Source organism: Panicum virgatum, chromosome 8K (genome assembly GCF_016808335.1).
Source record: "Panicum virgatum strain AP13 chromosome 8K, P.virgatum_v5, whole genome shotgun sequence".
NCBI lineage: Eukaryota > Viridiplantae > Streptophyta > Magnoliopsida > Poales > Poaceae > Panicum > Panicum virgatum.
The window spans coordinates 39,580,450-39,722,305 of record NC_053143.1 but is presented as its reverse complement, the minus strand read 5'-3'; the positions used below and the strand labels follow the sequence as shown (position 1 = coordinate 39,722,305).

General features: G+C 45.5%; 9 protein-coding genes and 1 pseudogene across 13 annotated transcripts; 6 read left to right on the top strand and 4 right to left on the bottom strand.

Annotated features, from left to right (window-relative positions):
- Positions 1 to 5,082: 5,082 nt before the first annotated feature.
- LOC120645713 (probable glycosyltransferase 6) lies at positions 5,083 to 6,596 on the bottom strand. Its single transcript, XM_039922471.1, has one exon. The coding sequence runs from the start codon at positions 6,594 to 6,596 to the stop codon at positions 5,238 to 5,240; it is 1,359 nt and encodes a 452-aa protein (XP_039778405.1). The 3' UTR covers positions 5,083 to 5,237.
- Positions 6,597 to 15,241: 8,645 nt separating this feature from the next.
- On the top strand, positions 15,242 to 21,386 carry LOC120644626 (ultraviolet-B receptor UVR8-like). Of its 2 annotated transcripts, none has more exons than XR_005663853.1 (15): positions 15,242 to 15,576; positions 15,959 to 16,035; positions 16,561 to 16,639; positions 17,506 to 17,565; positions 17,944 to 18,045; positions 18,135 to 18,228; positions 18,681 to 18,723; positions 18,827 to 18,872; positions 18,952 to 18,992; positions 19,091 to 19,193; positions 19,284 to 19,352; positions 19,464 to 19,530; positions 19,674 to 19,710; positions 20,632 to 20,711; positions 20,818 to 21,386. XR_005663853.1 is itself a non-coding variant. In XM_039921279.1 (15 exons), the coding sequence occupies exons 1-15, from the start codon at positions 15,327 to 15,329 to the stop codon at positions 20,941 to 20,943; spliced, it is 1,260 nt and encodes a 419-aa protein (XP_039777213.1). In that variant the 5' UTR covers positions 15,273 to 15,326; the 3' UTR covers positions 20,944 to 21,386. The 2 variants fall into 2 exon arrangements, 1 of the variants encoding a protein (XP_039777213.1); XM_039921279.1 differs by having other exon boundaries at positions 15,273 to 15,576; positions 19,298 to 19,352.
- An 18,865-nt stretch (positions 21,387 to 40,251) lies between these two features.
- On the bottom strand, positions 40,252 to 41,488 carry LOC120645711 (annotated as a pseudogene).
- Positions 41,489 to 51,817: 10,329 nt separating this feature from the next.
- Positions 51,818 to 60,962, top strand: LOC120645710. The gene is made up of 5 exons (XM_039922470.1): positions 51,818 to 52,021; positions 52,149 to 52,283; positions 52,421 to 52,478; positions 60,633 to 60,876; positions 60,957 to 60,962. Exons 1-5 carry the CDS (start codon positions 51,832 to 51,834, stop codon positions 60,960 to 60,962), a joined length of 633 nt encoding a protein of 210 aa, XP_039778404.1. The 5' UTR covers positions 51,818 to 51,831.
- On the top strand, positions 60,649 to 65,976 carry LOC120644623 (glutamyl-tRNA(Gln) amidotransferase subunit B, chloroplastic/mitochondrial). Of its 4 annotated transcripts, none has more exons than XM_039921274.1 (10): positions 60,665 to 60,876; positions 60,957 to 61,012; positions 61,964 to 62,637; positions 63,407 to 63,616; positions 64,007 to 64,147; positions 64,229 to 64,432; positions 64,709 to 64,906; positions 65,035 to 65,103; positions 65,410 to 65,526; positions 65,612 to 65,976. In XM_039921274.1, the coding sequence occupies exons 3-10, from the start codon at positions 62,014 to 62,016 to the stop codon at positions 65,687 to 65,689; spliced, it is 1,641 nt and encodes a 546-aa protein (XP_039777208.1). In that variant the 5' UTR covers positions 60,665 to 60,876; positions 60,957 to 61,012; positions 61,964 to 62,013; the 3' UTR covers positions 65,690 to 65,976. The 4 variants fall into 4 exon arrangements, with proteins under 4 accessions (XP_039777210.1, XP_039777208.1, XP_039777209.1 ...); XM_039921277.1 differs by lacking the exons at positions 60,665 to 60,876; positions 60,957 to 61,012 and adding exons at positions 61,310 to 61,428; positions 61,583 to 61,868; XM_039921276.1 differs by lacking the exon at positions 60,957 to 61,012 and having other exon boundaries at positions 60,649 to 60,876.
- A 456-nt stretch (positions 65,977 to 66,432) lies between these two features.
- On the bottom strand, positions 66,433 to 73,836 carry LOC120644624 (glutamic acid-rich protein-like). Its single transcript, XM_039921278.1, has 9 exons — positions 73,615 to 73,836; positions 71,675 to 71,780; positions 70,508 to 70,785; positions 69,812 to 69,917; positions 68,948 to 69,304; positions 68,783 to 68,859; positions 68,578 to 68,702; positions 68,097 to 68,354; positions 66,433 to 66,801 (listed from the first exon to the last, which is right to left on the bottom strand). Exons 1-9 carry the CDS (start codon positions 73,722 to 73,724, stop codon positions 66,779 to 66,781), a joined length of 1,440 nt encoding a protein of 479 aa, XP_039777212.1. The 5' UTR covers positions 73,725 to 73,836; the 3' UTR covers positions 66,433 to 66,778.
- A 7,069-nt stretch (positions 73,837 to 80,905) lies between these two features.
- LOC120644622 (protein AUXIN RESPONSE 4-like) lies at positions 80,906 to 83,640 on the top strand. The gene is made up of 2 exons (XM_039921273.1): positions 80,906 to 82,132; positions 83,106 to 83,640. The coding sequence occupies exons 1-2, from the start codon at positions 80,993 to 80,995 to the stop codon at positions 83,187 to 83,189; spliced, it is 1,224 nt and encodes a 407-aa protein (XP_039777207.1). The 5' UTR covers positions 80,906 to 80,992; the 3' UTR covers positions 83,190 to 83,640.
- Positions 83,641 to 84,102: 462 nt separating this feature from the next.
- Positions 84,103 to 87,830, bottom strand: LOC120644621 (uncharacterized protein At3g49140-like). Its single transcript, XM_039921272.1, has 12 exons — positions 87,548 to 87,830; positions 87,326 to 87,473; positions 87,132 to 87,234; positions 86,978 to 87,045; positions 86,691 to 86,855; positions 86,464 to 86,598; positions 86,260 to 86,377; positions 86,064 to 86,158; positions 85,873 to 85,938; positions 84,736 to 84,822; positions 84,526 to 84,621; positions 84,103 to 84,316 (listed from the first exon to the last, which is right to left on the bottom strand). Exons 1-12 carry the CDS (start codon positions 87,754 to 87,756, stop codon positions 84,215 to 84,217), a joined length of 1,392 nt encoding a protein of 463 aa, XP_039777206.1. The 5' UTR covers positions 87,757 to 87,830; the 3' UTR covers positions 84,103 to 84,214.
- A 6,644-nt stretch (positions 87,831 to 94,474) lies between these two features.
- On the top strand, positions 94,475 to 112,190 carry LOC120644620 (importin-13-like). Its single transcript, XM_039921271.1, has 21 exons — positions 94,475 to 95,212; positions 95,308 to 95,391; positions 95,504 to 95,563; positions 98,089 to 98,217; positions 98,567 to 98,628; positions 98,761 to 98,817; positions 99,613 to 99,733; positions 100,111 to 100,242; positions 105,869 to 105,949; positions 106,473 to 106,586; positions 106,700 to 106,779; positions 106,866 to 107,001; positions 107,605 to 107,754; positions 107,858 to 107,943; positions 108,286 to 108,473; positions 108,560 to 108,652; positions 108,960 to 109,147; positions 109,268 to 109,379; positions 110,357 to 110,514; positions 110,813 to 110,929; positions 111,393 to 112,190. Exons 1-21 carry the CDS (start codon positions 94,550 to 94,552, stop codon positions 111,621 to 111,623), a joined length of 3,042 nt encoding a protein of 1,013 aa, XP_039777205.1. The 5' UTR covers positions 94,475 to 94,549; the 3' UTR covers positions 111,624 to 112,190.
- Positions 112,191 to 129,451: 17,261 nt separating this feature from the next.
- LOC120645709 lies at positions 129,452 to 131,758 on the top strand. Its single transcript, XM_039922469.1, has 3 exons — positions 129,452 to 130,036; positions 130,113 to 130,371; positions 130,944 to 131,758. The coding sequence occupies exons 1-3, from the start codon at positions 129,452 to 129,454 to the stop codon at positions 131,756 to 131,758; spliced, it is 1,659 nt and encodes a 552-aa protein (XP_039778403.1).
- The last annotated feature ends 10,098 nt before the right edge of the window (positions 131,759 to 141,856 follow it).

Genomic DNA, 141,856 nt, shown 5'->3' with positions numbered 1-141,856 from the left:
GCAAACATACTGGAGAAAACAAAGCACTGGATTTTCGAGTAGATGATAAGGGAACCTTGTGGTATAAGGATAGGATTTGTGTACCCAAAGAAGGAGGCTTCCGGCAAGTGATCATGGATGAGGCTCATAACTCAGCATATTCCATTCACCCAGGATCCACCAAAATGTATCTGGATTTAAGACAAAAATACTGGTGGAATGGAATGAAGGCAGATATTGCACGATTTGTCGCCCATTATGATACTTGTCAAAGGATCAAGGCCGAACATCAGAAGCTCCATATGGGTAATGGTGCAACCCCTACCCATTGTGATGATAAAGAAGATTTGCAGGTTTGTTGCAACCCCTACCCATCCCGGTTTGGAAATGGGATAAGATAGGAATGGACTTTGTAGTGGGTTTGCCCAGAACACCGAAAGGTCATGACTCCATATGGGTAATGGTGGACCGACTCACTAAAACGGCTCATTTCATACCCGTACGGACCAATTACGGTGGGGAAAAGCTGGCCAAGCTCTATGTGGAAAACATAGTAAAGTTGCATGGTGTGCCTAGCAGAATTGTTTCAGATAGAGGGACCCAATTCACCTCTAGGTTTTGGAAAAGTTTGCATAAAGCCATGGGCACCAAATTATATTACAGCTCCGCTTATCACCCGCAAACGGATGGCCAGACAGAAAGGGTGCATCAGATAATGGAGGATATGTTGAGAGCATGTGTCCTTACCTATGGCAAGGATTGGGAGTAGAGTTTACCTTATATAGAATTTTCATACAACAACGGTTATCAAGCGAGCTTGGGCATGTCACCATTCGAAGCTCTCTACGGGAGAAAATGCAGAACTCCTCTGATAAGGTCAGAAGTTGGAGAACGTGCCCTAGTCGGACCCGCACTCATAAAGGAAGCGGAAGAAATAGTTGCCGAGATTAGAGAAAAGCTGAAAGCAGCCCAGTCAAGGTAAAAGAGCTACGCGGACAAGAAAAGATGGGAAATAAGTTTCAACCCAGGAGATTTCGTTTATCTCAAGTTTTCACCCATTCGAGGAACCCGAAGGTTTCAGGTAAAAGGAAAGTTGGCCCCTCGGTACATTGGACCATACTGAGTCCTGAAGAAGGTCGGAGCCGTAGCATACCATCTGGAACTACCAGAAGAAATGTCGGATATACACCCAGTGTTTCATGTCTCGCAATTAAGAAGGTGTTTGAGGGTACCCGAGGCAGAACACGTGCCAGTAGAAGCAATAGATCTGCAGCCAGACCTGCGATACCAGGAAATACCGGTCAAGATCCTGGACACTGTCACTAGGAGGACAAAAAACTCCGAAGTACGGATTTGCAGAGTTAAGTGGAGCAGACACGGAATAGAAGAAGCTACATGTAGCGTGAAGATGCCCCGAAGAAGGAATTTCCCCATCTGTTTAGGAGCCAGCCGAATCTCGACGACGAGATTCATTTTAAGTGGGGTAGGTTTGTGACATCCCGAAAAAATTACCAAATAAATCACACGCTAAAAATTAATTTTCAAAATTCTTTTCGTCGTTGAGCTCGACCCTTCCTGTTCAAACCCCTAATTCCCCGAAATCATCCCCTGTCCCGACACCCGAATCCAGTCCCCACCCCATCACTCGGTTCCCCTCATTCCGCGCACGCCGCTTTCCGCCAAAGCCGCGGCATGCACCCGTGACCGCCGTGCACGCCCGGCCGATGTCGTGGTCGCTGCCGAAATTTTTGCCACAAATCTCTCTCTCTCTCTCTCTTTTCTTCTTTTCTTTTTTCCCTCCCCTTTTCTTTTTCCTTTTTTTTCTTTTCTCCCTCCCTCTTTCCTTCCTTCCCTCCCCTCTCCCACGTGCTACAGAGCAGCCGCTCGCCGCGCCGCCGCTCGGCCCGCACGCGACGCGCGCCGCCCTATCCCAGCCCCTGTGCGCGCGCGCGCGCCATGGCCTGCCCACACGCACGCGTGCTCCACACGGCCGGGCCACCCGCCGCGTCGCCCGCCGCGACGCTCACTGCCGCGCCGCTCGCCTGCCACGCCTGCCCACGCCTCGCGCCACAGGGCCGTCATCACCGCCGCGCCGCTCGCCGCTTGCCTGCCTCGACGCCCGAGCCCCGCGAGCAGAGCCACGTGCGCCGCCCTGCCCTCGCCGCCGGCCGCACGGCACTGCACCCATGTGCACCACGCTCCATGCCACTCGCCGCGCCGCCTACCGTCAAGCACAGAGCCGAGCTGTGCAGCTCGACCACGCCACCGCCTGCCAGGACGCCTCGGCACGCTCGCCGCGTCAGTGCTACACCACCCCGGTGACGTGACCGCTCCGGCAGCGCCGCCCCCACAACATTAACGCTGCCCTTGGAGTTCGCCCCGCCGGCCACCGCGCGGCCCCCTCCTCCCCACCGCCTCTTTTCGCCTATAAAAGGGCCCTCGCGTCGCCCTCGAGCTCCACATCCCAGGCCACCACCGCCCGCCGCCACTCTGGTTCCCTAGCGCTGCCGCCAAGAGCCGTCTAGCGCCACCACCGCCGGTCCTCATGGCCCGCCCTCCACACTCTACCCCAGCCGAGGTAAGAGGGGGAGTCGAACCCCCTCAGTTCCCTCTCTCTTTTGCCCTCGTCCCCGGCCGCCACCATCCCCCAGAGCGCCGGGATCGACGCCGGCGCCGAGCGCCCCTCCCTCTCCTCTGTTCTGCGTGGGGGGGGGAAGAAGAAGGGCTTTTTGCCCAAAGACCCCCGCCTTCCCTCTATTTACTAATGAACCCCCACCCTTTATAACCTTTTTTCCCAAAAAGGCCCTCCTTGTTTTTGTTTTTGCAAACAAACCCTCCCACCATATATACTTAATTGTAAATAAACCCCTACACCTTTTTAGTATGTCCCGGATATTTCCAGAAATTATGATCAATCCCTTCCACTCTCAGAAATATTTACAAATAGGCCCTTGAGTCCCGATTTAACCCTAAATCCCTCTCTAACCTATCATTTCATGCACCAAACAACTCCCGATCGACTTGAAACTTTACCACGCCATTCCTAACATAGTTTTGGCCATGCCATTAGGAAACCGACCTAAAATATTACTCCTATCTCCATATCTTAATTGTTTCCGATTCGAGCACAACGATAAAACTTTTATTTCTTCTTCCTAATTGTGTGCTTGCTTGTGTGAGTTGTAGATCACGGTGTGAATGAGAAAGAACCCGTCAACGAATAGTACTGTGAGCAAGCGAACGAGGACCAGTTTCGGGACCCCGAACCCGTAGCAGGACTTCCCGGAAGGCTTTGAAGACGGCAAGTTCAATCCCATCCTTTGATGCATGCTTCTGTCCTAGTTTTTTTATAAACACAACCTATTGGCCTGTTTTATAAAATTGCATATGTTTTTCCTGCTGAAAACATGGTTGGATAGCCACCCCCTTGATTTGTTATAATCATTCCTTGACCACCTAGGTTAACATCTGAATGTGTTGTTTGGATGTTAATCACTGCTAGAACGCTTAGGACCTCATACACAATACAACTTGTTTTATAAAGAAAATGTGTGTGTGTGTGTGTGTGGGAAGGGAGAAATTCGAAATTTCGAAAGATGAGTTTAGACGGGATGGATGGCATTTCTGTGTGATTTTCTGGTTGGTGTGCTTGTGCCTGTGTGGCAGAGCAAGGAAGGGAGATATCCATCTTGTCATAACTAAGGACCGAGTTGGTGTGTCATCTCACCTAACTCCACTATCGTGCAAATCACTCGACCGTTGAATGGGCAACGGCTTAGCATAAACCCCGCTAGTTAGTCTGATAGCCATCAGGAGAGCTGAGAGCAACAGGTGATCAAGGAGAAGGGATTAGCTCTGTGTGACTTATGCACCGGTTAAAACCTCTGTGATAGGTCAATGATCCCTTGGTGGATCCCGTGATGGCTAGTCAGGTCTAGCTAAGGTGGGTAATGGCTTTGTTGGGATCTGCACCGACACTACGGTGATCGAGTTGTGGTACCCCGCTTGTGGGTAAAGTTGCACACCTCTGCAGAGTTAAAACCTATTCGAATAGCCGTTCCCACGGTACTGGGCGAGTTACGGTGTGGTCACATAACTAGTGTTTATTTTGGGATGGGTTGGCGTGAGTTGTTTTGGGAATGTGTCCGGCAGTTGTGACGTGTGCTACGGCTGATGAGGAGTCCGGTAGCAGCTTAAAATTTGGGTCCTGTGTGGGCCAACATTATGTGTTATTCAGTACAAAGAAAACTTGCTTCGAAAATTCTTTCTTTCAAATGAACCCATGCATAAAAGATTGCTTTCCGCAAGTTAAACCCGAGCCTTATCCTTGATGTAACCGATGCATTATATTCTGTTTATGCCCCCTCCGTGGGTGTGGTTGGACTTGCTGAGTACGTTTGTACTCACCACATTCTTAATTTTTACAGAGGAAGATCCAGACTTCGTTCCCGAGGACGTCGAGTAGAGGTTCCGTCCTGCACCCAACCTTGCCTGTGGATTACGGTCACCCGCAGGAGGTTCCGCATGGCGCAAGACTCTGACGACCCCCTCTTCGTAGTTAATATCGTCGTGTGGGTGTTACTGGTTATCCTCGCAATAGTGGCACTTCACTGCCCACTTCCGCGTAGAGGTGTATGGTGATGTACCATCTGATGTAATAAAAGTGTTATCAGCCTCCTGGGACTGATAATGTATCACTTTTAAGTCTTCTCTTATGAGGGGACGCTTCACGTCCTCTGACTGTCGAACGCAAGGTAGGGGAGACAGGGAAGTAACAGGGATTTTGGGGGAGTGATCCCCCCTGGATGACCCAAATTGTAGAATGGGTATCTGATTTAAGCCTCCATTGTTGGAGATAGCCTTAGAAATTAGTGCTGTTACATATATTTAATCTTATAGTAATATAATTATATAGTCAAGAAACTCAAAAATATATAAGTATTATTGAATTCTGTTCATATTCAGCAGAAAATGAGATATCATCGGCCTCAAAGGCATTTCAGTCATTTTACCACTCAACTCAGAGAATCGATTGAAAATAATCGGAATTGACAAACACCCAGCTTATTCAGACAGCCGATTCTACAGACAGCTGGTTTATCTCAAAATCCTGATTCTCAAAAAAAACGAGATCCAGAAAAGCGAAAACAAACCCGGCCTAAAGAAGGTCGGAGAGCGTAGACGCACGATACAATTAGATTTAGGGCCCAAAATTGGTCCACAATCCCTTCACCGCTAGCCCGCGATGAGTCGGTCGGTCATCTGTTGCGCGCGGCGGCGGGGTAGTCGAACGGCAGCGGCACAATGGTGTCGTTCAGCGGCGCGGCGTGGCGGAATCCGTACGCGCGGAGCACCTGGTCGTCGGTGAACCCCAGCGCCCGGTGCATCCCGCCGTCGCAGAGCTCCCTCGAGTACATCGGGTTCCGCCTGCCGCCGCAGGGGTTGCACCCCGTGAAGTGCGTGACGAACGGGCGGCGCCACCCGCTCTGCCCGCCGCCGTCGGGGCCCGGGACGCCGGCGGCCCTCACGGCCGCATTCCGCGCCGCCGCGTACGCGAGGTGCTCCCGCTCCGCGTGCCGCCGCCGGACCCCCGGGCCGGCCGCCTCCCGCTCCGCCGCCTCGTACCGCGCCGCGACGCCGCCGAGCTTGCCCACGATCTCCGCGAAGTAGCCCTGGAAGTAGAAGTCGACGCCGAGGTAGGTCTTGCTCCCCCACCGCTCCCGGCCGGTGAGGAGCAGGTACGCGAGCGCCGACTGGTCGCAGGCCACGTCGGAGTCCCGGTCGCTGAGCGCCGCCTTGATCGTCCTCCCCCACGCGGCGTGGTCCGGCGAGGCGGGCCCCATGCGCGCCCACGCGTCGAGGAGGTCGAGCGACCACTGGCAGTTGCGGAGGAGGAACACGCCGGCGTTGAGCCCTAGCCACCGCCGCCGCTCGTACACCTCCTTTGGCCAGCCGTAGAGGACGAGGTTGTAGGCGGCGTACCGGGCGAGCGGGAGCGAGAAGTCCATGTCGGTGAAGACGGCGTCGGCGTCGACCCACCAGACCCACTCGGCCTCCGGGTGCGCGAGCATGGCGGCGCGCACGGCAGGGATCTTGGCCCAGTACGCCGCCATGGACGGCTCCAGCAGCGCGTTGTTGTAGAGGAGCTCGACGCCGTGGAGGCGGCAGTAGTCGAGCTTGTTCTTGAGGAAGCGGAGGAGGAGGTGGTCGCCCGCGGGGCCCCGGCACGGCTCCGGCTGCGACCCGGACACCATCACCACGCGCTCCGGGCCGCCCCGGCGGCGGAGCCCGCGGGAGCGCAGCCACGCCGCGCGCTTGGCGTCCCACCCGGCGAGGCCGCCGCCCACGGCGTACGAGAGCTCTGGGTCGTCGTAGAACGTGGGCGGCCCGTCGGCGGGGCCCGGGACGGGGAACAAGACGAGGCCGGCGCGGCCCGGCGCGAGCGCGAGCAAGGACGGCGACGCCGGGCCGCCCAGGAGCGCGAGCGCCAGCACGGCCGCCGCCACGCCGAGCGTGAACACGAGCGCGTCGCGCGCGCGGCGAGCCGACGGCCGCGGCGGAGCCGCGCCCTTCTTGCCCGGCTCGGCGGCCTCAGGCGTCGACCCGCCGCCGGCCATAGGAGGAGGAGGAGGAGCTAGCTAGCGCGGCGTGCGAGGGCGCCTGGGCTCGGGAGTCGCGAGTGAGGTGGGGGGGTGGAGTGCGCGCGGGCTTGCGGGGAATGCGCGAGGGTGCAAGGCAAGTACGCGATCCCCGGCGATCGGTCACGTGAGGTGCTCGGCGCCGGCGCCGGTCTCGGCGCGCGACGTGCGCGGCTCGGGATCGGCGAAGCAGTTGGTTGGCCGGAATAGTTTTATCTCCGGGAGGAGGCCGGGATGCAGGGGTCGGTGCTGCCGTTGAGAGCGAGCGAACTGCGGGTTCGAGAAGGCATCGGGCACCTTCTTATCGGAGACCGGAAGTACCCTCAGGCTTGAGGTGTCATGTGTGTAGCTTACTCTGCATTTGGCTTGCAGCATATGCTGTTGGGGGAATACACAAAGGTAATTGTTGACTTTGGCATATATATTAAACTAGCACGGTAAGTAAAAGGCTTGGTGCAACGTGGGTAAAAATTATCTTCAGAAAACATTGAAGTACTGCAGCTTGACTGCATTGCGCTGCCATTTATGACACCTATTCATGGATCCTATCATCGGCAACTTGACATGGCACCCGCTAACAAAGCTGGAAGATTCAGAAGGACACACAGTAAAAAGAATGTGAGCAACACAATTATGAAAAGTAATAGGAGAGGTCCGTGGAGTATTAGATCATCTCCATAAGCCTATGTAAAAGGAGTTGGATAGGTAAAATAGATAAATTTCTTTAAAATCAGCATCCAACAACCTTTTCATATTGCGCCCTCGACATCCCCTCCTGTGCGGTCGCAGACACGGATGCCCCATCTCCCGCAACGAGCTGCACCTGCACCTCCCTGTCGGCACCATCTCCGGCAACGAGCTCGGGGATGGCAGCGTCGTGCCTCCCCTGGCCCTCGTCGGGGATGCGCGCCGGAGGGCCGGATTTGGTCGCCCGCCACCCGATCTGGCCGCGGTCGCCCGGCGTCGCACCGGCTTGGCCCGCCTGGCCGTGACCACGTTGCCCAGCCTGGCCCCCCTAGCCGTGGCCACACGCCGACATTGCCGCTTCCGATCGCGCCTGCTGATGGCTGCTCCCGCCAGGCTGGGCGGCCCTGGGGAGATGGAAGAAGGAGGTGGTGGCGCTGGGAGGCAGAGGAGGAAGAGGAGCTGCGGCTCAGGTGCTCCATGAGAAAGGAAGCAGAGAAGGAACGACGGACGACGGGAAGTGGCTCTTTTGAATATAGTAAACTTCCTCAGTGCCATCAAAAATTTAATTGCTTCTCTCAGCGCCATAGAAATTTTTCAAGCGGCGCCATGGAACTTAGGAATTATTCCCTGGCGCCACACCAGTGCGAAAAGTCATTTTTACCCCTAACCTTGTCCTTTTCGCATCTTTCCTCTCTCTCCCCGTTGCCTGCTCCTCCCGGCGTCGGCCTCTCCTCCGCTTGCTCCCTGGTGCTCCCCTGCGGCTGCTGCTCCCCGGTGCGCCCGCGCGAGCGAGCGGAGCGTGGCCCACCGAGCGAGCGAGCGGCGCGGCTCCTCCTTGGGGGTGCTCCGAGCGGCGCAGCGCGCGGCCCCCCGAAGCGAGCGGCGCGGCGTGCGGCCCCCGTCGGAGCTGACGAACAACAGCGTGACGTGAGAAAAAATTGCGAAGAGACGAAGAAGAAGCCGGCGCGCGCAGCACGAGGCGGATCGGCTGCACATGTCGGGGAAACGCAAGGACGAGAAGCTCCGGGCGGCGCTGTCCCATGAGGTGGCGCGGCTCCGCGCCGAGGCCGAGGAGTCGTACGTTCACCGCGTGGCGGTGCAAGGAGGCGCGTCGGCGCGAGAACGCGCGGCTCCTCGAGTCGCAGCGGTCGTGGCGCGCGAAGTGGCCAAGCTGCGAGACATCCTGAAGCAAGCCGTCCGGGACTCCAAGGAGGCGCTGGAGGAGGCGAGGGGCGAGAACGCGGTGCTGAGAGCCATGCTCGGCGACAAGGACACCGCCGTGAAGCGAACCAAGCAGGAGCTGGAGTGCCTCCGCATCAGCGAGTCCGCGGCGCGGGACAGCGTCAAGGAGCTGCAGAGCATGCTCGTGGGCTCGTGGCGACGTTGGCGAGCCCGGTTGTCGTATTCTTTGCCATGGTCAGATCGCAGACAGTGAATGGTGGAGGAAAATTGTGTGCCGACAAAGGCAAAAAAAAAAAAAGACTGAGTGACATTTGCGACCTCTGATTTGTGCTTGAGGGGATAGGTACGGTCCATACAAAAAGAGTGTAGTCATCTAGCAAAACAAGATGACATTTATTGCTTATGTTTCATGATTAATATGTGAGCCTCTTCAAGTATGTGACTTCTGTTGTCTCTATCTAACCTGAAATGGCATAGGAGGAAAAGAGTCATATTATACTCAGGGGCAAATGTGTCTTTTCCGTGGCCATTTAACTGCTCCTTAACAGATGTGGCACTTAGGGGATAGTTCGTAGCTTCGATGGCACTGAGGTAAACTCAAAAATTTCTATGGCACCGAGAGAAGCCATCAAAATTTTGATGGCACTGAGGGAATTTACTCTTTGAATATAGAGAGTCTGTTTCTCGATAGTCTATTGGAGTTGCCTAGGAAGCCTTTCTTTTTTACATGGGTCTCAAGCTCTAAATTTAGTTAGGATTATACCTAAGGACTTGGAGATGCTAATTCAAAATGTCTGCTTCTCTACATAGAAAATTTTGTGTTCCGAACCAAAAAAAATCATTTTACCAAGAATAAAATAACTACCACCTTCTCATTTTTATTCATACCATGAGTTGAGGATAAGTTCACAGTTACATTAATGGTAGTAGTACCTCTTTGCCTACTTATAGCATTATATACAAAACAATTTTGATCTTCGTGAAAAGTAGAGTAAAATACATAAATGACCATTTGCACTTGACAACGTGTTTCAATTTGACCATCAGACTTAGAAATGTATAAATCTTGATCATTAAACTTGTTGACGTATGTAAGTTTGGCCGTGTACTTAGTAAGCTGTAAATTTAGGCCACTAGACTTGCCTTGACTAATCTAATATAATAATTGGCTTCTCAATATTACACATTTGGATGATATGGATCAGGTTTGACCATGTCCTATCATCCAGCATGACCAAATCGTGACATGAATTGGGACACCATTTTCTTGTTAGGCAAATAGTGCCAACGCGCTTTTAGCGCAGTGGTGGGCACTCCCGTCGTGGAGGCCACCCGCTCGGGTTCCCAGTCTGGGACGAATAATCGGGTGTGGCACAGTCGCTCCCCACGGGTTCCGCTCGTGGGTAAAAAAATCTCCTCGCTGTGCTCGCCGCAAGGCTTGGCTCTCTCGGGCATGGGCCAGAGTTCGGGGATTTTTCCGCTGCCGGAAGAAACCGAGTCACTTCCTCTTAATGAAAAACGGTGGGGTCCGTTCACCGCTCCGGCGGCGTTTTTTTTGTTAGGCAAATAGTTGTAGGCCTTAAAACCATATAAGCAATAGTAAATGATCAATCTACTAATTGTATATGCCATTCATTGCCCCGGTCATCTTAGCTTATTTCAATTTGAGTATTCCATCGATCCATCTATTTGCAATTTATTTCCACATTAATGTTAGAGCGGTGTCAATAGAGAAGAGCCAAGAGAGCTCAAGCTGTGGTAAGGGGTAGAGAAATAGGCAGGATATGCAGGTGAACTAGAATAATCATCAATAGGTCGTTTTTTACGGCGCACAATACTACCACCACTACCGGAAAACCCAAGTATGCCGAGTGCCAGGTTCTTTGCCGAGTGCAGAATCTTGAGCACTCGGCAAAGGCACTATTTGCCGAGTGGCCACCAAAAAGCACTCGGTAAACAACGGGCACTCGGCGGAATAATTCTTTGCCGAGTGCCGGCCAGTTGGCACTCGGTAAAGCCACTCTTTGCGGAATAACTCTTTGTGTCACGTGCACCGCACACGCCCGCAGACGACCCACAGACGACCGTTACGGTGGGTGGCCTTCACGGCCGTTTTTGTTTGCGGAGTGCCGACAAGGGGACACTCGGCAAACAACTCTTTGCCGAGTGCCCCACAGTTGACACTTGGCAAACACTGTCACATGCACCGCACACGCCTGTTCCCATGACTGTTACCCCGTTGCCACGAACGTTCCCATTTTGCCACGACTGTTACCGTTATTGTTTGCCGAGTGCCAGCTAGGTGACACTCGGCAAAACATGCTTTGCCGAGTGCCAGATTGGGGTACTCGGCAAAGGGCTTTGAATGCCGAGTGTAATAGACCAGTCACTCGGCATTTAGTAAACTTTGCCGAGTGTCTGCTTTGGCACTCGGCAAACAAAGACAAAAACTTTCTCCAACAACCTCCAAACTTTTTACTCTGTTCTCATACTATGTGAAGGACATCATATTTAATTTTGGCAAATTATCCTTTATGTTTACTATATTTAGATTATTTATTTCATTAAAAGAATATTTGTGGATAATTCAAATTTGAACTGCAAAATGTTGTGCGATTTGTGGATAATTAATGGAAAAATTATATTCATGTTATTGAGTCACATTTGAGGCTTTGTCCAAGAATTTAAAGAAAAAATAAAACATCTTATTCAGGAAACATAGTAACGAATTTGTGGCCGAATAGATTTTAAATTTTATAAAACTCAAACGAAGTCTGAAAATTATGAAATTTGTAGTGAAAGCATGATATCATAAGTCGAGGCTGTGGAAAAAAAATTGAGAAGATTTCACAAAAGTTATCACATATGTTGGTTACAGGACGAGGAATCCCGAAGAAGTTCCAGAGACATGTGAATGAGTCAGTTAAATTTTTGAGAAGTCCTCGTCGTCCGCCGCCGCTGCCGCTCGCTTGCTCTCGCGCCACCACCCTCCTGTTGCTCATCCTCGTTCATCTGCTCGCCGTCCTCCTCCTCGTCTCCACCTGGCTCCTCTGCTCGCCGTCCTCCTCCTCGTCTCCACCTGCGCCCTTCATTTCCTCGTTCCTCTGCTCGCCGGCCATCTGCGTCCATGCCGCAATCCCGTCGACGAGCACCACCCTCCGCCATCTCCTCGCTGCAACACCTCTTATCGACCATCACACTGCGCCGGCTCCTAGCTGCAACCTCTTCTCGACTTTATTGAATAAATCACTTTTTATGTACATGATGCCTACTTGTTTGCTGTGAATATTTTTTATTCCTATCAAGGCTAGTTATTTATCAGTCACCATGTCATCAGGTAATTAGTTCAGACATCACCTTTAGTTGTTCTGATATATGTTAAAGTTCAGATACAGAGACAATTCACATCATATTACTCGATTTGGATCTTCGGATTCATGTCTATATGCTCAGCCATCAATTGTCTTGATTTTTTTTTTCACATCTGCAATAACCAGGAAGCTATACATGACTCAAACTAGATAATGGCCGCTATCACTACTACTTGTTTATCCAAAGTGGTTGCATAAGCATATTGCTACCAACATCAATGTTGCCGGGAAGAACACGAGATCTGCTCCGTCCCGGCCGCCGGAGATTCAGCCAGCCAAAAGACGCGAAGCACAGATTGGGGGGCCGCTGCAGCAGAGTAGTAGGCCGCCGCCGTGGCGGAGACGCACAGATCGGTCGCCGTCGTCGTCCACCGCAGCCGGTCGCAGGAGAGGCCCGCACCACACCCGCCTCCCCCACCGCCGGAGACGAAGACGTCGCTACCCCACCGGTCAGGGCAGTGAGGAGACCGTGCAGTGTGTGCGGGTGGAGAAAACACCTCTGCCGTCTGCCCGGCATCACGTGGTGGGCCAGACCTAGTGGGAATACATACCGCTCCAAAAAGATGGAATACACACAAATACACAAGACTGGGTCCGGATAAGCACTGCTCAGCAAACACATGCTGCGTGGTATTATTGCGCGCCTTCTATGTTGTTTCTGTGATTCACAGGGAAGCGGCGGCCTAGACAATCGGCTTATAATCAAAGTGTTTGGGTGGATTTTTTTATTTTCTCAAAAAAGAATCCGCTTATAAGCGGAAACAAACAGGGATGATAAGACACGCTGACAATAGGTATATAGTGGATGAACTGAAACAAGCTGACAGTATATAGTGGCTATTCAAGTATTTTACTCTAAAAAATAGGAAACAATATTTCTAGTCTTACCTAAAAGCACCGGCGGAAGGAATTGGAAGCAGGCGTTTTACCTAAAAGCACCTGCACATCATCGACGGCACAATACAGGGCAAGGTGGGTGTCAAGTGTCAACAGTAACCCACTGGAATGGGCCACGAGCAGAACTCGTCCAATTTCTCAACGGTTGACACTTGACACTTGGAGAATGGAGAGCATGTGTTTTAGTTGTATGACACTTCTGGTGATATTGAAATTTAAAGTGATTTTTCATTTAGCACTAAGCCAAGCCAAAAATTGGTGATGGCCAAAATTGCGGCATAACGGTAACTTTGAGTGACATTGGAGTGTTCAGATTGCTACTATGACACGTGGATCTCACGCGTAAAAGGCATTAACCATCAATATATTGCTAATACGGCCATACGGGTCAAACATATTGAACGTCATGTGAAGATCTTGAAAATAAAACAACTTGAGTGAGGTTTATGATACAATCAAAAGCATTATATCCGCGCAATCTAAGCTGCCACCTCTCAGCCATGGATGGCCAAGGCAAACATTCCACAGCAGCCATTTTGCCCTGTAACATTACCTCGTGGCTTGGAAAAGCCATTGATCTGCCTCAATTTCTTTTTTTTGGCAGTTTCAAAATTTAGCCTACAATCAAAGTGAATGCCAAAACTGCTATGCAGGGGCAAATTTATCAGGGTAAAACAATGATCAAATCGAACCAAGGAGCCAAGCCCATCTCATGTACCAAGCCAAGCACCATATTTAATATTGTTGTTGCTTTATATTGAGCCTAATTCATCTGTTACATCTAGTTTTAGAGATGCATACACTCACATACACGCATGCGAATCCCTACACCAACGAGCATCTAGCATATCGTGAGATATCGTGAGATTTTTTTTCAAATCACCGTTAGCGCCTCGCCGTCGACAGACTTGAGATTGACGAAGTCACCGCTAGTGTATTGCTAGCGACAAGCTTGTCCCTGAAAATACAAGCACCTACACTAGTGCCGAGCTGAGAACTCAAACTCGGATGATCACGTTGCACCGCAAGAAATCAAACCAACTGAATTATTACAACACTATACAAGGAAACTGGAGCGCTGCTAAGTCTCTCCCACTCCAGATTTTATGTTTTGAGCCTAAAGTGGCTTAACAAACCGGCCCCACATGTGTAATCCAGTCAAATTTGTTCTAGAACAATTTTTTATTTTGGAACAGAGCAATGCAAAAAGTTTGTTCAAAAATAAAAAAATTGTTCTAGAATAAAAGATAGTTATTGAATCTTGCGTTATAATTTGACTGTCAGTAGTCACACGCATGACTCTTAATATTTGCGAGGAAACGGAAGAATACAGATGAAAAGAAAAAGGCAAAAGTCTATTTTACCTCCTCCAACTATCACCAAAGTTTGGTTTTCCTCCTACAACTATAAAACCGGGTATTTCACCTCCCTCAACTTTTCAAACCGTCCATTTTACCTCCCTCGAGCGGTTTTGAAGGCTGTTTGCTACAGTAACCGTAGTTTTGTATTTTTCTTTTTTAAAAAAATTTCAGTTGAATCTTTGAAAAATCATAGTAAATCACAAAAAAATCATAAAATAGAAAATCCAATTTTGTTGGACTCCACATGAGTAGATATACGCAGTGAATATATTATATGGTATACTTTAGTACAATTTTTTTACTGTAACTTTAGATATATACTTTTCTGTAATTAATTTATAGCTACAGTTTTCGTCGTCCCATTATGGTGAAATTTTTATGGTGAGCTAATCATTATATGATTGAGCTGTAGTAAAAATTTTATAATTATTAGATCATGTTTGACTGATCTATAGATTTATCTATATAAACTAGATAAATCTAGACGAATCTATAGATAAATCTATAACTCAGTCAAACATGATCTAATAATCATAAAATTTTTACTATAGCTCAATCATATAATGATTAGCCCACCATAAAAATTTCACCATAATGGGACGACGAAAACTGTAGCTATAAATTAATTACAGAAAAGTATATATCTAAAGTTACAGTAAAAAAATTGTACTAAAGTATACCATATAATATATTCACTGCGTATATCTACTCATGTGGAGTCCAACAAAATTGGATTTTCTATTTTATGATTTTTTTGTGATTTACTATGATTTTTCAAAGATTCAACTGAAATTTTTTTAAAAAAGAAAAATACAAAACTACGGTTACTGTAGCAAACAGCATTCAAAACCGCTCGAGGGAGTTAAAATGGACGGTTTGAAAAGTTGAGGGAGGTGAAATACCCGGTTTTATAGTTGTAGGAGGAAAACCAAACTTTGGTGATAGTTGGAGGAGGTAAAATAGACTTTTGCCAAAGAAAAATGATCCAAAGCCCACACGCGTTCTTCTGTATACTGCCGGTTACGGCCCACTGTAGCCCATCACACACCATGGGCTCGTTTCGTTCGCGTTCCGCCTCTCCCTTCCCTTTCGGAAATCGCCTTCCAGCGAGAAGGCTCTCGTCTCGTCGCCCACGTGGGCTCGCCGTCGCCGCGAGCTCCACCTTTCCCAGTTCCCTCCCCTCCCCACTCCACCATTCCAGCCCGAGCGCGATGTGGCGAGCGGCGAGGCGCTGGACGCCGCCGCTGCCGCTGCGGCGGCTCTCGTCGGACGCCGCCGCCCCCAAGGCGCCGCGGCGGCGGCGGGTGGCGGCGCTGTGGGGGAACGGGGACTACGGGCGCCTGGGGCTGGGCGCGCTGGAGTCGCGGTGGAGCCCCACGGCCTGCCCCTTCTTCCTCGCCCGCGCCGCCGACCCGCCCGCCTCCCTCGCCTGCGGCGGCGCGCACACCCTCTTTCTTACCCGTACGCACGCCCCCGCTCGCGGCTCGCCTCCTCCCTCCCTCCTCGTCTTCTCTTAATTAACATCATCATCATCTGCTCGTCTAGTAATTCGAGAGATCATCCTTGAGCTGATTCAGCGGCTTCGTTCAAGTAGTTAACTAATTGTATTTACCCACAGGACTAACATTACTAGATATGTTATGCTCTTGATTTTGACCTTTTTGCTCTAAGCAGGCGTCATTATAGTTGTACTAGTGATAAACAATGTCTCGCTCTTCCAACCTGAAATTAGCTTTAGTGACTGAACGATCTGCATTAATGCTTGGGAAGTTACTATCTTTCCCAGTTTGTGCTGGAATTGCATCGTAATGCAGGAGAGATTTGCCCTTGTCTTTTGGTGCAGAGAGCGGGCGTGTGTTCTCCACGGGTCTGAACGACTTTGGGCAGCTCGGGATAGGATCCTCTGTTACACATACACTGGTATGGCTTCTTGCCTTTTTTTTCATGTTTGCTTTTACATTATCTATTAACAGAATTTTGGCATAGATCCTTTTAGCTCTGGAAGGAAGAAAACTTAAAAGCCACGTGCATAAAAACATGAACTGGGAGAGGGGGCAATTATGCATCCTAATTCATGTAATAAAACCATTCTACCATATGGCTAAGTATTCCAGTGAAGTAAATTCGGTATTACCTTGAAGACACAGACATCAATCCTTGGAAGTAGGCAATATTTATCTATAACTGGTCCTTCCCAGAACCACATTTTCCACCAGATGTTAGATACATCGGGTTTAAGAAACAAAGAAGACATAATTGGTTATCCACAACATTTGTTGACCCTTTATTTATGTGAAATTCAGTTAGCATTATTTTTCCTACCTATAATTTGAGTGAATTCGATAGTTTTTGTGGTAAGCTATGAACCCTATGAATCTGATTATTCCACATACTGTGTTCCTTTTTTTTGTCAATAATAAATCAGCTCTCCTCTTTGTCATGTAGGAGCCTGTCGAAGTTTCTGGATTTCATGAGAGAGTTGTAGAAATTTCAGCTGGCAACCATCATTCTTGTGCAATTACTGGTAAGAGAAAAATAATCAGATTCTGTTATCTGCATAGTTTGATTTGCCAGAATCTGGCGAATTTAAGTCATAATAGAAGACAGAAAAGGAGGGCGCTACCTTCTATGATAATAAACTATTAGTGGAGCAAAGGGCAGCTCAAGCTTCTTGGGTTTAAGGGTGCATAATTGAATGTTTTATTACTTCCTATTTGTGTGGTGCACACAATAATCTAGGTCCTGAGTGTTAAATTTGTGCTGAACAAGCTCCTTTTTTTTATTGAGGAGAACTAGAAGAAGCTATTATAAATATTAGTAGGCTATCCATACTGTAAAATTATTTACATGAAAGTAACCTAAACATAGAAGTATGTGACGAAGGTAATAAATATTTTTGGCCTTTCTGGTTGTTATTATATTAATATAATGCGGGGACTTCTTGATGTGAAGCATATTGCAAGTTATCATGTAAGAAGCTACATTTGGTTATGTTGCCGTAATCATTCATTATAAGATTGTTGATATGGTCCTTATTACTCTATTGGACATTGAAAGTAGATTTAATAAAACGAAATTACATATTGAGTAGGCTGCATTGTCAAACAAAAAGGGCTATATGGAATAGTGCCCCCTCCCTATGCGTAAATTTGCACAATCACACCTTAAATGACATAAATATTGTCCATTTGCTCATGGAGTTGTAATACGGTGTTCTGTTAAAAGGTATTGAATTATTTATTTAATGTTATTGTCACTGAATGCTGCACTGCAGCATACAACACATTATTCTATAATAACCTTTTATAGATATTTGGTAAGTATGACTTTAAAGAAATGTGATTACCATCTTAATAATTGTATTACCAAGTGCTTGACTCTCGTGAACAGCGGATGGTAAACTCTTTGTTTGGGGAAGAAACTCAGGTGGCCAGCTTGGCCTTGGAAAAGGTAATTACACCGGACCCAATCCCCATTATTTATCTTCTTAACGCCGCCTCGTCATGCATTATTGATAGTTGAATGTTCTAGTATATACTTCGACACTATCAAACAACACCTTATTGACATTGATGACTGTGGGGTCACTTGATCCCCACAAAAAATCTAATAAATTTCTATATGAGGTTAGGGAATTCATATAGCTCTTAGATATTGCTCGAGCATGACTTCAACTCGTACATATCTTTATATTATTATGCATGGAGCATAATCATGCTTCTATTAAGATTTTCCTAGGCAATATGGTACTCAGTTGTTTCATTAAGTTATATATTAACACAAGCTTTTATTTCTGAGGTGGAATTGTTTTTTCTTGACTTGGTTTAGGGGCAGGAAAAGCAGTTTCTACCCCAACGAAGGTTGATTGTTTGACTGACTTTAGAGTGAAAATGGTTGCTTTGGGATCAGAGCATTCAGTTGCTGTTACAGGTGACTAAGAAATCGGTGTTTTATAGCAATTGTATTTAAATGTTGCTACCTTTTAAGAGTCTAAATCTATATGTCATTTGCTTCTCAAGACGAAGGTGAAGTCTTAAGTTGGGGAGCTGCTGGTTCCGGCAGGCTCGGACATGGCTACCAATCTAGCATACTGGGATTCTCTCTGACCTCAAGGTATGGTAATATTTGTCTCACATACACTTAATCTGTAAACACTTTTGTTGTGGCACTTAGTTGTGTATATACTCTATGTCACGGAATAATTTATTGTCTTCTATTTAGAAGATACGAAAAAAATAACCATAAGATGAAAATTTTCTACTACGAGTTGGCATGCCTAAGAACACATGATAGTCATGGTTATGCTTTTAATAGGAATGGGGCAATGAGCCTTGTAAGTATCTTAAGCTTGTGGCATATGAATTTGATGTGGCACCCTTGAACAGGGTTGCTAGATGATGTAGTGTGAGCTTTGAGTAAAATGTTTGATGACAATAGAAAGTTTCAAACCTCGAAGGCTTCTTTCGGATTTTAGGCTAAAGGTCTCACAATTCTGGCAGTGTTTGCATCTGGTGCTAAATTGTTAGAAGGATGATAAATTGATATCTATGTCCTCATTTGTGCAGCGAATATACTCCAAGGTTGATAAAAAACCTTGACGGGATAAAGGTATTTGCTTCGAAACTCAATATGCCTATTAATCAAATAGTATCATCTTATTGTCATGTAGTGATTCTCTTCTCTTTCTTTTTTTTTTCTCTGCATTGGCTAGATTGAAAAGGTAGCTGCAGGAATGTTGCACTCTGCTTGCATTGATGGTAAGCTTACAGAAAAAAATAATCAATTTCACAGATCACTATTTCCCCATCTTATGATTTCCCTATGTCAAAATTGCAGAAAAAGGTACTTTGTTCATATTTGGGCAGAAGACTGAGAAGGTGGTATCCAATCAGGCCACATTGGCATTTTTTTAACTGCCATTATCGAAATATTTTTTATTTCTCTTCATTTCCTATGATTTAACTAAAAAATTTAGGGATTTGGAAGATCAAATGAAGCATTCAGACCGGTTATTGTTGAAGAGATACCGTTTTCAGAAGAAGTTGCTTGTGGAGGTTACCATACTTGTGTTGTAACAGGTATTGGGGTTTGATGCAGTGTGTTTTTTGTATAATGCTAAACTTTCAATTTTAAGTTGTGACTTTTCATACAATCTTAAAAGATTTAAGGTGATATTTTACAGGAAATGGTGATCTGTATTCTTGGGGTTCAAATGAAAATGGCTGCCTTGGTCTGGGGTATCTCATCTATTACATTTTCAAGAACTTTCCTACACAAACTTGTATCTTACCTATTTCAATGTATATCCAATGTCAAAGTTGTATTCTTACATAATTATCTCTCACCAGAGATATGGATATGGTTCGTGCTCCAGAAATTTTGGAAAGCTCAGTATTTGAGCTTCCTGTATCTAAGGTTTGTACTTCTGGTCACTTATTTCAAGCTTTTCTTTATAGCACACCACTTAAAGATAATTCTTGTATTGATGCATGTAAAGCTTTTGATGTATAGCTTATGTTGAATATTGTCATATTGACTCCTTGACCATTTGCCTGTAGGTCTCTTGTGGTTGGAAGCACACTGCTGTAATTTCAGGTGTTGTAATTATACTCCCTTTTCACCAGTATGTTGGTTTTAATTGGTAGCAAATGCTGGTAAACATAATTTTTTTTCTTGAGTCTTTGCAACTGCTGTCTCAATCAAGCTCAATACATGGTTTAGTTTGCTGATATCTTGTAGGTTGAAACCTTTGTGTTCAAGTTCTAGCAACAAGAATATAGAACAGCAGGATAGCTATACTTTGAACTTTGAAGTGACATACTTTTGAGTTGAATTCTGTAATGTTACTATAGTATCAGATGTGGTATATCAGGTGCTTCTGTGCTTGTCATCGCAATGCTGAAACTAAGCTTTAGCTATCTGTGCATACACACAAGGAAATGGGAAAACCTTTATTCTGTATATCCAATTATCCATACACATATCTCAGACAGAGTCAGAGTAGCAATTTGCTACCTCTTGGTGCTACATTTCGATCTATTTCAGTTAGACAAACATACTAGGGGCTCATTTGGAAGGGAGGAATCGATCTAGGAACCTCTCAGATTTAGATCAAATTTGAACTACATCCCAAAGATTTGGACCCCAATTCCACCTTTTTCAAACAGGTCCTAAAGGTTATTTGCAGGTTGAATCAGATTAGCTATGCATCTTAAGGAATCAGTATTGTATTTTCTGAATCCATAATTTTAGTTCTAAAGAGATTGTGCATTAATCAAAAAAATAGGGCTCCGGCAGGAGTGGCCTAAACTGATACCAATATGGATGATTGAAGGCTTTTGGGACTTGAGCATGGAGTGAAGTTGGTTTTCTTTTCTTTTGCTCTGGCTTTTTAAGATGAAATACAAGAGTACTCGTGTTATACATAGGATAATTGGAGTACTTTTAAAAGAAGGTTCTTCTACTTATATTTCATTGCGTAGTGTTGCTATGCTCTGAGCATCTCAAAACATCCAGGTGGTGACATTTACACCTGGGGTTGGGGAGGCGCTAATGGTACTTTTTTTGAAGAGGGCCATTCTTCTGGCGGACAACTGGTGAGTTACTTGCTGTCAGTACAACTGCTTCTTCATGATGATGATGCGCAGCACACGTAGTCCCCCACTGAACACCAGTCATATGTTCACACTGCCTTTCTACCAGGGACATGGAAACGACGTAGACTATTTTGAACCTATGATGGTGCCGTTCAGCAAGAATGCAAGAGCGGTCCATGTATCATGTGGCTTCAATCATACCGGCGCAATTTATGAGTACTCCGAGGACTGACTGATGTGCCATCTGCAGACTGCGGAATGACATGTTGCATACTAATTATCCAATCATACTGAGCACAGGTGTACAGAGGAACCGCAGAAAGAAGCTAAGGTATTGGATCTGCATCATTGTGAAGAGAATATAGAACAAAATGATAACCCCTCTTGAGCGAGGGGGGTGTAATTTGAACAGAATAAGAGATAAACTGGATGCCTTTTGTGATGCACCAGGGTTGCAGCAGGTCAGCGTATAGTGTTCATTTATTATTTGGTGGATATGTATTTTTTTTGCAGCTAATAAGGAATCCATTGCCTGATATCTCACCAGGCTGGTGTTGTACATGACGAGTGCTTGTCTATGTTTGCTGTGTATCCATGCAAATGTACTAAATGGTATCAGAATTAGAATAATGTTTGTACAATTAAATGTGTATATGTCCAACCTTTATTTCTAGATGATCTATCGCTCCTCCCTTCGTTATCCTATGTTTGCTTGCTGTGTGAAGTCTGGTGGCACGGAGATTTTCTAGTGAAAACAATACAAGACAAACATCCCAAAAACAAGCTGGCCACGACAGCATTCCTCGAGTTTATTTTGCAAAAGTTCTCCTAATGCGCATTTGCTACTAGAAACCTGAACTTTTTTTTTGAATTATGCACTTAATTTTTTTGAATGGTACATATTTATGAAATAACGAATTATTGAAAGTATTAAAAAAAGGAAAAAGTCTACTTTACCTCTATCAACTGTCACGAAAGTCAGATTTTTCTCCAACTACAAATCTAGACATCTCACCTCCTCCAAGTTATTAAAACCAGACAATTTTCATCCCTAAGTGGTTTAAGATTGAGGTGGCAGCAGTTTTGATAATTTTTTGTATTTTTCATAGGTGCAACTTTAGAAGAAAATATAATCTAGAGAGCTCTAAAAATCAGGACATCTCACGGAATGCTAGTCCATAGAGCATGGATCACAATACAATAGGATATGCAAGATTTTATTGAATGGAGTTTGAATTATTGAATTTCAAAAGGAGACAAAATCAATTTTCCATGAATTTTTAGGGTACCCAAATGTCTGCTAAAAATTTGAAAACATTATGTGTCCTTTTGAACCTTGTATGTGTGCCATCTTGGTTTGACACATGTTTTGAAATTCAACCATTCAAATTTCATTCAACAAAATCTTGCATATTCTTATTGTACTGTTATCCATGCTCTATGGTTTAGTGTTTTGTGAAATATCATGATTTCTAGAGCTCTCTAGGTGATACTCCGATACTTCTAAAGTTGCACATACGAAAAATCTATTTTTTTTGTCAAAACCACTGCATCTTAGCCTGAAACCACTTAGGGAGAAAGTTGCTCGGTTTTGATGAGTTGGAGGTCATATGTCCAGTTCTACATGGGCACAAACATGCGGGATAAAGTTTGGGAAATGAAAATTTTGTTGCTATACATTTTGTAATGGATTTGTCTTTTCACTAATTTTACATATTTTCATTTACCTTGATTGTTTCTATTTAGACGCTTAACAAGATTATGATAGGGCGCGCAAAGCGTGGCTATTGTTTCTAGTATAAGAAACGATTCTGGGCGCAGTCTCAGGGATAGACCTCAAAGACACCTCGAGCACCAAACTGCACCAACCACTACTACAAAAATGTTGATTTGTCCCGGTTGGGAAACCGCTGTTGTCCCGGTTTCCCAACCGGGAACGTCTGTCCGGGACAAAAGGGGGTGCCCTTTTGTCCCGGGTGTGGCAACCGGGACAAAAGGTGCAGCCAGCGCCCACGTGGCTGGCGCACCCTTTTGTCCCGGTTGGTGTTACCAACCGGGACAAAAGGTCTTTTTTTTCTTCATGTTTTTGTTTTCTCAATTCTTTTTCTATTTCAATTATACTTTTACATTTCAATTAAACTTATGTATTGGAATTCAGTGTGTATGATCTCCACTAATATATACATATATATAGTTACTTATATAATATTTGTCCTAGATAGTTTTCATATATAAATTAATTCACTTATATATATATGTATACACATATCTATACATGTGAATTCCTTTACATATGAAAATGTCTAGGACCAATATTATATAAATATATATATATACACATATATATTATTGGAGTGCTTATATATATAATACATACATACTCCATCATATTTGCATAGGTATATTCGTTCTTAATTACATAATAGAATTCGCCTTTTGGAAATTTAATACATACATACATACATACTCATAAATAGAAATTTAATACATAGACACACATATATATTTACATGGTTATATTCGTTCTTAATTACATATATACGCGTATATTGTCATATTTGCTGTGATTGTCAATATTAGATATTCCATCATAGTAGAATTCGCCTTTTGGATCGAGGACTTGCTCAACAATAAATCCGGAGAATTGTTCTTGAATCGCCATAATCTTTTCCTCCGGTATGAGTTTATCGCGCATCTCCCCGACCTATGGAAAAAGGGGATAATTAATTTCGACTAATTAAAATACGAGTTCAAATATTAACAAGTTTTTTTACTTACTTCCTCCTCCCAATCTGTCCAGCCCTTTGGAGGACCTACCAGACCATGGATGTTCTCGCATACATAGTATGCGCACAATACAGTGCCTGGTTTCTGCCTCATACACTTTAAGAGAGAAGAAATTATCAGGTATTTACATGAATATATAATAAAACTAATGAATCGTGCAACGAATCATCCAAGCGCATACCGGAAAATCTGTCTTGATCTTCAATTCTTTGTCAAATTTGCCTGGATGATTTTTAGCGAATTCTTTCCAAACCCTGTGCATGATTAGAACAATTATAGTCAAGTAACAAAGTGATTCAAATTATCGGTCATGGACGGAGTAGTGGTAGAATTACTTTTTCATCATGTTAAGAAGATTTTCGTATTGTTCTGGAGGTCTCCTCAATGAGTCCATAACCACGAGTAGGCTCTTCTCGGGAATTATGACAATTAGGACAAAGTGTTCACTGCAAGATTATACTGAGACAGTTCTTGGTAGTTAAGGTTTAAACAATTCGATTATAGAATAGAAAGAGTTAGACGGAAGGAATCACTCACGCAAAGTTGTAAGGAAACAATATCATTTGCTTGTTGTGATGAACGCTTATGTACTTGAACAAGTTTTGGAATATGTCATCGGGATTGTCACGTAGAAGCCTCCAATTACAAGTAATTGGGTCGATGAAGCCAAGGTGAGAGTATCCCTTTCTTCTGCAAGTATGTATCTCCATTCTACATGATACCGAATAAATCAAGAGATCAGTATGTTGAGATCATGCAAAACAATACGTAAGGAGAGTAAAATACTTACAGAACCCACAAGCCGACCATAGAGATGTCGAGGGCCTCCTGATGGAATAGTTGATAAATTTCTTCCCAGTTTATCCATATAATGGCCTCCCCCCGTAAGAAATCGTCATCTTTAATCTTTGCGCCCTGCATGAAGATGCAATCGGCCATCGCACGCATGTAGTGCTGGTGCAGCTTATACATTTGCGTTGGAAGTACAGACACTACTTCGGGGGGTACAAGAGTTTTGCCGATCTCAAACGTCCATTTGACGACCACACCGGCCTTTGGAATATCTTCTCCCCCTGCAATCTGAGCGGCCGTCAGGTTTGATTCTTTCAGAAATGTAACAAATTCTTGTTCTTGCGTCGTCTGTCCCACTATGAGAGGCTCTATTGATTGTTTCTTTTGGGCTCCGAGCTGTGGAACGTCGGACGACGACGACTTTGATTGTCTCTTCTTTTTCTCAGTAGTTTTGATAATTGTGCGTTCGTAGTCTGAAGGGGGGTCTCTCGGAATGAATTTTCTCTTATTTGCTTCGCACATTCCCTTAAAAAATTTCAAATCTATCGGATTTATCACTTTCTCGGGCTCCGGCTTCGGCTTCGGCGTGAAGTGCTCTTTAACTCTTTCTTGAGTTATCCGATCGCATTCTTCAAGGCTCATGTCCCAGGGTTTAATAGGAGCCTCCTTGGTTTTCTTCTCCTTTTCCTTCTTCTTCTTTGGAGGCTCCTTAACCGGTGCAGCTACCTTCTTTGCCGGCGGCCGTTTCTGCTTCTTTGCCGGCGGCGGAGGGTGTGACCATGGAGGCGACGGTGACGCTTGAGTGTTCATCGGCGCATGAGATGATGGTGATGGAGAATGTGCCGGTGAACCTTGCCGAGACAGTGCTGCCCTTGGGGAGTTTTGCGGAGATGCCGGTCTTGGAGAGGCATGCTGAGATGCCGGTCTTGGTGTTTGATCATCCGACTTTAGGACAATGTAGCGCTTATCCCATAGGATGTAGCCATGAATGGCTTCTGCTAGTGTCCTCTCCCCATCGCCTCCAGGAATATCAAGCTCGAGCGTCTCCCAACCCTGGCACACCTGCTCCACGCCAACTCTTGTGTATCTAGGCGGAATTTGTTGGCCGTGGTACACGTCGCCTGGTTCGGTTGGCATGGCGGTACCGTACGCAATAGTGAACATTAAGTTCTTAACGGCAGTCTGCAGGTCACAAGGTGTCCGGTGGTGAAGCGCCCCGACCCGAAGATCAAGGCTAAACCATGTATTAATTACCGAATAAGGTCTCCGGCATAATACATGTTACATCAAGTGGAGTCCAGAGTCATACAGAGCTTTATTTAACACGCACATGAGGAGTAAAGTGACAACACAAAGCTACACAGAACAACCATAGGATAACAACTAGCATAGCGACATGCAGGACTAGCTCTTCATCCATCACGGCTCCACTCGATCAGCTTGGGTGCGGACACGATCTACTCGTAGTCTTCTGGCACAAAGTCAGGATCCTCTGGAGAAAAATCAACAGGGGTGAGTACAAAAGTACTCAGCAAGCTCCACCTCACCCTACGGGAGGGGAATGACATGCACGACGCACATTAAGCACAATGCATTAGCAATGCAACTAATGGTATGCAACACCTTCCCAACACAACCCACAATAGGTAGCTCACTAGTTGTCAGGACCACACCATAGCCTGCCCATACCGTGGGCACGGACCATTCGAATGGATTATACACTCTGCAGAGGTCGTACACTGTACCCACATGCTCGGCTGTCCGAACGGACAACCGACATAGCCGACACCCAGCCGTGGCTCAACCCCGACTAGTCGCCCCCAAACCCTCGGGTCTGGACCAATCCAGGTCTCACCCCAAAACATATCCACCTCGGACGACTACCAGGTTAGCCAGTGGGATTAGGCTAAGGTTTGCCCATACAAACTCATGTGGTCGTACTGAAAGTAAGCTAGGTGAGATGTCAAAACAACTCGGTCCTTATGGTTCACCAGGACAGCAACCATCTCTCCACATACCAACTCGAGCCTACCACCACGGTAGCACTCACCCGCCAGTCTACCACCACGGTAGCGCCGGCTCCAGCACACCCAGCTGCCCTGGTCTCAGCCAGATCCCTTCGTATCCTATTCTCAGCTCTGGATATGCATGACTACTCAGATGCATGCATGAGCACACTCAATCACTCAAGTACTGGTATATGTAATCGATCCTAGACCCAGGCTACAGCAAAACGTCCTCACATGGATGCAACCGCTCACGTAGGGGTCGATGAAACTTGCCTTCGCTTGCGTACGCGTCGTCGGCGGCGGCTTCCTGCTCGTGGTACGGGTCTTCTGGCTCCTTGGAAGGCTCCTCCTCGGTCACTCCGTGATCTACGGGCGAAAACGGCACAACCGGCAAACAAACACAAGCAAGCAATAAGCTTAAATGGAGATGAAAATAGGAGGATTAGATAGTATATGATTTGAGGAGAGTTTAGGAAAAAGAGTTGCATGAAAAGAAGTTGATATGAAGGAGATATTGAGTTTACAGAATGATTTGGATTAAGTGCTCACGGCCTGGGGGTGTTTTGGGTCTTTATCAGTGGAGTTAATGGTCGGGGGAGCTGCCTGCCATCTCACCTTGGCGCGGAACAGCTCGAGGAAGAGGGTCAACTGTTGGAGCTTCGTCTCGTGAGTGAGCTGGGCTCGGGAGGAGTGGTTCAGCTAGTGGAGTGAAGCGGCTCGGTGTGCTTGGGCTGGTGACGGGGCTCGTTACGGCCTTGCTCCTTTTATAGGCGTGGAGAGCAGCAGCGGCGTTGCGCAAGGATGGGCGACTGCGTGGGCTGCGGCAGCTCGTCGTCAACGCGAACAGTGGCAGCACTGAAGGCGTGAGCGCCGAGGCGGCAAAGTCGGCGAGGGCGCTGCAGCGGCGTGGGCGAGGTAGGGACGCAGGAGTGGCCGACACGGCGTGATGCCGGCGGCAGTGCGCGGTCCCGTCGTGGGGCCGGCGTGTCGCGCGTGCGCGAGCGAGAGCGAGCGGGTGAGGCGGTTCGGCGGAAAAAATCTCGGCCGGCACTGTGCGTGGCGACTTCGATTTTTAGCGAGGTGGGTGCTGCCATGACGGGTCTTTTCAAGGTCAATGGTGTGGGTACTCCGTGGCTTCCAGGGTATGATGGAGTTATGGCAAAGGAGGTAGGCGCTGTCATGATTGTCTGGGAATTATGGCATGGTACGGTGACTTGAGAGACTTTTATGGAAACGAGATGATTTTTGTCGTAGGTGCAAGCATGCGTATGCTGGTTACTGGAAGGAATGAATGTACTAACGCAAGGCCAAAGTATAAAATAGTTTGCCTAGTAATTATGTAATACATCGTATAACGTTAGTATTATTTTACGTTACTAGTTTAATTGCAACATAAGTTTTATTTTAGTGATTGAGGCAGCCCTACTAAGTTGAGGACCTACACCAACTCAATTCAGAATCGGTCAGCTTCTAGTTACTTAGTGTACCGGGTCCTTTTGACGGCAGAGCCGCCTTTTGCTTCCGGGAGGCAGAGCCTACCAACAGATGAAGCTGGCTTCCGGGTGGCAGAGCCAACCTTCGATGAAGCCCAGACCCTTTTGTGATCCCGGGTGGCAGAGCCAACCTTCGATGGATCACAACTTATACACTAAGTACTTAAATTTAACCGGGAGACTAACACTTATAAAGACGCTTACCTTAATGAAGCAACAAAGGAACACACACCTAGCACACTCTACCTATGCTCACTTCTACCATGCCCTTGGATGTGTGTGGGATGGAGTGGAGTAGTATGGCATGGCAAGGGGTGACACCCTCCTTATATAGGCACGCATACCCTCTTGGATGAGTGACACATGTCACACTCTAGGAGGTTCCCTACAAATATCTAAGTTCCCTACAAATATCTAATTCTAGAAAATTCTAAATTTTACCATGGCAAGAAAATATCCAAGCTTCTTGTCTTCTTATGATTTTTGTGGAACATTCTAGAACCTTGTCATGGTGAACAAAATTACGCCATGGTTTATCCTTATTTTTATAGAACCTTCTAGAAGTTTGCATTATAAATTTCAACACTCCCCCTTAATCATGATGAAAACTGGGATGTTACAAACCTATCCCACTTAGGTTGAATCTCGTCCCCGAGATTCAGCTTCACCACTAAAGAGACTGGGAAACTCAGCTCGGAGCGCGTCTTCTCTCTCCCAGGTTGCTTCTGCTTCCGAATGCCCGCTCCACTGAACTCGACAAATCCTGACTTCTGAGTTGCGGGTCCTTCGCGTCACAGTGTCCAGAATTTTTACTGGTACCTCTTGATATCTGAGATCATCCTGCAGGTCGATTGTCTCTGGGGCCACTTGTTCTTCTGGTACTCGCAGGCACTTTCTGAGTTGGGACACATGAAATACATCGTGTACATCTGACATCTCTGCTGGCAACTGAAGTTTATAGGCTACTGCTCCCACTTTCTTGATAATTGGAAAAGGTCCAATGTAGCGTGGAGCCAACTTTCCTCGTACCTGGAATCTGCGTGTGCCGCGAATTGGGGAAACTTTAAGGTACACATAGTCTCTAACTTCGAAGCTGAGAGTACGTCTTCTTTTATCGGCATAACTTTTCTGGCGGGATTGAGCTGCCTTTAGATTCTCTCTGATTTCTGCTATCTTGTCTTCTGCTTCTTTAATAAAATCTGGGCCCTCAATAATGCGGTCACCGACTTCGGTCCACATGAGAGGTGTGCGACACTTCCTCCCGTAGAGGGCTTCAAACGGCGACATCTTTAAGCTTGACTGGTAGCTGTTGTTGTAAGAGAACTCTGCATATGGCAAACTGTCTTCCCAATTTTTGCCATAAGTAAGAACACAGGCTCTTAGCATGTCTTCAAGGATCTGATTAACTCTTTCGGTCTGCCCATCAGTCTGAGGATGATAGGCTGAACTAAAGTCCAACTTTGTACCAAGTGCTTCATGTAACCTGCTCCAGAATCTCGAAGTGAACTGTGTGCCTCTATCTGACACAATCCTCTTAGGTACTCCATGCAACTTCACAATACGCTCAATATATAATTTGGCTAATCTATCACCTCCATAAGTGGTACGCACTGGGATGAAGTGTGCCACTTTAGTGAGTCGGTCAACAATCACCCAAACTGAGTCATGACCGCTCTGGGTTCTCGGTAGACCGGTGATAAAATCCATACTAACTTCATCCCACTTCCATACTGGGATCGGCAACGGCTGGAGTAATCCACTAGGCTTCTGATGCTCTGCCTTGACTCTTTTGCACACATCACAATGAGCGACGAATCGAGCGATATCTCCCTTCATACCATTCCACCAATACTTCTCCTTAAGGTCCAGGTATATTTTTGTAGTGCCAGGGTGAATGGAATAGGCTGAGTTATGGGCTTCATCCAAGATGGTCCTGCGGAAATGACCTTGCTTAGGCACACATAATCTCTTCTTGAACCACAAGACTCCATCTTTATCTACTCTGAAATCTGGGGCTTTGCCTTCACTGTTGCGATCTTTAATCCATACCAATCTTTTATCCTCCATCTGAGCCTCCTTTATCTGGTCATCCAAGACGGGATGGACACTAAGGTTATAGTTGCAAGAGCGGCGTACAACCCTTAGGTTCAACTTCCTCATTTCTTCACTCAGCTCTGGGGCTTGTGTGACTAGGTGATGGCAATATGCTTTACGACTGAGCGCATCAGCCACCACATTAGCCTTTCTAGGGTGGTAATGGATTTCCAAATCATAGTCTTTGATCAACTCCAACCATCTTCTCTGTCTAAGGTTGAGGTCTGACTGGGTGAAAATGTACTTCAAGCTCTTGTGATCCGTGTAGATTTCACACTTGTTCCCGATCAGATAATGTCTCCAAATCTTGAGGGCATGCACAACTGCGGCTAATTCCAAGTCATGGGTGGGGTAGTTCTGCTCATGTGTTCTCAACTGTCTTGAGGCATAAGCTACAACTCTTCCTTCTTGCATAAGCACACAACCCAATCCTTGTCGGGATGCGTCGCAATAAACGACAAAGCTCTTCTGATTATCTGGCAAAACTAGCACTGGGGCAGAAGTTAGTCGCCTCTTCAACTCTTGAAAGCTTCTCTCGCAAGCTTCAGACCAAACAAACTTCGTGTCCTTCCGGAGTAACTCAGTCATAGGCCGGGCTATCTTAGAGAAACCTTCGATGAATCTCCGGTAATAGCCGGCTAATCCCAAGAAACTCCTAATCTCCGAGGCTGAGGTTGGTTGCTTCCATTCTGATACTGCCTTGACCTTTTCTGGGTCCACTTCAACACCTTCAGCTGTTAAGACATGACCCAGAAAACTGACTCTCTGCAGCCAGAATTCACACTTGCTAAACTTGGCATACAACTGGTGTTTTCTGAGCTTTCCCAGCACAATTCTGAGATGTTGTCCATGCTCCTCAGCACTCTTAGAGTAGACCAGTATGTCATCTATGAATACCACGACAAACCGATCTAACTCTTCCATAAACACCTTATTCATGAGGGTCATGAAAAAGGCAGGGGCATTAGTCAGACCAAAAGGCATCACTGTGAACTCATACTGGCCATAACGGGTCTTGAAGGCTGTCTTGGAGATGTCCTCTTGTCGCACTCTAAGCTGATGATAACCTGACCTTAGATCTATCTTGGAGAAGAACTTAGCTCCCTTCAGCTGATCAAACAGGTCATCAATCCGAGGCAGAGGGTACTTGTTCTTGATGGTGACTGCATTCAGATCACGGTAGTCCACACAAAGTCTCATGCTTCCATCTTTCTTCTTCACAAAGAGCACTAGGGCTCCCCAAGGAGAAGCAGCGGGTCTAATAAATCCCTTTTGTTGAAGCTCTTCAAGCTGCTTCTTCAACTCGGCAAGCTCTGGGGCTGCTAACCGATAGGCATTCTTTGCTATAGGCTTGGTTCCAGGGACTAAGTCAATAGTGAACTCTACATCTCTTTCTGGAGGCATACCGGGTAATTCATCTGGGAACACATCTGCGAACTCCCGAACTACTGGCACCTCATCTGGGGATTCTGCTTGGATGTGGTTAACCATGGAGTCTGACAGGCTAGGCTGGATTTGGCATGTGACTGTTAACCCTTGGCGGTTGGTGACTGTCACTGCTCTCTCAGCACAAGCTATGTTTCCGCGGTGCTTGGTGAGCCAGTCCATACCGAGTATGACATCTATCCCTTTGGAAGTAAGGACTACTAGGTCGGCAAGGAATACTACCCCACTTAGGTTTATAGGGATATCTAAAACACCTAAGTGGCAAGGTATATGACCTCCAGGGGAACGGGTTATTAGTGGCCTCTTAAGGGCTATAGTAGGTATATCATGCTTTTCCACAAAGTGGGAGGATATAAAGGAATGTGATGCTCCAGAATCAAAAAGCACTGAGGCTAGAGCTGATTGGACCAGAAACTCACCGAGAATCACTCCTGGTGCATCCTCTGCTTCTTCAGCATTCACATGATTCACTTTTGCCTTGCCGAAGGACTGTTGCTGGCTCTTAGCTGGTGTTGCACGGTTGGCTCCAGTCGGTTGCTTTGGTCCTTGAACAAAGTTGGAGAAAATAGAAGGGGCGGGCTGATTGAGATACGGGCAGTTTGCCTTGTAGTGTCCGGCTTCGCGGCAGTGGAAACAGGTCTTCACATTGGTTACTTGACTTCCGCCAGTTTGTTGGGTGTGGAAGGTACTCTGGGTCTTCATAACAGGAGCTGACTGAGTAGGCTTCTGGAAAGAACCGGACTGCGCTTTGAATGAAAAGGCACCCTGGCTCCTTGGGCCTGAGTGAGCCGGATACTGGGTCTTCTGGAACTTCTCCAACTGCTGGGGCTTCTTGCTTTCAAACCGACGTTTGCGCTCACTGAGTTCTGCCTTTCTGTTTCTCTCAGTGGTGATGGCCCTGTTGACCATAGCATTAAAGTCACTGTGGGTGGTGACTTCAACCAAGGTCCTGATTTCAGGGTTAAGCCCACCAAGAAAAGCTTCTTGCTTCTTCTCGTCATCATTGATATCTTCGGGTGCATAACGAGATAGCTCTGTGAACTTATGAAGATACTCTGTCACAGTCATACCACCTTGACGAAGCTTTCTGAACTCATCCCTCTTGAGCTTCATAACACTGCTGGGAATGTGATGTTCTCTGAAGATCTTGACAAAGTCAGCCCATACCATCTCATTAGTGTTTTCATTTATTTCCCGGTAACTCTGCCACCAAGCAAGGGCTGGTCCCTTTAACTGCTGTACTGCGAGCAAAACTTTGCCTCTATCATCTGCATGGACCACTTCAAGCTTCATTTCAATTTCTCGCAGCCAATCATCTGCCTCAATAGGGTTATCAGATCCTCCAAACTTAGGTGGCTGCAAGCGGTTGAAATCTGCAATTCTGCTGCCATTGCCATTATGATGCATTGCAGGTCTATTGTTGACAGGATTGCCTTGAGCTTGGGCTGTGAGAGTGGTCACAAGAACTTCGAGGAGTTGGTTCTGCTGCTGCAGTATGGCTGCCAAGTCAATGGGTGCTGGGGCACGGGGAGGTAGCGGCGGTAGTTGTCCATTTTCTGGTGCTTCTGGGGCTACATTCAGAGGGGCTTGGTTTCTCGAGTTGACCTCGTCACCGTCTTCCTGAGCATGGAGTCCCTGGACTCGGCTCGAGCGACGAGACATCTACGGTCAAGGAGGGCAAGATTAGGTGACTCCCCTAGTATAATGCTGGGGTATATTTGTATATATAAATTATTTTGTACCGCACAATGCACACAAACAAATCATTCAAACACCACACAAGCATTCATTCAAACAAACAGGGATACATGACACGACGGATTACAATAATGCGGCTCGACTTTTAAGGGTCGGCCGGGACGACTCGACTACTGAACCCTACAACACGGTCTTCGGGGTCACTGTTTCCGGGATCTCGGGGAGATGCGGGAGGTGTGGGCGGCACTGATTCACAAATCCTCCTGCGTGGTTGGGACGAGGAACATAGCGGAATTCCCTCTAGGATTGGCAGCTCCGCGGCAGTCCTGGGATGGCGTTCCTTGCGCTTGGCACGGTCCACTAGGTAGACACCCCTAAGGAGCTGACTGTGGCGATCTGCCTGCTCCCTAAGGTTCTCTTCGGCCATAGAAAGGCGGCTTTCAACTTCGGCTGCTCGGGCTTCTGCCTGGGCTACGGCCAGTTTAGCCTTACGCCAACGGGACTCCGCTTCCTCAGCACGCTGGATTAAATCTCACACGCTGATGCAGTTGGTCGCACAAATCGTCGAGGCTAAGCAAATAGCCAGACATAGCGACAACTGTGGGGTTCTTCTCTGTCCCTGCGGGGCTCTCCAGGTTGCGGATCCTCGCTGCCCAAGCAGGACGGCTACGGTCCAGCGGTGGAAAGTACTTCATGGGAGTGGAACCCAAGTGCCATTCAAACATCTGGCACAGGTACCGCAGCGCCTTGCGAGCTGCAAGTTGAATGGTGTCAGGCATACGGGCTCCAGTGGCGGTGACGCTCCAGGGTTGCATCTCCAAGTACTTATCACTGGCACCAATATGGATAGTGACCTCACAACTTTCGGTGCCATGCTCCACGAACTCGCGACCCACGTACTCCGGTCGTTCCGGAATACCAAGTCGCACCGTGGCAGCATAAAGCACCCTGGGGAATCCATCTTCGTTGATGCAGTAGGTGGTGGTCCAGTCATCCGCCATCTGATTTTCAAGGGTAGGGTTAGCACAACAAGGATAAAGTTTAAGGAGTAATATATTTTCAAGGATTGACCATCCTAGGGCTCCTACGGTCATCGTTTACTACCGGTTCGCGTCCTACAGCCAAGCATGGCTCTGATACCACCTGAAGCGCCCCGACCCGAAGATCAAGGCTAAACCATGTATTAATTACCGAATAAGGTCTCCGGCATAATACATGTTACATCAAGTGGAGTCTAGAGTCATACAGAGCTTTATTTAACACGCACATGAGGAGTAAAGTGACAACACAAAGCTACACAGAACAACCATAGGATAACAACTAGCATAGCGACATGCAGGACTAGCTCTTCATCCATCACGGCTCCACTCGATCAGCTTGGGTGCGGACACGATCTACTCGTAGTCTTCTTGCACAAAGTCAGGATCCTCTGGAGAAAAATCAACAGGGGTGAGTACAAAAGTACTCAGCAAGCTCCACCTCACCCTACGGGAGGGGAATGACATGCACGACGCACATTAAGCACAGTGCATTAGCAATGCAACTAATGGTATGCAACACCTTCCCAACACAACCCACAATAGGTAGCTCACTAGTTGTCAGGACCACACCATAGCCTGCCCATACCGTGGGCACGGACCATTCGAATGGATTATACACTCTGCAGAGGTCGTACACTGTACCCACATGCTCGGCTGTCCGAACGGACAACCGACATAGCCGACACCCAGCCGTGGCTCAACCCCGACTAGTCGCCCCCAAACCCTCGGGTCTGGACCAATCCAGGTCTCACCCCAAAACATATCCACCTCGGACGACTACCAGGTTAGCCAGTGGGATTAGGCTAAGGTTTGCCCATACAAACTCATGTGGTCGTACTGAAAGTAAGCTAGGTGAGATGTCAAAACAACTCGGTCCTTATGGTTCACCAGGACAGCAACCATCTCTCCACATACCAACTCGAGCCTACCACCACGGTAGCACTCACCCGCCAGTCTACCACCACGGTAGCGCCGGCTCCAGCACACCCAGCTGCCCTGGTCTCAGCCAGATCCCTTCGTATCCTATTCTCAGCTCTGGATATGCATGACTACTCAGATGCATGCATGAGCACACTCAATCACTCAAGTACTGGTATATGTAATCGATCCTAGACCCAGGCTACAGCAAAACGTCCTCACATGGATGCAACCGCTCACGTAGGGGTCGATGAAACTTGCCTTCGCTTGCGTACGCGTCGTCGGCGGCGGCTTCCTGCTCGTGGTACGGGTCTTCTGGCTCCTTGGAAGGCTCCTCCTCGGTCACTCCGTGATCTACGGGCGAAAATGGCACAACCGGCAAACAAACACAAGCAAGCAATAAGCTCAAATGGAGATGAAAATAGGAGGATTAGATAGTATATGATTTGAGGAGAGTTTAGGAAAAAGAGTTGCATGAAAAGAAGTTGATATGAAGGAGATATTGAGTTTACAGAATGATTTGGATTAAGTGCTCACGGCCTGGGGGTGTTTTGGGTCTTTATCAGTGGAGTTAATGGTCGGGGGAGCTGCCTGCCATCTCACCTTGGCGCGGAACAGCTCGAGGAAGAGGGTCAACTGTTGGAGCTTCGTCTCGTGAGTGAGCTGGGCTCGGGAGGAGTGGTTCAGCTAGTGGAGTGAAGCGGCTCGGTGTGCTTGGGCTGGTGACGGGGCTCGTTACGGCCTTGCTCCTTTTATAGGCGTGGAGAGCAGCAGCGGCGTTGCACAAGGATGGGCGACGGCGTGGGCTGCGGCAGCTCGTCGTCAACGCGAACAGTGGCAGCACTAAAGGCGTGAGCGCCGAGGCGGCAAAGCCGGCGAGGGCGCTGCAGCGGCGTGGGCGAGGTAGGGACGCAGGAGTGGCCGACACGGCGTGATGCCGGCGGCAGTGCGCGGTCCCGTCATGGGGCCGGCGTGTCGCGCGTGCGCGAGCGAGAGCGAGTGGGTGAGGCGGTTCGGCGGAAAAAATCTCGGCCGGCACTGTGCGTGGCGACTCCGATTTTTAGCGAGGTGGGTGCTGCCATGACGGGTCTTTTCAAGGTCAATGGTGTGGGTACTCCGTGGCTTCCAGGGTATGATGGAGTTATGGCAAAGGAGGTAGGCGCTGTCATGATTGTCTGGGAATTATGGCATGGTACGGTGACTTGAGAGACTTTTATGGAAACGAGATGATTTTTGTCGTAGGTGCAAGCATGCGTATGCTGGTTACTGGAAGGAATGAATGTACTAACGCAAGGCCAAAGTATAAAATAGTTTGCCTAGTAATTATGTAATACATCGTATAACGTTAGTATTATTTTACGTTACTAGTTTAATTGCAACATAAGTTTTATTTTAGTGATTGAGGCAGCCCTACTAAGTTGAGGACCTACACCAACTCAATTCAGAGTCGGTCAGCTTCTAGTTACTTAGTGTACCGGGTCCTTTTGACGGCAGAGCCGCCTTTTGCTTCCGGGAGGCAGAGCCTACCAATAGATGAAGCTGGCTTCCGGGTGGCAGAGCCAACATTCGATGAAGCCCAGACCCTTTTGTGATCCCGGGTGGCAGAGCCAACCTTCGATGGATCACAACTTATACACTAAGTACTTAAATTTAACCGGGAGACTAACACTTATAAAGACGCTTACCTTAATGAAGCAACAAAGGAACACACACCTAGCACACTCTACCTATGCTCACTTCTACCATGCCCTTGGATGTGTGTGGGATGGAGTGGAGTAGTATGGCATGGCAAGGGGTGACACCCTCCTTATATAGGCACTCATACCCTCTTGGATGAGTGACACATGTCACACTCTAGGAGGTTCCCTACAAATATCTAAGTTCCCTACAAATATCTAATTCTAGAAAATTCTAAATTTTACCATGGCAAGAAAATATCCAAGCTTCTTGTCTTCTTATGATTTTTGTGGAACATTCTAGAACCTTGTCATGGTGAACAAAATTACGCCATGGTTTATCCTTATTTTTATAGAACCTTCTAGAAGTTTGCATTATAAATTTCAACACTCCCCCTTAATCATGATGAAAACTGGGATGTTACAGGTGGGTGATCTCATCCACTGGAAATCGCTGCGGGGCCGACGCTTCAACTGCGGCCTGGATCCCCGTGGGCTCGGCGATGGCGACGTCTGTGGAAGCGCAGCTGCTTTTCCGCTGAGACAGGTGATCGGCTGCGACACTAGGCTCTGGAGGCACCGTTTGCGCTTGCTGTTGCTGGCTCATTGCTACGGCCACTTGGCGTTGAACCTCTTCCTCCAGTCTTTGATCGTGTGACATGAGCCGTTCCTCTAGCCTTCGCAAGTGCTCCTGCTCATCATTCTTTCTTCTTTGCCGGCTTCTATATGAATCAATGTAATCCCTGAACCCATACTTCCACGGAACCACGCCTTTGCCTCTTGTGCGGCCCGGATGCTCTGGATTCCCAAGGGTGTAAGTCAGCTCGTCCCTCTCTCTCTATCCGGCTGGAATGTTCCCTCGGCCGCTGCTTGTATGGCCTCCTGTAGTCTCTGGGCTGCTCGCTGGATGTTTGGCCCATAGATGCAGTCATCAGTCATTGGGTCCAAGCTTCCCCCGTGACCATAAAACCAGGTCCTTGACCTTTCAGGCCAGTTCATGGTCGCAGGTTGGATGCCTCTGTCAAGCAGATCCTGCTCCATCTTCTCCCATTTGGGTACCTTATGTTTCTCGCATCCAAATCAAATTTAGGGTACGTTCTATCTATTTTTCTCCACTGCGACCCATCAGCGGGGTGTCTCAACATCGAGTCTTTCTTGCGTTCCTCTTTGTGCCATCGCATCAACTTAGCATTATCTTTATTTCTAAACAGACGCTTCAAACGTGGTATTATAGGCGAATACCACATGACCTTCACAGGAACTCTCTTCGGGGGAGGCTCCCCCTCTACATCTCCAGGATCATCTTTTCTAATCTTGTAACGCAATGCACTGCATACGGGACATGCATCCAAATTCTTGTACTCGCCTCGGTAGAGGATGCAGTCGTTGGGGCATGCATGTATCTTTTGCACTTCCAGTCCCAAAGGGCAAACAAGTTGTTTGGCTTCATACGTTGTGGCAGGCAATTCATTGTCCTTAGGAAGCATTTTTTTAACAAGTTTGAGTAATTCACCAAATCCCTTGTCGGATACACCATTTGTCGCCTTCCATTGCAGCAACTCCAAGATGGTGCCAAGTTTCTTAAATCCATTTTGACAATCTGGGTACAACAACTTATGGTGGTCCTCTAACAACTTCTGGAACTTCAACCTCTCCGTTTCACTCTCACAGTCTGCCTGCACATTGTGCAATGCCTGCCCCAGATCGTCACTGGGATCATTTTCTGCTACATCTACTTCGGGCTCTTCCATGGGAATATCGTCATCGAATGCACCGATTCCAGCATTCCCGGGAAAGTGGTCGTCAAAATCTTCTTCTTCATTGTCTTCCATGGTAACCCCCTGTTCTCCGTGCTTCGTCCAACAAACATACTTCTTCATGAAACCATTTGCGAAAATGTGGTTGTGTAGGATTCTTGAAGATGAGTAATCCTTGTTATTGTTGCAATGAACACACGGGCAGCACATAAAACCATTCTGCTTGTTTGCCTCAGCCACAGACAAAAAATAATGCAGGCCATCAATGAATTCTTTGAACGTCGGTCAGCATTGTACATCTATTGCCGGTCTATCTGCATTTTAAATAAATCGATTTGAATTCTTTACACGTATCGAATAAATAAAATATATCAAACCTAAATTAAACTAAATGTAACATAACATGAATAATTAAAAGATATGCAATATCCATCATACATCTTGATTAATTAAAAGGAGTACTTAATCCATTACAGAACTTAACAAAGGAGTACTATACATGAAATTTAAAAATTCGGTCAACAACACATAGGTTTTCAACCGTCCTTGCGTTGGAACGCAGAATGTTCTAACGGATTTCTTGCTGGTGCAGAAGAAGATGGCGGAGTTGAAACCTCCGAGTTTGGTGGTGACGAACCGTAACGCCGCAATAAATCCTCAAGATCAAACGGAGGTTCCTCGCCCCTTGCCATGCATTCTCTATTTTCTTTTTCCAAATAACGGAGCGCTGCCCTATGAAAAGCACTAGGTTTTTTGGACCGACGACCTACTCGAGTTGTGCCCTTCTCTCCAGAAGGACAACGATCACCCCCACCGGCGCCACTCTCTACAGCTGCTGAAGCCATATTTTACTGAAAAATACCTTTATTTTCCACATAATTATAAATTCTTACCATTACAATGCAAAAATTATTTACTATTACAATTACAATGATCAGATTAATAACTCTTGCAAATAACAATGTAATCATATAAAAAAGACGAAATGTATCATTAATCCTAAAGAAATCTCTAATTAATTGAAAGAATTCTCTATAACTTCTAATTACTTTGACACCCTTCAGTTCCAGGAGTACACTAGAGTACTGAATAAATACATTCATGAATAATTCATTCATATTACAAAAAATTCTAATATACTCATTTCATTAATTCATTCATGAATACAAAAATCAACTATCCACAATATGGTCATGTATACAAGTACATCACATGAAGTGTCTACACTCATTCTAAAAATTTCTACTATCCACATACTCATCTAAATCTAAAAGAAAATCACACCTACATATGCAATCTAGCTAAATGTCCAAGAAATGAGCTAGCTACACATTTTCTCTATTTCTAAAGCATGAAATGAGCTATACAAGCCAAGGAAGAAGAGAAAAACAAGCCCCAAACCTTTAGCGCCGATGGATGGACGGGGAATCAAAGATCTTCACAAATGTGGTGAAGAAATGAGCAAGAACTCCTCCCTCTCCTGAGCCGAGAACAGCATGAAACAAGTGAGCTGAATGGCTCGGGCGGGGGGAGAGGGAAGGGGATAAGGGGGCCAAGGCCATTTTTCCCGGTTGGAGACACCAACCGGGATAAAATGGGGGCCTTTTGTCCCGGTTGGTAGTTCCAACCGGACAAAAGGGTACGTGGGCCTTTTGTCCCGGTTGGAACCACCAACCGGGACAAAAGGCCCCCATTTTGTCCTGGTTGGTGTCTCCAACCGGGACAAAAGGCCTTGCCCCCCCTGACCCGGCTAGCCGTTGGACCCGGGACAAAAGCCACCTATTGTCTCGGGCCCAAATGCTGCCGGGACAAATGGCCTGGAACGAAGGCCTATTCTGTAGCAGTGAACTTATAGTCTGTGAACCCCGCTTTCACGAAGATCTCACTCCAGTCATTTTCATCACGCTGCCGACCTTTTGACACCGTCAGCATTGCTACATCCATTAGAAGCTGCGTTTCTGAGATTGGCCCCGGGGAACAACTGGTCACTATATCTCCAACGAGAACTTTTCCAGCCTCCTCTCTTGAAGGAATCGCCTTCTTGCACTGAGCCAAAATCTTGACACAGTCCTCATCACTCCAGTGGTGCAGCACAAACTAGCATGGAAAGAGTTCAGAATTGTTATGTCATAATAGTTTTATCTCTATGTTTGTGAAAAGTACAAAAAATAATAATAAAACTACACAATAAGTTTCTCATAAAAATCATATATATGCAGCACGGAATGCATGTAACTTAATTATATTCCCAATTGTACCTTGAGCATCACAACTTGAGCCGGTGGGACAAACTTGAACATGTCCCCTCCAACATAGCTAATGACACCATCCGCAGGTATCTTCTCGGCCACCTCCAGATCGAAGATCCAACACGGTGCACTTGATGTGTGGGAAAGCCTTCACAATGGCCGTCGCTGTGGTTCCATCCCCGCCGCCGCAGTCCGTCAGAGATCGCATCCCTTCAAAAATATCGCTGAATTGGCGCAACGCTATATGGATCCCAAAGTCATCGTGGGATGCCAAGCCTTCATTGGACAACCTGTGGAACTCTGCATCGATGCTCTCCAAACTCTCGTGGAACAGTGTTGCTCCATGCAGCTCCTCAAATGGCGGCGCCACCGCATCCTTCTTCAACCAGTCGGCGAGCCCCAGCGCCGCCTCGACGCAGCGAGTCGATGTCGCGGAAAGCACAAAAGATGAGTGGCTGCTGATGTGTTGTTCATCGCGTGGGATGCCATCAACCAGGAGGTAGTAGGACACGGGGCTGAGGCAGTAGACACTCTCCTCGCCGGAGTTGTCGACGGCGAAGATGCCTGACGCCGCCAGCAGCCGCATGAGGCGGCGAAGGAATGCAGCTATTGGTCGCCGGGAACGAGAGCGCGGGAATCAGGTCCGGCACGGCGGCCGCACCTCCATTGCGGTGGATGGCAGTAGGGATGCCGAGCTGGACGGCGCACCTCAGTGCCATGGACGTCATGTAGTGGAGGCTGTGGCGCCATAGGTCGGCTTGCACCTGCAGCAGCTCGGCGCCGGTGGGGAATGCTGTGGGCTGAGGTTGAGACGCCATTTTTATTTTTTTTGCTTTGCCTTGCGATGCCGGCCTATTGTGTACAGCCGTATGTGCTTTGCTTGGACGACGTGAGGTTTTACGTGCTCTGCGATGACAAATATATGCGGCTAAGGTACTTGTAGAGGCAACCAACTAATCACAATAATCTAGCCTCGCGTGGATCACGGGGATAGCGATAGTAGCATGGGCGCGGGTCCCTTTCTCTCAGCTGTCTGGATGATGTCAATATATAATGTACAGTACCCCTTAATACTTTAGACGCTGGTTTTGTGCATGGAAAACAACCCAATGCAACGAAAATGGATGATGCATTTGAGACATCCAAAGGATAACCAAAGCCCGACCTACCTTTTGTGAAATGTGAAATGGTCCCTCTGAAGTCTGATATTTTTAAGTACAAGTCACTACTACAAAACAGACCTTTGTTCCAGGCCATTTGTCCCGGCAGCCTTTGGGCCCGGGACAATAGGTGACTTTTGTCCCGGGTCCAACGGCTAGCCGGGCCAGCGGGGGACATGGGCCTTTTGTCCCGGTTGGAGACACCAACCGGGACAAAAGGGTGTCATTTTGTCCCGGTTGGTGGTTCCAACCGGGACAAAAGGCCCGCGTAGCCTTTTGTCCCGGTTGGAACCACCAACCGGGACAAAAGTCCCCCCTTTTGTCCTGGTTGGTGCCTCCAAGCGGGACACAAGGCCTTGGGCCCCTTATCCCCTTCCCTCTCCCCCTTTTGTTTTCTTGCTGTTCTTGGATCGGGATAGAGGAGTTCTTGCTCATTTCTTCACCACATTTGTGAAGATCTTTGATTCCCCGTCCATCCATCGGCGCTAAAGGTTTGGGGCTTGTTTTTCTCTTCTTCCTTGGCTTGTATAGCTCATTTCATGCTTTTGAAATAAAGAAAATGTGTAGCTAGCTCATTTCTTGGACATTTAGCTAGCTAGATTGCATATGTAGGTGTGATTTTTTTTTAGATTTAGATGAGTATGTGAATAGTAGAAATTTTTAGAATGAGTGTAGACACTTCATGTGATGTACTTGTTTATATGACCATATTGTGGATAGTTGATTTTTTTATTCATGAATTAATTAATGAAATGAGTATATTAGAATTTTTTGTATTATGAATGGATTATTTTGACATTCTAGTGATGTATTTAATCAGGCTCACATTGAAACCATCTAGAAGCTAAAAAAATCTTTATTTCGAAACAAGTATACATCGTTAATCTCCATCCAACGGTGATGGCACTACCTTTCGGGGATACACGATGCGCTATAAGGACGTCGCAAATCAGTTGGTCGCATCACCAGCACTTCCGATTGATAAGAAGACAGCATTTGACGCAGTCAGCATGCCCTTTGTTGTACTGAGAGCATATCAACGAGCATGCTGCCTGTGCCAAGTGCTGTGCCTATTAATCGTAAATGTTGGTGCTGCGACTGGCCGATTGGTGACATTCTTGTACCGCACCGTGTCCCCCCGAAAGGCAGTGTCATCACCGCAGGGTTGAGGTTACTGACATTTCCACAATTCGGAGCCCAAAAGAAGAGACAATCAAAGTCGTCGTCGTCCGACGTTCCACAGCTCGGAGCCCAAAAGAAACAATCAATAGAGCCTCTCGTAGTGGGACAGACGACGCAAGAACAAGACTTCTATTATGATGGAATATCTAATATTGACAATCACAATAAATATGACAATATACGCGTATATATGTAATTAAGAACGAATATACCTATGTAAATATATATGTGTGTTTATGTATTAAATTTCTATTTATGAGTATGTATGTATTAAATTTCCAAAAGGCGAATTCTACTATGTAATTAAGAACGAATATACCTATGTAATTAAGAACGAATATACCCATGCAAATATGATGGAGTATGTATGTATTATATATATAAGCACTCCAATAATATATATGTGTATATATATATATTTATATAATATTGGTCCTAGACATTTTCATATGTAAAGGAATTCACATGTATAGATATGTGTATACATATATATATAAGTGAATTAATTTATATATGAAAACTATCTAGCTCAAATATTATATAAGTAACTATATATATATGTATATATTAGTGGAGATCATACACACTGAATTCCAATACATAAGTTTAATTGAAATGCAAAAGTATAATTGAAATAGAAAAAGAATTGAGAAAAGGAAAACATGAAAAAAAGGGACTTTTTTGTCCCGGTTGGTAACACCAACCGGGACAAAAGGGTGCGCCAGCCACGTGTGCGCTGGCAGCACCTTTTGTCCCGGTTGGTGTTACCAATCGGGACAAAAGATCCTCTTTTGTCCCGGTTGCCAGACCCGGGACAAAAGGGCACCCCCTTTTGTCCCGGACTGGCGTTCCCGGTTGGAAAACCGGAACAACAGGTGTTTCCCAACCGGGACAAATCAACGTTTTTGTAGTAGTGAGTGCTACATATTACCGGTCAGCCGCTACTAGGTTGAAAGTGATACGATGACATTATCATGTATGTCGCAAATAATAGCTGGCTATAGCCATTGCTTATAGCCTGCGATAGCCTTTAGGAGAGGAGAAAGATAGGATATTCATCTCTTAGCTCTAAAAGGCTAAATCCGCTAATATCTGCCTATATCCCGCTATAGCCACTAAACTAAGAGTTATTTAGCCAACTAAACCATATAATTAGTATTTATTTATTGTTAGTTTAGTACTTAACTTCATCATTTATAAAACTTAGTATTTTGTGAATGATGTAATGAGCGAATGAAGTCCAAGACGTACTTCAGTACATAAAATTTTCTTGATTTCATATTTATATGCAAAATTACTCATAGATTTATACACGATGTTGAAATAAAAATGTATAATTGTGAGAAGATTCTAAAAGATTAGAGAGTATGCATGAACCATAGTTACCATGGTTCATAGTGAAATATAAAATACTCTAGAAATTAGATATTTGTGTGGTAATATGGTTAGATAAGCATGAGGAAAATTATAGCATTAAATATTTTGTAAAAAAGTGTGTAGAAGATGGACACATGGTAAAACCATATGAACTATGGATTCCTATAAATAGGGGTAGTCCCATCCATGGTTTAAAAGGCGGTAAGGCGAGGCGAGGCGAGCGACCCCCTTCCGGACGTTTAGGCGGCACCATACAAATATGTTAATATATAATGCAACAAAAATTCAGAAGCAAATTAGTCCTTAATATTGCCAATGTCCAGCATACATACAAAGTTTTAGACCATAATAAGGATGATAAGTAGTGATATTATAGCACTAGACTACTAGAGCACAATATGAAATAGCAAAGTAGCACATCTAAGATGTCTCGGTAGCCAAATTAATCTCTAATGGCACCATGTAATTAGTAGTGCTACTAGTGCACATTATATATGGAATAGCAAAAGAAATTTGAAATCACTCATGTCTCATCTCTCAATAGTCATTGCCAAACTCTCCAAGGATGTTGTTGGCTACCTCATCTCCTCCACCACCATTGGTGTCACAAGGATCATCCTCACAACCCGTCACATCTGCATCGTCATAGGAATCTTAATTTTCTTCATCCTCTTCATTTTCTGAACCCAGCTCTTTCTGAACCATGCTAGGTGCAGAATTTTTTGCACACTTGTTGTGGGATCTTCTTAGTAAATTTCTGCCACGAAGTGACTCTGATGCTCCAAGTACTTCATCAACTTGGTCCCATGTAAGGTCACACTCACAGCCACAACCACCTTGAGGGTGTACATGCAGTGAGTCAGCCCACTCATTACCCCAATCAAACTCCTCAACAACCGATGGATAAAAGCATTTTCCCTTCTTCAGCCGCAATTTTTGGAACTTGGTTTTCATCTTCTGGTTGTAGGAAACAAACACGATAAAATTTAACCTATTATGCAACAAAATGTTTCTTTTCTTTGTGTGGATCTACAAAATAAGAAATACAATACAACAAAAAGATGAATAAAATGCTTGCTGAATTGATATATTGGTAAGGACAGCAAGGAGAGGACATGAGGGAAAACTCACAAATTCAAAGATGCTCCAGTTGCGCTCACGACCAGATGAAAAAGCACAAAGACTGACAACACGCCTAGCAAACCTCTATAGCTCAATAGCACGGCCACCATATGAACGCCACCATTCAACTAGAACAACAAATGCATCATATATTAGGACTAGCACTTGATGACACCAAAAGAGAAAAATGCAGCACTTACGAGGGCTCATTGAGTCAAGGTTTTGTTTGCCCATTTTGTTTGAAAATGCATCTCCTTGAAGACATTCATAATCCATGGCTTGAACATTGATATTGTCATCATCCTCCACCATTCTTGCAAGAACATCGAGGAAGCAACTTCTTAGCTATCCAATAGTTGCATCATCATTTTTCTCTATGAGAGGATGCAGCTCCCCTGGGTTCAAATACAATGCAGCCCCATAGAGTGGATGATCAATTTGTTTTTCCCAACGTCTCAATTATCTCCATGATCTTGTCAAGCAACCTTTTCTTAGATAGGATGGCAAAGCTCAGCTTGATCTTCTCCTTTGCATGGTCCATTAATGCTCGAGCCTCTGGTATTGCTGGCTTTTCATCTCCTTCCACCACTCTAAGCACAATAAGAAGTGGGGCTGAAGCTCTAAGACAATCTTTAATTTTATTCCAAAACTCCGTAGAGAGGACAATGTCATGCACATCTTCACCAGCTTTAGTTTTTTGCCAATTTATTTCCAACCCATTTTTCACTGACAAAAAAACCCTTAAAGGGATCTTTGTGCTTGTACAAACTCTTTAAAGTAAAGGAAGTTGCAAATCGAGTTGCTGTAGGTCTAACAAGATCAGCCCCACCTGTCTTCTCCCTCATAGCATGAAGGATCCTCCCATGCCTATTGATGAAAGTTGTCACATGCCTTGCACGAGCAATGTGTTTCTTGAATGCTTCCAAGTTCCCAATTTCTTGCAACATTAGATCCAAACAATGAGCAGCACATGGACTCCAAAATACTATAGGAATCCTCTCCATTAAAAGCTTGCCTGCTATCTTGAAGTTTGCACCATTATCAATAACAACTTGGACAACCTTGTCTTTTCCAATGTCATCAACTTTTTTCTCTAAAAGATTAGCATGCATGTTTGCGTCATGCACTTCACTTGATGCATCGACTAACTCCAAGAATTAAGTCCCCTCCGGGTTGTCACTAGGAAGTTAATCAAGTGCCTTCCTCTCCTATCAGACCATCCATCCGACATTAGTGTGTGGCATACTGTTTCCATGCTCTCTCATGATCCTTCCTCATGGTACTTGTTGACTTCACAACCTCTTTAAGCAATGGCTTCCCAAGTTGATAAGGTGTTGGAGGCTTGTACCCGAAACCAAATTGTGCTGTGGCATCTACTGCAATATGAAACTGTCTTGCGGTTGCTGCATTGAAAGATACACCACACTCATAGAAGAACAAAGCCCACTGCATATCCACATAATGCTTCTCCTCCGGGCTTTTTGCTGCGGCATTAATTGTGGGCTGATAAGAACCTGACAGTCTCTCATCTACCACCTCTTCTAGTGTTTTTCAAAGCATCTCAACAATGGTATTTTTCTTTTGTTGTGCAGTCTTGTTACCGACAGCCTTGAGTTGTATGGTTGATTGCCTTTGCTTAGTTGATGTCCCTAAACTAGGATGAATCTTGGCAGCTGGGGCCGGCGGAAGACAAATCAGAGCTGGGCTCTGCGGGAAGGCAGGTGGAGATGGGTCCAAGTGCCTGGCGCAGAGCAGACGGGTCGATTTGATGGCCGGCAGGCTTCAATCGAGCTGCAGACAGCGGGCTTCAGTTGCTGTTGGAGGGGGGGCAACGCGCAGAGATGTGCGGAGCTGTCAGCAGTGCTGCGGTCCGCGCAAAATTGATACACCGCTAGCGGGAATCGCCGCCCTAGGAAGGGGCGAAGCGACAGGGCTCTGATTCCACTATCGAATTCCCCTCCCTCTCTCTCCTCTACCTCCCGCCCTCTAGTCTATCGTTGTTGATTTTGTGTCGCGTAGCAGGCGGAAGACGGGAAGCACCAGCGCAAGCGCGATTTCTTCCCGCCCGCCGTTTCTTTCCGCACGCTTGTGATTTTCACGAGTAAAGCATCCCCCTCGAGCGCCTAGGCAATGTGCGGACGCCTACTTGAGAAAGGCGGACGCCTAGGTGACCCCGACGCCCATAACTTTTTTCTCGCCCGGACGACTAGGCCTAGGTGACGCCTTTAAAACCATGGTCCCATCCTCTGTTGTCATAGCATGGCATAAGAGATCTCAAGTAGGAGATGATAAGGTTGTCGTATAGTGTAGTAGTATCATGGTAGGGTAACTTAAACAATGTATGCTCTGAATGAAATTGACAGTGTCGGCTCTCAAATGGCCAAATGTTTGGGCAGTGATTGAGATGTCACTTCAGTTTTGTTCAGCTCATGAATATCGGTTATGTTCATTTTCGTTTATAGCAAGCTTACCTTATCCAATTGTACAATTTTGAAGTATATGCAGCAATTTTTACATGCGCCAGATGCTAATCTGCCTTTTGTCTTTAACTAATAGACCTAGTAGCTCTGTTATTCTGTTCTGTTCTGCCCTGACGACTTTATGTAAATTTCGTGCGGCCATGCTAACTTAAACAATATCTGCTCTGAATGAAATTGACGATGTTGACTCTTAAATGGCCAAATGTTTAGGCAGCGATTGGGAATGTTTAGGCAGATTGAAGTTTCTATAGTTTGCATGGAGAGGTTGGTTTGCACTTGATATGTTCCCAAAATCAAAATGCATTGCTCTGTTACTATGTTCTGTTCTGCCCTGACGGCCTTATGTGAAGCCCAACCAAAAGAATGCATTTTAGGTCATAAAGAAAAATGTGATTTACTAGAACTTACAATTAATTTACCCTTCTTTCACCACAATTGTTTTTGTAATTCGTTCAACATTAGCATCTTATTTTGTTAAAATTATAATATTACACTACTATTTTTCTATGACTTCTCATACGACCTCCACAATAACACGACATATTTTAACACACATCAAGCACTTTCTTAAAAGACATCACATCTATTAATTACCTCATATTATATTTTTAGCAAATTAAGATGTTATTTTGAAAGAATTATGAAAAAACTTTGAATTTAAATAACTTTGCTATATAGTAAAGTTGTAGATTTTGACATTCTAAGGCAACTTTTGTATTGATCATCTTTTTATTGGATGATTTTTTCGTGTCCAAATTGTAGGTACAACGGTGCACATGTAAATGTTTGTGCAAATGAATTGTGAAAATGTTTTGAATTTTAAAATTTGCTCTATAATAAAGTTGTAGTTTTTGAGTTCTTCATCAAATTCTATGTTGAGCAACTTTTGATTCCAACTTGTATGTATAATGTTGCTTGCGTAGAAGTAACAAATGAAACAGGTTGTGGTTTGATTTAATTAAAATCTAAGAGTTTAACTAAAAAATTCTGAGAGAGGATCGGGGCGGCGGATTGATTTTATAAAACTTTATGATTTTCCTTACAAATTTCTTTGAATCTGGACTGTTGGACTGCAGGTTCATTTCGAGAAAAGTTGAGAGCTGTTTCTCAAAGTTTTCTAAGAGAGGTGGCCGGAGGGCAAGTTGATTTCTCTAAATTCTGAGAGTTTCTTTTATAAAATGAACGGACTGTTCGCCCAACCGATCCGACGGCTGGGAATTGCGGGCGATATACCCTCTTTTGGTGCATGAATCATATATATAGAGATATGTCATTATGTCCGACCTTTATTTCCACATGATTTTCATTATCCTATGTTTGACTGTTGTGTGAAGTCCGTGGTGGCACCGAGATTTTCTAATGAAAATAATACAACACAAACATCCCCAAAACTGGTTGGGCATGATAGCAATAAATTTATTTTGCAAAAGTATTTCTAATGCACATTTGCTTCTAGAAACCTGAACATTTTTTTGAATTGTGCACTTAATTTTTTTGAATGGTATATATTTATGAAATAATGAATTACTGAATGTATTAAAAGAAAGGTGTCTAAATGAGGATGAAACGAAAAGAAAGAAACTAAGGTTCTGTTTAGTAGGGCTTCAGCTATAGCTGAATTGCTGAAATATTTTCAGCTATGGCTTCCCTAGTGAAGCGGCTTCTCTAGCAGAGTCATTTCTATTTTGGCAAGTATTTGGCAAAACAGTTTCTTGCAGTAATTTAAAATAAGCAAAAAAAGGTTAAATAACCATAATACTCTTATTTCTCCTTTTTCTTTTCTTAAATATTTTTTCCTTCATTCCCTTCTCTCTCCGGCATTCTTCGCCGTCGTTTCGCTTCCACCCGCACCACCTGCCTCCATGCTCGTCGCTGGCCTCCTCAGCGACCGCACTCTCTACGCCACTGCGAGCAACATCCGCGCCGGACGCCTGCGCACCAACCTCATCTCTCACCGCCACACTCCTGCTTTGGCCACCGCTCCGCGCCGGTCGCACTCCTCTACGCCGCCGTGAGCTGCATCCTCGCCGACTGCCTGCGTGCCAACCTCGGCTCCCGCCGCTGCGCACCTGCCTTGGCCACCAGTCCGTGCCGGCTGCGCTAGCCTCCGCCGCCGCCGCCGCCCGTGCCTCTTGCTTGCATAGCCAGCCTTCGCCCACGCTACCTGCGAGTACTTGTGGAGGTTAAAAACGGTAAGCGGGGAGGAGGAGCTAGGGGAGCCAAATTTTTTTGAGTAAATTCCCTCGGCGCCACATATGTTTTGATTGCTTCTCGTGGTGCCATATTTTTTTTGGATTTTCTTAGATGCCACAAGAATTCTAACTTCTACCCTCATTGCCATTTCCACCCATGAAGTGTTAAAGAGATGTTAAGTAGCAATAGAAAAGACCAAATTACCCCCACCTCATCTCCCTTCTGCGTGGACCCCACATATGTGGTTCTCCTTCCCACCAGGAGGAGAAGGCGAGAGCTCACTCCCAGTGCATATACTTGAGTCTTGAGCCCGTCACGGACATCAGGGAGCGCGCGACCGAGCAGCACGGACATGGCGTATGCCATGTATGCCTACATGGCCTCCTTGTGCAGCTCCACGGGCACAATCCATTCCTTGACCGTCGTGCCCCTTCGTTGCCATCCCGGCCGCCGCCTACACCCCTGTCGGCGGCCGCCGCGAGCCCATCGCCATCACGGTCGCGGCGGCGCGAGCAGAGGGGGTGCGCGGAGCATGAGGAGAAGGGCGCGGAGCTGCGGACCTGGGGGAGGAGGAGGTGAGGAAGCGAAGGGCGGCCGCGGCGACGTGGCGGCGGGAGGCGCCGCCGAGGACGAAGGCTGAGGGACCTTGGAAGAGGAGGCGCAGGAGTGCAACGAGGAGCGCGGCGGAGAGGGCCATTGCTTGGCTGGGTGAGGCAGTTGAGCTACTGTCACATTGGAGGGCGAGATTGCGGTGGCGGTGGTCGCCATCTGGCTGGAAATGGCGGAGGCCGGAGGTTGAAGGAGAACCTGACATGTGAGGCCCACGCGGAAGGGAGAGGAGAGGGTAATTTGGTCTTTTCCGTTGCTATTTAACACCCCTTTAACACTTTATGGACTGAAATGCCATTCAGGGCAAAAGTTAGAACTTTTATGGCACTCAGACAAGCTATCAAAATATCTGTGGCACTAAGGAAATTTACTTTTTTTTTCTCCTGCTCCACCAAAAAAATTTTTTTGCCAGTTTTTTCGAGCGCTGCTGGGGGTCACGTGGGTGACCCCCAGCAGATCTATCACCCACTATAATTTTTATGTTGTTGGGTCTAAACTTGTTCAACAAACTAGCCCATAGTCAAATTTGTTCTGGAACAAATTTATTTTGTTCCGAAATAATTTTTTATTTGTTCTAGTAATACAAAAAATTTGTTCGGAAACAAAAAAAAATTGTTCCGAAACAAAAAGTAATTATTAGACCTTGTGCGATGGTTTAACTGCCAGTAGCCCGAGCAATTTCTAACATTTGCTCTTTTTTAGCCTAATTTTTAACTGCTGGGAATGCCATCCTGGGTAGGAAAATCACCATCAAATACTTTTAATTTCCTACCAGAAAGAATGTGGAAAGTGGTGCGGGGTTGGAGTGATCGCCCATTGTCTCGTGCAGGTAAGGAAGTTATGCTGAAATCAGTCATACAAGCGATCCCTGTTTACGTCATGAGTTGTTTTCGCCTACCAGCTGGAATATGTGATAAGATGCGAACTACAGTTTCAAATCATTGGTGGGGTATTGAAAACGGAAGGAAGAAAATGCATTGGCGTTCATGGGAGTGGCTGACTACACCAAAAGCAATCGGTGGCATGGGTTTTCGGGACATGGAGCTTTTTAATCAAGCAATGCTCGGAAAACAATGCTGGAGAATTCTCACATGCCAAGATTCTCTTTGTTCAAAGGTGCTGAAAGGTCGATACTTTCCTCATTGTGATTTTTGGCAAGCACCTCAGCCAAGAAGCTCATCTTACACATGGCGCAGTTTGATGCATGGAAAGAAACTTCTAGAGAAAGGTATTCTGTGGAGAGTTGGAGATGGGAAAAAAATTAGGCTAAAAAAATGATTGTTGGATTCAAAACTACTCTTTACTAAAACCAACAGTTTCTCTTCAAGATGATATAACAGTCAATTTCCTTATAGATGAAGAAACAAAGAATTGGAATGAAGCCATCATTAGAACATGCTTTAGCAATGAAGATGCAGAAAAGATCCTACAGATTCCATTGAGCAGTACATCATGTGACGATTTTCCAGCTTGGCCACTTTCCAAATCAGGTATTTATACTGTAAAATCAGCCTACTCATTAATAAGACTTGAAAGTTTTCATAACTATATGAGTGCCAATGGTAGGGGAGAGAGTTCAAATCAAAAAGAAAATTCTAAATTATGGAAACGTCTTTGGTCTGTTCAGGCACCACCAAAGATGAAGATTGTGCTTTGGCATATGGCTCAAGACTGTTTGCCAACAGGTACTCAACTCAAACACAGGAATATAACTGGCCCCGATATATGCTATTTTTGTCACAAGGAAGAAACTGTTGAACATGTTTTTTTAATGTGCCAGTATGCATCTGAGGTTTGGCACGAAATAAAAAGGTCTTTTGGCTTCAAATGTAAAATCTGATATCCAGTCTCGATGAAGCAATGGCTATTTGACTTCCTATCTACTGCAACTGAAGACGAAGCAACAATTTTTACTATCACTGTGTGGCATGTGTGGGAGGCAAGAAATTCAGTTCGCAATGGTGAAAAACAAGTTCATCCCAAAATAATTGCGGAGAAGGCGAAAGCTTATGTACAAATGGCCTTGCTGCACTTATTTAAACCACCGACATCACATAGGTGTGAGTCTGATTGTTCCATTCCAAAGTGGACTCCGCCGCCGGATGGGTGGTTAATGATAAACGTAGATGCAGCAATATTCAAAAGACCACCACGCATGGGTGTTGGTTTTGTAGCCCGTAATCATAAGGGAGATTTTATAGCTGCAAGCTGTCAGCTGGTAAAAAGATTTGATGATCCAGAGCTTGCTGAAGCAATTGCTATTAGAAGAGCAGTCTCCTTTTCTTTAGAGAACAACTTCCAGCAAGTGGTGGTGGCTTCGGACTGTCAAAATGTGATACAAAAGATAAACTCCAAGGTTTATGACAGATCTCATGTTGGAATCATTATTCAAGATGTAAAAAACTTGATCACTGCTAATCCTTTTATCTCCTTTGTTCATGTCAGTAGATGGTGTAATGAGGCAGCTCATGTTTTAGCTAAGGTAGCAGATAAGTATGATGATTTCGTCTGGTTTAATGAGCCTCCGGAGATGATCCGGACCATATTGTGTAACGAACGGTTATCTTAATATATAATGCTGCCTTACATCTAAAAAAACATTTGCTCTTTTTTCTCCTCCTCCTCCTCCACCCTGCTGGAGGCTGGAGCCCTTCCAAAGAGCGGTTTTTTCTTTTTTATATTTTTTAAAAATAAAAATTTCAAAAATATATGTCCGTTTTGAAATATTTCAAAAATACCCCCCGGTCGCCCTCCCAAAGGGCGACAGGCCCTAAGTGTAATTTTTTTCTTTAAATTCGCAACGAGGTCCCTGGAAAAAAAGGGGGCCTGTCGCCCCCCCCCCTCGGGCGACCGCTGGGCCCAGCCCACGGGCGCGGCAGGGGGGCCTGTCGCCCCCCCCCCCCCCCCCCACCCCCACGGGCGACGGGGGGGCCTGTCGCCCCCCCCCCCTCGGGCGACCGGGGTGTACCCCCTTATATAAGCTCCAACCCTCCCATTCCCTCCTCATTTGAGCCCGAAAATTCCACCAAAAATCCAGAAAAAAAAGAGAGGAGTGAGGAGAAGAAAAGCGGCGAAGCCCTGCCGGATTCAGCACTTGTGATCTGCAGGTTAGTACATTTAGTTTATATATTGTTATATTTAAGTATGAGTAATTTAAGTAGGGGTGAGTAATTTAATTTAATTAGTGCTATAGTAGAACCATTTAAGTAGGAGTTTAATGATACTTTAGTTTGTAGTTACGTAGTAGTAAATTAGTTTAGAAAATTAGTACTACGCATTTATTATTATAATTGCAGTACTATTAGAGACGTGTTTATAAATTAATTATGATTTAGAATAGAATTTGGCATATGTAGTATAGAATTTGAGTGTCATCACGTAGTTATGAATACTTATACGTTGTAGTTGAATTTCATACTTAGTTTTTACGGATTATTGAATAAGGTAGTGAAGTAAAGAGTATAACTCGATAAGTATTATGTGATATACAGATATGTCGAGCAAGATGCAGTTTCAAGTATTTTATGGTGAATACAATGTTATGTATGGGCCAAATGGAGTAGATCTTTCTGCCTTTAAGCGCACATCTAGCGGCATAGATAAACCTCTGGAAAGGAGTTTTGGTTCCATATGTAAATGGCTGCAGCGTGGGTTCTATGTTGATCCGTTGACACATGTGATCACTGTCCAGTCTCTTGTTAATTGGGAGGTAGAAAGTGAATTATGGGAATTGATGATGATACACAGCACTGATGACTGGCAGAAGTACATGCAAGCAGCTCTAGAGCGTGGGTGGCCTCTGGCCATTCTTGTTCAAATCTGGGAGAAGACACAAAATGAAATCCAACATTGTGCAGATCAAAGAACTCCGAGTATTCGAAGAGAGACCAATTATGTTGAGCAAGATGAGTCAGAAGAGACAGAGAACCAAAGCATGGGACCACAGGGCCTTGCTGATGAGGGAGAGAGGATACATAGCATTGTGGACGAGATGGAGGCAGAAGACCAAACCGCAATAGAGATGGAAGAATATGAGGGCTCATCTGATGACGAGCAGTACTCATTGCCAAAAGAGTGCAAGGAGCATGGTTTTGGTAGTCATGTCGCAGAAGATGTACGAAATCAGGAGTGGGAGTACAGAGGGAATGAGGTAGTGCAAGATGCTGTGAGACTATGGGCAATATCATTGAAACGAGAATTCAGAGTCGTAAAGTCTGGCAGTAAAGAATATGAGGTGAAGTGTGTGAATGCTGGATGTCCATGGCGAGTACATGCATTCAAGGGAAAATGGAAGTCAAACTGGAAATGTTCCATTGTCACAGAGCACACTTGTTTGATGTCAGAAGTTCTTCCCTCGCATCGCAATATATCATGAGACTTTGTTGCAAAGCAAATGTATGGGTTTATTATGGACAATCTAAATTATGAGCCAAAAATGATTGTTCGACACATTGAGCAGACTTACCAGTACACCATCAGTTATTTGAAGGCATGGCGGGCTAAACAAATGGTGTTCGAGATGCGGTTCGGCACATACGAGGCATCATATGATAACCTACCTCGTATGTTATCCCAAGTTGCTGCTAGAAATCCTGGAAGCTTTTATGACATATACCTTGTACCAGCCTTAACTAGGGTACAAAGAATTATGCAACGAGCCTTCTTTTGCATAGGTGCTTGTGTTAGAGCATTTCAGTTTTGTCTTCCGGTGATCTGCATTGATGGCACATTTCTGACTGGAAGGTATAAAGGTCAGATACTCACCGCAATCGGGGTAGATTGCAACAACCAAATAGTTCCGCTCGCATTTGCATTTGTTGAGAATGAGAACTTAGACAGTTGGTATTGGTTCCTTGAACGAGTGAAGATTCATGTTGTTGCTGCACGTCCAGATGTGTGCCTTATTAGTGATAGACATGCAGGTATCCTGCAATCAATATTGAAATTGCAATGTGGAACTGCGACAACTCCTCCATTATGGCCCGATGTCCAAAACAGGTGGTGCATTAGGCATATGGGTGCAAACTTCTATGACCTTTTCAAGAACAAGGATCTTAAGAACCTGTTTAAGAGGTTGTGCACCCAAAATCAACAGAGAAAATTCAATGCATTATGGCAGATGCTTGATCAGTTGACTGCAGAGCTAGTAAAGGTAAGGGCATCAGGAGCAGGCACGAGTCAGCCTGCAGAGGCTAGGGATTCAATTGAGAAGCCATTTTCACACTGGATTCGAGGTGCACCTAAGGAGAAATGGTCATTCCTTTATGATACCAACGGAATACGGTATGGTATTCAGACAACGAACCATGCAGAGTGTTTCAATATGGTTATGCGTTCTTGTCGTGCCTTTCCTCTTGTGGGAATTGTTGAGTTCATCATGTATGGGTGCATGAAGTATTTCAGAGAGCGTTACACGGCTGCAAGCATAAACATCAGCAACCCCCAAATTCAGTTTTGCAAAAGAGTGACACAATATATGCAAGAGAAGATTGAAAAGGTCAAACTGCACCATGTCATATCCACAGGTATAATGGAGCATAGATTTGAGGTTCTATGCAAGGATAGAAGTGGTCATGGTATCCGTAGAGATAGGGTGGTACAGGAGAGTTTGATTACAGTTGATGGCAAAGCATTCTGCTCCTGCATGAAGCCTAAGTTATTGTATATGCCATGCTCCCATCTCATTGCGGCATGTGCAGAGTCTGCATTGTAGCCAGGAGTATTTGTTTCACCGTACTTCAGCAAGGAAGCAGCTGTATCCACCTGGGGACATGAGGTATACGGGATTGGAATTGTGGGGCCTTTCACTCAGGATAATGAGAATAAGATGTTTATTCCTGATCCAGCCAGTAAGAAAGGCAAAGGCCGTCGTCAGACACGTCGTATTCGGAATGGTATGGACGAGTCGGAAGCAAGCAAGGCACAAAAGCGTTGCAGCCAATGTGGAGCATTGGGTCACAACTACAAGAAGTGTCCTCAGAATGCACTTCACGATGCTGCTGACGTCGGTCCTTCCGGAAATCCCAGAGATGGAGCACCTCCTACGTTCAGACAAGCATCGGCGAGAATTGCTCGTGGAAGGCATTCGGTGTCATGATCCACAATTGTATTTCATTATTTGTAATATGTAGTAATGAAATATTACAGGTATGTAATGAACTATTATTGTACCTATGTGTCCAGTTTGTATGAAATATATATTTACATATGTGTTCTCATATATTTTTGAATGCAGGTATGGAGATGGACTCCTTGCTAGACCCAGTTATCGACTCGAGCCACAGGTCTTACTTTGCAGCTGTTGAGCACCGAGCCCTAGAGGTGCTACGTCCTCGTCCACCCGGGGAGGCGATCTCTATACACCACGATTTGTGTGACCGATATGTAATGAAATATTATTGTTTATCACTTATGTATTCGTCGGTATTCCTTTGTTTCGACAATTTTGTTTTTTTGCAGGTTACGTGAGGCCGGTCTACTGACTCTGAGTCGTCTTGTCGAGGTTGGGCCTATTCAGCTCGACCGATCCCTCCTGACGGCGCTCGTTGACAGATGGAGGCCGGAGACACACACGTTCCACCTCCCGTGTGGGGAGATGACTCCTACGCTGCAGGACGTGGCCTACCTCCTCGGCCTCCTTATCGTCGGGGAGGCTGTAGGTCCGCGTGTGGTGGCGGCCTCGTGGAAGGATGACCTGGAGGCCCGTTTTGCCCTGGTTGAATACGTGTAAGAAGCAGGTCCGATCAACCCGCATCCGCAAGCAGCAGGTCCTTCGAAGACCTGGTTCCTACAGTTTACAGTACGTATTCATTTCATATTTAAATTTAATTATTACAATTCACATGTTCCATTGTCAGTTGAAACCATTAATCTTAATTGTTTATGCAGCCTGCCCTGTTGGCTGCGGATGCCGACGAGTACAGTGTGACCAGATCGCTGGAGGCGTACCTACTTTGGTTGTTTTGTTACATCATGTTCAACAACACTCATGGCAACTCGGCCGATAGGATTCTCCTTCCGTATGTATGGGAGATTGCGGATGGGGACGAGGACGTACCGCCCTACAGCTGGGGTGAGGCGGTACTTGCAACCACTTACCATGGACTCTGCGACGGCTGCATGAAGACACATGGGAACGCTATCCTGGCAGTGTGCCCACTACTGCTACAGCTTTGGTCGTATGAGAGGCTAGCCGTTGGTCGGCCCATGGTCAGCCACGAGCCTTACCACGGGGCCATGTACGGCGACGAGGAGGACGAGAGGCCCGTCTTCGCACTGCTCCGCGAATGCGAGCCTGTGGCTTACTACCGCCGTCCTGGTTTATGACATCGCGGTTGAGGCATATTGCCCCTGGAGAGTCAGGAGACAGTTTGGGCAGCGCCAGGAGTTTCCGGTGCCCACCGCGTTGGAGCTTGTCAGTCGCTAGGACCACAGGTAATTATGAATGAACTTGGCTCATATATTCGTGTCGAATCTAACGATTCTTCGTGGTCCACTTTGTAGGTTGTCAAGGAGTGGCTTGCCGTGCTCTGATGATTGGCTCACCAAGATCCAGCCGTGGGTGGACCAATGGGAACAGGCAGACGAGCACTTGGTCCATCCAACAGGACCACACACAGACAGCTTCTTTAGGGCTTACCTCACCTGGTACTTACCCCGGACTCGGGCTCGTCTGGTTTTTGTTGACACTCACCCGCAGCCACACCAGGCGAGGCCTCAGGATGGCTATGCCCGACACCACGTGGAGGCACTAGCTGGCGCGGTGAGTCTCTTGATCATATATATATATATATATATATATATATATATATATATATATATATATATATATATATATACATATATATATATACATATATATATATATACATATATATATATATACATATATGTATATATACATATATGTATATATATATATAATCATATTCATAAGATAATTCATGTGTTTGTAACTGTACCTTTACTGAATTGATGCAGCTTCGCCTTTGCAACATGATGGAGACGGACTGCTCGACTTACTTGACGAGGGTACGTGCCGGATCCCCAATGACCCAGTTTGAGCAGACAGAGGCATGGTCGAGGCAGCGTGATCAGTTGCGTCAAGTAGTGCACAACTTCGGAAGCCGTGTGCAGTACGAAGACAGCCACGGGTCGTCTCAGACCTAGTCGTCGTTCCCGTGTCCGTCGACCGTGCACGGGCCGACGTCGCAGTTCTTCCCAAGTGCAGGTAACATACATATCTCTTTAAAATTACATCAAGTGTTCCTACATATTTACTAATATCACATACATGATACGATCCAGCTACTGCGTTCGGCCATACTGGAATGTTTAGAGGGACAGCACCAGTTGGCGGACCGTATCCAGGGATGGTACTGGGGCCACAGATACCGGCCTACACATGTTAGTTTATGTTTCGTATTTCGGTTTCTACATGTCATGACAAAATATACGAGCGTACGCTAACATCCACATTTTTTTCGTAGGATTCTACCCCCATGCGGGCGCCGGACCTTCTTCTTCCTCCTTTCGACCAGATAACGAGACCTTCACCTTAGACGACTTCGACAGCTTGAGTCCAGAAGAGCCTGCTGCGCAAGGTAACCCCGATGTCTTGGGGTATTCACAGCTAGGAGGAGCACCACTTGGGATCTCTCAGCAGCAGACACCGCAGCCCCTTGCGCGTCCTGAGCGACAGGTGAGGTCTCCGGATGTTCTCACCTACTCCGAGGGCCATGTCCGTGCCCAGCAGAGGGCTAAGAGGGTCCGACGCCCTAGGGGTGGTTAGATATATTTGATGTTTACATCTCTGATGTTTATTTGTAATGAGATGGCTGCGGACTGCTTATTTGTATCCGATGTTTATGATTGTGCTAGTTTACTTGTCATTTGTTTCTATAGGTATCATTGATGTGAATTTGTTATGTTTGTGGGTTCCATAATGCTCGTGAAATAAGGGAAGTTCTTGCGATTTTTTTCTGTGATTTAATGAAGGACAAGTTAGGTGCGGTAGGAGTTAGCGGCCGAGATTCTGCTGACGATGATGACGATTACACGCTCGAATAGCTCAAAATAGGAACCATAGTGTATCTAGCTGCGAGTACGAGATCACAGGTTGCCACTACTCAGCATGGCGATCACGGGTTTCCCAAATATCGCATTCTTTGCCCAGACATACGTGACCCAATAGTAGTGCTCTTTCACCATTTCAAAAAATATAACAACAGGACAAGCACTCCAGCTTTTTTCCTGAATTTTTAGGCTCAAATGACAAAGGGAATGGCGGCATATGGCGGCCAGGGCTTATAAAAGGGGAGGGGACCCTGTCGCCCCCCCCCCCCCAACGGGCGACAGGCCCCTGTCGCCCCAAGGGTGGGTGACAGGCCCCTGTCGCCCGTTTGGGGGGGCGACAGACCCCCTTTTTTTTCTCCAAGGATCTCGTTGCGAATTTGAAAAAAAATACACTTTGGGCCTGTCGCCCTATGGGGGGCGACCGGGGGGTATTTTTGAAATATTGCAAAACAGACATATATTTTTGAAATTTTTATTTTTTTTAAATATATAAAAGAAAAAAGCGCTTCCAAAGAGGTGAGGTGCGGGCCTTTCTCTTCGCTGGCCCAAACTGGGCCTTCTGCTCCTGCTTGCTGACTTGCTGTGCTGCCTAGGCTTGTTCCATATGGCAAAATTGAATCCATATCATTAAAAAAACCAAACTATAGATATATACCATCAAAAGATCCCACTATAGATATTTACCATTAAAAGTTCCAATGTTACATTCCGTTAACTTCCGTTACTGTAAACGTTACTTCTATTTTTTCGTTGGGACAATACAGGTTGGGAAGTTACATTCTTACCCCTCTATCACAAACATTGAAGGCCCTGCGCACAGCAGCCCATCATCGCTGCCTCCTCCTCGAGTCGTGCGGGTCAAGCCCGCCGCTCAGCTTCCTCGACTCGCCCCGCGTGAAGGGGCCAGCGAGCGGCGGCCTCCTCGGCGGCGCGCTCCCCGGCGGCGTCTCTCCCCAGGCAGCAGCGCGCTACGCCGGCGGCGGTCGCCTTCTCCGTCCTCCCATCCAGGTGCGTATCCCCCATCTCTCTTGCTTCTCCCTCTCTTTCGTGGTTCTTAAGTCTTGGATTTTCTTCTCTATCTCTCACAGTGCTGAGCAATTGAATCAAAATTTAGCTGAATGGATCCTGTTGAAGTTTCCGAGGGGTAAGAATCATTTCCTCTGTTCTTTAGTGGACTGGAATCTGAATTGTCGTCGATTGATTTCTGCTGGAACCAGAGATAGACGGTAGCCATACAATCCTTTTCTCAACGAGGGTAAAATGGTCACAATTAACTTGGAGTTAATTTAGAGTTAACGGAATGGTATACAGCTGCAGTATTGAATCTTTTGATGGTATATATTTATATATGGATCTTTTAATGGTATATAATGGTTGGATCCAATTTTGCCGTTCGACATAGGAAAAAAAAATCCGGCGGCTCTTTCTTTTCTCCCTCACGCCTTATCTCCCTCTCCCTCTCCCTCTCTGTCTTCTTTCCTAGCTAGCGGCGACGGCAGACAGGGCGAGTGGCGCCGCCCTTGCCCAGCTCTTCGTCGGGCGCTTGGCCGGCCGACAAGGGTATGTCCGCCCATTCCCTTCCCTTCGTTTCCTGCCGTGCGAGATCGAACACCCGAATCCCTGTTTGTTACCTATACTGGGTCCGCCGTTGCCTGTGGGCGGCGATGGAGGAAGGGCCTGGCGGCGGCGCTGAATAGATGAATGGGGTTTGCAGGGGTTCGACCTGGGTGCATACAAGACGCACAGGAATTTCGGGTTATCACAAATTCGTAGTTTTGGGCCGAAAATGGGAAGGAAAGAGGAAGGGCGAGAAGCCGGAATGGCATATATGTGCAGTCGATAGCTTCCGGTGGTGTGTAGCTAAGTGACTGTTCTACCCGTATGACCAATGCTGTCGAAAAGGGTATCACGCAATCCCCATGGAAGATTGGTTGGCCTTGAGCGGCTTAGTGCAAATGTGCAATCAGAGACCATCTATTCTGATCGAAAGGGGTGATAGGGTAGGTTTAACAAGTAGAAACATCGGTGATGCTTGAAGTTTACATGATTCTTCTGTCACCCTGAAACACTGAGATTTTCGTTCTTGTTCACGCAGGTTGTGACTGGCACAATAGATTGTGATTCACGGGAGGCGCATTGGCCTCAATGGCTCTAACGCTCCTCCGAGGGATGAGGACGCCGATCTCATTTAGATCAAATACAGGCTTATTCTTTACCGTTCTACGACCTCGGTTGGCCCGCTTCACGACCAGGGCGGAGAGTGCGCAGGCAACCGAGGCCAAAGCAGCAGCCAAATCAATTCAGCTGGCGACCAAGGAGGCGGCAGAGCAGAAGACACAAGGGTTTGAAGCGATCATTGGAATTGAGACCCATGTCCAACTCTCGACCGTCACAAAAGCATTTTGTTCTTGCCCGTACAACTACGGGTCCCAGCCCAATACCACTATCTGCCCCACCTGCATGGGCCACCCAGGGACACTGCCAGTTCTGAATGAGAAGGTCGTTGAGTGTGCTGTGAAGTTGGGCCTTGCTCTCAACTGTGAGATCTCGATGACATCCAAGTTTGATCGGAAGCAGTATTTCTACCCGGACCTCCCCAAGGGGTACCAGATTTCCCAGTTTGACATTCCCATTGCCAAGAAGGGCTATGTTGATTTGGATCTTCCAGTGGAATTTGGTGGTGGGCACAGGAAGTTTGGGATCACAAGGGTTCACATGGAAGAAGATGCTGGCAAACTGCTTCATTCCGAATCCGGCAGTTACTCGCAGGTTTGCCTTGACTATTTTCTGTCAGAGATCTGTAATCTTTTTATATTTCATGATATTCTGTTATGCTTATCATATTAGTCTGCCATAACAGCTATGAAACTGCAAAAATCAGTTTTCACATTTACCACAGTGCAAATAATAAATTTCTAGATTAATGCATAGAACTATAAAATTTATGTTACAGTTTTGAAATCAGTGAACAGCCTTTGGATTTTAGGTAAGGTGAATCATTGCCTCGCTGAGAAAGGATTGGAGTTTGGTAGGACAGGAAAAGTGCTTGATTTTGAAGGCAACTCTTTTTTTGCGAGTAAAATCTTGCTACCTGAGGAGATCCAAATGTGCTCACCGTTGAGAGCAAACGAGCGCTATGGTGAGAAAACTGATTGCAACCACTATTCATAATACAGCCAAACAATAATCCTTGCCTTTCCAGCTGTAGCTCAGATGGGTTAGCTGGGCACAGCCTTGGCAGTCAAAGCTGAATAGTAAATAGAGACATTACATTCTTCCTGCAGAGAAGAATTATTTGAAATTTTGAATCTTCTGGCAATGGAACAAGGAATTAGATTTCTTTAAGTATGATACATGGAAGGACATACATTGATGCAAATAAATAAACCTTAAGCATTGCTCTGGTATTTACAGGAATGTCAAGAAATAATGAAAAGAAAAGAAAGCTAATTCGTCATCAAAGAATTACACATCGGGTCATCACTTCAGTAACAACAACTTCAGTTATTAATATTTGGCTTCTACTCTGGCTGTCTAGGTTGACCTAAACAGGGCTGGTGTACCTTTGCTTGAAATTGTCTCGGAGCCAGACATGAGAACAGGGATAGAGGCTGCTGAATATGGTGCTGAACTGCAAAGGATCGTTAGGTATCTGGGAGTGAGTAATGGTAACATGCAGGAAGGTTCCCTTCGTTGTGATGTGAATGTTTCTGTCCGACCTGTTGGACAATCAGAATTTGGTACAAAGGTAATGCCAATATTTTTGGAATTTCCCTTACGTGACATTTGTTCAGTATTATGACTTGCTGATTCATCAGTAAACTAAGTTATGTGCAGGCTAAATAAAGTAGGGGCTACATTGTCCTGACAAATCTACCTTGTTTTTTCTTGATGGCTTGAACTTTCAACCGTGCGAAGAAAAATCACAATGCTTGTTAGTTATATTCGGGAATATACATAATTCAATCGTGGCATGTAATGCTAATTATACGCAGGAACATGCCATGCATACTTGCAGTTCAGTGGTTTCTGAGTTCACCAGATTAGTACATGCCACATTATTTTCAGGGAAAATAAATTAACTTGTGTTTGTTTATCCACAACTACACATGGCATCATATTCTTTCAATTCTGACAGGTAGAAATAAAGAATATGAACTCATTTTCTGAGATCAATAGGGCAATCGATTATGAGATATCCCGACAAATTCTGCTCCATAAAGAAGGTCAGGCTGATCAAATTGTGCAAGAAACCCGTCTATGGGATGAATCTTCTCAGGTTGCTGGCCCCAACCTTAACCTTTTATTTCGCTGGCCTTTTTACTACCATTTCTAATTAATTTTTTGTATACATTCTCAGAAAACTTTTACAATGCGAAAAAAGGAGGGACTTGCTGACTACAGATATTTTCCTGAGCCTGATCTTCCTGAAGTTGTTCTCACTACTGACTATATTGATGAAATCAGCAAGTCCTTGCCAGAGCTTCCAGAAGCAAAACGTAGGCGGTATGAGAATATGGGACTTAGCATGCAAGATGTTTTGTTCCTTGCTAATGACGACAATGTAAGTATCTTCTGCGTTTTCCTATTCCTGTGCATGTGTGTGTCCAAAGATAGTTTAGAAGACCCCATTTATGGTCTGCTCTTTAACTGGCTATCTAATTGAGAGATTCTATTTCATCTGGCTTGTAGATGTCCCATATTTTCCTGGTGACCTAATTCCATGGACCTTTTTATAATGCATGGGAACATACCAGAGCTTTTTGTCCTAGACAAGATAGTACATTTTCTTTATTGTTAAGATTAGTTTCAGTAATCTAATCAGTGTGTACCTTCCCAGGTTGCTCATTTCTTTGATTCTACTCTTGAGCATGGTGCTGATGCAAAGTTGGCTTGTAACTGGATCATGGGTGACATTGCTGCTTATCTAAAAAATGAAAAGCTGTCCATTGATGAAACTAAATTAACACCTCTGGAGCTTTCTGAACTTATCGCATCCATCAAGAACGGAACTATCAGTGGGAAGATTGGCAAGGAGGTAATTTTGCTAAACTGCTTTGGTTTTTCTTTCTCCTGCTACTCATTTTTGGGATCCATGTCTTCCATGTCGTGGTTAGAGCTTGTAGAGTCTTTGATGACAATGTCTCTCAAAATCTGTCTTTCCAGATACTGGTTGAACTCATTTCCAAAGGTGGCACCGTTAAGGGTGTGATAGAGGAGAAAGATTTGGTTCAGGTATCTGCACTCCCATTTGTTAATATTTTGGAAACACAGTAGTTTGTGAATCTAAAAGATTCTGTGAATACACACCATCCTTCAGCATTGCCAATGGCTGCTTTCAACTTTCTTCTTTTTGGTCAGGAACAACATATCTATTCCTGTTAACGATAGATGAGCGAAAAGACTGCAAAAAAACATTGGCATGCCCTTGTGTTTAACTATTTGTATTTTGTCATCTGTACATTCTTGTACTTTCATGAGAGTAGTTTGATTTCTGGTTAGGTTTGATGTCACAACAATTTTTGTTACATGAAATGGCAGATAGCAGATCCAGCAGAAATCGAGGCAATGGTAGATAAAGTAATTGCTGAGAATCCAAAGCAACTTGAGCAGTACCGTGCTGGGAAAACTAAGTTGCAAGGATTTTTTGCAGGCCAGGTTTGTCAATTTTGAACACTAGCGTCTGTTTGACTCTGCAGCTTCAAAACCTGATCGGTGATCATATTGTTTAAATTGATTGCAGGTGATGAAAGCATCGAAGGGTAAGGCCAACCCTGTTTTGTTGAATAAAATCCTTGGAGAGAAGTTAAATGCCAATTAGTTCTTACTGTCCCTCACATTGATTAATGAGCACAACATTGGGTGAAATCTCAGAGAATTATTTGCCGGTTAGGCTAGGAAATCCCTTGGTTGGTCTGGAAATTGTTATCTCTATTAAATTCAGAATGTGATTATCTATTTCGTTTCCTTGTGGATATTGTAGAAGTCCAGTTCGCAATTCGCATCTTTGTACTTGACTCAGCTCATTTGAAAAGGAAGCATACCGCTTGCATCTCATGCAAGCAGCAAGTATAACTGCAGATTAAAATTGCATACAATTTCCATGGATGTTGTACTGGTATTATTGACAATCCCAATCTTTGTTTATAATTTTCATCTTTAACATATAATAAATAACTTTTCCTTGGAACCAAAAAGTTGCTAAACAGAATGATGACTTGAATTGTGAGAATGAAATGAAGTATAGCTGATTGATCGTGGTAAAATAAGAGGCAACTGCCAAGCAATTATGATAATTAACTCTCAGGCAGGAAAATGAAATGGTTTTACATGCGTGCGTGATTAAAGCATTGGTGATTTAGCTTTGTTTGAATCATATTGCTTGAGTATGCCCACGGATTCAAGTGGGCAGCAAGAAAACGGTCGGGAGGGAGTAGCCTACAGCAGGTCAGCAAGATTCCATCCAAAATTTCCGATGGGATTCACGAGTTTCAGAGGTTTTGAAGAAGCACCCCGATGCCAATCAGAACTTTGAAACAAGCAAAAGCATGAATCGCAAAGAAATTTCAATCCCGCATGTACAAAAGTTTATTTATATATTAGAACTAATAAATCAATACAGTACTTAATTACCACTAACTTAAAATGTTCTGCGACGCTTGCAATCTACACGACCACGAACAAGATGCTATGATAGCAAAATCTGACATTGTACACAACTAAAAGAACAATCTGTTCCCTGATGTTTCGCTGAAGGTGAAGCTAGCACCCCAATCACAGAGACATGAATAAAACATGAGAAGACAGCGCTCCTGAACAGCTGACTAAATCCAGGCATCCAAGAAACCCAGACTCGCCGAAGTCAATGTGCCTATGGTCAGAAGTGATTCCACCTTATCTAGAGCAGGAATCAATCGCTGTCCCTTGCAGCATCTGCAAGTGTATAGAAGTGTTATTCAGAAGAAGGCATACAGAAATTATTTTCCTTGGTGTTCAGATGGCTGGCACACCAAGGGCATAAGAACAATTGAATGCCCAGAGGCGGTAACAAGCAGAAACTTTTGAACGAAAGAGAAGGAAAGAGACAACCAGCAGGAAATGCAACCAGTATGCGTAGTCAACTATATGATAGTAGAGTGCGGAAAAAAAACAGAGTTGATTTAAAAAAGATTGCACATGGTAGATGCTTCAACTATTGAAGTGAACCCACTTAGACTGCTAACTGCTGTGGTTGTTTACAGTAAACTTTTCATGCAAAAATGCAAGGTCAGCAGCACATGAGCTACAAAAGTGTGTGCTGAATCAAATATACTATGAATCTGGCTCGAAAAAAGATACCTCGAATAGATCTAAGAATCCGATGAACTGCTGCAAAGTGCCCAGGTCTCTAAATCAGTATAATGTTGATTTTTTCAGATGTTCTCTTATTTAGAAACGAGAAAAAAAAACTAATCTATGATAATCATATACAATCATGATAGAAATTCTCAACCTGCTGGCCACTGTTGGAACATACAGACGTGAGTGTAATGGAACTATGCACAGCAAGCTCGCATATAACCTGTTGTATTCTAAATTTATGAGTAACTAAAAGATAGTGTGTAGTTCTTTCAGTTTCCACCATTCCAAAGTTGAGGATGATTCAATAGCTACTAGATGTTTCCGCAAAATGCCTTATGGAAACAGCCTTTCAGGATTTTCCATGGTACCGTCTACCAAAGGGATTAAGTTTTCTCCATGGCAACATATGTGTGCTGCAGTGCATATAGCATCAGCCATCAAGGTTTTTCTTTTGGGAGATTGAGACGACAGGATTACATCTAAAACCAGGCCAGCTGCTAGTGTGGAGCATAGAAAAATCTGTCTAGCGGCAAGAATAAAGAAATGCCCCAGCTGGTAATAAAGGCCCTTCATGTTTGTTACTTCTTTGATCCATTTTCAGGATCCAAACTTGTACAGAGATATGATGCGCTTTCACAAAACAAATATGATTGCAGTAGTAAGATCATCTCCAAGATAGCAAAAATGTTGAAACTCCTTTTTGGGCAAGTTTGGTGTGTTCAACAGCATGAGACTAAGGGAAACTCCTTCCTAATTGTAGCTGGGGCTGAACTGGACTATAGTAATTTAAAGAAAACTACAGCATATACTTAAAAGTGCACTTATCTCAACAATAAAGAACTTGTAAGCTGCTGAAAACAAATCATGTAAAAACGATTGAATCATACCATCAGCAGAACCATTGCCAGCTTCCGCATCATCATTATCGCCTTTGTCTCCACCCTCTACATTCTCCTCATCTTCTTCATCATCGTCTTGCGCATCATCATCTTCATCATCATCACTATCAGCTTCTATTTTAGGTGGTGGTGGCAGGGGTATGAAACTTGATGTACTTCTCCGACGAGAACTAGTGATAATATTACTCATGTCTATGCCCTCAAGTTCCTTTGCTCTTTCTTTTCTTTTCTTCACTGCTTTGATTTCTGCCCATTTAACATTAAAAAGCATGTTAGAGAAAAGGGGGATGAGCCCAACGTGGTTCATTTTATAATACCTTACAGAACCAACAACTTCTGTATATTCGAAGTTTGAGAGCAAGGTAAAGGTTACTGGTACTGATACTTCACTCAATTAAATAAAAAACAAAAGTAAACATAAAACAGAAGTTTCCCTAAACAATCTATTATTTAACCCAAAAAAACACACCTTTTTCAGAAGGATTTTTTGACAATCCTTCCTTTTCAAGCATATCTTCTAACTCCTTTATCAAACAGGCCTCACGTTTGTGCTCAGGAGCTTGTTTGGCTTTCCGATACACAGTAGGTGGAATACTAAATTAAAGGAAACATATTAGTAAATTTATCATTCTAAATCCATAATTCGATATGGTAAATCAAGTATGAGGTAGTACGTCATTCCACAAGACTTGATTATCGACTTCAGATGCTCTACATGTTTCCCATAAGCTGGAGCCTGTAGTCGTTTTCTCTGCACACCAAAACATGAAGATATATGAGTAAGACACATCTGTTCACATGACCAGAAATTAAGTGTGACAAAAGTTCAAGCTGAAAACCTTGTTATCTTCCTCAGCAGATGAATGAGAATTATCCTCTTCTGCTGAGTTGCCACCCTCTTCATCAGCATTTCTATCTGAATCTCGTTTTGCAACCTTTTTAGCCTTCAGGGTTGACAGTTTCTTCCCATTTGCAACTTTTTTCTGCTTTTTTATGACTTTACCCTTTTCTGCCCTTTTCTTTCTTGGTCTTGTATCCTCATCTCTATCTTCCATCTCACTCTGGCTATTATTTAATTCAGAGCTATCTGAGTCTTCGCGGGTTCTTTTTGAACCTTTACTTGTTTTTTGGTCAGTATCCGTGAGAGGTCCCTTTTTACTTTTTTTCTTTGTCCCATTTGCAGGTTCTTGCAAAATCTGCCACACAGAAAAAGAAAAGAAGCAGAACCAAATTTCATATCCTCGAATTAATAAATATAAAAAAATGTTCCAAGCACATTCAATTAAAGAAATAGATGTTACTCATGCATATATTAAAAAAAACTCGACCGGGCGGGGGAAAGACCGCCCCCGCGGCATTACCAATAAGTAGAGGCCAGGTTGACCCCGGCCGAGAAACCCCCCGAACCCCGACTCTTTCCGGGCTTGGGCCTGGCGGCACCGTTCCACCGGTCCGGACCACCGCCCCCCAGCGTCGGACCAGCCCCCAGGCGGCACCGTTCAACTGGGTCGGGGTACACGGCCCAAGTGTCGGACCAGCCAGCCCAAGAACATCAGGAGCGCAGCGAGGGGGGTTTTTTGACCCCCCAGGCAGAGACATTCGTCCCCGACGGGGCTCGAACCCTCCACCTGGGGGGTGCCGCCGGAAGCTTCTAACCAACTGGTCTAGCAACCTTAGGCTACTCATGCATATATTAAACTGACCTTGTCTAATTCTGTAGTAATGAAGTTCTTGTAGGCATCTAAAGCTTTCTTCTGAAGCTTGAGATCTTCTTCCAAAGTACGGCGAACTCCTTGCAGAGTAAGAGTTCTGCATTTATTTCATTTTGTGAATACATACTGAATAGCGAAATGCACAAGGTAAAATGGACATTGAGTAGCAAAAAAGGGGCATTGGGTATACCCAAAAACATCATTACATTCTCTTTTCTGTTTCAGCAGTTGTAGTTTTATGGTCCAAAATCAAACTTCAAACCACAATGAGTAAAATACAACACTAAATAAGTAAGCACGGTCTAGGGAAACTTCTTAGAACAGAACACCCAAAGTATATTCTAACAATACTTGCTAATTCTCCAAATCTTGAACAGGATACGCAGCAACCATTCCAATCAAAATACTCACTCCGACCACTAAGCATTGACAGTTCTCTACTTATCATGGACTCGAGGGTGCAACATTGATTAATAATTTTCCAATAGTATTAGAAAAATATAGCACGATGAAAGTACAGTTGATGGTGTATCTGTTAATATCATTTTCTTGTCCCAATGCTTCATATACATTAACGTGCAAAGTTGAAAAGTTTAATAAACTAAAACATGGTAACAATGGAGATATGTATCAACTTATGATAATCATACATTACTACATTAGCAAGAAGTAGTAGAGAAAACATACTCAGAATTCTTTCTAAAATAAGAAGTCCTTTTCTCAATGGCTTCTTTTATCATGTCTTCACTAATATCACTGCTGGAAGTTTTATTCTTTTCTCCCTCAGGATCTTTTCCTGTCCCACTGGATCTTACTACTTGATCATCAGCACTGGAAGACGTTTTTTTTGAAACAGGTGTTGGTTTAGCATCATCTGGCCCTTCTTTGGATAAATTGTCATCTTTCGCATCAGCATCCTCTGATGCATTATCATTTGTGTTTTCATCATCAGATTCAGCAAAAACCTGTTATAATACTTGGCCAAAACAAAAAGGGCAAGAGAGAGTGAGTGATACAGAAAGCGATTAACAAAAAAAGAAAGAAAAGGGAAAAAGATTGACGTGATTTTCCAAAAAGGTTCCTAGCTAAAGTTGTCTCGCCCTGCTTCAAAACTACAGGGCGCGCGCTACGGCTTTGACCTAACGTCGCATGCGGTCCGCAGGGTTCCCTAAATTCCCCTTGAATCAAGTGGGACCGGGAGATCGTTGTTCATTCGGTGGTTGGCCTTCCCCGCAGGCCAGTGAAATGGGGCCCGGTATCGGCAGATCAACGAATTCAAACTAGCTTTTCGAAGAAATGAATGAAATTCAATCTTTATGTACTGACTCCTAAGCGAATTATTTGAAAAAGGTCCATGATATCAAATATAGATATATCATATATACGGAGAACCTTGGTCCCAGTTTTTAGAGAAAACGACAACATGAATTTTCAAAGCTCGTAAGTGCTAACTTTAAATGCAAAATCAGAGCCTGGAATTTAAGATTACATAACATCAACTGTATAAGTGTTGTAACATCCTTCTAAAAACTACCACTATCCATCAGTTTTCCCATAATTTTCAATTTACTGTGCAGAACATAATATCTATATTATTGTTTACTGTGCAGAACTGTTCTATTAGATTGAATACTTATGTACAGGCCCCAACAATTTTTATCAGAATATTTTCATCTTGTTAACAAAAACCGTTATGTAAATCTGTAGAATTAAGAAGTACGCACAATGCTCAGTTATAGTTTTTCTTATTTTTTTAGAAAAAAGAAAGACCATCTAAGAGTATGAAAATTTGGATGTATAGAAAAACCATCGCAACACCTTAAAAGGAATATCTCTGTAAATAGCTGAACATACCTTGTCCACACATTGCTTTATGAACTTTTTGTGTGCATCAAGTGAATATGTCTCCAAACCTAGGTCCTTCTCCAGTGCTCTTCTGACGCCTTCAAGGGTCAAGGAGCTGAAAAAGAAAATCTCTTGTGTAAGTGTTACACTTCTCTTTGTTAAAGCTGAAAAAGTTCAAATCCAATATCCCTCTCTACTCTGAAATTGACTCTTAGTACAAAACCAACATTAAGCCATATCACCTCTAAAACTACAGCCAGCAGGTCATACTCAAAAAACATATTAACCATCACATCTGATCTATGTGACAGCCTGACAGGATTTTGTGAAGTTTTTAAAACCATCATACTCAAAACAAATATTTAACCATCAAAAAAATATTAACCATCAGGTAGACACCCAAATGGTGGAAGTTTTTAAAACCACGAGTCCTGTCATGAAAACATGAAAAGGAACCTTTCAGCCTTTTGTGAAAAGGCATGTTTATATGGCACCTTTAATAATTTACTTCAGTTAGTGATTGAACTTCGCAAGACTAAATATACCATGAAAGGACAGCATGTTTCTAGATACGACACTCTTAGAAAAATATAGAAATACATAAGAATTTTTCAAATATGGTAGAACAAATTCTATTAATTCTCCCAAAGAAAAACATCAGTGAGCATTGGTAGTAATGAAAGATGAATATCATATCCGCCTCCTCTTACTCTTGCTCCAATTCACGCAGAAGCCATCACACACAGCCAAGCCCTCAAGAAAAGGCACAAGACAAGGTACGACACCAAAAGCATTGATCACCCCACACAAAACAACAACGCCCTCTGTTTCAAAAGGTAGTGCCTAGGCACCAGGTGGAGCAGCACTGCGTCGCGTAGCACCTAGGCATTTTTGCACCTAGAGCGGCTTAAGATTTCATCTATGTATGAAAGTTTGACTAATTGGACATGGAGATAAATATAGCTATGGTCTATGGAACAGTTATGAATGCATGATAACGTCAGATTCTTTCGGTTTCAATATTCCATTTTTTCCCTCTACTTAACTATAATTATAGCCATCTGCAAAACTACAAGTGCCTAGGCAATGCCGTCACCTAGGTAGATCCTGACGGCCTAGCAGTTTTTGAAACACTGACAACACTCAACAGTGAAATCATTGGCTCCCTGTGAAGAACTGAAATGCGGATTCAGGGCAACATGAAAGCAATCAGCGTAAATTGAAGACAAAGGGTAAAAATCCCAACTTGGGTTCTACTGGAAAGCAGGATAACTTCTCAATCGCGGCATATCCGGGATCACAACAGGCAGGCACTGTATATAAATACAGCTTGACAGTGCAACAATCAAGTTTAACAGCCGAAACGACAAAATTTAAGGATAGAATGAGCTGGACACAACAACAAAAACGGAAAACGACTTCGCGCCACGGCACAACGGCCCGCCAACTGCCGCCACCGGATTCTTATAAAAGAATCAGTACGAAGAGATCTCTGCCGTCTAAGAGTTTCAACATATTCAGTTGCCTCCTGTCTTGACAGGTGAAACCCCCCAAATTTCCATTTCTCCCAAACCTCTAAAACCCTAGGAGTTGCCGACTGCTGCTGAGACCAGCACCAGCCGTTGACAAAAAATCCTGGTTCAGGATTCATCACCAGCGCTTGCCGCTCGACTCCTCCTCCTACCCATCCGGTCTCACCACGACAGCTAATACGAATCCCCGCGCCGCCGCCACTACTCCAAAAGCTCAAAACCCCTCCCCCAGCGCAGGGACCTCCGACGCAAGCGCAGGCTGCCCAACCGAGAGAAGCGCAGCAATTCCGGACGCCAGCGGCAGCCGCGGCCACGGACCTGAACCCTAGGCCCCGCGAAACCCTAGGGGGGAGGGGCAGGACGGGCGCACCAGCCCGAGGAGGAGGCGGGGGAAGGGGGAGGGAGGTGTGCGCTCACTCGGCCTGCTTCTTGAAGTCGGGGACCCGGGCGCGCATGGCCTTCTCGATCTCCGCCTCCCTCTCGCGCGACGCCCCCGCGGCGGCGGCGGCGGCGGCGGCGTCTCCCATGCGGTGTGCCCCGGGGGTGGCCGCCGCCCGCTGCTGACGCTGCTGCCCCCGTCGCTCGTGCTCTCGGCTGTCGGCTCTGCCGATTTCGGGGCGCCGTCGCAGTAGGAACACGCCGAGCACGCTTGCCGGGTGATTTGAGGGGTCGAGGGGGCGTCACGTTGGGCTGGGCCGGGCCCCCGCCCAGCGCGACAATTAACTTGGTGGGACTAGGCCACCCGGCCTATATGTATCTGGGCCTAGCCTGGCCTGGCCTTCGTCCGCCAATCGTGTACCTCTTCTGGAAGATTTTTTTTCTCCAACTTTCCGTGTTTGAGATTCGTGCAATCATCTACAATTATTAGATCTAACACACTCAAACCCTATCCCTCACCCTCTCACCTTGCGCTCCGTCTGTGTCCAGCGCCGCCGCCCCGATGCAGGTTCTCGCCGCCGCCGTGCGCACCGCCTGACGCTGCCCCGCGCCGCCGTCGCGCGCCCTGCCGCGACCCTCCCCTGTGCGCGGCCGCCGCATCGCTCCGCCCCAGCCCATCCCCTGCATCACGCCGCCGTGGCTGCAGCCTGTCGGCGCGCCGCCTCCTCTCCCGCGGCCGCGCCGCGCGCCGTGTGCCCGCAGCACCGCCGCCTCTCCCGCGGGGCCTCCGCCTCTTCCACATGCTGCGCGCCCGCAGTGCCACCGCCGCCGCCGGTATTGGAGAAGATGATAGAAAAAATATTGAGGATCAACATTTTCAAAATATTGTTCAACATTTTCAATGCATTGATCCAACATTTTTTAATTGTTGGTTCAATATTTTTGAATTGCTAGTTCAACATTTTTTCTGTAAAATGTTGAATAAACCAATAGCTGGGCTTTAATGGGCTTTATAGGTGAGTTGTTTAACTATCTTCCACAAGATGTATAGGAGCCCCCCGCCTTCGTCCGCCCGCTTTGAAAATGAAATTAGGGGAGAAGCGCAAAAAAAATGCAGTTTGGCTAGATACATATCTAATTTTTTTTCTAAAAAAAAGGATTTCTTATGGCATGACTCACGAGTGCATGACACAGCAAAATTCCTATTGAAAAGCACAACCAAATTCAATCAACAATATTGTAAGCCATATAACCAGATGTGGAGGCGACTGTCGCTCCAACCTCTCCCCGTCCCCTCTGCCTCCTCCCTATTCGTCTCCACCGCTCGCCCCCACCACCAACCCTATCCATCAGTTGTCCACCACCACCCGTCTGGAGGCGCCATCGCCGTCGGCCTTGCTGCCCACATCCCGCCTCCTCCGTTGGGCCGCCCGCCGCCCACGGCCATCCCTCTAAGACTGCCGACCATGGAAGCTCTCCCAACCCCGACCCCCCAATCCAAACCCTAACTCCGCCGACCTCTACCACCACCCGCACCCAACAGTGACCCGCAGTCGGCCGCCCCGCCCACAACCCGCCAGAGATGAAGGAGATCGCCGGAGTTAATTTCTCTGCTTTGTTACTTTTTTAGTTTGGTTGTTACTTTTTATTGTTGTAAATGATGTGTCGAAGAAAGTAACTGTAGGGCTCTCCCGTTAGTGCTAAACGAAGAGGACTCTCCGTATAGCATTTAGGTTTATCTAATTTTACCTCGACCATAACTATCCTCCACCGTCTCGATCGTTTGCAACATATCCACCAAATACCACTATCAAGGCAGTTTACACTTGTGACTTCCCTCTAATCAAATAAAATCCAAATGCCCAAAAAGAAAATATTATCTAAGAAGCTTTTATCCAGAACAAGGGAGAAGAAGCAAAATTTAATCTCTGAGACAAATATGAGTTAGTGTTTATATATCTGTTGAAATATATTAGTTTAAACATCTATATTATCCAATATAAGAACAAAACATTTCAAGTAAATAGCTTAAGGGCATGTTTGGAGAAACTAAAGTTGAGTGCTAAATTTTGGCACATATAACCTCTAACACATATTTAAAGTTTTTAAATCTTGGCTAAAGTTTAGTTCACCCCATTAGCACTTTCATTTGAATAAGCTAATGTTGAAATTTAGCATTTTCACCCTTAGGGCATCTCCAAAAGACTCGGTATCCCGAGTTGGCTCGCGAAAAAAAACAATCACCGTAAAAAACAGCTTCCAACAAGTTCTGCAGCCTGCTCGCTATTGCATCTGGTTCGTCATCCCCGCTAGTTCGCTCGGCGAATCTCCAGAGTGAGTCTGACTCGCCATCCGGCCCTCCTGCGCGCTCCCGCCCCTCCCGCGCACCCTTCGCCCTCCCGCGCCCTCCCACACGGTCGCTGCCCCTGCACGGCTGCATTTGACAACATCTTAACAACTTCAAATGTAAAAACTCAAAACTACAAGAATCTAGATCGTTAAAAGTGTTAAAATTTTTGGTAAACAAAGTGTCTTCATTTGACAACAAACAAAAAATATATTAATTTTCTAATGCGACAAGCAAAAGTACACGATTATTATGGTGCTGTAATTTTATATAATTTTTTTGAGCACCTTAACATCATCAAATGAAAAAATTCAAAACTATAAAGTTTTAGATATCGTCGAGGGCTACAATTTTTATATAAAAATCATCTTCATCCGATGTCGTATCGAAGAGTTATGATTTTTCGAAGATTCAGCCGAAATAAATTAGAAAAGAGAAAAACAAAACCGCGGCTACTGTAGCAAATCCGGGGTCACTGTAGCAAATTCTGACCGCACAGTGCCATGCAAAACCGGGCTGGACCAGGGGTGAACGGGTTCGCAAGTTCGAGGGGCTAGATGTCTGGTTTCTCTATTTGACACAGCGCTGCAAATTCAGATGCCCACGGTGCATTTTACTCTAATAAAAAAATTAGTTTCAAGTTAATTGACTGATTTATGTTTCTTTTTTTATCATCCGCCCCTCTAATCATGTATGTACATCAAGTGACATCAAACCAGCACAATTATTGTTCCAATTATGGAGCTAAGATTATTGTGTGCATTCATCATCTAAGCTGGAGGGGTGCTAGAGGCCGAAGGTATGGGACTTGCTTACAAAATGCCACGTGGGCGTCAAGGAAGTAAGGTGTAAGGGAATCGAGTTTGGATAAAATTGTTTCATTGTTATCAAAACACATACACATATTCCTTCCCTTCAAATATATGGAGCACTGTTTTCTATGGACTTATTCGGTGCGGACACACTTTTTGTATTCGGGGATGAACTAAATGGGTCTATATATAAGAATCTGGTGGTTAGCAAATATTTATCTGATCATTCATCTGAATCTGATGTTATTTGTGCATTTCTTAAAAAAATTGGTTTGAAGGTGCTGCATACTGGCGAGGAGTGGTTGACACGCTAATGCGGAGTTCTATTATGTTCACACACCTCCAACAATTCATTTGCATAGTGGGGATCTACGCAGAGCATAAATATTGTTTAAAATAAAGTGTGCATCTATTGCTATTTAATTTTTCCTACATGTATTTGGTATCATGAAAATTTTTGCACATATAAAAAATTTATTTTACCTGTTGCAACGAGGGTGCGTCGCTCCGCAACGGTGGACGGCGGCGAGGGAGCTACGACACCGGCGACCGGCGTTGTGGCGGCGGCGAGAGGACACCTAGCATCAGCATTATTTTTTCTTTTGTTTGTAGCAAACAGACTCGAATAGTAGTTTGGGCTGTCTCTTTATGGACCGATAACCAACATGGGCTTGGACCAAATCCCTTGTTTGTCAGATATGCAGTTGGACGCGCTTTTTTCTTTTTTATATTTAAAAAAATTAAAAATTTTAAAAATATATGTCCGTTTTGAAATATTTTAAAAATACCCCGGTCGCCCTCCCATAGGGCAACAGGCTCTTAGTGTAATTTTTTTTCTTCAAATTTGCAACGAGGTCCCTGGAAAAAAAGGGGCCTGTCGCCCCCCTCGGGCGACCAGTGGGCGGGCCCGCCCACGGGCGCGGCAGGGGCCTGTCGCCCCCCCCCCTCGGGCGACCGGGGTACACCCCCTTATATAAGGATTCGACCTCCCATTCCCTTCTCATTTCAGCCTGAAAATTCCAGCAAAAATCCAGAAAAAAAGATAGGGGTGAGGAGAAGGGAAGCGGCGAAGCCCTGCCGGATTCAGCACTTGTGATCTGCAGGTTAGTACATTTAGTTTATATATTTTTCCATTTAAGTACTACGCATTTAAGTAGGAGTAATTTAAGTAGGGGTGAGTAATTTAATTTAATTAGTGCTATAGTAGAACCAATTAAGTAGGAGTTTAATGATACTTTAGAAAATTAATACTACACATTTATTATTATAATTGCAGTACTATTAGAGACGTATTTATAAATTAATTATGATTTAGAATAGAATTTGGCATATGCAGTATAGAATTTGAGTGTCATCACGTAGTTATGAATACTTATACGTTGTAGTTGAATTTCATACTTAGTTTTTACGGATTATTGAATAAGGTAGTGAAGTAAAGAGTATAACTCGATAAGTATTATGTGATATACAGATATGTCGAGTAAGATGCAGTTTCAAGTATTTTATGGTGACTACAATATTTTGTATGTGCCAAATGAAGTAGATCTTTCTGCCTTTAAGTGCACATCTAACGCCATAGATAAACCTCTGGAAAGGAGTTTTGGTTCCATATGTAAGTGGCTACAGCGTGGGTTCCGTGTTGATCCGTTGACACATGTGATCACCGTCCAGTCTCTTGTTAATTGGGAGGTAGAAAGTGAATTATGGGAATTGATGATGATACACAACACTGATGAATGACAGAAGTACATGCAAGCAGCTCTAGAGCGTGGGTGGCCTCTGGCCATTCTTGTTCAAATCCGGGAGAAGACACAAAATGAAATCCAACATTGTGCAGATCAAGGAACTCCGAGTATTCGAAGAGAGACCAATTATGTTGAGCAAAATGAGTCAGAAGAGACAGAGAACCAAAACATGGGACCACATGGCCTTACTGATGAGGGAGAGAGGATACATAGCATTGTGGACGAGATGGAGGCAGAAGACCAAACCGCAATAGAGATGGAAGAATATGAGGGCTCATCTGATGACGAGCAGTACTCATTGCCAAAAGAGTGGAAGAAGCATAGTTTTGGCAGTCATAGTACTTGACGAACCTCTTGCCTTTCCCTTTGTCTCTTTTCTGATTCTAGGTTCATGTAAAGGGGGAGGAACATCATGTGTTGGAGGCCGTGGTTTGGGGGGCATGAAGTCATCCATTTCGTCATCCCAGTTCACACAAGTTGGTGGTTGAGGTGCTGAAGCATGACTCGATGAACCTCCGGGCATCTGTTCTTGCGTAGGCCAAGTACTATCACCCGAAGATCTTATCCACCTCCTTCGGCTAGTTTGCGGCATAAGTCCACCGAAGATACATACCAATTTACGGAAATTTGGTATCGTTTTGCTAATCAACTCCGTGTCCTCGGGGTAATCCTAGCATATAATTAAAAAACAATGTTACTGTATCATAAATAAGGATTCGAAATGACGGACGGGATTAGAACTGAATGAGAGTTACTTTAACGTGCATCTCATACACCTCTGGCCGCATCCATATCTTACAAGAACTTTGTAAGAATCCAATGATATTATGATGATTCGCTAGTTCACATACTCTTATGTATATCTTTCGACGTTCTAGCAGGTGTCCCTTTACATCTTGTGTCATAATACCTCAAAATAATGTGAAATCTTTCAACTCTACTACTTTGGACAACACCATCTCTATCGTACCATCCGCTAACGGATCCAACTTCTTACTGATAACAAGATGGGTCATGATATCAAGTATTATACTAGATTTTTCTTCGATCCATGAAAATCCTCCACAATTGGAGGCAGCCATTGCCTTATGCTGCAATAACAATAAGGTACTTTCATAATTCTATTCTAATTCATAATTAATTTAAAAACAAGTCTGTAATAGTATTGAAATTATAATACTAAACGAGTGTTCTAAAGCACCAAATCTAATTCAGCTAATCCGCTAATTAAATTAAATTGTTATACAATATCAATGGATTCATACGGAAGTTACCGGTACATCACAAGTACGCAATTCAGCAGAGCTTCACCGCTTTTCTTCTCCCCACCCCTCTCTTTTTTCCTGAATTTTTAGGCTCAAATGACAAAGGGAATGGAGGCATATTTTCTTGAATTTTTAGGCTCAAATGACAAAGGGAATGGCGGCATATGGCGGCCAGGGCTTATATAGGGGGGAGAGACCCTGTTGCCCCCCAACGTGCGACAGGCCCATGTCGCCCCTAGGGTGGGCGACAGGTCTTTTTTTTGCCAGGGATCTCGTTGCGAATTTGAAAAAAAAATTACACATAGGGCCTGTCGCCCTATGGGGGCGACCGGGGGTATTTTTGAAATTTTTCAAAACCGACATATATTTTTGAAATTTTTATTTTTTTAAATATAAAAAAGAAAAAAACGTCCGTTGGACGCTGAATGTGTGGTCACGAGCCATTTACGGAAACCGCTAGTTTACGGTAAACCGTACCGTACGGTCGGAAAATCAACCGTTCGTTTTTTTCTATTTTAGTAAGTCTTTTTTCGTTTTCTGATTTCAAGAAAAAAATTGAGAAAAAAAAACAGAAAATTTTGACGAGAAAAATTTTAGAGAAAAAAATTTAAGATGAAAAATCAAAGAAAAAAATTGGAGAGCAGAAAATTTTTTGAAAAAAAATAGAAAACAAAGAACCTTCAAGAGAAAAAAATTGTACGAACAAATTAAAAAAAATTCCATAAAAAATGTTTTGAATAAAAAATAAAAAAGGGAAAAAAAGAAAAACAGAACCCTACCGGATCGGCAGCGGACCTCCCCGCCGCGCCTTCCCGCCGCCCGGCCACCGCAGCGCCACCCGGCCGCCCCGCCGCCGCCACTCCACCGGCACCGCGCCACCCCGACGTCGATTCCCCGCCGCCGCCACGCTGGTCGCGGCAGCCGCTCGAGCGCCGCCGAGCGCCCCCCCCCCCCACTGGAGTAGTAGTGGCCGGGATCCCACTCGGGAGGGGGCAGGGGGAAGGGGAGGGATTTGGGGGGGAGGGGGCGGACGGACCGGGGTGATCGGGCGGGGGCGGACGGACCGAGGTGCCGTAGATTCATCATCGCGGCCATTTACGTCTCTCTGAGGTAGCTGTAAATTACTTCCGAGGAACCGGATCCGCGAATACTCGCTTTCCACTCTGCCCGCTGCCCGCTTTGCCCACTGCCCCACTCCACACTCCCATCCCCACGCCACGCCGCGCCGGCGAGCAAACCAATCCAGCAATGCCGGCGGCCGATCCCCCCGCCGCCGCGGACGCCGCGTCCGATGAAGGCGCGCCTGCCCACGCACCCCCGCCGCGGCCGCGGCCGCCGCCCCCGCCCCGCCCCCTCTCGCTCGCCTCCGCCCTCCCCTTCTGGTTCTACTTCGCCGCCGCCGTCTCCCTCGTCGCGCTCCTCCTCCCCCGCATCTCCCCCTCCTCCTCCTCCCCAGCGCCTCCCACGCCCCTCCTCCGCGCGCACCTCGCCTCCGGCAGCGTCCTCAAGCTCGATCCAGCCCCCGGGCTCTTCGCCGCGACCTCCCGCCCCGGCGGCGGCGGCTCCCCCGCGCGCCGCGTCCTCATCCTCCCGGGCCTCGCCGCGGGGTCCTTCTCCTTCCGCCGCGTCCTCTCCTCGCTCTCCTCCCGCGGCGTCCTCGCCGCGGCGCTCGACCTCCCCGGCCAGGGCCTCTCCCCCCCGGCGCCGCCCGCCGCGCCCGCGCCCGCGCGGGCCAGCGTCCTCCGGGAGATCATGGACCGCGGCGTCTTCCACGCCTTCGAGCACCTCGTCCAGACCGGCGAGGTCCCGTACCAGGAGGAGCCAGCTGCCCCGCCGGGCCCGTCCCCGCACGCGCCCGCCGAGGCGGCCGCGGCCGTCGCCCGCGCCGTGGAGGCGCTCGGCGTAGCCCCCGTTCACCTCGTGCTCCACGACTCCGCGCTCGCGGCCGGGGCCGCGTTTGCGCTGGCCAACCCTGGGGCCGTGCAGAGCGTGACGCTGCTCGACGCCACCGCGTCCTTGCCGGCGTTCCCGGCCGCGGTGTTCGACGTGCCGGTGCTCGGGAGGCTGGTGCTGCGGGTGCCGGCGCTGTTCCGTGGGCTGCTGCGGCTGTGCTGCGCGCGGGGGTTGGGGGCCGAGGAGGCCGAGGCCCACCGGGCGGCGATGCGGGGGGACGGGAGGACACATGGGGTGATTGAGGCTTGGAAGGCGATGAATCACAGCTTTCAGCTGGGCGAATGGAAGGGCTCTTCAGACGAGGTGAGGCGGCTGCCGATGATGGTGCTGTGGTCAGGTTCTTGGTCAGATATGTGGATTGATGAGGGAAAGAAGGTGGCTGCTGCATTGCCGGATGCCAAATTTGTCTACCATTCTGGCAGCCGATGGCCTCAGGTCAGTGTGATGACTTTTAAGCTTAGTTTGCATTGAGCACTGAACAAAACTTTTGGAGATGATCGACATTGGGCACTCCATAGTCCAGACTCCGCATCTGATTGATGGGAAAATATCTGGTGCAAACCACCTTCTCGGTGGTAACGTGAAAACCCTTTTAAAAGTTATAGTTGCAGGTATCCAAAAAATTTCAAACGATGCACATTCATAGTGTGTCATTAGATGTACTTTGTGTCAAAATTTCAGACGCAAACTCAATCTATAAAAATTCAAACGAAAATGACAAAACTCAAAGTGCATAGAGCACTAGAAGACAATTTTGTCTTGTAGTGCACTTGCATATGAAATTTGTCATTTTCGTTTGAATTTTTAAAAAATGAGTTTGCATATCAAATTTTGATACAAAATATATCTAATGATGCACTATGGATGTGCATCATTTGAAATTTTTTGGATACTTGCAACTATAATTTTTGAAAGGGTTTTCACGTTTCCACCGAGAAGGTGGTTTGCACCGCTGATTGATCTGCCCCTAGAGGCCTATACTGACCTTCCTCAGGCCTATACTGACCTTCCTCGGCTTGTTGTGAAATTTCTTTAAGACAGTTCTTTTACTAACACTTGTGATGTGACAATTGGTGAAAGATGCCAATCATTCAAGAATAGGTGGCACTTGTCAGTATTGAATCTCATCACTAAATTTTGGGACCATTATAGCCAAGTCATTCCCTTTTGCACGGAATTAACTGTCCATGTTCTTCTTCCCATTTTTCCTTTACAGAGTTCCTTGCTATCAAATTTTTCATCATAGCAATACTATTTTCAAACTACAGTCACGAAAGATACCTCACCTTAGCCCTTGGGCACTACTACATATTCAAGCAGTCATTGCTAATTTGATATTTGTGGTCTCAGTATAGCATAAAATGCCTAGGTGAGATAATGATTTTGTTATTTTCATTGCTTTGCTCAGGAGGATGCCTCTGAGGAAATATCAGGGCTGATAGCAGAGTTTGTGACCTCTTCTGAAGAAGCATCTGATGGTCGAATTGAGTAGCCTGTTATATGAAATCCTATGAGTTCACGGCCATGGTCAAGGATCAAGATCTTGGATTTGAAAATGCCTTATTGCATGCATATGGCTCATTCAAACAAGAAGATGGCTCTGCCTCGGACAATTTGGTACCTCCTGCTGCTAGCATGAAACACTTACCTAAGTGCAGACATCATGTTCATGTACTATATCTTAAGGGATAGTTTAACAGATGCAGCCATAGAACTCTTGTGTTGATTTTGAAGTTGATGCAGTCATGAGTATTATTAGTTAAGCCTTTTTGTCGGAAGAGTTTCTGCTTGCGGCATCTGTACTGAGTTCTGACTTACACTGGTGTACTTCTTGTTGTTAAATTGGTATTGATCCTTGCTGTATTGCTTGAATTGTAAAATGGTGTGGTACAGACTCATGCTAGTGTTCAAAATTTTTTATCAAACATGTTCTGTTCTATTAATGTATTCATTTAAGCAGTTCAACGGAGACCGCCAGAGGCACCAGTGCATAGTGGTATCCTAAAGCACGACGGTAATATGAGGAGAGGTAGGGGCCGGCCGAAGTTGACATAGGAGTGCTTGGAAAGCCGCGATTCACATGCCAGAATCATGAATAATGGTCTTTGTTGGGTTTCAACTCTAGTCTACCCCAACTTGCTTGGGATTAAAAGGCTTTGTTGATGTTGATTTAAGCAGTTCTTTGAAGGCATTATATTCTGTGCAATTGTTTCTTGAGGTGCATTCATTCATGCGATGTTTGTTTCCTATGAAAGTCCTGCCATATTCTTGTGCTCAAACAAAACCTAAGTCTGAGCTACAATTTTGAGGTCTTGAGCTGTGCCTGTTCTGGGATATAAATTCCCACTTCCCATGTGCCTTGAAAATGGTTGATTCTGCTTTTCATTTTACGTGTGCATTCCCCCTTGAAATCACAATGCTGCACTTGAAATTTATATGATAACCTTCATGAACATAGCTAAGAATTTATTTCACTAAATTGATTTACTACCAAATGAATTATCACATGGAATTACATCAATATTTATGTCGAGCCTGTGGCGATTGCCCTTCTTGATGTGTATTCCTAGGAAACAGAAGCTCGTGTATTTGTTTCTCTGCGCTGAATTCTGAAGTAGCCTGCAGTTCAAAAGGTTCAGAAATCAGAACCACATGAAAACACAATGCAAGTACCTTCTTTTCAGTCAACATTTGTTTTCAAGTGATTGTTTCAAGAATCCAAATACTTCTGCTTATTTTGTCAATGCCATATTTTTTAGAAATGCTAAGTGTCAATGTGTATTTACTAATGCTGAAGTGGATTCATAGATGTGAGAAGCAGCACAGACCTTTGTTGGGAAGGCAAATCTCAATGTCTGCACTTGAGTTCCTGAACACACTCTCAAGTCAAATCCAAGGCAGTCCACTCCAATCACCGCTGCTTCCTGCATAGTATAACCAGGCAGTGTTTTCAGTATCAAACTTCAGAGAGAATGTGCTTCGATTCCCAAATGTTCAGTCTTGAAAGGGTGCTTGCAATCAGTCTGAAGAAACTGTACCTCTACTTGAATGGCCTTGCACCTCCAGCATAGCGATTTCAGAGCCTGTGTGATCTTGTCCCCACCAGCTCTCAGGCGCGATATTATGTTCTGTCGCGGGGATTTTCAGGGGTACCCACAGCCGGGTGGCGGAGCGCACCCGCCTATTCCCAGTGAGGGAGTACTCGGGGAAGTACTAGGCGATGGGGCTAGATCTACGCTGAGATTGGGACTCAGGAATACACGATTTAGAGTGGTTCGGGCCGCCGGAGCGTAATACCCTACGTCCACTGGGAGATGTATTGTCTTGGTTGTGTGAATGAATCTATCCTCTGCTGGTCTTGGCTCTTACCCAGCCTGAGGTTTTCTAACGGCGCTCTCCCCTTTTATAGATCAAAGGGGGGGGGGCGGATACATAGAACGTTGATGCCCCGACAGGTGGGCCCAACGTGACTGTGGCTACAGTGGTAGCGAATCTTTCCTTCGATATGCGTACTGCTGCTCTTCTGACACAGGGGGTCTTCTCTTGTCCCGTCAGCGAGGCGCCCGTTGGAGTAGCGTAGCTTGCGGCGTGGCCTGCTGAGGCTATTATGTAGCGTCATAATGGGTGAAGCCGAGCCGTCGTATCCGACTGTTACGGCAGACTGGCAGACGCGGCATGGGCGGCGCCATCGGCTCCACTGCCTTGGTAATACGCGATCAATAGTGCCCCCTGGTCAGTCAAACGCCTCGGCTTTCACTATATCAAAGTGGACGTCCACCTACCGCAATAAATGCGAAGGTAGGTGGACCTTAATATGGAGACCAAGGGCCTCATACACGTGTCGGCCCCGGACCACCCTGAGGCGGGGCGTCCAAACTTTCCCTTGGAGAGGGGTCCGGTTGCTATCCAGGACCCTATGAGGGGTCCGGGACCCCGCGGGGGTCCGGATTCCTTGGGAGGTCCGGAGCCCTGGCTGCTTGCGCTTGAGCGCCTGTTTTTCCTGGGACGTGGCGTTCCCAGACCTTCCCCGGCCGTGGAACAGGTCCGGACCTTTGTCGGGAGGACAGGACTTCGGACTGCAGGGGTCCGGCTGTTTGGTTGTAGTCAAGGATGACTACAAAGGCTCTTGCCTAGTCACAGCAAGAGGGGGTACCCCAGTCCTGGGGTACCGACATGTTCGGTGCGGAATGCGCAATGATATCTGGCCTAGCTTTGCGGTATTCTTCAATCTTTACCTTTGGCTGTCGAGACTTTAAACTATGATCAGCAAATGCATAATACCAGTACTAAAGTTTGGTAACAACTCATATTGTGAAGTTAGAATTATGGAGTGTTAGAAGGACATGTCAAATGAAAGAACACATGCCTCAGTTCCATATGCAGTGATCAACTCAATGCTGAGGACCTCAACCTTGAAGAAAGTGGCACCGCTCTCCTTTTTATCTTTCTGTGGCTCGTCACCTGCACCAAATTCAGAAACCTGTAAAGAATCCCCATATTCCTGTAAAATGTGGATATCTTCAGAATATAATGTTGATTTCCGGGTTTATCGCGGTGGCTACTTGATAAATGCTTGGCAACCATGGTGCTCTCTTCAGCAAAGGCAGGCCTCAGCTGACCCTCAACAACAAGGCTTGCAGGTGGCCGGTCCAGCCAGTCTATATTAGACTTGGTTGCAGTCTGGAATGGAATAGTTAAAAGAATTGTTGTCAACAAAACATGGTAATACATATACGAATTACATACACCAAACCTAAATCATGTACCTCTACAATCATCCTTGCGAAGTACAATGGGTGGCACGAATTCACGGTCTCAAGGTTGGACCAGCTCGGTAGATCGTCGTCTTCATCGTCCTCATCGTCGTCATCGTCCTCATCATCAAGAGCAAACACACCCTCCTGCACATTTTTTTTTCAGGCATGTGGTTTATCAACAACCTCCCTAGAGCCTGGACAGGTAGACTCAGCAGCTTGAGAATTATTTTCTTCACCACGTTGTTGAAGTCATCTTCAAAGTCACTCTCCTCGTCGTCATCGGAGCCGTCATCATCCTCATCGTCGTCGTTGTCATCTTCTCGCGCAAAATCTGTGGCGGAGGCCGCTGCAAGATCCAGGTCAGCAAAGACCTGTGTGTTATCCAACCCAATGATGACATGCTGCATCCATGAATCAACAGCATGGAACCGGCCGGCTCATCAGTCATCAGTGTCATACTGAAACAAATTCATGAAGTGATGAAGCAGGGGAGGAGATGAAACGGGATGAGCAGAGCCGTCACCGCGATCTTGTCCTCGCCCATGATGCTCTCCAGCAGCGCGTCCTCGTTGTCGACCTCGAAGTAGATATCTGAGAAGATTTTCACACACAAGCTTCAAGACAGGAGCTGGCAGCTGCATTGCGTCAGCCGTGGAGCTCGGTAGGCGATGGCGTACCTCCGTTCTCGTCGGTGAGGTAGGGGAACTCCGGCAGGATGATCCGCTCGTGCACGCCGTCGCCGACGAGCGTGGAAATCATCACCGTCGCCTTGCTGTTGACCTGCACGGGCACGCGCTGATTCCCTTAGCATTTCTTGGTCGGCGAGTGAGCTAGTGAAAACAGAGCCAGACTGCCAGAGAGCGGTGGCGACCTCGACGATGGTGCGGGCGGACTCGGCGTCGGTGAGGTGGGCTGGCTCGCCGTCGTCCAGCCTCGCCGCCTCGGGGATATCCTCGAACGGGTGGTACCGGCCCCTCGCCGGCAGCTCGTCCATGTGGTCCGGCGCCGACGCGACGGCCCTGCGTCGCCAAACGTCCATCAGTCACCTACTCACCTGGCGGCTCTGCCCGTGCGCGACCAGGACATAACGTACCGGCAATGGCGGACGCGGCCGGCGCCGACGCCGCCCAGGCGCGCGCGCCCATTGCCCCACCGGGCGTGGCAGCGGCAGAGCGAGGGGCCCGGGCTGGCGGTGGCTCGCCTGCTCGCGAGGGCGGAGCTAGGAGGAGCGCGGCGGGCGGAGGGGAAGGCGGGGGAGCACGAGGGGTCCGGCGCTGCAGCGGTGGCAGGCGCCGGCAGCATGGTATACCATGGGAAGGGAGGCGCGGCGGAGATAGTTTGTTTAGATAGTTTTGGGTGGCGCGGGCGCCGGCCGCTCGCTCCCTATCCCGAAAACCGAAAGCTGACGCGAATAATGCTCGAGGATGACGACTGACGACGGACGCCTTCGATGGGCTCCGGTTTGCGTGGGCTTGATAGTGTGTGGGTTGAGACTAGCAGGTGGCAACCCAGTCCATTGCGTAGAACATTCTTTCATTTACTACTATACTGTCTTCCGAAATGAAACTATGGGTCTGTTTGGTTATGGGACCAAGTCTAGATTGGCCAAAATTCTAAGTTTGGCTTGACCAAGCCTGGCTTCCTAGATGCAGTAGTTGCTTGACTTAGATAAGTCCGGTTTAGGTATGTCTATGTTTGGTTGCTTGGTTTATTCGAACAGCATCGCCTCTTCTTTGCAGCGGTGACCACTCACCTCGTCCTTTCTCAGTTATGGTTAGAATTATCTGTTGTTAATGCAAAAATAAAAAAATAAAGATTATTCGCATGGAAGAAACAAAAAATAGAAAGAGAAGAACAGAAAGATTGATTCCATACCAAATTTCTGATGCGCAAAAGGAAAGAAAAAAAAAGAAAGGAAGAAAAACATGGAAGATTGTTTGCACGAAAAAAAATCAAAAAAGAAGGAAAGGAGAAGAATAATAAGATTGATTCCATCCCAAATTCCTGATGCGGGTGGGCACCTTGGTGTTCCGAGGGAGAGAAGAAATGGAAGAACAAAGAGCATGATGATGCACTGCTAGCTGACGGTGATGAACATGCTCCAGCTGATTCCTCTCCCCGGCGGTGGTGATGGCGATCCAAAGCAAGCCGAATCGAACTCCTCCACCCAAAATCAAATTGCCCTGCGCTCAACCGCCCACATAAGCCGGATCCCAGGTGGCCGAATCGAGCTCCGCCTCCGCGTGATCGTATCGTGGACCAGGTGGCCGAATCGAGCTCAGCATGGCTAGATCGAGGACCCAGGCGGCTGAATCGAATCGAACTCTGCCGCTTCCATCACCGTTGTGACCTCGAGCTCCAATGGAGATGGAACGCACGGAGGTGAGAAGCAGTGCCGGTGCGGCATGCGGTGAGCGCCCTCCATCGGCGACCTTGAGCTCCAATGGAGATGGAACGCAAGGAGGCGAAGCAGTGCGGCGTGCGATGAGCGCCCTCTGTAGGCCTTCTTCTTCTTCTCCTTCTTCACCTTCTTCGTCCCCTCCATCTCTCTCCCCAGCGTCCTTCTCTGCCGGTGGGACCCCTCCTTCCACCAGCCGTGTGGGGGAGCTTCGCCACGGGGCCTCATCGCCAGCCAGGCACGGGAGCTCCGTCATGGGGAAGGGGCATCTCCGGTGAGCAGACGACTAGAGAAGACCGGTGGGCAAATGAGAGGTGAGCAGACACTGGGCCGAAGCTAAGCCAAGTCTAGCTCCGTGGATAAGGACCCCTCCTTGTATTAGCAGAGCCTGGCTAAAAACCTTAAACACGCAACCAAATATGAGATACCTACATTACTGGAGCCTGGCTAGAGCTTATGCAGGCAACCAAACGCACTCTATATGTCTTTTGAAATAAAATGATAGTAGAAATATTAGAAGTCACACTTGCAGTGAAACTATTATATAAGACGAAATATTTTTAATATTGCTAGAATAATTATTCCAGCTTCAACATAAAATTGTTCTATGTTCAAAAAAATATTGCACATAAAAAAATCGTCCAAGTGTTATCTTATTTTGAAAATTTCGTCGCACGAAACATAGCGGTGTAGTCGGATTTTGATTTGGATATACAGTTTTGGAGAATATGATATTGTGACATCTTGACTGCTAGTCACAAGTGTGATCTAACAGCCTCCAACAATAGAGACTTAGGGGCTGTTTGGATGCTGCCTGCCATGCAGCTCCGACGCCAGGCAGCATGTAGAAGGGAAGAGATGCGTATAATATTGTGGATGTAGTGCATTGGGGCTTCGGCCGGTATATACGAGAGTACATGTCTTGGGGGTAAGGCTCCCCGGAATACATATATCAGTCTATAATATGTATATCTATAACTACCAAATATACTCTAATATAGCGTCCCCAGGCGTTCGATTTCGATCGGCTAGGACAGCGATTGATTGCCTGGCAGGCAAGCCCGGCACAGGGCGCCATCCAAACGAGCCGAGTGCATCGACTCTGAGTGTAATATACTTCACTCGATGCACATCAAGCTCGCACTACCTATACAGATAAACGTGTGCTTACGTATCGCACGCAATAAAACTTGAGAGATGAAATAGAACAAATATCCGGACAAGTTGGAGCAAGTTTTGCTTGTAGCCAAGCGAGAACATGTCCAGACTAGTCTGGTAAGGTCCTGTTTGTTACGAGAGACTTTTTTTTAGTCCGTGTCACGTCAAAAGAAATATTACTATTTTAGATATCAAATGAAATCTGTTTATAAATTTTTTTGACAGCTGAGTGCTAATTTGCGAGACGAATCTAATGAGCCTAATCAATCCATATTTGCTACAGTAATGCTATAGTAACCATCCACTAATCATAAATTAATATACCTCATTAGATTCATCTCGCAGTTTAGCCTCAAAGTTCTAAAGTTAGTTTTATAATTAACTTTTATTTAATACTTCTAAATATTAAGATTTTTTTGACGTGATATGGACTAAAGTTTAGCTTTTGAAACCAAACAACCCCTAAATGTCCCATATAACAAAGCGTCTTTTCCGTTTTCACTACCTGGATGGACTGACAAGCAACCTGGTCTTCTCTCCTATTTTCCAATTTCCATCATCCTCTTCCTCTTCACCTTTTGGGTCTCATTGTGCCCGTCTTCTTTCCCCTGTTTGGATGGATGGGATGGCTGGACTGGCTGGGGACGGTGGTTTATAGGAACATTTCCTAATGTAGGGTCTTTACAGCCAAACCAACCCAGCCGATCTCTTCTCTAGCGAACCGCCCGGCCTCTGTTGTATGATACTGTTCGTTGTGCTGCAGATGGTGGCCGGTGATGATTTATTATGACAGAAAAGTACTGCTGGCTGGCTGGTGGTTGGTGCTGGTTTAATGTGAGAGAAAAATATTATTGGCTAGTTGCAGGGAACAGAGTGACTTTTGTTATTATGACCAAGGACTTGTTACTGTATCAAGAATAGAGTGTCAGATTTATCTGTGGGCCTGCATGCTAATTTCCTGTGTTGGGCTGAACCTAAAATGAGTTGGCCCATATCAACACTTATGGGTGTGATTGGTAGGTTGCACAAGAGTCTAACCAGACTTGTGCAGGCATGTTTGTTTGATAGACTGGTTAGTACCCTAGTCAGGATCTAATGTGTGCATTTTGGCCTGTACGGCCTGCACTACCAGAAACGCAGCCGAGGCTGTGTTTAGATCCGTAAAATAGTGGTAAAAAAAGGTCACATCGAACAATGTGGCACACTGTAGCATTTTTCGTTTGTTTATGATAATTGTTGTTCTACTATGACCTAACTAGACTCAAAAGATTCGTCTCGTCGTGTACATCAAAACTACGCAATTGATTTTTTTTATTTACATATATTTAATACTCCATACATTAGACAAAAGATTTGATTGATAGGTGAATAGTGAAGTTTGGATCGAGAAATTTTGGAAATGAACACAGCCCTGGCTGCCTTCCCAGCAATCCAGCCTGCATTGCGCCACGGCTGGCCAAAATTTAGTGGGCCTCGGTTGGCGAGCTGAATCTTCTCACCGCCGGTAGTCACTCGCTATAGAGGGAGCGCTCCCCGCCGCCGGAGGAGCTCACCAGCGCGGCAGGCTCGGCGCGGCCGTCGGCACTCCTTGCAGCAGGCGGAGCTCATCCTTGGTCAGCGGCGCTCGCCCGCGTGCTGCGGCCCCGCGCGGCCGGCGGAGCTTGGCCACGCGGCCGGCGGCACTTCCCTGCAGCACAGCCGAGCTCGCACGCGCAGCTGGCTCGGAGCCGCCGACGGAGCTTGGCCGCACAGCTTCTCGACACGACTAGAGGCGCTTGCCCCCACGCGGCCGGCCGTGCTGCCCCGCACGCCGGCGCTGTTCGCCTCCGCGCAACTCGATGCGGCCGGCGGTGCTGGCTTGCGTGCGGTGGCACCTCACCGCACCGCTCAAGCAGCAGCATCAGCAGGCGTTCAAGCCCGCGGTGCCTCCCCTCAGAGCTTCTTCCATGCTGCACCTCCCCTGCACACTGGCGGAGCTCACCCACACGGCGGTGGCTGCCGTGGAACTCGATTCCACGCAGCGGCGGATCCAAAGGGGGACTGAGGGCTCCAGCCCCCGCCTCTAATTACATGTAAATCATTGTAGCAAAAGCCTCAAATTTCTATTAAATCTTCACACAAATCAACATATTCATTGTTTCAGTCCCCTTGTCTCTCATCCTGCATCCGCCACTGATTCCACGGTGCGTGACTTGGATTCGGGTGGAGCAAACATCGATTTGAGCATGAAATAATCTTGGCTTTGTCAATTAAGGTCCGGAGGACCATGTGTTCACCGCCGCGGTCGACGAGCATCTTGGGGACCCCTTCGAGGGGGAGGCGATGGGCTGGGGGTAACTCCACCCTCACCTTGTGCAAGAATATTGTATCACCGAAAGCTAACTAACCAAACATGAGCTAGTTAGTACAAATTTATTCATAGCAGTAAACTAAACAACGACATATTGTATTGCTGAAGCCAGCCAGGCTTAGACTGGCCTGACTTAGATCATAAGTCTGGCTAGACTAGCACAAGCAACCAATCACACTCTATATGTATGCCTCGACGATGCTGAAGGGGGTAATCAGCACTTATATGTACGCTTGGACGATTCTGAACATATCTTCCTCAACCTCTCGCTCCCACGCGAGCTCTGCTCCTTCCTCCCTGCTTGAGGTGGCGCAGCCGTGCTCTACCGCCGCGCGTGACGCTGGCAACCCTTCTATCTCTTTTGGGATTGCGACACTTGTGTAGTTGTGCCAGTTCCTCAGTATAATCGTATTATTGTTTCCAAGGTCATTATCCGAATTAGCTGTGAGTTTTTCTGCCGCCACACTCTAGAGGTGGCAAATCCGAACATTAGTATATCACTGTCCTTTTTCACTTAGCTTGTTGTATCATGAGTCTTTTGTCATAATTATTATTTTCAGTTCGGAATAAATTCTATAAGAGCAACTTTAGCAGCGTTTTTACTTGGATCCCTACTTTTAAAGTAGGAGCTGAGAGTCAAAAACCCATCTTAGAGCCCTTACTTGAGCCCCTGAAGTAGAGAGATCCAAATTCTCCATCCACCCCCTTCTCCCACGGATCTTTTGGGAGGTCCCTATTTCGCAGAGCTCTAGCTCGAGCTCGAGCACCCTGCGCCCTGTCCCTCAAGCTCCTGTGCGCCGCCATGGAACCCCACCGCCGTTGCCGCTGCCGCGGAACCGCATCGATGTCGCCACGGAACCGGCTCGCCGCCGCCGCACGAGCTTGCCGCAGCAGCCAGCTCAGCACCCCGCGAGCCCGCCGCGCATGAGCTTGCGGCGCCGCCGCCGCAAGAGCTTGCCGCACCGGCCGGCTCCGCGCCCCGCGAGCCCACCGCGCACGAGCTCGCGGCGGCGCCGCCGCAAGAGCTTGCCGCACCGGCCGGCTCCGCGCCCCGCGAGCCCACCGCGCACGAGCTCGCGGCGCCGCCGCCGCCGCCCACACCCTTCGCCCGAGTTCGCCGACCCCGCTCATCTGCACCGCTGCACGGACCGGCCGCCGCGTCCCCGCTCCGGCGCACGGGCCGGCCGCCGCCCGAGCTCGCCGTCCTCTGGGCCACTCGAGCCGGCCCAGAGCTCGCCATGGTGGGATTGGATCGGGTAGGGATACATGAAAAGCGGAGGAAGAAAGGAGTGGAAGAGAGAGAAACCGGGCAGGTCCCACTTATCATAAAAGAAAAGAAAATAGACACTGACGAATGGGTCCCACTTGTCATAGTAAAAGAAGGAACTGCAAGTAGGGACTATTGCTGGAGTTGAATACGAAATTATAACCCCACAAAGTTGGGGTCAGTCCCTACTTAATAAAGTAGGGACCTCAAGTAGGAGCTATTGCTGGAGATACTATAACTGAACAAGCCCTTTGATGTGCTCCAACAGTAAATTCTCTTCTGATTCCAAAATTCAAACTTGGCTTCAAATCCTGAAAATGGCTTTGAAGGAGCAGCTACATCCAAAACCGAAGCAAAAGCTCCATACCTCTCTGCTCATAAATGCTCTAAAGCTGAGAACCGAGCGTAGCTCGGGTGGTCTGCAACGCAGGTGTGCGGGCGGCCGGCGCGGGTTCGATTTCTAGAATCGATTCCGTGTTTCTCACCGGGGCAGGCTCCTATAACAATGTCTGTGCAGCCTCTCACGCGTGGAGCCATAATGGAACTGCGATGTGTCCGTCATCTACAGAGCTCTAGAGGGTTCTGGTGATCTTAGCAAGAACGCGGAGTGTTATCTGAGTGTAGTTGTAGGATTTGTTGTGTATGGGTGGTGTGAGTATGGTGTGGGTGTGTGGGGTGTGCATTGTACACGATCAGTTACTACAGATGTACCTAAATGAGAGATTAAAAAAAAACTCTAAAACTTGCAGATTCTAGTCTAGAATATATATAAATAAAAAAGGGGAAAAAAGAAACCCGCATCCCCCACTCGTCCGAGCGTGAGTGCGTGCCACCCGGCCCAATCCCATCCGTCCCCTCGCCCCACCCACTTCCACACACGAATCCACCCACCCCCCTCGCCGCCACCGCCGCCGCCGCCGCGATGGACGCCGGCGAGGCGTCGGAGCTCCAGGCGCGGCTGGCCGCGGCCGTGCACGCGCTCAACCACGACGCGAACCCCTCGGCGCGCCTCGCCGCCAACCAGTGGCTCCTCGCGCTGCAGCGCTCCCCGCAGGGGTGGGCGGTGGCCACCGCGCTCCTGGCCGCCCCGGACCCGCCCCCGCCCGCCGACCTCCTCTTCTTCGCCGCCCAGATGCTCCGCCGGAAGATCCAGTCCCCCGGCCCCGCGCTCCCCGGGGCCGCCGGCCTGGCGCCGCAGCTGCTCGACGCGCTGCTCCTCGCCGCGCGGCGGTTCTGCGCCGCCCCGGCCCCGCGCCAGCTGCTCACGCAGATCTGCCTGGCCCTCTCCGCGCTCGCGCTCCGCGCCGAGGGCGGCGTCGACGGCCTCTTCGCGCGGATGCCGCACCTGCCGGCGCCCGCGGTGCTGGAGCTGCTTACCGTGCTCCCCGAGGAGGCCGCGCAAGACCAAGCCGGCGACACGGGGGTCGACGCCGCCGCGCGCTGCCGCTTCACGCGCGAGCTGCTCGCCCACGCGCCCGCGGTGCTCGATTTCCTCCACTCTCAGTCGGAGAAGGTGCCTGCAGACGACGACGGGGTGCCCCTCCACGAGCGCAACCGCAGAATCCTTCGGTGCCTACTGAGCTGGGTACGTATACGCGCACTGCCCTCTCCTTCGCTCCCTGATCAGCTGCGTTCTGCTCTAGCTCGCTCGCTCGCTGACATAAAACGACAATGGCATAGGTCCGCGTGGGATGCTTCTCGGAGACGCCAGCCACCACGCTTGCCACGCACCCGCTTCTCACGTTCGCGTTCAACTCGCTGCAGGTGCCCACAATGCAGCCTCCACTTCCTTATAAGAAGTGAAAAGTGTACCTTGAGGAATTACTTGTGCACTCACCTGCTCACACGCTGTTTTGTTGCTTTGTGGCTAATGAAGGTGCCCTTCTCGTTTGATGTGGCCATAGAGGTTATGACTGAGCTTGTTAGCCAGCACCAAGTAAGTTCAAGTCTTCTGCATTCTGATTCGTGCTACCTTGTTGCTTACTGCACTGGTCCAATCAAATCTTCTGGTAACATCTACTGTTCAGTTTCTGTATGAAGTAGCAGTTGGACTGTATTTTGTTACCCAAAATGGTTTAATCCTAGAACTTCTTTGAACTTACATTCTTCAATGTTCAGAGCTTCAGTTAGAGGTCTATTCGCCTTAGATATTTATGTGACGTGAAGATTGATACAGGAAGTGTTGCTATGAGTAAATTCCTGCTCTCCATCTTTTTTCCACACGCAGATGGGGCATACCCTGTTTCAAATTTCACAAAATAGAACCAAAGCAGTCACAGGTCCAGGTCTCAGAATTATACATTCCAGAGTGTATGTAGGAACAAGTACACGCTGCCCTAGCTCAAATGCATATAAATCATCTACTGAATAACTAGGAAAACTACAATGAGAACCAAAGTACATAGCTCGTTGACTATGTCCTTGGTCAAACTTTGGCAGTATAATTGTCCCATGAATTCCTCTGGCAGTCATCGTCTCCTTAAGCACTACCCATACTTCAGCGTTCTGCTCTGGATATCCAACACAAAATCCATCCTCACTGTTACTAGTCATGAGTCTTGGCACATCCAGCTGCATCACTTCAAAGTTTGAGTGGTTTTCCTCCGAATCATCTGCATATATATTGTTATTTCATTATTCTTTGACACAACAACAACAACAACATAGCCTTTTTTCCCAAACAAGTTGGGGTAGGCTAGAGATGAAACCCGAAAGAAATAAGTTCAAGGTTCAGGCACATTGATAGCTAGTCTCCAAGCGCTCCTATCCAAAGCTATCTCTTTAGAGATATTCCAATCCTTAAGGTCTCTCTTAACCGACTCATCCCACGTCAGTTTAGGTCTACCTTTACCCCTCTTTACATTGTCGACCCGCTCAAGAACCCCATTACGCACCGGCGCCTCAGGAGGCCTTCGTTGGACATGTCCAAACCATCTCAGCCGATGCTGGGTAAGTTTCTCCTCAATTGGTGCCACTCCGACCCTATCCCGAATAACTACGTTCCGGACTCTATCCCTCCTTGTGTGCCCGCAAAACCACCGCAACATCCGCATCTCTGCTACACTCAGTTGCTGGACATGTCGCCTTTTTGTAGGCCAACATTCAGCACCGTATAGCATCGCCGGACGAATTGCTGTCCTATAGAATTTGCCTTTTAGCTTTTGTGGCACCCTCTTGTCACAAAGGATGCCAGAAGCTTGCCGCCATTTCAACCAGCCAGCTGAAATTCTATGCCTAACATCTTCATCAATGTCGCCATCCTTTTGTAGCACCGATCCTAAATACCGAAAAGTATCCTTCTGGACCACCACTTGTCCATCTAGACTAACGTCTCCCCCCTCATGCCTAGTCGCGTTGAAATCGCACATCATGTACTCGGTCTTGGTCCTACTAAGTCTGAACCCTTTCGACTCTAACGTGCGTCTCCACAGCTCTAACTTCCTATTAACCCCTGCCCTACTCTCGTCAACTAGCACCACATCATCAGCAAAGAGCATACACCAAGGGATCTCACCTTGTATATCCCTTGTGACCTCATCCATCACTAAAGCAAATAAATAAGGGCTCAATGCTGACCCCTGGTGTAGGCCTATGTTAATAGAAAAGTCAGTGGTGTTGCCATCACATGTCCGGACAAACGTCGTCGCATCCTTGTACATATCCTTAATGAGGGTAATGTACTTAGTTGGGACTTTGTGCTTCTCCAAGGCCCACCACATGACATTTCTCGGTACTTTGTCATATGCCTTCTCAAGGTCAATGAAGACCATGTGCAAGTCCTTCTTCTGTTCCCTATATCTCTCCATCAATTGTCGTATTAAGAAAATCGCCTCCATGGTTGACCTTCCAGGCATGAACCCAAATTGGTTTTGAGTCACACTTGTCACTCTTCTTAGGCGATGCTCGATAACCCTCTCCCAAAGCTTCATCGTATGGCTCATCAGCTTAATCCCACGGTAGTTAGTACAACTTTGAACACCACCCTTGTTTTTGAAGATAGGTACTAATATACTTCTCCTCCATTCTTCCGGCATCTTGTTTGACCGAAAAATGAGATTAAAAAGCTTAGTTAACCATACTTCTTCATTATTCTTTGACAATATGTGATAAATCTTCTCTATATAAAGCTCTGATCTTGGATATGCCAATACATATGAGTTTTTATTTCTTTCACTGTTTCACATGCATTAATTAATGCAATTTGGTGGGATGAGAAACTCCAGTGCTATGATATGAAGTATGCATTTCTCTTTCTTATCCTACTGTTTCATGATGTGTATTGAATTGATCTGTTTAGGAGTATTCTTTATCATGTGGTGATTAGTGCCATAAACAGAATCCTCAACAGGCAACAGCTTCTGTTTCCATTTTTTCCCTTTGATTTTTTGGATATCCTAACAAGTACAAGCTATTTTCAACTTATAATAAAGTTATTTGATTCATGTTGCTGTCTGGTCGCAGGAGTTACCTGAGGCCTTTCTAAGTAAGATGCCTTATATAAGGGAAGTTCTTCTCCTACCGGCTCTAGCCAACAGAAATGAGAAGATCATTGCTGGTCTTGCTTGTTTGATGTGCGAAGTTGGCCAAGCAGTAAGATTTGTTTCATTATACTTTAGTATGATGTCTTTGAGTATCTAAATTATAAGGAAAATCCGAACACGTCAATAGTGTGTTGGAATGGACATCTGACTTTTCGTAGAGTTAGTAGAAAGTAATAGCTAATAATTGGTCGTATCAAGGTAGTAGAGGAAAAGACTAACTAGGATACACTAATGCAATGTTCTAGTGCTCTGTTATCTTTAGTGCTCCTAGAATTAGCACAAGGGCTGAAATTGATGAGTTCTAATATGAATTGATGTATTACTATTTAAAGCATTTTTCTTTTCCTCATGAGCTTGAATCTGTTGAACACAACCTGATAGCTGTTTAACTTTCTTAGGCACCTGCTTTGGTTGCAGAAGGGGGTAGCCAAGCACTTGCTCTCGCCGATGCACTTTTGAGGTCAATTTATTGCATTGTTTATGTGGTACTTTTCCTTGAGTTTTAATGTTTATTTTCAAGGATTTCAAATATTGTCATACTGGAGTTCATTTCGTTTTACCATTTTGCTGAAGTGCTCTTCCTTCTTTTCAGATGTGTTGCTTTTATTAGTGAAGATTGGGAAATTGCAGATTCAACCTTGCAATTTTGGTAATGACGCTTTCCTTCCCCCCCTTCATTTTCATGCATGACAATACCCTCCTTTACAATATTACATACTCCATCCCATGAAGAGTGCAATTCTAGGGTTTTCAGATAGATTAGTGGTGGCATGAAAAGACTCTCATGCTCTCATTTGTTTGCCACATGCGGTTAGTTTTGGCATGCAATTCAAATCTGACCATTTAATTAGGCAGGTAGTTGAGATCCAATCTTTAGAATTGCACTTTTTGTGAGATTTTTTTTTTCAAATGCAGGATTACACTTTTCATGGGACGGAGAGAGTAACAATTAGCAGATATTCTCTGGGAGCAAATTGCGCTCTTCTTTTCTTGGTTTGTATTGAGGTTTTGTTGGTCTTTTATCTTTGCGTACTAATGTAGGATGGGGTGGGTTGGGGATTGGTTAGCATCTCCTACGCTGTTGTTGGGGTCTAGTAGGCCTAGGTTTGGCACAGGGATTTGATCTTCAACTGGAGTATTCTGACAAACTTTTCGAAAGCTGTGTTTTCTTACTAGTTTATGGCCCATATTACTTAAAAGCTGTGTCTGACAGCTTTGTTGACCATTTCAACTTTTCTCATGTGATATTTCACTAATTTCGATTCCATTGTGGTTAACACCTGTATAATATTTGATATGACTATTATTGATATAAGGTTCATGTACGTGTGTAAATTGGAACATCTTCCCAATATTATTCTATTGAAATGAAGTTGAGTTCTCATGGTATTAATGTGCATGTTTGGGATATAACTAATTGTACTCTTATGTTGAAACTCTGCAGGTGCAGTTTGGCACATTTTATTCTTGGTTCTGATGTAAAGACAGCCAAAAGAAATGCATCACAAGTGTTGTTTTTGCCTGTGTTTTCATCGCTGCTGGACGCTCTTTTATTTCGTGCTCAGGTTTTTCTGTTTTACTTTAACTTTATATTTTACTTTAACTTTATATTTTGCTCATTTATGTGTGTAGCTATCGTTATCCAAATGACCTGACTCTCCTGTATATTTGATTAAGACATAATACTAGTATTATTGCATATTAATCTGATCTCTCATAAGTTGCATATTTAATTTATTTTTCATAACCAAGTAGGCAACTGAAGCTCATTATCTTACAAATTAACCCTTTGGTTTATATCATACTTCATGTATTGTATTTCTCTTCATTCTACTAAATCAGCAATTGCACATTGTCCTTTTTCTTGTATATCTAATTGTAGGAACAGAGGATTTTTGAATCCAATTGTCTTTTTATGCCTTGACATTCTGCCCATTTATAGATTAACACTGATGAGCATGGTACTGATGGAGCACCTTGCATACCTGATGGACTAGCACAGTTCAGAATGAATTTGGAGGAACTCCTAGTTGATATCTGTTTGCTTCTAGGTGCCCCTGCATATATAAACAAGGTATGTGTTTACTGAAAGATTGCCTATGACCCATTGCTAGCACACATCTGATTACATGTTTATGGTTTAAACAGGCTTCTTTCCCTTTGAACTCCTCTTAGGATAAGCATGGTGTAGAAGTAGCGCACTAATAACAATTTTGTGTATGGATCCAAAAAATGCCCATTGTTTACAAAAAGTGCAGTCCTTTTTCATGGTAGATTTCAGGAATAACAGACATAGCAAATGTGAGCTAAAAAGGAAAAAAATGCATGAATTAATATGTTTAAGAATGAAGAGAGGCTCAATTGCTAAACATAATCTATGCAGGTCAGTTGCTAAAAAAACTTGACACCTTTATGCCCGTTATGTATTTTATTTATTGTAAGACAGGGAGAATAGGAGAGAATAGGCTTGTATTCCTCCAAACCCTAGAAGGGTGGGTATAAATAGTTCTTATACATGGGCCTCTATACATGGGCTCAATATACACCAATACCCCCCACCCCCCGCAGTCTGAACTACCGGCGCAGCGGTGTTCAAGACTGGACAACAAGAAAGCCAACACCCCCCGCAGTCTGAACTACTGGCGCAGCGGTGTTCAAGACTGGACAAGAAGAGAGTACAAAGGGCAAATACCCCCGCAGCCACAACTAGCCACCTGCTACGTTGAGGCTGGAGCGAAACTCCGAGAAGGTCGAGGAGGGCAATCCCTTGGTGAAGATGTCAGCAAACTGGGAGGTAGTCGGGACATGGAGTACCCGAACATCGCCGATGGCGACTCTGTCGCGCACGAAGTGTAGGTCGATCTCCACATGCTTTGTCCGCTGATGCTGGACGGGGTTGGTGGAGAGATACACGGCGCTGACGTTGTCGCAGTAGACGAGCGTGCTCTTGGCGAGCGGGCTGTGGAGCTCCACCACGCCGTTAGCAACAACCCGGTACTCCGCCTCAGCACTGGAGCGGGAGACAACCGGCTGCCGCTTGGACGACCAGGAGACTAGGTTGCCGCCCAGGAAGACGGCGTAGCCGGAAGTGGAGCGACGAGTGTCCGGGCAGCCAGCCCAGTCAGCGTCGGTGTAGACCACCAGCTCAGCAGAGGACGAGCGGTGAAGCACCAGGCCGAGGTCCACAGTGCCACGGACGTAGCAGAGGAGATGCTTCAGCGCAACAAGGTGTGACTCTCGGGGATCATGCATATGGAGACAGACCCGCTGAACAGTGTAGGTGAGGTCCGGCCTAGTGAAGGTGAGGTACTGCAAAGCGCCAGCCAGACTCCGGTAGGCAGTAGGATCAGCCACCGGATCACCCAGATTAGCAGACAGCTTCGTCTGAGTGTCGACAGTTGTGGAGCAGGGCTTGCAATCAGTCATCCCAGCCCGCTCTAGAATATCGAGTGCGTACTGCCGCTGGTGAAGGAGAAGACCAGACGGGCGAGGCTCAACAGTGACGCCCAAGAAGTAGTGGAGCGGACCCAGATCCTTCATAGCAAACTCCTGCTGCAGAGAGATGACACTGAAGCAACTGCTGACTGGAGGCTGTGAGCACAATGTCATCGACATAGAGCAGCAGATATGCAGTCTCATCCCCACGGCGGTAGACGAAGAGAGACGTGTCAGACTTGGCCTCGGTGAACCCCAATGTCAGCAAGAACGTGGCGAACCGAGAGTACCAAGCCCGATGAGCCTGCTTCAGACCATAGACTTGTTGAGCCGGTAGACCATATCCGGACGACTAGAGTCCACAAATCCTGCTGGCTGAGAGCAGTAGACAGTCTCTGACAGAGTGCCGTGAAGAAACGCATTCTTCATGTCCAGCTGGTGCACAGGCCAAGAGCGTGAGAGGGCAAGCGAGAGGACCGTGCGCACCGTAGCGGGCTTCACCACTGGACTGAAGGTCTCATCATAATCCACACCAGGCCGCTGGGTGAACCCCTGGAGAACCCAGCGAGCCTTGTAGCGCTCCAGTGTGCCGTTAGCCCGACGCTTATGCGTCCAGATCCACTTGCCAGTCACCACATTGCAACCAGACGGACGCGGCACGATGTCCCACGTCTGGTTGGCGAGGAGAGCTGCGTACTCCTCTTCCATCACGCAATGTCAGTGAGGATCCGCCAAGGCGTCGCGGACAGAGGAGGGTACCGGAGAGACCCGCGGCTCTCTCGGTGGCGGTGAGAGTCGCGGCCTGAGACGCCATCCGCCGAGTCACCATGGGATGAATATGCCGAGGATCCCGATGGATGACTGACGGGTGGTACACCTCCGGCTCGGCTCGAGAGGGAGCCGAAGGAGGCGGCGGCGACGGCTCCGGTGTAGGCGTCGCAGGTGCCTCCGGAGCAGGAGGTGGCGCCGGTGTCGGCGCCGAGCGACGCCGGTACACCTGCACCGTCTGAGCGTACCGCGCAGGTGCAGGGGAAGGCACCGGGGCCGTGCGTGGCGCAGTGGGAGACACCGGGTCCGCGCGCGGCACAACCGGAGGTCCGGGGGCCGCGCGTGGCCTGACCGCGGGCACCGGGGCCGCACGTGGCGCAGCAGGGATCACCTGCAGGGAAAGGACGGACAGGAAAAGGTGGCTGAACCACCGGGTCAGTCGGAAATAGACTCCAGCTCGGGGTCGGGAGAAGGTGTGGAGGAGGTGGAGTAGGGGAAATCTGACTCGTCAAAGACGACGTGTCGGGAGATCAGGACGCGACGAGAGGTGAGGTCAAAGCATCGGTACCCCTTGTGGTCAGGGGAGTAACCAAGGAACACACAACGAGTCGAGCGGGGCGCCAGCTTGTGAGGAGCAGTGGCGGAGGTGTTAGGTTAACACGCACACCCGAAGACCCGAAGGTGGTCGTAGCGAGGAGGGGTACCAAAAAGAGCGTGGTGTGGAGTGGGAGCAGGAGAAGCAGTGGACGGAAGACGGCTGACTAAGTAGGTGGCGGTGTGGAGGCTCTCAGCCCAGAAGCACGGGGCAGAGAGGCCTGGATCAGAAGGGTGCGCACGACGTCGTTCGTCGTGCGAATCATCCGCTCACCCTTGCCGTTCTGAGGAGAGGTATACGGACAAGACATACGCAGCTGAACACCCCGAGAGAGGAAGAAAGAGCGGGAGGTGGAGTTGTCGAACTCCCGCCCGTTGTCACACTGGACGGCCTTAACGATGAGGCCGAACTGAGTGGACACCCAGACAAAGAAGTGGAGGAGGGTGGAGAAGGTCTCAGACTTGGCGCGCAAAGGAAACGTCCAAGAGTAGTGCGAGAAGTCGTCGACCACCACCAGATAGTACTTATAACTAGAAAGGCTAAGTACAGGAGAGGTCCACAGGTCACAGTGAACAAGGTCAAATGCATGCTTCGCATGCGAAGAAGAAGAAAAAGGGAGCCGAACATGACGACCGAGCTGGCACGCATGGCAGAGGGGCTCAGCAGGAGCCCTAGTACCAGGAACATCGGTACTACGACTGAGCTGAGCCAGAACGTCGCGGCCAGGGTGACCAAGACGGCGGTGCCAGGTGGTGGAAGACGGCGTCGCGGCAAAAGCGGCAGACCAAGACAGCCAGGGCAAAGAAGAAGGCGAGAGTGGTGCAGCGGAAGAAGGAAGGCGAAGGGTGTAAAGGGGCCCCGTGCTGTCACACCGAAGTAGCGGACGCCGGGAGGCCGAATCCTTTACAGTGAGGCCAGAAGAATCAAACTCGATGGAACAAGAATTGTCAGCTGTAAATTGATGAATGGAAAGAAAGTTATGAACCATCTGAGGAGCAACAAGGACATTGGGAAGACGAAAAGAGCCAGGAGCAGAACCCACGGCGGTGACAGGAAGGCAAGACCCGTCACCAACCATGATGGAAGAAGGACAAGAGGGGTGTGGGGGTCGGACAGAAGAGAGGATACCGACATGTGGGGTGGTGTGGAAGGAGGCACCCGAGTCGGCGATCCTCTCGGTGCTGACCGGCGGCATCCGCCCCATGGCGCTGAAAGACTGCGCCAGTGCGGCCTGGTCCCACCCCCAGGCCAGGTCGGCTGCTGGCTGGGAGGAGCGGGTAGGGTCCAAAGCGGCGCGAACAGGGGAGCAGCAGCGGCGAGCATGGCCGCCGGCTGGGGCTGAGGACGAGGGCCCCCCTTGACCCTGAAACGGCCACATCGGGATGCTCCCTGGCCATGGGGTGCTGAAGGATGGTCAGGGCGTACCTCCTGGGCCAGGAGCAGGAGTGGCCAGGAGCAGGAGTGGGAGCCGGAGTCGGGGTCGGAGCTCCGCCAAGAGCTGTCGGAGTGCCCCGACGGCCTCCTCCAGTACCACCAGAGGTAGCACCGCCAGCACCACCACCACGTCCGCCCCGACGACGACGCCCGCGGCCTCCCCCACTTCCGGTCTGGCCGGTGAGAGGAGCACCAAGGAGAGGGTCGGTCCGAGATCCAGATCTAGAGGGCGGAGCCTGGTGGGTCTTGGCGAGAGCAGCTTTGGCCGTAGCAGCGCCGGCGGCGATTGGCTGCCCGCGGAAGGCGGCGGCGGCGAACGGCGCGTCCGCGGGGGGCATCCCGAACGCAGGCCACGCGGCGGTGAGGGAGGCGGCGGCCCGCACGGCCTGCGCGGCGGGCGCGACGGCCTGGGCCTGCGTGGCGTGCGCGGCGGCGAGGGAGGCGGCGGCCCGCGCGGCCTGCGCGGCGGGCGCGACGTTGACCACAAAGGCAGCACCCACTGATCCAGAGCAGGCAGGGGAGGCCTCCGCGGCGGCGGCAGCAGGGGCGGGGTCGTGGACGACCAGGGCCGGCGCGGTGGGCCTCCATGCGTGCGGCACAGGTGCAGCGGCACCAGCAGAGGAAGAGGAGGCGGCGGCCGGCGACCATGCGCCTGGCGCGGCTGCGGCGGCCGGCGAGCACGCGCCAAAAACGGCCGGCGGTCAGCAGGCAGGATCGGCAGTGGCCTGGGCGGCGGTGGCGGCTGTGTCCGCGCCGGCCGGGCCTGCGGCGGGGGCGGCGGCAGGGGCGGGCGGATCGGGCAGCGCGCCTAGGAAGGCTGCGCCCGGGCCCGCGCCGGCCGCTCCCGCGGCGGGGGCGGCGTTTGCAGCGGTAGGGGCGGGCGGATCGGGCAGCGCGCCCAGGAAGGCCGCGCCCGGGCCCGCGCCGGCTGCGCCCGCGGCGGGGGCGGTGGCAGCAGCGGCAGGGGCGGGTGGATCGGGCAAGGCGGCGCGAGCTGGGGAGGCCACGGCACCCGCAGCGGCGGCTACAGAACCGGGCAGCCGAGGCCACACGCCCGTGGCCGGAGCAGGGGAGCTAGGGAAGGAAGAAAGGGGAGGGAAGGAGGAGAGGGAAGGGAGGGGGCGGCGCCGGCGGCCGGCTGGCCATGGAGGCGGCGGCGGCCATGTAGCTAGCCTGATACCATGTAAGACAGGGAGAATAGGAGAGAATAGGCTTGTATTCCTCCAAACCCTAGAAGGGTGGGTATAAATAGTTCCTATACATGGGCCTCTAGATGTGCCTCTATACATGAGCTCAATATACACCAACATTTATGTTTGATTTTGTTATGTCATGGGCATGAAGTACAGCTCTTATTATTGATAACTGATATCATTTTAACATTAATTTGACATTTTTCTTCTGCACATTGGATGAGGCTATTGTGCTTAAAACTGTGTGATCTACCTGTATGTTGTCTGGTATGCAGCTCTTTTCTCGTGGATGGGACTTCTCAAGCCAATCAGTTCCTTGGAAGGAGGTAGAAGTTAGGATGTATGCACTTAGCATGGTAATTTTATAACACTTGGTAAAAATTTCTAATTACCGTCATAAGATGCAAATAACATTTGAATCTTATGGCTGATATTAAGTTTATTGCTGTTTATGTGCTTATTCCTAGAATCCTGTATCTGACCACTTCCTGCTAGACCTTTTAGATTGTTTGATGTTATTTTCATCTCTGTAAGAAGCCTATATCACTTAATATCAAGCTGGTACTTCAAACTTTTGTGGGAACTTCTCGCATTCAGAGGGTTCAATGGATTGTGTAATATCAATTTAAATGGGCCGTAAGTCTTGTTAAAATCCTCCTACAATTGTTTTGGAATCGATCAAGAGGATGGTTTACTACTTTTGGAGTGAATGACGTTACGTGTGTTTTGCATGCTACAACTCTGTAACATTCATGTTCTGCAAGTTCTAGCTCCTTCCCTCCCTCATTTTGCTGTTGCTTAGACACGTGCATATCTTTGTATGTTTGGATATATGCCAGGGAGAGCGTGTTTGATCTATATGAAACTGTTGAATTTCAGGTTGCTGACACAATTTTACAAGATGAAAGTCCATTTGATTTTTCGATGATAATGCATTTTGTGAACATTCTGTCCAGTAGAACTCCAGTTGAACTGAATGGAAGTCTGTTCATGGTAGGGCATCCTCAATATGCTTCCAGAGTTTTCTTAATTATCTATTCAGATTTTTTTCTTTATTTTTAATTTGTGAAGCTAATTTTGTTTTCTGTATTTCCCTAAATGTCAAGGTATACAAATCTTTTGGTGATGTAATTGGTTCTTACTCAAAGTGGCTATCGTCTTCTCAAAGTAACATTAAACCCTTACTGTAAGTATTTTGAATGTTTATGAAGTTTAATGATTCTATTTATTCTTTATGTCTGTTTAATATGTTTTTTTTATCATTGTGTTCAGCCTATTTTGCGCATCAGGAATTTCAAAATCTGTATCATCAAATGCTTGCTCCTTAGCCTTGCGCAAACTTTGTGAGGATGCTTCTTCATTCATCCTTGAACCTCAGAATCTTGAAATTCTTTTCTGGATTAGTGAGGTAACACACCCTCTCTTCTACTTTACCAAATTCATTCGACCATGATATTCTAGATAGTAGCGGTCATAACTAAAGAGAATATCTGATGGCACTTTACCTATATCAAATTATATTCTGACATGTCAACCTAGTATTAATTAGATCGCTGAAAATATTTTCATTGACTCTACCATCATGTATCCTTCTTCTCGAAGACATAATCATAGGGAGCATGTGTTACTTAGGTATGAACCAGTAGACTGCAGAAGAATTCTCTTGGGGCTGTTTGGGTTTTATTCTTTTTATTTGCAGAGGATACATAATATATTGTGTACATGACTGGATATGGTATGAGCTCAACTAAATAAATATCATCAAAAAAGATGTTTAACTAGAAAGGAAGCTGGTTTTGATTTTGCTATGCTTGCTATAAGATAAACTATTTACATTAATTACTTCTTCGGCTGCTGCGGTCATAACTCATATGTGCTCATTCTTAAATGTTTTAGCATTGCATAGCATCAGTTAATTAAGTAACGATTATACGCTCTTTTAAGTATACCTTGATAAATCTTCTTTTCAGCATTGTATGCAATGTAATATTTAAAAACAGTGTTCTTATAGGGCATGGATAAAGGGAACCTGAGGCTAGAGGATGAGGAAGAGATAGTTAGTGCAATTACGCATGCTTTAAGTTCTGTTCATGATAAAGAGTTGAGGAAAAGTTCACTGGCCAGGTTACTTTGTTCCAGCTACTCAGCAGTGGAAAAGATTGTATGCTCTCTTTACCTAGTGTAGCTGCTCTTCCAAAATCCATATATGAACATGAACTGTTATTGACTGACATCATCTGCAATTTTTTTCTTCCATTTCCCAGATTGACATAGACAGAGATAACTCACTAAGGCAAAATCCAGCTACTTATACACAATCCTTGGACCTTGCTGTCCGTGGTCTTTACAGGTACGTTGATAGTTTTTGTATTCTTTCATGTGGGTTGTGTGCTGTACTTCTTTTATCTCTTCTTAATTCAATGATAGGCAGCTGTCCTGTGTACTTGAGAAAAAGTTTGAAGTTTCTTTTTTTCGAGGATTGCTTGACATGCTATTAGCAATTGATGGGATTGTTCATGTCTCATTCTCATGCCAGAATCTTACAACTAGTTTGTTCTATTCTTCTTTTTCTTTTGTGCATCTAAGGCATATCAATAAATAGTCTACTATTAATATTTTGGCTATTCACATGTTGGTCAAGATACTGGAAGTTCGATGTTATCTACAATATAAGAAATTATATCTTTTACAGGATGAGTGCTCTGTTTGGTCATTTGTCTACACCAATTACATCTGGCCTGGTTGACGATGATATAATTTTAGTTCTTCTTGGAATATTTTGGCCACTTCTTGAAAAGCTTTTCCGATCTTCTCATATGGAGAATGTTAGTTTATCTGCAGCTGTATGCCGTTCTCTTTCTTCAGCTATACATTCTTGTGGTAAGTTAAATGGATTTCTAAACTGAGAAATTTGAAGCTGTATAGCAAATGCATCAGTCATCTGATTTGGCTTCTGTATTTTACAGGACAGCACTTTCATGTCTTGTTACCTAAAGTTCTGGAATGCTTATCTGCCAATTTCTTGCGGTTTCAAAGGCATGACTGCTTCTTGAGAACATGTAAGAAAACTATACTCTTGTGCACAGCTAAATTTGCTTGCCAAAATTCAATTCAAAATAAAATGTTCTCAATACCGTCATAAATACGGTTAATAATTGATCATGATGTGATCAAGAGGTTTGGCTGCTGTTGGTATGTTAAACATGTGACATATGAGCTTATCTTGAATTGAAGTCAATTTATATATCTTAGTTAGAGCATTTGGGATCACTTTAACTGCCTTAGCTATGCACTTAATTCTATATACTTTATGCCATCTTGTTTCAATTGATTGTGTACTCTACTTGACCTCATTCAAATTTTCAGCTGCCAAAGTTATTGAAGAATTTGGTCACAATGAAGAATTTGGGGCTTTATTTGTTAGGACTTTTGAAACATTTAGCTCTGCGTCATCAATATCGACTCTTAATTCTTCTTATACGTGTGATCAAGAACCTGATCTAGTTGAAGCCTATACCTGCTTTACATCTATGTTTATCCGCTGCTGTCCAAAGGTTCTTATTTTTCTCATGTTCAATATCTATATTTGTAACGTATTTGAGCTCAGTGCCTTGGCATGATATGGATTGGCATTTGACACTAGTATTTTTTGTTGTTTGCTTTTAAATAATCAGGAAGCCATTCTCGCATCTAGCTCGCTGCTTGAGCTATCGTTTCAAAAGGCAGCTATATGCCTTACAGCAATGCACCGAGGAGCAGCACTTGCAGCAATGTCATATATGTCATGTGAGTGCTATTTGTCACTTTTATCTAGTATTGTTCTCTGGCTGGAACTGCATGTGTTTCTATTCCACTAATTCTTTGAATAGTCATACAATGGGTTAACTTTGTATCTGGAAAAGATGGAATTGAATTGAAAATATGTTAGAAAGATGTTAGCTCATATAAACAATTGGCCTGCTTGACACTTTTTACGTCTATGATATTTTTCTTTACCTGAAAGGATGTATCTTTATACACAACAAAATACTTGCATGCTCTTTTCTGAATGGCATTTTTCATTCGTGCATGCTTTTTATAGAGAATATAATATAATTATATACCCCTATGATATTTCTCTCTTTCAGTTTAGCTACCGATTAAAGTCATTTGTCTTGGAAGTCGAGTGAACAAACAGATTGGGCCTTGTACCTTGCACAGCTTTACCATGAACTAGTGCAATTCAAAGGAGAACTATTTTCTTATAAGCATCATTAACAGACGACCACAATATAGAAAGGATGTAATTTCAGCTAGTTTCTGGACACATAAGGCAGTTTGTGTGGCAAAACCCCTTACATCAGTTTATTAGGCTTGGTGAGTTCTGTATGGAATTATGACCGTTTAACATGCTTACTAAAGGCCTTTCTGTAGCACCAGAGCAAGGTGGTAACAAAGTGTCATGATTTTTTTTTTTTTGGGGGGGGGGGTTGTCATATAGATTCCTTATATCCTACTCCCTCCGTTCCAAATTATAGGTTGCTTTAGCTTTTCTAAGATACATGGCATTTGCTTTGCTTTTGCACCTAGATATTGCTATGTCTAGATACATAGGAAATACTATGTACCTAGAAAAGCCAAAACGATCCATAATTTGGAATGGAGGGGAGTATAACCTACCACCGCGTCATTCATCAGCTCAAGCTATTGCACTTAACCCCTGTTGTTGCACTCACATGATCATTTTCCAACTAAATAATTCAAAAGTTACATGCCATCTGCAGGTTTTCTTGAGGTTGTTCTTGCTGCTGTGCTACAATCTCCAGAGTGCATCCCTAATGGATCACCTGGTGTGGCCCTAATTCAAATCTTGGCTCGCTGTGGTGAAGGTCTATTGTCTAATGTACTTTATGCTCTACTTGGTGTATCAGCCTTGTCAAGGGTGAGTGCAATTTGAAGAACAATTTCATAGTACTTGTTACTACTGGTTCACATACGTTTTTTCAAGATACTCAACACTGTTATGTGAGACATCTGAACTAAGCTAGTGTATTCTGTGTATGTAAGCCTTTTAGTAAGCTCTTGATCTCTTCTGAATTTTGCTAGCATACTAATGGTGATGATACTATTTTATACTGTTGCACCAAGTTTGCTCTTGTTGACTTATTTGTTCTACTCATGGGGTAAATTATTTGAGTAAACAGATCTCGTAGAATATTCACACCACTGTTTCCATGCAGGTGCATAAATCTGCCACAATATTGCAACAACTGGCGGCATTGTGCAGTTTCTGTGAGAGAACGACATGGAAGGCTCTTCTTAATTGGAGTTCTCTTTGTGGATGGCTACAATCAACGGTATTCTTTTTGCCACTGCTTTAATTATGATTGTTCCAATCCTAGACACTCAAATAAGGCCAATATATTCTTTTTTATCTTTATTTAAAGTTCTCAACTATGTTTTGAGTTTGCAATTATCGATCTGATGTAGTCTAAAAATGCCATTTAACTTTCAGAAGCATGAGATGTGTTATCATGTATAAGTAAATTGATTCATGGAGTAGCAATGCTTTGATGGTCATATTCTTAGTGACTGTCTGGCATAACTGCTTCTGTTATTGAACTTGAAACATGGAAGCTGGACAAAAAACGTATATTGAAAATCATTTAGACATACCCTTCATTTGCTTGCATGAAAATCCAATGCCAGATATGGATCCGTAGATGTACAGAGATTTGGCAGTTATTCATTCTCCTATCCAACATCTATCCTCCAAAGTTACTGTCCTGTATTGCCTGACTTGTTTCCAATCTTGTTTAGGTAAAATCATTGTCCTCAGAGTATCTAAAGCAAGGGGAAGCTGAAATAATAATTCCATTATGGCTGAAGGTGCTCGAGGATGCAGGTTCTGACTATCTTCACAGTAGGACTGGTGATAATATCAGAAATCGTCAAGAATACATGCAAGGGAAGGGTGGTAGAACACTTAAACGCATAATCAGGGATTTCGCCGAAAGCCATCGAAATGCCCCAACCTCTTGTCCTTCATGATGTGCGGATGGAACTGAATTCATCAGCCTGATGGTGGAGGACGTGATTTGTGTTGATCTTCGGGTTTGACATCTATATGCAAATATTTAAGCAGGGAAAGGGGCCACTTGTTCCAATGACCTGGCTGGGACTTGGGAGTTTTGTCTTCCTTTGTATAGCAAGTCACCAGAGGGCAAAAGGTGGAGCAAGTTGTCAAACCAGGCTACTCTGAACTAACCGGGAGCCCCATGGACCTATATGGTTAATGCCCCTTCTCAAGTTTGGAATTTATATACCACGGTCCAAATTTTGTTTCGCCATGGGCCTTGAGGGGCATGTCGGAACATTTGGGTATACTTGGATGCTGGGAGAGAAGGCGGAGAGGTGAATGCCTAAGCTGTATATATCATTCTTTTGCAATTAGTGCGATGTACAAAACATTCTTCCTTGTTCATGCTCAACTTTTGAGCTCACATGGGCAATTTTTGGTGGCATTTGATACGATTGTTATCATGCCAAGTTAATTTTTAATGTATGTATATATTATTACTTCATCAGTCACGGCCCTGCAACTTAAAATTGCACTCATTGGCCCTGAGGAGTTGAGGGTCATTTTATTCGTCGGTCTAGGGGTGCAAAGAGGTGACCCTTAGGCCTTAGGTGTATCTCCAACCCTCTTTAGTTCAAAATTCTGTACTATATTTCCAAAATAGGATCCCATTTTGGAGAAGTAGTATAAAATTCTGAACTAAGGAGGGTTGGAGGTGCTCCTAAGAGATATCAATTTGCACCCCTACGTCGGTCCTTCAGCCCTAGGTGACAAAACCATTCATATTTTTAGCAGCTTTGGAGAACAAATTGTCCCAGGTGACATGGAAATTTAAAACCTCTATTGTCTATTTATTTAGCAGCTTTGTCTACACCCCCTTGCACAACGGATTCATTTTGTTGATGCATGCGTGAAATGGCTATGCATGTCACACGTGTTACAATATTCTTGGATGAGACGCTCATTTAATGTAGAAGTGTAGAACACAAGATAAAATTCGAAGAATACCAAGATAAAACACCACATACAAATTGAACAGCAGCTCCTTACCGAAACACACACCAGGCCACTGAAAGAAAATTAAAGCTCTAGGCAAACAATAGGAAACGTGAAGCTATTACGCAAGACACCCAGCCTAATTACCCAACCTGCACAGATATGATACACAGTGCCATGCAGACACGCTGCGCCTTCCATCATGCATGCAACTACAAGAGATGAGGCCTTCTACAATTGTCACAGATCACAAATTGTCACAAAAATAGTTGTGTTTTGATTTAATTTCCGGATTAAAAAGTGTGCACAAATTGACCCGGTACGTTTTGTGAATTTTGTGATATAGTTTTAGTATGCGCATAGTAGCCTTACCAACCAAAAAAATTGTCTTTCACAAGGAACCATGCACTACATGTACGAGAGCCTAATATCCAATAACCGAAATGACATGCAACAGGAATCGTTGTAAGCCTGTTGCAAGTCTAATTTATTTATCACTCGAGAATTCAGCAGAGGGTTACATTGTCATTTTCTATTTCCAAAATAGAAGTCATCATTTTGACAACGTTGTTGTTTGTATCTTATTTTCAAGCCAGGGGTTTTTGGCTTCACCATATCCCCAAAAAAGGCATAGTCTACATTCACATCACATCATCAGTAAATTTTGGTGTAGTTTCTGTGCCGAACTTGGTTGTGCAAGTAGATCTTGATAGATATTTTTATAAATTATTTTCAACATTATAGGACATAGAATCCATGCAAATAGTTTTTATCTCTTATAAGAAAATTTTCGTAGAAATAAATCTGTCTTGCTAGAACATAACTACATTAGCCACTAATGGATTATGAAAATTATTACCTCTGAGAACATCTAGATACAAAAAGTAAAACATGATTTCCATTTTCAAAATATACAAGTATTTTTAGATAGATGATAAAGGTCCCACTTTAAAAAGTAGAAACGTGCAAAGTTAGTTGTCACAAATATGTATAATTTAAACAGCTGACACGCCTTACAAAAAAGTCTCTTGAGTTATAAAAACATTACGAAGGCTCCAAATTAATTTTCATGAAGCGCACCAGAAATGTGATAATATAAGAAATCTATCTATAAAAAGTTAAAACAATTGAAACCCCTTCTCACCAATATTAGGCCCACCGTACCCCTCATGAAGGTCCCACTTGTCAGGCCAAAAGGTTTGACCAAAAGAAGGGGGAGATTGGTTTCGTCACTGTTTTCCACTAAAATTATAATACTTTTTATACCAGCAATTTCTTATAGCCACCTCTTGCACCCGCGTATTATTTTCCTTTAGCACACATTTTTCTTTCCTTTCCACATGCATTCACCCATAATTTGTGTCATTATTTGTTTTGAAAGGATAATAATTGACATCATTGTTTATGGAAGGAAAAGAAAGACATGCATTATTTTTGGAAGGAAAATAAATGACATCGTTTCTTAATGGAAGTACATCTCCACTAGTTATAATAAAAACAGAAACATTTGACAATGAAATGTAAGCTCCAATAATTTTTAACAATAATAGCTATTAAGTCGGATTTGCTTCTAAATTACCTGCTTATGTACAAGTTAACGGAATTTCCTTGGCGCTCTACTCTTGACGGACACATTGCTTGGCAGGCGGCCACCGATGAGTTTTGGTATTTTCCTTGGCGGTACGTGGCCGCTAAGGCAATTCCGGTTTGGGGTAGTGATATTTAATGGTTAATCTAAAGATCCATATAAATTTACATATAAATTATACACATGCTCTATAATTAATAATAATCAAATAAACCCCTAAATGTGTGTATAAATTGCCCATGTCCACCATTATTAAAATACCCCTTAAATTTAAATCCAAACTACCTATATTTGCTATTATGAAAAATATCATAAAGTACCCAGTATATGCTTCTAATCTATCTACTTCTACCATTATTAATATATAAAGACTAACTCGAAGTAAACATATAGATCTATGGGCTACCATGTAGACCAAGTATATATGCATGCATGAGCGGTAACAATATATTTTTATAGTTTCAAAAATGTTTCCTTGACAAATCAGCAGCAAATGACAAAAAACAACGTATTTTTTATTATATTAATCCATATCAATAAATCATGTTAGTTACTACATTTTTTAAATTTCTAGATATATTTCTTACTGTAACACAAAGCATATATATGCAGTAATGGTCTAGTTGGAAGACCTTAGTTTATTATTTATTCAAAAATATATTACAGTGGTGAGACACAAATTAAATAGGAAAAATTACAAATATGAGCGTAAATATTCATAGAGTAAATGCATGTGCCAGTTCACTACTCAAAGGCCAAAATAATGAGGTAACACAGGCAATTCTTCACTAATAGTGGCGGCCATTACATTCTCAGAAATGATTCTAATTAAGATTCAACCATCATTACACTAACAAGTGTGCGGGTTGTGTGTTGGGCTATGGCTTAATAGTAGGAATAATATTATTTTTGGCAAAGTAAACAAACAGACTTATCAGCATATCATTTATGGGTCACAAACTGGATCAGGTTCTGGGCTCTAATGTAGAAGGAGAAAGACCGAGCTTTGGAGTCTAGAGCTATGGAAATATTTGTGAAGAACGGTGGCGTTTAGATATGTTTTTAATTTGTTATCTATTTTCACGTAGAAAAAAGTGTTTGCGTGACCAGTGAGGAGATTAGTTCTGAGAAGAAAAAAAAACCTTCTGGTGACGAGAGTTTTGGTGATGGATACCCCTTTTCCCTTTCCCGTATGACCTCCAGCAGGAAGCAGCCGTCCGCGACCATCATCCAGGAACCTGGCCCTGTTCTCGCCGCGCCACTCGCCGCCTAGCCCCGCGTACGCGTCCTCCAGCTCGACAGCCACTCCCTCCACGGCAGCGGCGAGCTCGCCCAGCGTCTTGCCGGCCCGGCGGAGCAGGTGCCGGACGGCCCTGCGCTTGTGCTCCTCCATGGGGCGCAAGGCGGCGTCCTTGTGGTGGAAGGGGCCGAGGGCGACCGTCTGCGGCCTGAACAAGTTACTGCAGGTCCTCAAGTGCGGCGGCACTCGGAATACGCAGCGCTTCCGCCATTTCTGCGTCGCTGCCGGCGGCTCGGCGCCGTCGAGCTTCTTCTCCATGTCCACCACCCACATGTTCTACTAGATGAGATCAGGGCCGGTCCTGTGTTTTTTGGGGCCCGGGGCAAAACCCAAATTGGAGGCCCCAAATAAACATAAACATCCAACTAGTTTATGAGTTGCAAAGTTTATTTCAATGCATCACAAAAAATTCATATGGTGACAACAGTTGTATATAAGTACATCAAATTATAACTTGCATCCCTAATCCCTATCTCTTGAACAGATGAAGATCCTACTGAAAGCTCTTTAGAACAAAATATGATAAGTTGCAAAGTTTAAAATATGATACTGAATCGAGCGCTAATTAGTTTGGGAATTGGGATCAATTCTTCCTACCTTCCTTCATGCGTTAGGGCCTTAGGGGAAATCAGCCTACTGAGAGCGAGGGAGCGAGGTGATCTGCGATTTAGGTGCGGTTGTGGCGTCGCGCATACTACAGAGAGGCGGTCACGCGGAGAGCTAAGGAGGAGCCGAGGACCCGAACAAGCATTTCCTAATCATTACTCGGATGATTATTGTTTTGCTCTATCAATCGAATTTTTTACACAATGTACCTATGTTGATTTGCTTTTAATGGAACCTTTATTTACGCCCGGCCCATCAGCAATTCAGCATGCACATAGCCATCATGGGGGATGGAACATGCAGGCTCTAGCACCTGCAATGCCGTTGCCGCTGCTGACCGCTGACCCGAGTGGCTTCTCTCCCCCTCCATACATACATGGCTGGGGCCCTGCCATATGGGGGGCCAGGGCGGCTGCCCCGCCTGCCAACACTACAGGGCCGGCCCTGGATGAGATCTAACTGGATTGTATTGCAACATGCACTTGCTTGCACAAGACTGCATGCATGTACAGGTCAGCTGGGCACTGCTACAGTTGCTCAGGTATGGTATATGTAGGCCAAAATTGATGGAAGAAAACGATCCGGCGGCGGTGACAAAGTTTTGTCCCTGGAGGTACCAGCAGCTTGGCATCTACTAGCTCTAGCTGCACTGCATCACGTGCGTGATCCTTTTGCATATAGGACCCGGCCGGCCGTATCAGATAACGCCTGCCTAGGTTAAATAACAAAGAGAAAGATTAGGTCATGATAAGTTTCATTAAGGGGGCATTTAGTTCCCAAAACCAAAAATTTTTGGATGTCTCGTCGTTGTTTGACCAGATGTCGGGAGGGTTTTTCGAACACTAATTAAAAAACTAATTTCAGAACTCACTTGGAAATCGCGAGACGAATCTTTTGAGGCCTTTGACCGCATCATTAGCATATGTGGGTTACTGTAGCACTTATGGCTAATCATGCACTAATTAGGCTCAAAAAATTCGTCTCGTCGTGTACATCAAAACTGTGTAATTAGTTTTGTTATTTAATTATATTTAGTGGTTCATACATGTGTTTAAAAGGGAGGTGAAAATTTTTGGGTGAAAATTTTTGGGAACTAAACGGGGCCTAAGCCTCATTCAGTAATTAAGCTTAAAGTAAGGCATGTGCAGTGACAGATCGAGCATCTGTTTACTTGCCTTGTTGCCGAGGCTACTCGATTAGGTTCAGATTAAAGGTGCAAAAGTTGCTGCTGTTCTGTTCTAGTAGATAATGTTGCCGCCTATAACCAGCATGGATATGGCCGCTAATTAATGTGTGCTTTACAGGCATAGCCAGGTCGACGCTCTACAGCAGGCATCTAGGCTTTACCGAAAGGAGAATGCATGCATTATTATTAGTTCATTCATGCTTGCTGAGTCATGTGGTGTATGGCCCTGTTTGTTTCATTCTAGAATCCTGGAATGCACGTCTCCCGAAAAAAGAATCTTTCATGTATGGAGTACTAAGTAAAATCTATTTGCAAAACATTTTCAGGGATGGATGTAACTTTTCGCGACGAATCTAATGACGGTAATTGATCGATGAAGTTGTTGAACTTGCTATTCTATATATAGTCGCTGCCTTTATACCTATCTTGCTTACTTGAGAAGCTGAGATGCATGTACCTCCTCTTTTCTTAGAATTTGAATTTTATGGCACATAATTGAAGCTTAATTACAACTATGTGCCAGACAGGGCTGAAATTGAAATGGAGACGTAGGGGCATCTAGTGTCGTCGTCCCTTGCACTTAAAAGATTATTGTGCTAATTTATGCTGCGTATCATGTATGTTCTCTTGCTTGCATTTACCTCGACAACGAAGTTGACATTTCAGAACTCGAATCATGGAAAAATAGTAATGATATATCTTACATTATTTACCCCTAGCCAAAAATTGTCGTCTTTAATGTTATTATTACTCTCTCTGGTGCATAACTCGGGCCCATTCCTAAGAATGCCCCCGCGGGTACTTGGGAAACAATGTCCGGCCATGTGTTCCGGGTTGTTTCGGGTGCTGCTCCTAGCTGTACCCTTCTAACCACGATGTGGTCCATATTCAAAATAAATATGGAATATACGACCATATCTATATCCGCGAAGAAAAAGTGACTAGTGAAACTATCTTAAACTTATCTCTATAGCTAATTACTTAATGATATACACTACTTAAATTATTTAAAAGCTATCCATATGGTATAGGATTAATAATATTAATTCCAATATTAATATTAATATAATAAATAAGTTATTTATTTTAATTTAGTTATTATATGTCAAAATTATTATATATATGCTAAATTACTTATTTGTTTATTGTAATTTTTTTGTATACATAATTATTAAGTATTTAAATATTTTTTGACTATTATTTACTTTACATTTATTTAGTTTGATATATTTAATTATAAAAGTTCCACATAGATAAGTATATTATTTATTATTAGCTATCTTCCGTACAAGTGCTATATACTAATCCTTCACTCTACATTTTAAGATTAAGGGGAAAATTCACACATGAACGTACGACCACAAAGCAACACATCTAGCCATAAAGTTAGAAGCTTACATGAGAATTTATATCCGAAACCTCCAACTGAGGAAACAACAAAGACATGAAAGGAAGAAATAAGAAAGAAAGCACCAAAGACTAAAGCTGCATACTTCTTCTAAGTCCTTCCTTTAACGACTACTATAAAATCTGATTGACCGCGATCTTTTTTCTTGGGTCAGAGGTTGGCAGGCCTGTGGCCCGCTTCGGTTAAGGGTGGCCGGGCCGCAGGCCGTGCAACCCCCTCGGCTAATAGGTTAAGCGAGGCTGACACTTTAAGGAAACCGCCTCGGTTAAAACTTTACCGAGGCGGTGCACCCTAACACAACCGTCTCGGATAATAGACTATTAATAGAGACAGTTTCTTTAAGATGCCCGCCTCGGCAAAGTTCGCCCTATATAACAGCCTAGTCCCCTTCTTCCTCCCCGTGCCTCCTCCATTTTTGGGTGTTTTGAGCTCGAAACACCAAAATTGGCCATTTTAAGAGGGGAGGTTTTGCCCTTGGATTTTGTGAAGGGGGGCAATGTAGGAGGTTGATTTCTTATTCTCCTACTCTCATCTCCTCTCTTTTTATTGATTTACGTGCTTTTGGTCTAGATCTAGATCTAGATCTAAGTGGAGGAGAGAAGACCGGATTCAGATCTTATAGATCTATTTATCTAACTTTAGTTTCTTGCTGTGTGTAAGGTCTCGTTCATTAACAGGGTAGAGTGGATGTATAAGATACCGAGAGCTGTCAACGATCTTACTTTTCTACATCATGTGACAAAATTTGTAGCCGCTGCGAAAAAGCTTCATCTGAGTCTGGGTCGGGAGCGCATAATTTGTCCGTGCAGTAGATGCCATAACAATTTTCTCCACGAAGATGGTGTGGTGAAATTTCACTTGATCCGTTATGGTTTTTGTTGACACCATTTTTTCACACGTGTTAAGGAAGGTGATTTTAATGAAGGGAAGGTTGCCGATTTGAAAGAAACCAAAAGATGTACATGGTTGAAATCGGCCGATGGGGTCCGTCCGATGGACTAGAGGAATATTCTTTGAAGATACTGATCCGTTCGCTCTGGTGCGCGGCCGATAAGGAGTTGCCGATGAATCAAGAAGAGAAAAGAAGTCCGAATTCTATGAAGATTCTAATGATTCGGTTGTAATATTTTAGTATAGTTTAAATTAGGAAGTCTTTCTTTTTAGTCAAGTAATGTCTGCCGTAATCGGCTAGGACTTAGTAACGTTAGGCTATATATATCAGTTGTACGGGACCGGAAAAACTTGATACACATCCAATACAACAACACTTTACAATTCCTTTGCACTTTTTTGGCGACTTCGTCTTTTCTTTTTTCTTTTCGATGAGTTTTATCAAGTTGATCAAAGACGCCTCACATTCGAGCGACTTGGTTTGCTGGTGAGTTTTCGTTTTACCAAGTATATTTGAGTTTTAGCTACCGGGCGCATCGCTATGGCTTCGTTCAGATCTATTCAAAAATTATCGAGTTTATCTAGGCTTTGATCTCGGGCGCATCGCTGTTTTCTCGTCTAGATTTATTCATAATTCATCGATATCGGCTAGATTTATAGGTTTTTCTTATGCTTTTGGACCATTATCACATCTATCTGCTAGAAGCATATTAGATCGGTTTTAGGTTTTGCAGTAATACTTTGTTATTTCAAAAGCCGATTTAGATCTGTTTTGAGCTTGCATCATCTAAGTTACATATTCGTAGCTTAGATCTTGTTTCATACGTGTAATCGGCTACTCTAAGCTGATCTTGACGTTTTTCGCATCGCCTGATCCTGCCGACGCGCTCTTTTACTATGCATTCGTATTTAATATTCTTTTGTCGTCTTTTGTATCGACAGAGCTTGCCGATACGTCTGTGTGAGAGATATTTGGAATCCCAGCCGATACGCTCTCGAATTTGACTTTGTTTTATCCCTTATCAATTATAGGTCAAATTGACTGGCACGCTTGGTTGACTTTTTGGAGCTTAGCGAACACTTGCCCTCGGATTCCAGTGTGTTGATTTTTGCGTCAACACATCTTTTGGCACGCCCGGTAGGACAGAAAGCTTCAACATGGTGGAACTTGGTGATCCTTCTGCAGTCAATGAAGAGAACTACGTTCCTGTTCCTGAAGACAAGCTCAAAGAACATCAAAAGAAAGAATATGAAGAGCTGGTGGAAATGTTTAAACGTGAATGCCTCAAGTCGTACAGCGTCACCAGGTCTGGTGACGTGATCAAGAAGTTTAATCTTCCATCCTTCCAGCTATTGACAGAAGCGCAATGTGAGAACAAGATGATAGATGTGGTTGGTCAAGCTGTGGCACAAGCATTTGTCAAGAGCGCAACAGTCATGGGCAACATAGTACAAAATGCAGTGGTCAAGACTTTCGCTGAAGGCACTTTTCCAGGTTGCATGGGTCCTTGATATATACAGCCAGATCAGATGCAGTATGTTTCCTTGGAGGTGTCTGTGGAAGCAGCTTTGTCGGCTCTAAATAGCCAGGCAGAAGCGAGTAATAGTCAAGCGCCACCACAGACTACTGCCGCAACATCTATAGTTACGACAGCTCCTGTCTACTCGACTACTCCACCTATCCCTACAGCTGTTCATGATGGGTCTGCATCTGGACTTCCTAAAGGTTGGAATCCGATGACCGGATATGGTATGCATCCAGATTTCTATACTACACCATCCAAGACACAGTTTAATGCATCGGCTACTCAGCCGATGACCCCTTAGCCTAATCCATCGGCTACTCAGCCGATGGGCTCGCAACAAGATGCGCCAACAGGACAGCTAAATGTACAAGTACATGGAGTCCGTAGATGGTTGCGCAATCCAACGCATCGGCGCCACCGCCGATGACCCCGCAGCAGCATCTCGCTATCCTGCTCTAGCCCCAGTCTCCTTCAGAAGTGCTGATTTCACAATCTCCTCATCAGAAGGGAGTCAACTAGGATTTCCACAATCAGGTGACTGGACAGTTACGATGTGTCAACATACCATATATGGATTCTACTGGTCAGCAGTCGGTTAGTCCATCGGTTCCACAGCCAACAATGACTCAGCAAACACCCAATCGGGTGGCTCAACAAGCACACCAGATGCCATCGGCTGGACTGCCGATGATGCCTATGTCACCACAGCCTACGATGATGATGAACTTAGCAAACATGGCTTCTCCTCAGCAGATGCCGGCAGTTGATCAGCAGATTGATTTGAACACTAAGATAGCTGAAGTGATGAGAGAGCAGTTTGGCTTAAGGCCAAAACAGCAGTCTGTCATGTACAAGACTCCTTATCCTCTGGCTTATAATCAGATTCCTCTCCCACACAAGTACAAGATGCCTGATTTCACAAAGTTCTCAGGACAGGGAGAAGTTTCTATAATGAAACATGTTAATAGGTTCCTTCTGCAGTTGGGGGAAGCGGGCAACCAAGATGCACTCAGAGTTCGGTTGTTCTCCTTGTCTTTATCGGGATCGGCCTTTGCTTGGCTCACCACTTTACCAGCAAATTCCATATTATATTGGGCCGATCTGGAAAGACAATTCCATCAATTCTTCTACTCTGGAATTACTGAATTAAAGTTGACCGATTTAACTGGCTTAAGGCAGAGAAATGATGAATCGGTTGCTGCTTTTATTCAGATGCAGTCTGGTTTTGTCCGATTAGCAGTTGGCCGATGCAGCATTTAATGGGCTCTTGCCACACATTAAGGACAAGTATGCATCGCAAGAATTTGAGAGTATTAGCCAGATTGCAGCCAGGATGTCAGGAGAGACTCGATCCTATGAGTCCAAGAAGCCTTTTCAGAAGAAGATAAATTATGTGGAGTATTCTACTAATGATGATTCTAAAGAGGGGCTAGAAATGGTTGCATCGGCTGAGTAGATACAAAACAACAAGAAGCCGGTGACATGTTCATTTGGGAAGAAAGAACCTGAGTCAAACGGGTTTGACATCACCAAAGCCGACAAGATCTTTGACTTGTTATTGTCAGAGGGGTTGATCAAATTAAAGCCGTATCATAAGATCCCGTCGGAAGATGAGCTCAAGAATATGAAGTACTGCAAGTGGCATAATGCTATGTCGCATGATACAAATGAATGCAAAGTCTTCTGGCAGCAAATTCAATTGGCTTTCGAGCAAGGGAAGCTGAAGTTTGAAACTCCCAAAAGGACGATGAAGATTGATCAGCATCCATTCGCTACGAACATGGTAGACGTAGCCAGAGACAAAGGTCCTTCTCAAGCCAAGGTTTTGACATCATCATCGGTCAAGAAATCTGGGGCTGTTGATCCCAAAGCGTAGATAATGGCCGATGAAGTCAAAGGGAAGGGTCCACAGGAAGAGGCCGAACGTTCTTCGGCGCCTCGTAGATGTGTCACGTCTCAAATGCTGTTGAACAAGTTTCAACATGACCGTGAAAGGTAGCAACACAGAGAAGAGGAAGCATGTCGTGAGAAAGAACATTGGAGATGTCCTTTCTTTGTCTACTGCTGGGAAGAAGGGTTGACATTGCCATCGGTGTATGATTGTCCCGAATGCAATGGACAAGGCAGCCGATCATATAAAAGGCCACGTCATGTTGATGAATCTTATCGATATGAGCGTACTCCTGTGCATGATCGGCTAGGAAAAAAGATATTGGTGCATGATCGACTGGGGGACAGGACTATGCTACATGATCCTTCTGGGAGAAGAGTGTATGCACACGATCGACTAGAACAGATGGCCGATGACAGGGTGCAAGATGATCAACCGATGCGGAGAGATCCAGAACGTGAACCTGATCGTACAGGTCAACCTCAGTGGCATTCAGGAGGTTTGACCAGGTCTCAGAAGCGACATGTTCAGAGGCTACGCCAGCTGGAGATCATAGAGGAAGAGCAAGAGTTGACTCTAAACAAGAAGGGAGTCAAGTCACAAGTTTGGCGTGCTAAGTCGAGAGCCGATGGCGATCAAGATTCTGGGTCATCGGCTGTGCTGATTAACATGGTTTTTATAATGCTAAAGGGGTTTATGGCACCATGTGATGAAGATCACGAGCCGGAGTTAGAAGAAGCTATGGCTCAGTTGATTTTGGAGCCATTACCGGCAACATTTGAGAAGCCAGAATATGATAAGAGGCAACATCTTAAAGCATTGTTCTTGAAAGGGTTCGTAGATGGAAAACCAGTCACAAAGATGCTTGTTGATGGAGGTGTAGCTGTGAACATAATGCCCTATGTTATGCTTCGCAAACTTGGGAAGAGCCAGGATGATTTGACAAAGACCGATGTGATGCTAAAGGACTTCGAAGGAGTTGTGTCTCCTGCTTTGGGGGCATTATGCGTTGATCTGACAATTGATAGTAAGACCCTTCCTACTACTTTCTTTGTTATTAATGGCAAAGGTTCCTACAGTTTGCTATTGGGTCAGGATTGGATTCATGCCAATCGTTGCATTCCATCTACTATGCATCAATGTTTGATTCAATGGGTTGATGATGCTGTTGAGATGGTGTCTGCCGATTCGTCATTTAGTGTGGCATCAGCTGAAACTCATATGGTGAGTTATGATCGGATGAATAATCTTTCTGGTCAAGCATGGGAGAAATATTTCTTTCGGATGGCCGATTATGAAGTCACGTCAGTAAAAGAAGGAGATTCTTCTGACGAGTCTTGATCAGTGAAGGATATGGCCGAATTTTTAAGTTACAGCCAATACTAAGGAGTATTGCCTTTAGTGCAAAAATATGTAAAAGCCGATTGTAAGTTGAATGCATCGGTTGTAACATGGCCGACGCGATATGAGTCGCCCTTAGAGCAATGAAACATAAAGGAATTGTGTTTCTGGGATTAGATCATGTTGTTTTCAATTTTTGAGATTACAATACATGGAGTGTTCTTATAGTAATCCTAGAGCTTCACGGATTACTTTTATCGCACACAGGCGAATTTGGTCAACATTTTCAATTACTTGATTATTATCTGCCGACGAGCCAGGAATTGGCCGTAGACTCTTGTGAAGTTGGTATGCTTGGCGAGCATGCTTCTGTCTTTCACCTTTGAGTCTAGTGATGGCCGATGGGATCTGGGAAAGGTCTTGATCCGCGATATCTATTGCTTGGTTTACTTTGGTGAGCTCCTGCAAAAGACGATCGCGTTTGGCCTCCAATTCAGCTTTGTTCCTGCGGATGGCAGCCTGAGTATTATTCAGGGACTTGATCTCATCGCAGACTGACTCCACAAGAGCTTTGGATTTGTCCCTTTGATTGGTAATCTCCTCTTGCTGAAGATGATTGGCAAGTTGCTTCTGAGCCTTGAGAAATTGAATTCGATGGCTCTCAATGAAGGCTGCAGGAGTTAGTGCCTCTTCAATCTCTTCTGGGAGCTTGCCTTCCAGATCTTCTAGGATGGCATGAATCGGTTTGACATCTTTGACTAGTTGGCCGATATCTTGATTCAGAAATTGGAGCATTTCCTGAAGTTTGGTGTTGACTTCGTCAGATAATGCAGCTGATTCGGCCGATGTTGCTTCCTTTCCTTCCTCTTGGGGGATGGATCCAATTTGAAAGGAGAATAGGCTGTTGTCTGAAGACTCTTGTGCCTAAAAGAAAAATAAGAGTTAGAATGGCCGATGAGGGCAAAAGATGTTGTGAAATCGGTCGAAAGAAAAGATACTTACTTGTTTCAGGTGTATCTCATCGAAATTGGAGCCGGCAGGAACAAGGGGCTGCAATGAAGAAGTTGGAATTGTAGTATTTGGCTGGCTAGATAATCCAGATAATGCATGGTTGGCAAGCTGGAGGATGATTGTTAGAAATATATATAATGTATTTATAAGCAAGCTCTGAAATTATACATGTATTAGTGGAGAGTCTGCCCTGGATTTTTTTAGGAGTTGGAGGTGAATGCTGCACCTGAAGAAATTAAGGAAAAATGATGACAAGATGCAGGGTCATGGAGGAGTTTTGGTTATCTATTGAATGAATACCTGAACGGTTGATGGTGTGCGAGGGGGTGTGCTCTGGAAATCTTCTTCTCCTCTAATTGGTCTTCAGGGGCATCTTGATCACAAAATGAAGATATATTTATTATGCAGATGGAAGAAAATCATAAGAGGTTCAGGATTTTTTACCTTCTGAAGGAGGAGAGGGAGAATTTGACGAATCATCTATCTGAGATGCTGCTGCTGCTGAAGATTGGCTTGGGGACTTCTTCTTCTTGCGGGTTGTCACTTTGGTGTAGGACAACTTACGTTTTTCCCAGTGGCCACATTTGTCAGAGTCGGAGCACCATAGCCGATATTGGGCTTATCGGCTGGCAGAGCGTAGTTGATCGGCTGGCCGCTTCTACTGATTGTTGGAGGGTCTCGATCATCATCCTGCAAAAAGTGATGGTTAAAAGATGCAAACAAGAGATACTAAGAAATGTTGTGGAGATTGATCTGGTTTGTACCTCATTCTCGTCTGACTGATAGTTGTTGTTCAGAGTGATGCAGTATAGATTGACTGACTTGCAGAAGATATGCTCTTGCCATTCTGACCACCATTGGGTGAAAGAGGTGGTGGCAAAGGGTATAATTTGCCAATCGGCCAAAAGTGACATGTCAACATCAGGCTCTAAATCCAGCAGCCGATCATAAGAGAGGGCATTGCTGATGGCTCCTCTGAATTGAACTCTGCCGGCAAAGAAAGGGAGAGGTCGCACTTGGCCAAATTCCAACTGTCTGGCTGCTATTGATGGATTATAGAACTCAAAGCTGGGAGCATCCTTGCCAAATGTAAAATTGGCTAGTAGGATTCTTGGAGATATTATTTCCTTCATGATGTTTGTGGCCTCTTCATCAGTCTTCCAAGAATCAAGCTGGAATTTGAAAGGATTCTCATAACTAGTGTTCTCATCGTGATATGCAAACCAGATAGTTGATTCTTCAGCAAATCCCTGATAAAAGCATTTGAAGAAATCAGTGATGCCTAGAGTCTTGGGATCGTTAGCAATCATTATGGCCGCTTTGCCGAATGATGTACATCGGCGAGTGATTGTTTCTTCCTCTTCAGCAAATTCTTGTGATAGAAATTTCATTTCTGGCAAGTCGACCACCGTAGTCTTATGCATGTACATATGAAGCCATAGCTGAATAAACCACTAAGGGCCTCCGAGGTTGGAGATTGGCTGATCCTTTCTGAGTCTAATTGACACTTGATGGAGTAAGTGGTAAACTGATCCTAAGAGATGTTTACCAAGAGGAATTGCATCTCCTTCGGCCAAAGATTCGGCTAGCTTGAGATTGTTGTTGGTTGGACCAACAACTTTGCCACAGAAAATAAATTTTTTGAGCCACATATTGAGGAAGGCAGTGTGCTCTCTAATTGATACTGGTCATGTCTTCATGTTTTTGCTGATATATCCTTTCCATCCACCGATGCTCTTGGTTTTAATCTTGAAAGAAGGTTTTTCAAGAAGACGGAAAGGCCTATCAGAGGCCTGAATATTCAGATCATTGAGCATCATAACATCCATCAGAGTGTGGGTCATTGGTCCATAATTGAACATGAATGCATTGATGGCATCGGACCAAAAGAAAGAAGCTGATATAAGCATCGGCTCGTTTGATCATCTCGGACAGAGATAGGTTCAGGCATTGGCTAATGTCGTTTTCTTTCCAGTTGGTTCTCTGAACATTAACTACCCTACGGAACCAGTTCCTCCATCCAGGAGTAACACTCGGCCAAGATCTAAAGGCCTGAGACCAATCTAAACTCATAGTGGATGATTTGAGGGGTAATGATGCTAGTGGAGTCTGGATTACCCATCGGACCTAAGCAGACCATGCTAGATTGATTTTCTAGCGGAATGATTACATTGCCCCTAAGATTTTGAAAATAAAGGTGGAAATAAGAGATGCGAATGAAGAAATCGGAGGAGAAGTAGAAAGTAAAGGCGCTTGTGAGAAAGGGAAACGTACCTCTGGGATCTCCGAGATGGATGCCATTGATGGAACGGGTGATTCTTGAGCTTGAATCCTCGAACCCTAGGAGGGTGCTTTGGCTGCGCAGATGGCAGCGGAACTAGTTTGTTCTTGGGTGAGAGATGAAGCAGGGAGGTGCTACATGAAAGATGCCAACGAAGGGAAAGATGGAGATATTTATAACATTTGCTTGGAGGGTAAAATGAGGATTTGAAGCACCGTCTGTTTGGAAGACAAAGACCTATTTGAATGTTGGTAATCATGATTGGAATTAATTTTGGATTAACAGATAGATTACTCCGAAATTGAGGGGCATGTGTTGACACCGTTTTTTGACACGTGTCAAGGAAGGTGATTTTAATGAAGGGAAGGTTGCCGATTTGAAAGAAACCAAAATATGTACATGGTTGAAATCGGCCGATAGGGTCTGTCCGATGGACTAGAGAAATATTCTTTGAAGATGTTGATCCGTCCGCTCTGGTGCTCGACCGATAAGGACTTGCCGATGAATCAAGAAGAGAAAAGAAGTCCAAATTCTATGAATATTCTGATGATTCGGTTCTAATATTTTAGTATAGTTTAAATTAGAAAGTCTGTCTTTTTAGTCAAGTAATGTCTGCCGTAATCGGCTAGGACTTAGTAACGTTAGGCTATATATATATCAGTTGTACGGGACCGGAAAAATTTGATACACATCCAATACATCAACACTTTACAATTCCTTTGCACTTTTTCGGCGAATTCGCCTTTTCATTTTTCTTTTCGACGAGTTCTTTTAAGTTGATCAAGGACGCCTCACATTCGAGCGACTTGGTTTGCTAGTGAGTTTTTGTTTTACCGAGTATATTTGAGCTTTAGCTACCGGGCGCATCGCTATGGCTTCGTTCAGATCTATTCAAAAGTTATCGAGTTTATCTAGGCTTTGATCTCGGGCGCATCGCTGTTTTCTCGTCTAAATTTATTCACAATTTTTCGATATCGGCTAGATTTGTAGGTTTTTCCTATGTTTTTGGGCCATTATCTCATCTATCTGCTAGAAGCATATTAGATCGGTTTTAGGTTTTGCAGTAATACTTTGTTATTTCAAATGCTGATTTAGATCTGTTTCGAGCTTGCATCATCTAAGTTACACATTCGTAACTTAGATCTTGTTTTATACGTGCAATCGGCTACTCTAAGTTGATCTTGACGTTTTTCGCATCGGCTGATCCTGCCGACGCGCTCTTTTACTACGCATTCGCATTTAATATTCTTTTGTCGTCTTTTGTATCGGCAGAGCTTGCCGATATGTCTGTGTGAGAGATAGTCGGAATCCCCAGCTGATACACCATCGAATTTGACTTTATTTTATCCCTTGTCAATTACAAGTCAAATTGACTGGTATGCTTGGTTGACTTTTCGGAGCTTGGCGAACATTTCCTCTCAGATTCCAGTGTGTTAATTTTTACATCAACAGTTTTGTCGAGAATTACACCGTCTGGAAATTTCACGGCGATGCAGATCCAAGCGTCACCGGTGCATCTGAACGAACTGTTCGAAGCCCTCGTCGGTGAATGGAAGAAGACAGCAACCCTCGCCTGACAAGCCCTCAAAGGACTGGGAACATTGGGACGTCGTGCACGCGAAGGTAGTGCCTCCCTCGCCGGTTGCCTTGCGGCCTGTCACCCTATGCAATGCAAGTGTTCGTGTCAGATAGATTTCAGTGCTTACTTCTACAGCTACCAGCAGATAGATTTCACATTTCAGTAACAACCCGGCCGAATTGATCCAATCCACTACATGTGGGTGGTGGACATGCAGAAGGCGCTCGACGTCGCGGATCTGCCGGCGACGGTGGACAAATGGCCGCGGCACTCCATCTTCCGCGTGCCGCCGCGCTTCCGGTCCGTCCACGGCGGCGCCGTCTACAAGCCGCAGACGGTGGCGCTGGGCCCCTTCCACCACGGCGACCCGGACCTCGCCCCCATGGAGCCGCACAAGCGCAGGGCCGTCGCGCACCTGCTCCGGCGCGCCGGCAGGGCGCTGGGTGAGCTTGCCGCGGCCGGGGACCTGGAGGACGCGTACGAGGGGCTCGGCGCCGAGTGGCGCGGCGAGGACAGCCGGGGCGCGTTCCTGGAGATGATGGTCGCCGACGGCTGCTTCCTGCTGGAGGTGATCCGGCAGCACTCCGACGACTACGCGCCGTGCGACCCCGTCTTCAGCCGGCACGCCGCCGGGCACATCGCGCCATTCGTGCAGCGCGACATGCTTATGGTCGAGAACCAGCTGCCGCTGCTCCTGCTGCACACGATCGCCGCCGTCGAGGGTGGAGGAGCTCCGGTGAGTGCTCGCCGCGCACAAGCATCGTCGTCGTCGTCTATCGATGTCGTGCCATGGCCCACGATGGACACTACTAACAAAGCTTTGCGCGTTCCATGCCATGGCATGGCATTGCTGACAGAGCGGCGAGTCTTCCATCAACCGGGAGGTCCTCAAGTTCCTGGGCGTGGACTATGCCGCCGGGTTGGGTCCGAGGCTGATCGGACTCCACCCTCTCGACCTCTACCGCCGGAGTCTCCTCAGCAACCTCCATCGTGATAAGAGGAAAGCGCCGTACCCCATCAGCAGCGTCGTCGGGGGTGCCCAGAGCCTCCTCGCCTTGCCGCGCTCGGCGCATATGTGTCACCGATACGCGATACGGCGATACCGGTACGAGTACGGTGATACGACATCTCTAAAAAATTAAGGATACGCCGATACGGTAAATATATATTAAAAAAATAATTATTCAGCATTTTTTAGAAAAGATACACAAGGAACCTACCCATAAAAGAAGAAATCCTATCATCATCAACATCTGCAGCTTAATTATAAAGCATTTGAAGGATGTGCTGTCATTTAGAGCAATGATACGGCAAGACTATCATCATAGCTAGCGTTGCAATTGTGATTTAGCTTTGGAACCTAGGCTGAAGCAGGGTTAGAAATATCGGCCGCAATTTCGCGATATACCCGATATATCGGGTTTATCGGTGGGGTCCGATATTTTTTTATCGGCCGAAATTGATTTAATGAATATTTTTTATACTAAAAAGTAAATTAAAAAATAAATAAAAAAATAAAAAAATAAAAAATAAAAATAAAAAATCCCGATATTCCCGATATATCGGTTTTATCGGTGGGTTCCGATTTTTTTCCCCTACCGGAATTAAAAACCCTGGGCTGAAGGACCTTTCTAGCAGCGGTGGCACAAGCTTTGAATCCCTGACGGCTTGACGCAGACAAAATACAGAGGGTGTCTGTCTACTTCTCTACGGGGCCAGCAGCTTCGTGTCCCTGATGACTAAGTTACCTCCGCTGGTACCTTTATCCCTTGGAGGTCTTATCCATTCGCAGGGGAGGAACGGCCGCCGCCACCCTTCACTTGGGCCTACGCGTGCGCGTCCGCCACGGCCATCACGCCGACTTCGCGCCCCTGGCAAGAGAGCTGCTGTGCAAGAGAGACATATCGCGGCGTATCGGCACGTATCCCTATATCCCGCCGTATCGCATACGGGGTACGGCGACCTGTTTGCCGTATCGGTGATACGGCCCAGCTCCGGCTTCCTCGACGACGTCGAGTTCGACAGCGGCAAGCGCAGGTTGTGGATGCCCGGGGTGGCGGTGGACGAGTCCACCAAGTACAAGCTCCACAACATCATGGCGTTCGAGGCGCTGCACGGCGGCGCGGCGAGCGACGACGTGACGGCGTTCGTGCTCTTCATGAGGGACATGGTCGACTCCCCGGGCGACGTGGCGCTGCTGGCCAGGGAAGGGATCCTCTGGCACGACCTCGCCGGCGGCGACGCGGCGGCGGCGAGCCTGTTCCACGGCCTGACCAGGGACGTGCCCAAGACCGGGGAGAGCAGGCTGTTTGCCGTCCGCGACGCGATGGAGCTCTACTGCAACGACAGCTGGCGCGTCTTAGTCTCGGAGTCGTGGATGAAGTTCAGGAACACCTACTTGACCGTCGCGCTCACCGTCGCCATCATCCTCTTCGTCACCGATATCATGCAGACCGCATACGCTGTCATGAGTTACGAGCTTACAAAGCATCGCCATGGCTAGACGCAGTAATTTGGTTTTTCTCTCATATTTCCTCATTTTCTGCTTAATCTCGATGCATGAGCTCTCGTATGGTTGAATTCGGGTGCTATAATTATATATTATGTATGCTATGCAAATGGTGCAATATTACTATATGAATATATTTTTTGATGGGAAAAATGTCTTCACCGCCGGTTCAAACCGTCGGTGATGAGTGCTTATCACCACCAATTTGTGTCTTGAACCGGCGGGGTTGAGGTCCCCATTACCAATGGTTCCATCCATAAACAGACGGTGATGGGCACTCATAATAACCAACGGTGGCACAATCATCACCAACAGTTTATGAACCACAAGTGATGAGCCCTCCCATCACACCCCCATCACCATCGACTTAAACCCAATGCCCTCCAAACCGCTGGTGATGCTCATTTCATACCGGCGGTGATGGGGCGCTGGAGTAGTGGCATGACTTCTTTTTCAAAAGGATCAAGATGGTTAAGCGATCGCGCAACCCTCTCATCCTTCGTCTCTTCTATTCATCTAATCAAAAAAGGACAACAACAAAGTCACTTTCGAAAGTCAGAGGACTGCCCTCTCATTCTGTCTCTCGTGCCCTCCCCATCCTTTGCACACGGTCTGCTATCTCTATCTCTTCCATGTTGCTCTTTTTTAGCATTAAACTTGTTTATAAAAATATTTTATCTTCTTCATATTACCCCCATTTCATAAACTAATTACACTGTTCCATATGCAACGAGACAGAACAAAATTAGACTAGTCCACTTACATATATTTTAATGATGTTTTGCACTAGTAGCAATTTATGTGAGAACTGCTCTTTTCCATAGCAACTTAATGTGTGTATCAGCTTACTATGGCGACAACTTATGTGTATAATAACTTTTATTTTGTTTCAACTTATGTGTATGAGTGTATGATTGATTTTGTTTGCATAACTTATATCTTATATATGCAGCAACTCATGTGTATAATAGATTCTGTTTTGTTGCAACTTTTATTTGATATGTGTTCAACTACTAAATCGCATATTGTAGTTTAGTAACCGATTTATCCGATTTTAAATATTTAATATCTGTAACCGATCCGTATCCGGATACTAAAAAGATACATTTTTATAATGACGATATCCATTACAATCTTAACCGGTAAAAACTAACACTATCCATATCCAACTCCGTATTCGAACAAAAATATAAAAAAAATACAATATCAGTAATATCCGTCCGTATTTGATCCGTTTACATCGCCCTGTGTACGGCGAGGGTCACCTTAGGCAGAACTCCCTTTTACTACCAAGATATATATGATCTGATTTTAAGCATTAATTCTTAGAATCGGAAGACATGTTTTTATCTGATTTTGTAGATAAGTGTTGGAGACTGATCTGTATGACTAAGAGTTAAGCATGCACGAGGAACAAACAATAGACCTTTTGATCACACAAACGACTAGCTCGTGGTAAATGCAAGAAGATACCATACATGTAAACGTGTCGTCATAACTTATTAGGACATCAATCATTTGAGTGCCAAGGGACACGGTATGGCTGTAAAGCTTTCAATTTCCTGTACTTTACTCCTAGCAGATTTTGGTTGCAGCATAGTATTGTTGTAAGAAAAGAGAAGCTGCATGCAGTTAAGCTTCTCACGGAGGATAGGCATAAAGGTAGAGTGGCTATACTCTGTCACACGTTCCCGTACAATGTGCCTGACTGCCTGTAAAGCGTTATAGAGCTTCGATCGACCTGGCTATATGCCTGTAAAGCTCACATTATTAGCCATTGTTCAGGCTGGAAGCCTGTTATGCAACACAGCACCCTCGAGCGTACAGTAGAACCTTTGAACCTGATCATTAGCCTTGACAACAAGTAAACTCATCCTTGATCCGTCGTCATCACTGCACATGTATGGCTTTAAGCTCACTGAATTAGCTATTAATGAAACTTATCATGCCCTAACCTTTCTCTTTAATCTAGACACCGGTAACCTGATACGTGTCGTACGTGTATACGGAAAAGAAAACGCACGTGATTTGTCACCGCCGGATCATATCATTTTTTTGGGCTACATATACCGTACCTGTGCAAGCGTACGAGTGCCAACGACTGACATACACTTGAGACAGCTAGCTAGCTGGTAGTTTTTTCTGCAGCAAAATCGAGTATCGGACAGTATGTGGGTGGAATCCATGGAGAAGAAGATAGACGGTGCCGAGCCGGTGCCCGGTGGGGACGAAGGACAAGTGGAAGAGGCAATGCTGCTTCTGCCGCGACTATATGTCGCGCGTGTGACAATTCCCATGACCATCGCTTGAAGAGAGTCAACAGGATGATTTGGCCCAAGAGGGTAATTTCGGCTCAAGAGGATGAAAAGCTAGTTAGCCCACAACTGTATGCAGATGAGGAGCGGGCTGAAGGCCGCTCTGCAGCGCTCTTGATGCTGCATGCTAAGACCTTAGAGAAGAGTTTTTTTTCCATTCCCCTTTTTATTTCTTTTCTTTTTCTTTTATTTATTTTTCTTTTTCTTCTTATTAATTTTCTTACAATTTTCTTCTGGACAGATGCGATAGTTCTTTCATGTTGAATAATTTATTTGTAATTTGAAGTCTTTTATGTATCAAAATTTTCATGATGTTGATTTTTTTTGGTTTTAGACTAAGTGACTTTTATTTCTTTTTCTTTTTCTTCTCTTTTAATTTTCTTTTATTTTTCTCTTTATTCATTTTCTTACAATTTTCTTCTCGACAGATCTACAAGCATGCTGCGCCAGTACGTTCTTCTCATTTTTCTCTCCACATCTTCAGATAACACCTATCTTTGCAGCATTCTTTTCTTTTATGCACATATATATGCATGTTTTTTTCCTCTATATACATGCATGATGCATGATGTTTTTTTGTCTATATGTGCATGCTTACTAGTGGTGGTGCAGTACGCACCTTTCTTTTCCCTTTTTTATCCTTTTTCTTCTTACTTTCATTTTTCTTTGTTGATGAAATTCTTCAATGATAACTTTTCTCTAGTTGAAAACTATATCCTCCTTTTCATTTGACTTCTAAATTATTTATTTTCACAATATTTCTACTTTAGATATATTGTATTTGTATTATATATTTATAATATATGAACGCGCAGGAAGCGAAGGCTGCATCAACTTGAGACAAATCTTCCTCTCCCTCCGAGGGTCGATTCTGATCCTTGACTGGTGCACTAGCTCCCTCACCTTCGGCTACTTTGGCGGTCACCTTAACATGACATATTCCTAGAAAACAAATGTATATAACTAGAGCCCACAAGCCCAAATCCAAACCAAACAAAGCTCACCGCTCGCTTTCAAATATCTCAGAAAACAGAAGAATCTCACCCCCCCCCTCAAGGTGGCATCAAATCAACTTTCGCCACTTGTCGCAAGGGAAAAAAGCAGCAAAAGTTCATAAACACCAAAAGTGTGGAAAAGATAGCCCACCACCATCGCTTATTGGGGGGGGGGAGGGTCAAAAGAATGGTAAAGTTTGGCGGTAAAACCTGAGAAGAAGCCCAAGCGACAACCAACCAGGGCACAACACATATAAAATAATCCTAACCTTCGGCTCGTGCCAAACCTACATGGGACTACTGTTGGGGTTCACCACCTCCGAGAAGGTATGACCAAAGGTTATGGCTCTGACCCAATGTATGCTGAAAGGTCAAGGACTCCACTCTTTATGACCTTGCAGGAACGAACACGCAGGGAAGCGAAGGCTGCGGAAGGGTTTCGTAAGGAAAGTCGAAGCCTTCTAGAACCTGAGCATGCTCCATCAAGACGCTTCGCTAGCTGCGAGGGAGAATGGACGCGAGCAACCTTCGGGGATGTGACATTCTCACACGAAGGTTGCTGACCGAGAAATACGAAGGCCACGAGATCACATAAGAAGCATGATTTTGTAATAGTAGCTAATTTGTACAATCCAACCCTGAGAAATAATCAATATCCCAGAATATTCTCCGGATGTTATGGGAAGATAGGGATATTTCTGGGAGCATGTAACGGAGGTAGGGAGTACAAATACCCCCCTCCCCATATCAATGTACAAGGTTGAATCTTCTGGGAATATAGTGCATTTATACTTTCCAAACCTTCGAACCTTTCTATTACCTTCATTTATGTTTGGGATCACTAGTTTGATCCCTACAGAACTCTCAGAGTTGGTTTGTAAACGAGGGTTACTTGATTAGTACCCGTCGGAAGGCCAGCGAAGCCAAAGCCCGAGTATGCTAGAGCAATTTGCCTCTTCTCAACACCAGATTATTAAGATCCTTAATCTCCACCCAAAGGTCACAAAGCACCGCCCGCTAATAGGTTGCACCCATCAGCTATCTACGCGGGTGACGTCGCCACCGCCGCCGGCGGCGGCGGTCGGTCTCCCGATCAACCTCCCCCGATTACACACTTCCAAGACATATAAGCATGAGTCCTATGCTCAGACACGCACACTCTAACAGTTTCCTAGTGTGTTGGCGCGGAGTAGTGTGGTGGGGGATCCGAAGATGAGCTGTCCTTTACAATCACTATTACAACTCGATAACACTATACCTACAATAATTTACGTTGTCTTTGTAAGAGCTACGTCAGCATAGTAAACAACAAAACATAGTACCGCTCATGAATTTTTAGTCAAAATTCTAATTTATATCAAATTGCTCTAATTTACAATAAAATTCATGCGGAACTAAAAGTTCCATTAAATTACTGCAAAAACCTATCACCACTAATTTTCATTTTAATTACTAATTTTACATTTTCGAATCATTTTTAAACAATAAAAAAAGAAAAAAAAACCCACTTTACACCGATGAGAGCACGGAGGGGCCGGGCGGCGGCGTGGGAGGAGGGTGACATGGAGGAGGTGTGGAGGAGGGCGGCAACATGGAGGGGGAGGGCAACATAGAGGAGGAGGGCCCGACAGCACGCCAATGAGGAAGTGGTGTAGAGGATGGTAGAGCCCAAAAATATTGTAGAGTTCCGATTAGGCGTGCGGGGAGATAGTTTCACTACCGTGCGTTGAAGGTTTTAGGTTTTTATATTGAAGGATTTCTAGGGTTGAGTGATATTTCCACGCCCCATGAAAACATTTATCTCATTTTATATTATCAACTATACAAAATTTATTGAAACCATAAAAAATAGCCAATCAATTTAACAACTATTGAAACTCCTGCATGACAAATTTTATGTAGTATATTCCTTGCAAAAAATGTGTTTAGCGGATATGATCTGAAATATAGTCCTAGTGTGTATAAACTATAAACTTTCCCTAAAGTTTTATGAAAGAATCTGGGAGATCTACCCACTTGTGAACAATGTAAAATATTTTGAATTTTTATGATAGGGTTATGCACCTACAAAATTAATTCATACCAATTTATAGAATTTTCAGACGATATTAATATATTATTAATATTATTTGCAATAAACATTTAATTTTGAGTTTGGATGGAACATAACAAACAATTGGAATTACTTTAACTAACATGAAAGTTTATGTAAACCATTGAAATAGTAAATAGTTAAAAAAAATTGTTGAAACTAGTACACGACAACTTTTATGTAGTATCTTACGTGTGTAGAAAATACGTTCAGGATGTATAATTAAAAAAAATATGTAGTACTTTCACTAAGAATAGTAGAAAAAATAAATCTTCTTTTCCACGGACAAATCAACTAGCTTCCGGGCGCTGTCCTCTGATCCAAGCTACCCCTGAAAATCTTTGTATTGATAAAGCAAGCCACAACAAAAAAAGTGATATTTTGCACAAATGTTTGAATAACACGAATAGCCAAACTTAGGATAAAAAGGTCAAACGACCTATAATTTAGAACGGAGGGAGTATTACGGTAAATTTTAAGGTGGTTTACCCCATGGTTAACTTCTAGAAACCAATTTTTTCATGGATGGGATGGGTCGCGCGCTACAATGCCCATCGTCAACATTCGATGCCGGTAAACTTAACTATCCTTAGAAAAACATGACGAATCATTTCTGTAGCAGTGATGTCTCCTCCATCTGGTTTCTCCCTCATTCTTTCATTCTTGTTTTTGCTGAAATGTTGAAACCATAGCCCTTTAGTTAACTACTAACAACTCCTCGCATATTGGTTAGAAAAAACAAAAACAAAAACGAACACCGAAACATGATCCGTACCCTGGGTACTGGACTCGTACTCGCACCTCTTCGGTCGCCTAGAAAGGCCAGAGCCAGACCAACTCCGAAAAGGCGAAAATCGCATCAAAGCTCCGCCCCCTAATTAGGTCGCTCGCACCAGCTAATAACTGCGCGGGTGACGCCGGCGGCGGCGGCTGGCCGGCCGGCCGATCGGCCTATCCGAATATCCGATCACAGTGCGTCGACGGCCACGCATGCCCTTACATACCATGGCGCGGTGGCGTACGCAGAGATGCCATGCCCTTGCGTAGCAGCGCAGCGTCCAAGGCATGCAAAACCAAGCTACAAGGCCACCGGTGTGATGCGCTTTCAGTTGGGGGCCGGTGTTGGGTGTGTCTGTCCATGTCATTCTGCACATCCTAAAGTTTGGGTTTAATATTTTGCCAAGTGGTACGGTGTGGAGCTCGATCCATGCATCGTGCCTTAATTAGTTTGTAGCCAATGGGAGCATGGTTCGAGTTCTACTAGCTTCAACAATTTAGGGTCTGCTTGGATTTGAGGGCTAAATTTTTGCCCTCAGATTTGACTCTCTATTCGCGACTCTCTATTTTTGACTCTTTATTTGACTCTCTATTTGTCTATCCATAAAGATTTCACATCATATTGAGCATCTCACTCAAACAAACTCTCCATTTTCCACACTCTCCAAACCCCAACAGCTATATTCAACTCTCTCTCTACGCGTAGGGCACATACTTAGCCAACCAATTTGGCTAGCTGGACCAGCTAGCCAAGTTTGGCTAGCTAGCGAGTGGGCTAATTTGGAGAGCCAGATAGCTCAGCGAGTTGGATAGCTAGTTTGTTGGAGAGATATTTTGGTGTTGAGTAGCCAAAATTTGGCAAGTTGAGCTATTTGGCTAGGCTCCTGAATATGCTCAGCATGGACTAGCATCTTCTAGAGCTCTTGTATCTATGAATAGCTAAAATCTTTATATAGTTATTATGTAAAACGAAATAGCTAGCGAAAAAGAGATGAAATCCAACAGCTTCTCCATAATCCAAAAAGGGAAGGCTAGCGCTCAGCACTAGGCAAAGATGCCCAGCGGCACCCTCTGGATAGAAAACGAGGATAGAAGACGGGGTAGATAGAGTTTCTGTTGGATGAGGATTTTTTATCTTCTTTTTCTTTTTTTAGAAAATTAACTCAAAATACAAGAGCTCTTGGAGATACTCTAACTGTGAGCAAATTTAGATAAACAATGGCTAATTGATGGCTACAGCCATTAGCCCTGGTTAGCGCATATTCACCTATTACATCTGGGGTTAATTTTTAGTGCCTCACTTTTAGCCCATTCAAACAGGGTCTCAACCAGCTACTGTGGCCATCGCAAAGCAATCCTTGACCATTTTAATAATCAGTTGGTCACTGGTCGAGCTTTATCTAGGACATATGGGATCAGTATAGCCAACTGTATTCTCTCCGAAGTTTTTTTTAAAGCACGCTTTCGGTGTTGCCAATCTGAACAAATAAACTAATAATCAACTAATCAAGGATAGAAAGGTCTAACTACATGCTTTAACCTTTAGACGTCACAGGTTGATCGTATAGACAGAATGACGCCACACATTTGCGCAAATATCAATGCTTTTGCGAACTGCGTGGGATAGATTTTTGTCAACGTGTACATGTACCTAACAAATTAGGATCTTATATTGTTGGGCTGAGAGTATTTTGTTTTTTCCATTTGAGGCACGGGACAGAAAGTGTGTACTGATATGTGGTACGACATCATGTGTAACTAATTATATTTGCTCATGTCAAGTTGAGGCATCTAATAACTTTCATGTATCTATCTATCCCGGTCCACAGGATTAAGTGTAGAAAGCTATAGCATCATTCATCACACCACCTTCCTTGCTCTTATTTTGGGGTACGTCGCTAGCCTGAACTTTGCTCAATGCAAATTGCAAATTTTGGTTTTTGCGAGAGTCCTGATGCGTAGCACAATATGTGTAGCCAAAAGCTGAAGACACAATACGAGGAGGCCAGGGCTTGGATTGCATATCTATAAAACCTATAAAGTTAGTCCCCACTAAGAGTCATTAACTCTATTTCTCTCAACATGCAAGCTATCCACGTCATCATCTACTAGGACCTTCTATTTATGCCTTCTACTGAATTTCTGTGCACAATCGCAAGTCACTATTATAAGCCATCAATGCTAGCACAAATGATTCCTCCACCACAACAAACACATCTGAAAGGAGCTGAAGAAAACCAAAGGCCATCACTGCAATACAAATAAACCCCAAGATTGTCCATATAATCGAGTTTAAATAACTCCACTCCACCTCCATCATGCCCTTTCCTACTCGGCACGGCTGTAGCTAAGGGCACCGTCGACTTCATCTTCGGCAACGCCGCCACCGTACTGCAGGGTTGCAACCTCCGTGCCCGTCGTTCGCTCCCCAACTAGAGCAGCATCTAGAAAAAAAGGAGATGAAAGGTCTTTGGTGGTGTTTACGCTCATCTTCAAGGTGTTTGATTTTCAATCTCCTTCTTTTATGGTTTTCTGATGAGGAGGAAAAGAGGTTGACAAAGAATAATATAATAATAAAAATACAAGGATAAAGATTAAAGGAGAAAAAGAAACAGATGAAAAAGAAAGGAGAAAAGAAAAATGTAGAGAAAATAAAAAGGAACAAATAAAATGAGAGAGAAAAAGAAAAAAGTATAAAGAAATAAAAAGAAAATTGTCTCATACTTTACGAGTGCTATTTTGTTATTAATCTTTTATTTAGCTAAAATAATCTTTCTTTTATGTCTCAAGTCCCGCAGCCTCACCTAGTTTATTGGCAGACGATGCCCATGCTAGTGTGTCCTTTCAACATCAAGATTTTTTGTAACTACCACCACCCAGCATGTTGTAGCATGCTACGTCGGAATGGGTGAGAGATGTCTATAAAATGTAGGTGTGTACAATTAATGTAAGAAGTCCCTATAACTAAATTGTTATTACAACATACTGTTTATTTTTTTAACTAGGGTTTTGTCCGTGCGTTGGCATAGGTGCCCAGAATCTTTTAATGCAATGAGGAGCATGATGAAACATGACTGATTGTGGAATATTAAGTTTTGGGCCATTAGAGTTATGATTTATATGCTTAATATTTTTGTTGTCTCACTACTCCAGCGCCCCATCATCACCGGTTCAAAATAGCTATCACCGCCAGTTTTAGGGGGCATCGGATTTAACTCGATGGTGATGAAGAGGGCCATCAGCCCTGGTTCTAGACCCGGCAGTGATGGTTCGGACCATCACTGTCGGTTCCAGAACTAGCTGTGTTGCCCCCGTCACAAAACAAGAAAAAAAATAAAAAAAATTGGCTCTGCGCCATATCGCCCCTGCTCCGTGAGCCGCCACTACTGCGGCCCCACATGCTGCTCCCCGCCACTGCTGCAATTGTGCGTCGGTCACCTGCGTTGTTCTGCGTCCCACTCCGCGAAGCACTGCGTTGCTCCTCGCGTGAGAGAGGATCCCCACCCTCCGCCGGCCCTCTCGCCTTCCCCGCCGCCATTTCCTCATCCCTCCCTACCTTACCGCCACCTGTGCCGCTCGTTCCCCCTCCCCTACAGTGCTAGATCCGCGGCGGCCGGATGGGAGTGAAGCCAGCATGATAACAGATGGGAGGGGCGCCGGTGGCAGCGGGAGCAAGGGAGACGAGAGGGGAGGCCGTGGGGGAGAAGGGAGGGGAGCTGACGGGATAGAGGAGGGGAGTGGAGGAAGAGATAAAGATCAAGGGAGAGAGGGGATCGAGAGAGGAAATGAGATGGAGAGGGAGGTGCGAGAAATTAAATAGGATAGAAATAGCATCATCGTCGGGTCGTATTACAAACCGGTGGTGATGCTATTTGAACTTTTACTGCCGGGTTGTATTACGACCTGGCGGTGA

Coding starts and splice junctions, on each gene's coding strand:
- LOC120645713 (XM_039922471.1), bottom strand. CDS start 6,596: ATGGCCGGCGGCGGGTCGACGCCTGAGGCCGCCGAGCCGGGCAAGAAG.
- LOC120644626 (XM_039921279.1), top strand. CDS start 15,327: ATGTGGCGAGCGGCGAGGCGCTGGACGCCGCCGCTGCCGCTGCGGCGG. Junction 15,577..15,958: donor GCACACCCTCTTTCTTACCC/GTACGCACGCCC, acceptor CTTTTGGTGCAG/AGAGCGGGCGTGTGTTCTCC. Junction 18,993..19,090: donor TTGGGCAGAAGACTGAGAAG/GTGGTATCCAAT, acceptor TAAAAAATTTAG/GGATTTGGAAGATCAAATGA.
- LOC120645710 (XM_039922470.1), top strand. CDS start 51,832: ATGGAGCTTTTTAATCAAGCAATGCTCGGAAAACAATGCTGGAGAATT. Junction 52,022..52,148: donor AAAGAAACTTCTAGAGAAAG/GTATTCTGTGGA, acceptor ATTTCCTTATAG/ATGAAGAAACAAAGAATTGG. Junction 52,479..60,632: donor TCAAGACTGTTTGCCAACAG/GTACTCAACTCA, acceptor GGGACAATACAG/GTTGGGAAGTTACATTCTTA.
- LOC120644623 (XM_039921276.1), top strand. CDS start 62,014: ATGGCTCTAACGCTCCTCCGAGGGATGAGGACGCCGATCTCATTTAGA. Junction 62,638..63,406: donor AATCCGGCAGTTACTCGCAG/GTTTGCCTTGAC, acceptor CTGGCTGTCTAG/GTTGACCTAAACAGGGCTGG. Junction 63,617..64,006: donor AATCAGAATTTGGTACAAAG/GTAATGCCAATA, acceptor CAATTCTGACAG/GTAGAAATAAAGAATATGAA.
- LOC120644624 (XM_039921278.1), bottom strand. CDS start 73,724: ATGGGAGACGCCGCCGCCGCCGCCGCCGCCGCGGGGGCGTCGCGCGAG. Junction 68,860..68,947: donor CTGCTGAGGAAGATAACAAG/GTTTTCAGCTTG, acceptor TTTGGTGTGCAG/AGAAAACGACTACAGGCTCC. Junction 66,802..68,096: donor TGGCAATGGTTCTGCTGATG/GTATGATTCAAT, acceptor ATACACTTGCAG/ATGCTGCAAGGGACAGCGAT.
- LOC120644622 (XM_039921273.1), top strand. CDS start 80,993: ATGCCGGCGGCCGATCCCCCCGCCGCCGCGGACGCCGCGTCCGATGAA. Junction 82,133..83,105: donor CTGGCAGCCGATGGCCTCAG/GTCAGTGTGATG, acceptor TGCTTTGCTCAG/GAGGATGCCTCTGAGGAAAT.
- LOC120644621 (XM_039921272.1), bottom strand. CDS start 87,756: ATGCTGCCGGCGCCTGCCACCGCTGCAGCGCCGGACCCCTCGTGCTCC. Junction 87,474..87,547: donor GGCCGCGTCCGCCATTGCCG/GTACGTTATGTC, acceptor TTGGCGACGCAG/GGCCGTCGCGTCGGCGCCGG. Junction 84,622..84,735: donor GCAAGGCCATTCAAGTAGAG/GTACAGTTTCTT, acceptor TATACTATGCAG/GAAGCAGCGGTGATTGGAGT.
- LOC120644620 (XM_039921271.1), top strand. CDS start 94,550: ATGGACGCCGGCGAGGCGTCGGAGCTCCAGGCGCGGCTGGCCGCGGCC. Junction 100,243..105,868: donor CCCCTGCATATATAAACAAG/GTATGTGTTTAC, acceptor TCTGGTATGCAG/CTCTTTTCTCGTGGATGGGA. Junction 109,380..110,356: donor AGCAATGTCATATATGTCAT/GTGAGTGCTATT, acceptor TGCCATCTGCAG/GTTTTCTTGAGGTTGTTCTT.
- LOC120645709 (XM_039922469.1), top strand. CDS start 129,452: ATGTGGGTGGTGGACATGCAGAAGGCGCTCGACGTCGCGGATCTGCCG. Junction 130,037..130,112: donor CGTCGTCGTCGTCTATCGAT/GTCGTGCCATGG, acceptor CATTGCTGACAG/AGCGGCGAGTCTTCCATCAA. Junction 130,372..130,943: donor GCGATACCGGTACGAGTACG/GTGATACGACAT, acceptor GACAAAATACAG/AGGGTGTCTGTCTACTTCTC.